Source organism: Cibotium barometz, chromosome 41 (assembly GCF_041138505.1).
Source record: "Cibotium barometz isolate CiBa-2024 chromosome 41, ASM4113850v1, whole genome shotgun sequence".
NCBI lineage: Eukaryota > Viridiplantae > Streptophyta > Polypodiopsida > Cyatheales > Cibotiaceae > Cibotium > Cibotium barometz.
In genome coordinates this window covers 37,351,431-37,476,411 of record NC_141086.1, presented here as the reverse complement: position 1 = coordinate 37,476,411, position 124,981 = coordinate 37,351,431, and the positions used below count along the sequence as shown (strand labels likewise).

The 124,981-nt window shown below is 40.3% G+C and overlaps 2 protein-coding genes across 4 annotated transcripts; one reads left to right on the top strand and one right to left on the bottom strand.

The window, feature by feature from the left end:
• Window positions 1-14,436: 14,436 nt before the first annotated feature.
• Window positions 14,437-53,967, bottom strand: LOC147614931 (uncharacterized). Of its 3 annotated transcripts, none has more exons than XM_086780245.1 (3): window positions 53,761-53,967; window positions 52,299-52,374; window positions 14,437-16,557 (listed from the first exon to the last, which is right to left on the bottom strand). In XM_086780245.1, exons 2-3 carry the CDS (start codon window positions 52,372-52,374, stop codon window positions 14,795-14,797), a joined length of 1,839 nt encoding a protein of 612 aa, XP_086636371.1. In that variant the 5' UTR covers window positions 53,761-53,967; the 3' UTR covers window positions 14,437-14,794. The 3 variants fall into 3 exon arrangements, with proteins under 3 accessions (XP_086636371.1, XP_086636370.1, XP_086636372.1); XM_086780244.1 differs by having other exon boundaries at window positions 52,299-52,443; window positions 53,761-53,961; XM_086780246.1 differs by lacking the exon at window positions 53,761-53,967 and having other exon boundaries at window positions 14,437-16,439; window positions 16,513-16,557; window positions 52,299-52,380.
• Window positions 53,968-81,622: 27,655 nt separating this feature from the next.
• LOC147614930 (GDSL esterase/lipase At5g33370-like) lies at window positions 81,623-83,686 on the top strand. The gene is made up of 5 exons (XM_086779809.1): window positions 81,623-82,000; window positions 82,400-82,527; window positions 82,645-82,884; window positions 82,962-83,220; window positions 83,313-83,686. The coding sequence occupies exons 1-5, from the start codon at window positions 81,763-81,765 to the stop codon at window positions 83,528-83,530; spliced, it is 1,083 nt and encodes a 360-aa protein (XP_086635935.1). The 5' UTR covers window positions 81,623-81,762; the 3' UTR covers window positions 83,531-83,686.
• The last annotated feature ends 41,295 nt before the right edge of the window (window positions 83,687-124,981 follow it).

The window sequence follows — 124,981 nt, the reverse complement described above, 5'->3', positions numbered from 1 at the left end:
CCTTTCTCCAAATGCCTCCCCATTTTATGGGGGCCTCCATGGAATCCTCACTACTTAATGTCACAACTAAGTACTGTACACACTTAAATGAGTGCTCACAAATAATTGGATAGACCCAAAACTAAACTAATGAGAGGATCCTTGGTAAATTGATGCGTTATCATCTAGAGAGATGTTGTCACCAACCACTTGCCCCAACCTCAAGTATATGTAATTATGTAGCAAGCAAAGACTCATATTGCACACAGACTAAGCATTATCAAAGCGTCTAGTCTTTCACACCTTGAGGTGTTTTGACTCACAATAGCCTAAAAGCAAGTACCACCACAATTAAAGGCTCGCACTAGCTCTCTATATAACCACTATGATTATGCAGAGCAATAATCATGATTGTGAATTATAATCACGGTTTGTATTTTTAGTCTGATGATATGCTTGAGTGCTCAAAAGTGATGTTCCCAATTATTAGTCTCTATTATCACTCTTTAAGCTTATTTTCTATAAGCGTGATTTGTCACGATCTGATTGGCATGATGGGATCACATCCACTGATCATGGCGGTGATTAAGATAAGATAAGATAATGCTATCACTTGATTGGTTGATTGTATTAGAAAATCCATGGCTCAAGTCACCTTTGATACATCACGATTTTTAGAAAAATCTCGACCATGATTAAGAGTCACGGGTGTGATTCTATAAAAATAATCACGAGCGTGATTGTGTAGACTTGATTTTTTAGCTCTGCTGGTGGTGGTTTGGGGATGCAAATCTAAGTATCTCCAGAATAATGGACCCTTACAAATTAAATTTTATGGTGGATAATGCAATGGGATCCGGTGACTCCTATGTTTTCATTTTTTAAAATGTTGAATATGAGACAATTCCTGGATAGTCACGGTGCTATTTTACAGGTCTTACAATGCGAAAATGAATGCAAATGATGTTTTTATGTGGTTTTCTTTGCTTGTTTAATGCATACAAATAAAAAACAACAATCAAAGGTACAAAAAAACATTGATTTTCTTTTCTTTTCCTCCTCTACTGTCAAAGCTTGTCCTCTTCCCTACCACATGCATTGCTTCAAGAAGCCGTGTTTTGGGAAAAAGGGACTTGAGAGTGGGCAGTGGGTAGTGGGGACCCAAAAAAGAGTAGAAAAATAACCGGTTACCTCCTCGAAAATGACACAAAAAATGTTATGGCTTGCATAACCCTTTACAAGATTGCTCAAACACTAAGCTATGCTCACGTTAACGTGTCGTATGAACTTGCTGATTCTCGAGCTCATACCTCTAGACTTTGTCACTGTAAGGAGCTCGAAGTGCACCTGTAAGGATTATCACTCCTCTCACACAATAAACAAGAGGCACATGCACCAAAAATCCTACACTCTACTCTGGACTCTCTCTCATAAACAAGACTAGAACACAAGAGAGCAAGTAGACAAGCAAGACTCAATTGGCACAAAGGGGGATTGTGTCCTAGTTTATGAGAAAAATTGACTTGTATATAATGGCCCTTATTCACACTTGGGCACCCAAAAATTTATTAAAAACTTGGCCATTGGCCAACATTTCTCATAATACAATGTTTTATAGTGTCGTTCATGACACTTATTATAAGCAGTCTCTCATATATATAGAAGAGATGCCGAGTTAACCCAAGAATGGGGTTAACAGATGAGGATCAATGGGACCTTATCAAAAGAAATTTAGGAAGCCCATTGAAAGGGACAATTAATTAGTTTTAAGGAATGAAAGAACACAGTTATCTTGCATGTGTACATGGAGCATGACATGCACTTTGACTCAAATAATGGTCATTCTCTCCCATTATAAGTAACTTTAAGCTTAATCCCCTTTCTATTTTTCTTTTTGGTTCATCACACTTTGAAAAAGTTTTTATTACAATTTTGGTTGGTCTCTTAGCTTAATAGTTGTCTTTTCTTTCAATTTGGTGTGCAAGAGCATTCCATCAAATACTAAGCATGGTCATTTGAGGACTTCCATGTTGATATGGAAAAGGTGATGGTCCCTAGTAAAATCCATACCTTGCTTATGCTGCTTTTAATTACAAATTCTTGTACGTGGAACCTAGTAGAGCAAGTGGATGGTATCCTTAGAAAGCCTATACACCTCATTTGGTTTTCACTTGTGTATGTGTTTGTGCACTTATTTGAGACCCTTGCAGGGAGAAAGTTGGGATATTCAAAAGGAGGATGTCAAGAAGACGTGTATCCTTGTAGGGTGGTTTCCTTGACTATAAGGTTTTGGTATTTGATTTTTTGCACCAATACTAGTGGTATTTGATTTCTTGTCTACACTAGATGAAGAAATTTTACACTTGGGTGCCATTAAAGACCAACACAGATTAAGTTGTGATTCTAAATATCCATTGTTTTATGAAAAGTGTAAGTGTAAGAAATTTGTTGGAGCTTATTTGGTGTGCACGAGCTCTTGTTCCTTGTGGAAAGCCATAGATCTCAACAACATAAGCTTCAAGATTGGCTTCTAGAAGCTTTGTAAATACTTTTATATTTCGATAATGTGTGCTTGTTTTGTAGGAAATAAAATTGGCTCTTAGAAATTGATAATTTTTAAATGTACAAAAGCCAATGGGAGAAAATCTATAATGGTCAACCTTCCATGTCCATTATGCACTCCCTCTTGCTTCTATAATGCTTTTAATTTGTAATAGCCTCCTAGTGCCTCCTAGCACCATTCTACTTACCCTCTTCTTAATATGAAGCTTTTCAATCTATCATAGCCCCATTTAGATCTCTTTGCCAATTTATCTAAATTCTATAAACTTTCTCCTACACATTTTTATCCTTAATATCTTCTTCTACAAATGCATTAAGATGTCTGAAAGACTCTTTTAGCTATGTTTATCTAGCTTCCATAAATTGTCTCCTACACATTTTTATCTGGCTTTGCCAGTTTATCTAGCTTCCATAAACTCTCCTACACATTTTTATCTGGCTTTGCCAGTTTATCTAGCTTCCATAAACTCTCCTACACATTTTTATCCTTAATGTCTTCTTCTGCAAATGCACTAAGACCCATTTAGATCTGTTTACCAGTTTATCTAGCTTCCATAAACTTTCTCCTACACATTTTTATCCTTAATGTCTTCTTCTACAAATGCACTAAGATGTCTAAAAGACTCTTTTAGCTATGTTTATGTGCATATAATGTTTTGGATAAAACCTTTAGAAAAGGCTTTTGTGTGTCATGCAACCAGGTACAAAAGGGCTCATCAAGTTTAATAAAGAGATATTAAGAGGGTTAGTGTAAATGATTTTGTATGATTTTCCACAGCGTAATGGCAACCATGTACAAAAGGGCTCATCAAGTTTAATAAAGAGATATTAAGAGGGTTAGTGTAAATGATTTTGTATGATTGTCCATAGCATAATGAATCCAATCATGAAGTGGTATTAGTAAGTATCTCCATCTTGTGCTCCTTTCTATAATCATGTAGTGTGGATTATGCGGTATCTTTCTTTTGAAACATCTATTTTTTTTTTTTTTTGCTGATGCTCTACAAGTACCCTTTGATATTCCTTTTCTCTATTTTCTACACACTGCATTGTTTGTATATAATTTAGCTTTGCTTTCTCCACCTTTGTTTGGAGGAAGCTATTTTTCAATTCTAGGCTTTCCTTTTGAGTGTGCAACTTCTCCATTAGTTGTTGTAGTGCTACGAGTTTTATTTGAAGAGTCAACTTTCCTTGAAGTGTTGTAGCTAGAGAGCTCTTTGAAATCTCTAATTCGGCTTGAAGGGCCACAATCTGCTAATCCTTGTGTTGGAAGAATCTTTCCATTAGAAGGTCACAAGATGTGGAGTGAGTAGTTTGATCCAATTCTCACGTGCTTTATAGGTTTTAGATGGAGTTGTCTCTTACGAGGGTGATTGTTTTTGGGTGAAGAATAACAAAGCAAAAGTAAAAGCAGTCATGTTATCAAGCATAGGGCTAATCATGTGTAAGTTCATGGTGGATGCTCTAGCATTTGTTTATGAATGATGGGCTTGATGTAGATGGCACTCCAAAAGTAGCAACATTTGTAGAGAACACCTCATAGAAGGTGTCCTTCATAGAGAAGTTTGTGTAATAAGATGTGGATGGAGTGGAAAAGCTATCAATGAATGATGGCGGGGTGGATGGTTTTGGGAATCTTGGCCTATGGAGGTTGATGATCAATGGTGAGGGTGATGACGTATATGTGATGTAGAGGCTATGATGGTGGCCAAGATCTGGATACTTTTGGGCTATGACTAGTGTGAGGGCAAAAAGCTCTAAGTCATTACATGTGATGGTTAACAGTTCAAGACCTCTATTATCTCTCTTGGAATAATCACAAACATCCTTTAGCTTTTCTTTGATATGTGAGGGCAAAAAGCTCTAAGTCATTACATGTGATGGTTAACAGTTCAAGACCTCTATTATCTCTCTTGGATACTTTTGGGCTATGACTAGTGTGAGGGCAAAAAGCTCTAAGTCATTACATGTGATGGTTAACAGTTCAAGACCTCTATTATCTCTCTTGGAATAATCACAAACATCCTTTAGCTTTTCTTTGATATTCTTATAGATTAAGAACTTAAAGGTTATTAATGGAAAATGTAGTGCTCCTCTAATCAAGGTGTCTATCAGTGCTACCTCTTTCTTTGTGATATCCCTAAGAATGATGGTACCTATGTGGGAAACCTTGTGAATATATTCTAGCACTAGTGAAACATCTAGTGACCAAGGTGATAGTTTAGAAACTTTTCTAATCCTAAGTGATTAAGATATGGAGCTACAAATGGGTTGCTAAAAGGAGTGAATAGCACTCGAGGCTATAGAATTGAACTGTGTAAATTATCCCATCTATCACCATGTGTGGGGTTCGGGTATGGTAAAAGAGCAAGAGGAAGAAGTGTTGAGTAAGTAGGATAAGCTAAGTGCAACCTTATTGGATAATTTCTTACCTAAGGAGAAGTATGATTTATTTGCTGATTGAGGTCTCACATCTTTCTTAAAGCATTGATTTTGTGAAGGGTTATGTTGAATGCACCACTAAGTTGAGAGAGTGCATTTGCACAAAGCTTGGGGGGGTCAAGGAAGCCTCACAAGTCATGGTAGGGAGTAATTTTTCTTTGGGTTGAAGCCTAGGATATGGAAATGGTCAAGTATAAAGGCACTAAAGACCTAGTTGGGGCCTTGCAAGTAGCCCTATGCTAGGAATCAAGTCTTGAGGAGGAGGATGTAGATCAATCAAAGCCTTAGGTGTTACCACTATTGCCTACACCAATGATTACACATTCTTATAATTCTCCTAAAGTGGTCACCTTCAATAAACAACAATAGTATATGGTTACCTCCAGTGTAATTGATGCAATGGGGTCTCAATTCCCAAGGATGGATCAGTTGTTGCGGCTCAACCTTATACAAGCTCATGAAATAAGGCCTACCCTAGGGTAAACAAATATAGGAAACATGGTAAGAAATTGTGGCCCTTCTGATCTTTCTCGCACTACATGCTATGGGTGCCAAGAGAAAGGGCATTATCAGATTGCCTTGGGAGAGCTTCTACTTTATCTAATCCTGTAAATTTGATAGATGTCACTAAGAAACAATTTTTGTTGAAGATAAGATAAAGGTATTGTTAATGTGTGTACTCGAGAAGAGACCAATGAAGGATAAGAATGTAGAAAAGGAAGCCTCTTCAAAAGCGATAAATGAAGGAAAGAAGGTATTGTTAATGTGTGTACTCAAGAAGAGACCAATGAAGGATAAGAATGTAGAAAAGGAAGCCTCTTCAAAAGCGATAAATGAAGGAAAGAAGGCACTTGTGAGTTACTAACTTTAGCCTCTCCATGGGTCAAGGAACTTATTCCAGTGTGGAAGATATGGATTACAAAAATCAAACATCACTTATGGACAACTTTTTGCATTGTCTCCTTTTTCGAGGAGGCAGTTGAGAAGTGGCATCAATGCTAGAAGGAGAAACAGGGATGTGCCAATTGAGCTACTACTAGTGGAGGCAGAAGTGGAAATCCATTCTCCTCAGGTTCATGTGGTATGAAATGGTTTGCATGTAAATGACATTCTTATTGATGTGGTTTGCATGTAAATGACATTCTTATGGACAACTTGTTGCATTGTCTCCTTTTTCGAGCAGGCAGTTGAGAAGTGGCATCAATGCTAGAAGGAGAAACAGGGATGTGCCAATTGAGCTACTACTAGTGGAGGCAAAAGTGGAAATCCATTCTCCTCAGGTTGATGTGGTATGAAATGGTTTGCATGTAAATGACATTCTTATTGATGTGGTATGAAATGGTTTGCATGTAAATGACGTTCTTATTGATGGTGGTTGTGCAGTCAATATCATTTTTTAAGGTATAATGGAAACATAAGGATTAAAAATAGTCGTAAGTCTAGTGTTATCTTAGGGATGGAAAACAAGGCAAGTGTGAAACCTGAAGCATTGTGAATAACGTGTTAGTGGTTTCTATCATGGTTGTATTAACCTCTTTAGATTTCCAAATGATGAAGAGGACTCAAACTTCTTATCCTATGCTTCTCACAAGGCAAGGGTCTGTTAAAATGCAAGCAAAGTGATGAGCTATGGTGGATCAAATACAAGAATCAACATCATTAGCATGTAATTAAGATGATAATAAAGATGAGATTAGTGAGCAATTAAGCTACTAGGATAATGTAGGCACGGAAAAAGCAAATACTCATTAGGCCAATGCCTCAATTTATAGTGTTTACATCCACAAGATGCCAAGCATCTAATCCCACTGATTTCTCCTTGATTTGTGCCACCTCCCCTACATCTTGGGGCACCTTTTCCTAGAATCTTTCCACACCCCTATATTCACTCATGCTACCCTTGATTCTCTCATCAGTAGATACCTCTCACCTTTTCACTACTACCCACTCATTTACAGACTCTCTTTTACAGCCTCTTGCTAAGGGCTTGTTCCCGCACACACCATTCACTTGCATATTTCAATAGGGTCCATGTAAGGGAATATTGAAGGGTGCATGACCATTGGTAAGAATCCTCATAAGAAGCAAATCTCACCTACTAGTGTTGTTTTGCAAAGTGAGAAAGTGAAGAAGATGATGAGTACGGATACTCTTCAGACTACATAAGTGGAAGTGATTTGGACACAAAGATGGATGAAGAAATGGAGGTGAACTTGCATGCACTTGAGGTGATTCCAAAGGTGGGGCCTCCAAATGATAGGTATTATTTGTTTGATCCAAAGATTAGGAATAACTTCAACCCATTAATCTAGGAGACATGATCACTAATCATGAAATGGAAACCTTCTTCTCTCTTTTTCATCGTTATGCTCATCTTTTTCATCGTTATGCTCATCTTTTTGTAGTTAACTACAAGAATCTCAGATAAGTCACAATGATGGAACACTAAGTTTACACACTTGCTGGATGTTTGCAAGTATCATTTGTCCTATAGGAGGCCTCCCTAGTCAATCCCCTACCCACACCACAACACCGTGCCAAAAGCAAGCGTGTGATTAGCTATGTGAAGCTTTTATAGGCCTCCAAAACCATTTGAACCTCCATCAAAATAAGGTTGCTTGAAGAAAATTCTAATTAACTGGGTTTCAAAAATGTTTAAATGAAGGCAAAAGGTAAATTTATAGGCTTCGAGCTAAAAGTCTAAAATAGGCCTTCAAATTTGTAACTAATAGTATAAATGTTTGTCGTTATTTAATTTAATCCCTTTGCCTTTGAGCCAATTGTGAAAGGTCAGTTTTCATCTTTGTGTCTCCTCTAATTGAGCCCAATGGTTATGGAGCCCAAGATTGTGCATACATGTTGATAAGTACGATCGAGAAGTTCAAAGCTGTGTACTCCAAGAAGGATATCAAATCTAGTTACACGTTGTTATCACAATTGAAGGTAAATCTCATATGTGGTTAGTTTCTTTTTCTATTTTTTAAATCCTAGATGTGTGTGTGTGTGTGTGTGTGTGTATATATATATATATATAGATAGAGAGAGAGAGAGAGAGAGAGAGAGAGAGAGAGAGAGAGAGAGAGAGAGAGAGAGATGTCATTAACATCCACAAAAGACCCAAATGGTCTATGAGACTAAAAAGTAGTTACATGTGATCCATCTCATAATAAGTAAACTGGATGCCAAGATGTCAAGAAAACATTTAGAAAACCAGATGTCAAGACAACATTGAGAAAGCTAGCTATCAAACAAAAATACAAGACCAATGTTCTAAGTAGGCCCTGCATGTATAGTAGAGTAGGTAGCAAACAAAATTTAAGTGTAGGAACTCATAATGTGTTATCCTCATGGACCAAATAGAGAGCATCCACTACTTGTGGTGGTGCCTCTATGTTGTTGTTGCTGAAGCAAGTCCTAGATCTAGAGCTAGTAGGTGGAAGGTCTTAGCGAGAGAGAGAGAGAGAGAGAGAGAGAGAGAGAGAGAGAGAGAGAGAGAGAGAGAGAGAGAGAGAGAGATTAACATATTCAAAAGAACTAAAGGGTATAGGAGAGAGTTTCAAAAATATAAAACAGAAGTGTTCCTTGGGCTAGTAGTAGTTAATGCATATAAGCTAGCATCTATGCACATGGCATCCCCTCTTACTACACACTCTGGCTTTGAACTTCTTTGGAGGCTGGCCAATTCAAAGGTGTGGTACATTCTTTTAACCACTACTTGTGCAACCCACTTTGCAGAGAAGAGAACAATGTTGAATATGCCCTTGCAGATAACAAACACGCCTAGTGAAACACTAAGGCATTATATTGTAAACTTATACATACATACATACATTCACATATATACATACTTACATACACACATAGAGACACATACATACATACATACATACACATATATACATATACATATACATATACATACACATAGACATACATACATACACACACATTTATAAGTGTGTTTCTCATAAATAGGTGTTGAGTTATGTGGGTCTACATCAGATCCAACCTAGATACAAATTTTGCACTGCCAAACATTGAGGTGCATCCTATCCTATGTGACACATTATAAAGTCATCCATGGGCATGATGGGGTCTATGTATAGATATGTTTCTATCAAAATTGAATGCATAGATTAGAACTTCTTATCAATGAGATGATTGAAAGCTCATAAGCATAAAGATTAAATGAACACTAAGCAAGGCTTAACCAAAATATTAGGACCAAATTAGCACATAAGCTAAACACTAAAACCAGCCACATAAACATCCCATCACTCTTCGTAGTCCACACATATCAGTGTTGGCAAGAACAAAGAGGTTGGAGAAGAGCATGACGAGAGTGAAGGGGAGAGTCAACACCAAGAGAGTGAAAGGAGGATAGACACAAATCAAGATGCACAAATTTTCAGTAGGTGGGGCTATCAAATAGCCTTTAAAGTATTAAAGATAAGGTTGTGTGAGGACCATGCAAAAAATAAAAGGCTAACATCACACTAGAGATAAATTCTAGATAATATTAGGGTGTGTTCACACACACTCACACGGGTGTATTTACACACACACACACACACACACACACACACACACACACACACACACACACTCCATTTGTGCTCATATGACACGTGTAATGGCACAAAATGCATGATAGCCTACTTTACTAGGGTTCTTTACTTCTGCAACTCTTTCACATTGGACCTATGGGTTATTTTGCGACTTTGCCATGCCTTTGTACACGAATGTTCATCATAACCCTACAAGGGATGGTGGTGGGCAGTTAAATTTTTGTGGCACCTGCTGGTGCCTATGGGTTGCTGCAACTTTTTTTCGCCTCTGTACATGGTTGTTCATCATAATCTTACCAGGGATGGTGGGACACTAATGTTTTTGTGACACCTGCTCCTATGATGAAGATGGAAGACTCCTCCGCTCTGCCTCAGTCGTCATGACCCATATATTAGAAGGGATGTGGGTTCTTTAACTCACTTAGCTTGTCTGCCTTCTTATTGAGAGCATTGCACGATGTCTCTCACCCTTGCTTCTGCACGGGGTCCTTCTACGTACACAAGTACTTAAGAAAAACAATCTTTTTTTATACCTGAATAAGCTGGGATTTTTCAAGTAATTAAACTAATCTATGGAACTATATTCATGGGCATCATTATGTGTTTTAGCTCTGAATATTGCTAGATCAAAGCTTTGTTTTAATTGTTCTACATGGTAAGTATTTGAGAAAAATGAAAGAGTGTTGCTTTGAGCTATGAATACACATGGTTATGAACATGGGATCATTCTAGCCATGATCATCACTATGTTTAGACTACATCTGCTCATACTAAAGATACGCTACAGATGGTTATGAGTCACCTAGCACAGGGCACACAATAGTAGATTTACAACTATTCTCCGAATCTCTGCTGATACAGTCCGACACCTTACCCTCCTTGAATCAGCTGGTCCTCTACAATGTCTTCTTAGGTTAGATATGATTGTGAAAAACCCTGTCTTCAACCCTATCTCCTCAGTTGACCTTCTCTAACAACTTGCTGACCTAAACTGGCGCCAACTGACTCTCAGCTAACCATGACCTGCTAACCATGACCTGACTGTAATTTGATTCAGTTAACTGGTTGACCTATGTCAGGTTCTTGTCCTCTAGACCCTCAAATTTTCCTCCAGAACCAGTAATCTTCAATCCTCAAATCTCTAGCTCTAGGACCCTACTGAATATGTCAATTGTCCCACTAACTGGATAACTAAACTGATTTTGTTGACTTAGTTGGTTCAGATCTGCTTACCTTTGTGTCCTTTGACACTCACAAACCTTCAAACACTTCAGGTCCTACAAAGATTGAACACTACAGTCTCTTACCTCACTTTAGCTGACCTTTCGCTAAAGTATAATGACTGCCCGAGTCCTATCTGGTTCAGTTGATTGATCTGACTCAGATCTTGTACCCTCTAAGGCTTAAAAACCTTCCAAAACCTTGAATCTCACAAAGATTCAACCTTATAACCTCTAAACTGACATAAGCTATCTTCTAGCTGACTCTGTTAGATATCCTTCAGCCCCCACAAACTATTTGATTGACTTAGACTAACTTCGACTGTCAAACTAGACCCAAAATAGCTTCCTCTCAACCCAAAAAGACTAACTCTATTCTTCTACACCCTCAGCTTTGACGAGTTCTGACACACTCACCTCACCCTGTCGGACACTGATGACTCTCAGCTGATGCTATCTGACTCAAACCTATGACCATCATAAGAAGCTTTATGTGTAACTTGTTTGCCATCATGAATACCATCAATTTTTCCTTCAATGGAATCTCCATGGTGTTGACTTATGGGTTGAGCCAATTTATCCTCCATCACTCGCATCCTCGTAGTGATTTAATCAAATCTTGAATTCCAGGTATAGAGTTGTATAGAGTTGATGGTATCTAACCTCTCCATGAGGAGTTTGAAATTAAGTCTTTCCACAAGCGCAATTATAGAAGGGTGTCATTGGATATTACTTGTGAACTTTGAGGAGTATACTTATGAACACTCTCTACATTCACTTCATCTTTAGCTCCTCTTAAGGCTTGACCCATGGATTGAGAAGTGTGTTTATGAGTGCTTCCTACATTCAATTGCTCTTCAACTTCTTCCGTAGTGTCCATGGTGCCTTTTTCCAGCAACTCCTCTCCTTCCATGTCCTCCATTGCAATAGGAAAATTCCTTAGCCTTCCGTTTGGTTTGCTAGCCATACTAGGATTGTTTTGGAAAAATTCAGATAAGATGAGGTAGGATTGTTGGAATTGGGAAACCTAGGGCTCTTTGGAAAGATATCTTAATGAGGAATAAGGATACTATGGTGGTTTATGTTCAGTCCATAATGGTTGGGACTAAATTAGGGTTTACTATTTAGGCAGAGAGTGGCCAAAACTGTCCAAAATGGCATCAACAATGTACACCACATGCATTGGCAACCATTACCACCTCAGTTGCACTTATTGCCATCAAATCTTATTTTCCATTGCCACCATTGGCCTTTGCATTACATAATCCCTATCCTTTGATATTTGTTTAATCAATACATTGTCCCTTGTTTATATAAACCCAATGCCGAATGATCCAATTGCCCCTTGCCACCATTGGCCTTTGCATTACATAATCCCTATCCTTTGATATTTGTTTAATCAATACATTGTCCCTTGTTTATATAAACCCAATTGCCGATGATGAAGATTTGCTTGCCGGTCTCCCGGCCAAGCCTTCTCACCCCCTTATCAAAGTTTGGAATCCGATGTCAAGTATTGAGGCCAAGTCTTCAAACCAATGTACTCATGGCAAGGAGAGCATGCTCCCCCTTAGCCTCTCCACCAATGCCAAGGGTGCCCTCTCGATATGCTAGATTCTAATGCTTGTTTGGAATGAGCTTATACAATTTGATTGAGAACCTAGCAATGTAAAGAGAGTAGAGAGTTTGAGTTCTTCAAGATTGTCTTTTAGAAGCTTTGTAAATAATTTCATGTTTTGATAATGTGTTTGTTTTCTAGGAAACAAAATTGGTTCTTACAAATTGACATTTTTTTAAAGGTAAAAAAGTTGATGGAGAAAATCTATAATGGTCAACCTTCCATCTCCATTGTGCCCTCCCTCTTGCTTCTCTGATGCTTTAAAGTTGTCATAGCCTCCTCGTGCCTCCTAGCACCATTCTTCGTACCTTCTTCTTGATATGAAGCTTTTCAATCTGCCATGGCCCCATTTAGAGCTCTTTGCGAGTTTATCAAGCTTCCACAAACTTTCTCCTACACATTTTTATCTTTAACGTCTTCTACAAGTGCACTAAGATGTCCAAAAGACTCTTTTAATAACTACACATTTTTATCCTTAATGTCTTCTACAAGTGCACTCTGATGTCCAAAAGATTCTTTTAACTATGTTTATGTGCATATAGTGTTTTGGATGAAACCTTTAGAAAAGGCTTTTGGATGCTCATGCAACCTAGTGTAAAAGGGCCTCATCAAGTTTGATAAAGAGAGACCATTGAAGAGATAGTCATTTTTTCACGGATTGAAAAGAACATGGTTTTCTTGCAAGTGTTCAACTTGGGTATATGACACACGACCTGGCCAAGGTTTAACTCAATGATGGTTATTTTTTGCTCATGTCCAATTGTAACTAACTTTTATCTAGATCCCCTTTTTATTTTTCTTTTAGGTTATCAACACTTTGAAAGAGTTCTCATTACAACTTTGGTTGGTCTCTTGCTTATAGTTGTCTTTCCTTCCAATCTGGTGGGACGACCAGTCTATCAAACACTTAACATGGTCAATTGAGGCCCTTCATAGAAAAAACTAACATCTTGCTTCTTCTTCTTCTTTTTTATAAACAAAATTACAAGTTCTCGTACATAGCACCTAGTGGAGCAAATCCTTGGAAGGTCTATAGGTCTCAATTGGTTTGTATAGATGAATGTGGTTGTGCACTTGTTTAATTAAGACACTTGTTGGGAGAAAGTTGGCATATTCAAAATGGAGGATGCCAAGAAGAAGTATATCCATGTAGTGTGGTTTCCTTGACAAGTGCAACACTGTATTGTTGTTATGTGTGGTACTAGATTGGATGAAGGAAGTTTGTACTTGGGTGCCATTAAAGACCAACAAAGATAAAGTTGTGAGTCTAAATGTCCAATGGTCTATGAAAAGTGTAAAAACAAGTGCACAAGCACTTGTTCCTTGTGGGCGCTATAGATCTCATTAACATCAACTTCAAGGTTTATTATTGTTCGATAATCTATGTTTGATATGCAAGAAAGAATAGATGACATTTATTTTATAAGTACGGGAGCCGGTGGAGAAACTTATCATGGTCAACATTGACTTGACCTTGGAAATGTTGTCCAATTATAGAAGCCTGGTACATGCCTACATGGTAGAGATTGTGTACAAGTTTGGACAAACAAGTGCAATTATTTCGTATTAGGATCTAGTGTTTTTTTTCTATGCATGGTGTAATTGTCTGAGGCCCACCACACAACATGGATCCTTCCCCTTACCGATTTAATGAAACACTATACTTAAATAAGGGCTGCTGCTTTGAGAAGAAAATAGACATTCGGAAAAATGTGACAAGGTGCTGATATTATTATATTAAAACGAGTTTGAGCAAAGGTAAGAACATTTTTAACCCAAAGGTAACACCTCACCTCTCATGCATCCATTCAACCAAGGCACAACCCAAGAACCCTATCGGGTATGTTCTAAGTACTACCATAATTTTAACCTTATCCATGTGAGTTCTGTGAGATCTTGTAACATTTTATGGGTTCATTCTTCCATATCGAATTGTTGAAGGATCTTCATTGGGTGGACAATTTTGCTTAACATGGCTTCTATACAATGGATGCTCAATATATCTATTGACAGTTTTTACCTGGTAGAGATTGCATCGCTAGTATGATATAACCTATGTTGAATCATGTCGATGTTTGTCAATATGTAGCAAGTCAAGATTAAAGTACCGGTATCAACCTACTCAATGGCAAGTGTTTTACAAAAGGCACATCATACTGATACCCCCTTATGGTATACAGATAGTATAGGAGCCCCCAAGCAAGATAAAGCACCATTTGAATCTTATGGAGAATGGGGCATGCATCTGCTTGTGAGTACAAATTGTGATGCATAGATACCCCAAACCTTATTTGCTATCCACCATACACGTTCCCCACACACCCCCCTCTCCCATGCACACACACACACATCCATGCACACATACCATAGCACGTGCACACATAACAAACCATACTTGCTTGATGTTAACACTTTGCACGAGCTAACCTTCTTATTTCTTCAACATTGTGTGCATCTTTTAATCTCCCTGCGTTTCTCAATCCACGACATATTATATTGTAACTCTGTTCATCAGGAACACAACCATGATTCTTCTCCATTTCCTGGAAACACTTATAAGCATCATTGACTCTACCCCCGCTCAACAAAACCCCTAGCATAGCATTCAGAACTCCTGTATCTATCGGAGTAGCTTCTAATTTTAACTTTGCAAAAAGCTCACATGCAGCGTCAGTGTTGCCAGACTTCTTATACCCTGTAAGCAAAGAGGAGCATAAGACAACATCAGGCGCAAAACCCCTTGCTCTCATCTCAGAAATCAATGTGTTGACATTGTCTTTCATCCCCACTTCAGCAAAGGCACGACTAAGAATTCTGTATGTGACTAAATTTGGAGGACAGCCTGCAACATCCATCCCCTGAAAGAGAGCATATCCTTCTTCAAGCCTTCCTGCCTCAGCCAAACCAGAAATTAGAGCACTGTATGAAACAACATTTGGTGAGTGGCCTGCTGCAATCATGTTCTGAAAATATTTAAGAGCTTCATCAATCTCTCCTGCTTTGCTCAAGGCAGTGATCAAAGTGGTATAGATGACCACATTAACAGCGCCCAGTTTTTCTGTGACCTTCTCAAACAAGGCCTTGGCTCCAGCCAACTTCTTTGCCTTCCCAAGGCTATGTATGAGAATGGAGAATGTGTACATATCTGGAGAAATACCCTCCACAGACATCTCTTCAATAATCAACCTTGCTGCATCCACATATCCCGATCTGCCAAGAGCATTGAACATTGTGTTGTATGTTATCACGTTAGGCCTTATTCCTTCAAGTCTCATCTCTTTCCACAGCTCATAAGCTTCGTCTAGTAGGCTTTTTCTACCTAAAAAGTTGATCAGGATACTGTAGGTTATAGCATTAGGACGAATGCCTTCCACTTTCATTTCTGCATAAAGCTTCAATGCCTCTGAAAGATCACCACTCTTGCCGACTGCATGGATCATGTTGTTATAGGTTATCAAGTTTGGCTGCACACCTCTTGCCCGCATATCATCAAAAAGCATTCCAGCTTCTTTGACGAGACCTTCACTTCCAAAACCTTTGATGACAGCATTGAAGAGCTGTGGGCTAAGAACTGCACCTCTTTCACTAAGCTCTTGGAGAAGTAAAAATGCTTGGTCAACTTCCCCATTTTGGGAAAAACCAAGAACAAGATGGTGCAAAATTGATGCACATGGAACCCTTCCCTTTTCTTTGAGCTCCTTGTAGACAGTGTACGCCGCCTTACACTGCCCTACTTGGACAAGGCATTCAACAAAAGCAGCAAAAACTGACATTGACACTTGCAAGCCAAACTTCCTCGACTCTTCAAGAAACTTGATCGCCTCTTCCACGTACCCAGACCTACTGAGACTCGTAATCAATGTCTTGTAGATAGACTTTTTATGCATTCCACCCATGCCCTTCAACTCCACAAAAATACAAACAGCATCTTCAACCTGCCCTAATCTGGCCAGTCCAAAGACCAGATCATCATGTGCATCTACACTTACCGGTTGATCCCTGCTTTTCATCTCTTTATAGAGCGTATGAGCTTCATTTACTTTCCCTTCTCTGCAAAGAGAACAAATGCTCAAGCTTTGGGGTGCAACTAAATTGTTTGCTCCTCTGTATACAGGATGCTCACCTTGCCAATGAGGCAGGCACCCCGAGTGATTTTCTCCACCCTGATCTGAAAAAAGGTAAAATATCAAAAGACTTCAAATCAATATCAATGTCACGAAGATTTTTTAAAATATATTATTGACCAGTAAACAAATGACATTGTCATGCAACAGTCAGCATACCCATTGTCTCATATTAATGATTCTAAAAAGTGTCCCTTAATTCATGTTATGTGAAAAAATGAATCGGTCATTTCTTTTCCTGAAGGTTTTGTATGGACTCCTGGCTCTGTAATCATGAAAGGGTTTTCTAGTATAAATAAGTAGTGCCATCCCTTCCATGATGACTCAAGCAGGATTGGAGATCCATGGTGAATCTTTAAAGGCCAGGAACAGATTTTGGTAAGCCATTGGCATAAATGCCATTAACTCTCATTTTTTCTGAATAGAATGTAGGTTGTGTGTGGACTCCTGGCTCTATAATCTTCAAGGGGTTGTCTACTATAAATAAGTAGTGCCATCCTTTCCATGATGACTCAAGGCAGGATTGGAGATCCATGGTGAATCTTTGCCAACAACAGATTTTGGTAGCCATTGGCACAAATGCCATTGACTCATACTCAAGGCCATTGGCACAGATGCCACCTGAGACCTGGTACAAAATATGTGGATCTTACTGAAAAGATGACATTGTCACTGAGAGCATGTGTGTCAAATCATCTTCTTAATCTGAAGTTTTTCCCAGAGTAAAGGTGATGGAGTGCCTCTGCATATAGGAGCTGCCTTCCTAAGAAACTGCTGAGGAGTAACTGTCTCATAGGATTGGTATCATTAATTCCACCTCCATGCACTTTTGCTTCTTGGAATCTATATTGAGCTTGCTAATGAGATTGCTACATGCCTTATGTGAAACGTATCACCAAACTTCCTTGTTCAACAAAGTATGGAACATGAGCCTCAAGCATGTGCTGCATTCAAAAACACAAGATCCACAATTAAAATCGAAATATTGCTTCACATTTTAACTATAAGGATGACCTGTCTTACCATATAGTGTGTGATGCCATTTAAAGTCCATGCCTATGTCATTGAGTTATGAAAGTCTATTATCCTTACTATACAATGCAAGGTGCAAAAGTGGGCCATCTTACCATATAGTGTGTGATGGATTACCACCACCTCTTTAAATGCAAGCATAACGTGCCATGTGTCCCTATAAAAGTGTAAGTGACTCTAAGGTTTAAAAACCACTCAAACTAAATGCTATAAGGCCTAGTGTACCTAGCACTATTACCTCCTAACTCCTACATACAAGTCCACTAACAAATGTGCATATCTCCTACAACCCCCCCCCCCCCCCCCCCCCTAAGTGGAAATGTATATGTGCAGAGTAGATCAATCCCCGCTTTCTGAAAAGCCTCGAACTTCTCACAAGGAAGTGCCTTGGTGAAGAGATCTGCCAAGTTATCCTGCGATGGACAATAGATGAGTCTAATATCACCTACATGAAGCCTCCCCTGCATATAATGATAATGTAACTCTATGTGCTCACTGCTTCATCCGTGCATGGAAAAATCGATTCCACGCAATGGCCGTAGCACTCTGACTGTCTGTAAGTAGGGGAGTAGCACCCTGCTCATGGCATGCATACAAGTCATCAAGTTACCTCCTTAGCCATATGTACTCAACCATAGCTGTGAATGTTGTTGCTGTGTACACAACTTAACATAAAGATGTTGCCACTGAAGGTTGATTTTTGTTGGGCCATGAGATGGAAGAATTTCCCAACAAAAAGCAAAAACCGATGGTCGACTATTCGTGTATCAAAGTCACCATCCCATTATGAATCACTGTAAGCGCAAAGCTGAAAATCACCCTCCCTAGCATAGAACAATCTATAAGTCTGTGTACCTTGGAGGTATCTGAAAATGCGCTACAGCCTGCCAATGCTTAGTCCCTGGGCTATGCATAAATTTGCTCAACAGGGAAACACCATAAGCTATATTTGACCGTGTTGAGCACAAATATATAAGGCATCCTTCAACCTAGCTATATAAGGTAGCATCGAAGACTCACTTGCATCAAAGCTATTGAGCTTTATGCATGTCTCAACCGGTGTGGCAATAGGCTTGCGATTCTCCATGCAAAACCTTTTCAAAGCCCGTGAACATATTTTGATTGAGATATAACAATGCCACCATCCTGCTGTATAAATTGTAGAAATGCAACCGACCAAGATTTGACATCACAAATGCCTTCTACAATTCAGCTTTGAAACTTGAAATTTGCAGCTCATTGTTCCCTGTCAAGATCACATCATCCACATATAGGATGACTAAGACAATGTTTGAACCATCTCTTTGCACATAAAGAGTACTCTTAGTGAGACTATTTTGGAATCCCTAGCTGGCCAAAGGTGCATGAATCTTCTCATATCAAGCTCGAGGAGCTTGCTTGTGAAATGAAGTTGAGATATAGGAGATCAATGTGAAAGTTTGCACGTAATTAAGATGCTAATTACATACAAATCCATAGTGCCTAAGTGATTTAGCCTCTCACTAAGAGAATGGAAATAGCCTCCCATAAGCCCAAATCCATGTAAGCCAAAAGGCTCTAAGATTATCCGAAGGACCAAAGGATCAAAGATATCAAAAGGTGTCAAAAATATCAAGAGGGTACAAAGTGCATAGGCCATGTGCCTTTTATAGTCTCAAGGCCACATGTGCCCTAATCCCACATGTATAGGCATGTCATAAGCCCATGTGCCTAGACCCATGCCCATGTGCACGTGCACCCTAAGTTGTTGCTTCATTACAAACCATACCCTCCTACAATGATTTTGTCCTCAAAATCGAAGGGTGGTCGTACACAAAATAGGAGGTAAACTCTTTGAGCTTCGCCGAGATTAGGGTTGACCTTTATGACTATCATTTTGATGGTATTGGTAGTAGGTCTAAGTAGGGAGCTCATAGATTTAGACCGAGACTCAAGAGTCATTGTCACCAAACTGGGCATGTTCCTATGGGAAAGGACTTTGGGAATTCTAGAGTGCCTAAAATAGTGCAAGTACTAAGAACATGGGATTTCCATTACACATGCATGTGCATGAATCTTGGATGCATGTGAATGTATTAGACGATTTTTGCTAGAGAATGACGTGTTTCTGGAGACATTTTTATGGTGACCAAGTTATAAGTTATTGAATTCACACTCGTTTAAAATATGGATGGACACTATTAATAACATTGGGCACTCTTACTTAGCTTGAGTATCACAAGTGTTATTTTTGGCACCATAAATTCTAAGAGAAAAGATTTCCATTTATACGTGGCTTTCTAAAACACTCACCAACTTGTATTCATTAAAGGGTCGACCAGGTCACCTTCGCCAGGATGAACACACACACGAAGGTTGGGTGTGAAAACTCTCAAAGCGGCGATGGTAGCACCCGCTGCACCTGCCCGTACTGCACCCGCTGTACCTTACTTACTGTATCATATGCACCTACTGCACAAACTGTATCTGCTACCCGTCAACATACAGCACTTGCTGAATTCACTGTAGGCTGATGTTCTGTTCCTGCTGTACCTATTTGAACCAGCCGACAGCTTGCTCTGTGCTGTACCACCCTGTATGACTGCTCCCTCTGCTGTGCCACCCTGAGCAGCTGTTCGACCCTGCTGTATCTTCTGTACAGTTGCATAACAAAGTTACAAAGGGGCTGGACACTGTATGACAACACTTGGACAAAGTATGATGTGCAGTTTGACTCTGTTTCAGTGTTTTGAGATGTTTTTAAGGCATAAATAGGTGTTCACACCAGGCCAACTTGCTCCAGAAATTGGCTCAACTGTGAGAATGAGCCAAGGTCCTAGCTGGAGAACTTGTACCCATGAAAGGATATTAAAGTTGGGCATATAAGCCAGGTTGTCCACGGTAGACTTTCCATGAATAAAAAGAGTTTTAAATGGTTGAAAGCTTCCCCACAGGAGAGGATTCACCAAGGTTGCCCCTCACACTTGTACTAAATAAAGGGGAGGGGGTTCCGGCCCCAATGAGCGGATAGCTTTCATTCAATGTAAAGTTTTTCATTGTTTTGCAAGTGTATTCAAACTAGGATTGGAGTGTTTATCTAGATGCCCACGTTGTTACAGTCATGCCATATGTGACTGTGTCAGGTAGGTCAGTTCCTTATCCGGAATGGATTGTTGTTCTGGAATGAGAAGGCTTGTGTATTGGTTAACAACACTAAGATTAGGAAAAGGATCATGTATGAATGTCATGATGCTCCTACAGCAAGTCATCCAAGAATGCAGCGAACCTATGATTTGGTAAAACGAATGTTTTACTGGCCTAAGATGAAGGTGTGTGGTCAGGACTACATGGTGAAGTGTCGTCGATATCAAGTGAATAAGGTTGAACACCTTAGCATAGTTACCACGGAACGGGAACGTTCCGGGAACGTCGGATGCTGGAACAGGAGCGGGAACGGGAACGGGAGCGGATCGGGAACGTCGCGGAACGCCACGTCATATGACATGTCGGCATTTAGGACTAAAATGACAAAACATTTAAAATATCCAAGATTAAACTTTAAAGTCTTAAACATTAAAAATTTGAAGAGTCCAGACTCCAAATAGAAACTGAAAAGAAAGTACATCGCATGTGGAATCTAGATATATAGAAACTGAAAAAGAAAGTACATCGCATGACAAGTACAAAACTAGCCTCAAGGGCCAAGGTAACTGGTGAGTCAAAGACTAGTCATCAGCAAGTGGGATCTCATCCTCCTGTCCAGCTGTCCCTCAGTCTGCTCATCCTCATGCTGCTCCACATCATCCTCTCCCTCTGGCTGATCCTCACCATCATTGTCATCAAGATCAAGGCAAAATCCAATAAATGGCTCTGGAGTACACTCAGCCCTGAACTTGTTAAGCAAACGCAAGTTTGCATTAACAAATACAAGGTCATTTGCCTTCTGGACACCAAGCCTGTTCCTCTTCTTGCTTGCAATGTTTCCAAAACTGCTCCATAAGCGCTCACATGGCGAGGAGCTAGCACCCTGGCTAAGCACTCGAATGGCCAATCTTTGCAGCAATGGTGTATCTGCCCCATAATCCTCCCACCACCGTGCACTGGATATCTTGAACCTATCATTCTGTGCATCCTGCAAAGCGAAGAGGCCTCTCTTTTGTCGATAGAAGGAAAGGTCTTCACGAACCCTCCTCCTATCATCTGCACTGGGTACAAGCTTCCTCAAGATATCCTCCCAACCCTGCACAACCTCTGCATCTGTCTCTTGTCCTTTGCCTTGAAATTCTGGATCCACCACAAATGCAGCAGCCTCTAATGCAGAGTGATACTCTGTCCACCTGCTTGTCGCAAGACGAGATAGCTCCTGTCTCCTACCCCCATCCAAAGTCTGTAGAGATAGGATTCTCTCAATCATCCTGTCCATCCCCTCATACACCTTGCCAATGCAAGGCTCATCTCCATCAAGAAGCCTCAACATAAGAATGATTGGCCGCACAACCTGCAACAATACCTCAACAGTGTCCCAAAAAGTGTCATCAAGAACAATGGACCTGCATCGAATACCTGCCACTGAGGTACGCTCTCGCCATGCATCCCACTCCTCACAAACTACAAGCTGCCTCAAATGATTCTTCACTTCAAAAGGACGCTTTAGCATAAGGAAGTTATATGCAAAGTGTGTATCTGAATACTTTAAGAGATCCTTTGGGGATCTCTGTCGATATACAGCCAAAATGTAGTGGTGGCGAGTGATAAATGAAACAATGTGATTGCCCATTTCAATAGAAGGCTCCACCCACTGCATCTTACCAATATCTTTGAGGAGATTGTTGAGCCCATGTGACATGCAAGGAGTGAAGCAAATATGTGGGTACCTATCCTCAATGATCCTCCCTGCTGCCCTGTTTGAGTTCTCTCCATCAGAAACAAACTGGATGACATTATTGGGACCCACGTACTCAATGGCTTCACTCCAAATATTTGCCAATCTCTCTGCAGTTTTGCCCGCCTCTGAATTGTCAATAGCTTTAATAAAAAAGCTACATCCTCTGGAGTAGGCAAGGATACCCTGAATGGAGCGGCTCCTGGTGTCACTCCAACCATCACCCATGATAGTGACGCCACATCTATGCCATACATCCTGAATGGGTCCCAAGGCATCCTCTATGGCCGTCCTCTCTGTGGCTAGAAGTGTAGTGCGCAATGCCTCGGATGAAGGTGGAGCATAGCCAGGTCCGAAAGAAGCAATCTCCTTCACCATATCTGCAAAGTATGGGTTGCGGGCCTTTACCAAAGGAACATCTGCAGCATAAAAAAACCGTGCCACTGATGCATCTACTTGTGCCCTCCTCCCAGGGTGCCATGATGCCACAAGACTAGCCTGCACTGGACCTCGTGAAGCCTGGGCCTGGGAAGCATTTGTTCCATGTGCGGATGGCTGTGGAGCAGCCCCAAATAATGGAGTAGATGCACTCGCTGAAGATGCCACGCCTGCAGGTGTAGCTGATGATGATGTACCTCGAGGATCAAGAACAGAGGGCCGACTCCCTGCAGCATCAAGTCTATCTGCAAGTGCCTGCAATCGTATGATATCTGCTCCTGACACTGTAGGGCAAACAGAAATGCCTTTGCCTCTAACCCCCAACAAATGGGCTTCGCCAAGGCTCAAGAGTGAAGGTAGGGAGAGTGTGGGGCAGCCTGCAGGCCCGGGCAGCCAAGAGGAAGGTGGAATGGAGAGTGGGCCTGTAGGCTGTGGGGCAGCCAAGGGGGGCCGGGGCAGCCAAGGTTGAAGGGGGGAGCGTGGAGTGGTATGGAGAGCAGCCAACGTTGCAGGCGCAACCAACGAAGCAGGCGCAGCCAACGAAGCAAGCGAAAAAGCGAAAAACCGCCGTACGCTGGGAAAAAAAGGCCGCCGGCGACTAGCGAAAGGACACTTTTTCCGGAACGCCCGGAACGTGCGTTCCGCCCTAGCGTTCCGGCGTTCCGACTCGCGTTCCCCGGCAACTGGCCCGTTCCGGCTCCCGTTTCCATGTTCCGGGCACGCCTTGCGCTTCGGAGCGGCGTTCCGGCGTTCCAGGAAGGCGGAATGCCGTTCCGCGGTAACTATGCACCTTAGGGCTTGAGGTTTCTTACATCGGGCAAACAAAGAGAGTGAATCACATCTTGAAGCATATACTTCGTGCATATGTCTACAAGAGACCATCATATTGAGAGAAGTACATTTTGATGGTCTGGTTTGCATGTAATAGAGCTAAGCATGTGGTTACTAGTTACAATCGATTTATGCCAATGTGCGGATATCAACCTAAATCTCCGCTAATAGTTGGAATTAAGGGTATTCAGATTGATGGGGCCAAGGATTTCTTTGCAAATATGCACGAAATGCTAATCAGTGCATGAGAGGCTATCATGAGTGCACAAGATCTTGCATGATTTTATGCTGATAGTCGACGTTCACCGAAAAAGTTTCCGAGGGAATGCTAGTTTATTTGAGAGTGTCTTAGAGTTCTGAGACGTTACGTTCAGGGAAGGTTGGAAAGTTATGTAAGAAACCATGGTGCCAAGCCCAAGAGGACGTTAGAGTGAAAGGAAGAGATGGAGAGATCAAGCCATGGTGTGTGGGAGCATACACATGGATGGAAGAGAGAGAGAGAGAGAGAGAGAGAGAGAGAGAGAGCACGCAAGAGAGCAATATTGCAGAACACAATGATGAATGCATTATGAGCATAATACTTCCACCATGTATAATGCTTTTATAGGCACCAAGGCCTTATCTTTTGACCCTAAAAAAGAGGGTGTTCACAACACTAAGAACACTTGACCAAACTCCATACTAACTCCAAAATATATATACCTAGATGAATCCAAGAACATGCCCAAATTCACTTTACAAGAAAGTGCAATTTATAACCTCATGGTAGTCATCTACAAGACAATAAACCATCAACTCCATCATGCATAGTATGGACTAGATACTACGACATCCCCACTAACGTCATCAATGCCCAATAGTGGGTGTAGAACTTGGTATCAATATATGCTCCCACACCCCCCCCCCCACACACACACATAAGAGCATGTTAGCAATCATCTCCTGTTTGTACACTATACCAAGGCCTCTGTTGTGGGTGTGCCCGCCCCTTTTAGTGTTTTCTCATTTTTCGAAGGTGTGGCAGGGCTGTTTTCCTAACTCTACATGTATTTTTCCCATTTTACGAAGGTGTGGCAGGGCTGTTAGCTGCCCCCAGTTTCTGGCCAACTGCTTGCTCAGGTGCCCGACCTGTCCAAGTGACCTAGCCGACTGGCTTTTTTTGGTCGGGAGACTGCCCATGGCTGGTCGTGCTGCTGTCGGCTTGTTTAAGGCTGGCCGACCAATAGCTTGGGGCCATATAAAATGGTCCCTTGCCCCCACACTTCTCATTGTAGTCTCTGGGATTTTCTTTGGTGTATATAGCAAAGTTACACAGCTTCTCTCTCTCTCTTTCATCTGTGTCTTTCTCTCTACAACAGTTGTCTTCATTTCCGTTGTGCATTTTGACAAACCATACATCCATACAAAGGTCTATGTAGTTAGTTTCTATTAGAGCTCCAAAGATACATGCAAACTCAGCCATAATGAAGCCTAGCACTAAGGATTATAACAAATAGAAAGAATTACTACAACAAAAAGGTTGTTGATAGGGCATCTGCACCACAAAAGATAGAAAGAATTAACAAAATATCAACTGGCTACAACTTGGATGAAAACTTCACAATGTGAAATTTGCATGTCCACTAATACAGCATAAAGATATACCTAGATGAATCCAAGAACATGCCCAAATTCACCTTATAAGAAAGTGCAATTTAAACCTCATGGTAGTCATCCACAAGACAATAAACCCTCAACTCCATCATGCATAGTATGGACTAGATACTACGACATCCCCACTAACGTTTAAACGTCATCAGTGCTCAATAGTGGGTGTAGAACTTGGTATCAATATATGCTCCCACACACACACACAAATAAGTCCAAAATACCTAACAAAGTCCCCTTCAAAGTGACGGTGGAGTTGCATGCATAACCTTACTCCCGTATACCAACACACTCAAAGACTAGACATGGATCCCAAAACTGGGTCAATGGCTCATGAACATGGCTCAAAGGCTCATAAAGCATGTCTCACTGCAAAGGACTCAAAGATCAAGTCCTGCCCGGGGAACAAAGACAGGCTGCATCAGAGACTAGAAAGCCCTCAGCTTCTTCTTTTCTAGCACCAAATTTGCATGATCCTTTGATTGCTCTTTGGCCATCTTCTTAAAACACTTTTCTTGTGTATGTCCAAGCCTCTCTTTAAGGTGGTTGTCTTCATCGATAAGAATTGTTATCAGATCTTCATAACCCCCCTCTCGAGATGTCCGTAGTACCGGCATAATATCTTTATACTTTGAAACCCCTTCTATGCTAGTGAATAGGACAGCTTTCAATTCATCTTCATCGATTGGTCCTTTGATGGTAGCAAGTGTTGGCCCTCTTGGATGCTAGAGTTAGGGCATGAATAGTAATGAAGCACACACACACACTCACAAGAAGCAACACGACTGGAAGCAAGAGTGGAAGAAGTACTTGCACATATATTAAGTGATAAGAAAATGAAGTACAAGTACAACATATAAAGTGTAGTGTCCTTTCACACTAGATGTCCAAGAGGAAAAACCCAATGGGAAAAAGCGCCCCTGGTAAGCCCATGTTCACACATAGCACTACTAATCTATAAGAGCTGTAAGACGCCTTCAAATCCCCCCTGTAGTGATGTTGTGAACCTATACAAGGTAGCAAATCACTCCTTGTAGAAAAGTGAGCCTAAAGCTTTGCGGAAAACTTCAAACTTCTCTTGTCCTATGTAGGGCAGTAGGTCAAAGTGAACTTCCCTGCATGAAGCCTCTCCCTAACATAGTGATAATGTATCTCTATGTGCTTGGTACGAGCATGGAAAACTAGATTCCGTGCCACAGCCATAGCACTTTGACTATCAGTGAGTATGGTGGTGGGTGTCTCCTGACACTCACAAAGATCTACCAGTAACCTTCTTAGCCATACACAATCTACCGTAGTAGTGAAGGCTGCCTTGTACTCGGCTTCAGGGACATAGTTACCAAGAGTTTCAAAAACGCCTAATTTGAAACGGGTTTCAAGAAGTTTCATATTTTTTTGAAACGTCCAAAAAAAGTTTCATACAAAAAATGCAAAAATATATATATTTTTCAATATAGAATATACACGAAAATATGTATTTAGGCCATCACCAAGGCTCAAGCGTCCTTGTTGAGATGGTCAACTAGTCACTACCAAGCAAAAATATACATGAAAATATGTATTTAGGCCATGGCCAAGGCTGATGCGTCCTTCTCAAGATGGTTGACCAGTCATCGACAGGTAGAAAAGGACGTGCGCGTGCAAGTTGAGTAGCAAGCAACAAGAAAAAATGCGCTTCGGAAATGTGTATGTATGAAACTGGCATGTAAGGTTTTTGCGCCTTAAAAATTTTAGGTGAATAAAAAACGAGTTTCATATTCTGAAACGTTTCATAGAAGTTTCGGTCGGTTTCATATGATTTGAAACGGGTTTCGTTGCTTCTATGTTTAGAGGTAGATGTGGCAACAGTGGGTTGCTTTTTACTTAACCATGATATGCATGAATTGTCCATAAAAATACAATTTCCACTGGTGGATTGCCGAGTGTCATAATCACTAGCCTAGTTTGAATCATTGTATGCATGGAGCTGCAAATTGCTCCGCCTGGGATAGAACAATCCAAGATCTAGAGAGCCCTAAAGATAGCAAAAAATGCGCTTGACAGCTTGCTTATGCTTTGTCCCTAGGCTGTGCATGAATTTGCTTGACTGGGACACACCAAACTGAATATATGGGCATGTATTGCACATGTATATGAGGCAACCTAGTGCCTCGCTATACAAGCTCATGTCATAAGGCTCTCCTACAAGCCAAACTTATGCAAGACTTTCTATATGTATTTGGATTGAAGCATAAAAATGCCTTCATCCATCTGCACAAATTGTATGCCCAAGTAATAGTGCAATAAACCCAAATTTGACATTTCAAATGAGGTCTTTAATGTAGCTTTGAAAGCTGAAATTGCATCCTCGTTATTCCTAGTCAAAAGCATGTCATCCACATAGAGTATGAGCATAATCAAAATACCATGATCCTCTTTGACATAGAGGATGCTCTCAGTTGGACTATTGTTGAATACCGAGTTGGTCACGTATGCATGAATTTTCTCATACCAAGCTCTTGGAGCTTGTTTGAGACCATAAAGAGCTTTGCAAAGCTTGCACACTTTGCCTCCTTGACCATGCATCACAAATCCAATAGGTTGAGTTACATAAACTTCTTCCTGCAAGTCAAGCTGTTTTTATATCTAATTGATGCACTTTCCATCCATGATGGGCAGCCAATGCAACACATCTAATAGTCATAAGCCGAGAAGTAGGTGCAAAAGTCTCATCACAGTCTATGCCTTTTTGTTGGGCATAACCTTTGGCCACAAGACCGACCTTGTACCTGCCAATAGTACTATCAGATTTCCATTTGACTTTTTACACCCATTTTGTGCCAATGGGTTTCTTGCCTAGAGGCAAGTTAACCAAATCCCAAGTGTTGTTCTTATGGATAGCATCCATCTCTAATTGCATGACTTCCATCCAATGGTCAATCTCTTGAGCCTCTTGAAATGAATATGGCTCATCTACATCACAAATAGTACTCATGCATAATACATTTGCCTGTTCTTGAGCACTTCTAGAGCCAGCCCGTGTCCTCCCAAGTAGAGGAACTAAAAGTTTGCTCTCTTGCAAAGTACAAACCAGCCAACAAGGCACTGTTCTAGTTTCTCGCACGGCTGTCCGCTCTTCCTGAATAGCTTCCTGTACAACATGAAGAGTAACGGGCTGATTTGGGGGGTTCTTAGTACCCATAGGCTGTCCAATATGCATTTCTTGCGGTTGGTCTGATGTTCCATCTATGCCCAATGGGATCAGCCCTTCAAACATATCATGTGGACAATTTTCAAAGTGTTTGCTAAACTCTGCAAGTGGTTGTGCTAAATTTTCAGCAAATACAACATCTCTACTTTCAAAAATCCTTTGACTACATGGATTGTAGAGACGGTATCCCTTGCTACCAGCCTACCACTGATGTAGCCCACAAATATGCATTTGATTGCCTTGTCATCTAGCTTGTCTCTAAGCTGTGAAGGCACATGAGCATATGCAAGGCAACCAAAAATTATGAGATAGTCAACCATAGGTTTCCTATCATACTAGGTCTGAAAAGGAGTGATGGTCTTCAAAGCCTTCGTAGGGCACCTGTTCAAAACATGTGTAACACACATAATTGCCTCCATCCAAAATTTGAGGTAGATTCTTGCCCTTAACCATACATCTTGCCATCTCCATCAATGACCTACTCTTTCTTTTTGCTCAAGGTGGAAAGGTGCGTAAGGTACGGTACGAATCAAGTACGTAAGGTACGCATTCAAGAACGGGTTGAGATTTTGAGGTACGTTAAATACATAAGGTAGGTAAAAACATTAAAAAAATATACTATATAGTGTATATATATACTAAAAAATGAATGAAAAACTGCAAACTTTAAATTTGAAAAACAATTCATTTCTGAACAACAACACTGTCATGGCCCTGTGAAAATGGAACAGCACAAGTGTGGGCATGGTGGTTGCAGAGTCAGAATATTTTATGATTCACATGGGGGGTGCCCGGACAGAGTTTAAGATGTGTGGACATCCCTAGGTGTGAAGGGGGGAACTAGAACATTAAACTTTAATGTTTATTAAAGTTGCCCCTAGGCCTTAGTGGCCCTAGGGACTTTTTAAGTTTGGGGCCCTAGGATTTTTATGGGGAGGAGGCCACTCCACTTTTGGAGTGAGTGCTTCTCTCTCCTCCCCCCTCTCTCTAGCTTTTGGGAAAAGGAATCGTGGAGTTCTCAAGCGCTTGTGTACATCCGTGGAGAAGCTAAAGAGCACGTCGACTGCAGATTTTGGTGTGCTGCTGCTGTTTTTCTGAGTGCAAATCAGCCGTACAGCACTGCACGGCCAGATCTGTGCAAGTACTCTCTCTCTCTCTCTCTCTCTCTCTCTCTCTCTCTCTCTCTCTCTCTCTCTCTCTCTCTCGTACAGGCTGCGGGTCTATCTCTCTGCTGGACAGGCTGCGCACAGGCTCTGTACAGGCTGTGCTGAGAAGTACACAGCAAGTACAGTACTGTATGACTGCCGTACAGTGTACGGACAGTCAGGTACAGCAAGTACAGCTGCTGCAGGCGGCGCAGACAGGTGCTGGACAGAACTGAATACGCAGGTTTCGGCGAGTATAAGTGTGGACAGCAGGCTGCGTGTGCAAGTACAACTCCTGGCACGTATCCCGAGGTCGTACAGACGGGTACGGGACTGTTTTTCAGATCTGTACTTTCAAAGACAGCATAGAAGTGAAGACAAGGAGGAGGGTACAGACAAGTACATGCAAATATGTGAAGCAGGGTTGTGGATACAAGTGCCTGCAAGTACAGATTGGTACCGTTGCTTCCTCCAGTGCTGTTTCACGAGCTGAATTTGGTAAGCTCCGTTTCTGTTCATCTATCTCTCTTTCTACTGCTTGATGTCTGTTGCAGATATGAGTTATCTGGCCCCTTGTGAGAGGAGGGGTATGGCAGATTGACAAGGGTTGAGACAGAGTTTAGACAGCATATGTATGTATGAGCTGAGATGATGTATCATGCACTTGAGTTATGCCAGATGTATGCCCATGGCTGCCCTGCGTAGTGGTCTTGGCTGATCAGAGGGAGACACAGTGTGTAATTGTGGAACAAAGATCTGTGTGCATAGATCCTCTGTGCTAAGAGATATTGTGGGCCGTCAGATTGGACATACAGGTGTAAGGCAAAAAGAATATAGTGGCAGATGCTTTGTCACGCAAGCCACAGGTCTTTGCAGTTTCACTTGCTTATCATCATGAACTTGATGAAATGAAAGAGCAGTATGCCCATGATGAGGATTTTGAAAGATTGTATGATCAGATGTCTGAGGGTCAGCGGCAAGAGCACTATACTCTCAGAGATGGGTTTTTATTGATGCATGGCAGACTGTGTGTTACCAGGCCATTGCGACTCAAGGTTATGATTGAAAGTCATGCTCCACCGTATGCAGGTCATAGAGGTATTGACGCCACGATCAAGGCAGTGGAGACTTTCTTTTATTGGCCAACCTTGAGAAGAGATGTTGATGCCTTTGTGAGGCAATGCATCGTATGTCAGAAGGTAAAGTTTGACCGTCAGAAGACACCAAGGTTATTACAGCCTTTACCTATTCCGGATAGACCTTGGGAGAGCATTGCCATGGATTTTGTATTTGATCTTCCACGGACACAAACGGGAAATGATGGCATCTGGACTATCATATGCAGGTTCAGTAAGCAGGCTCATTTCATTCCCGTGCGGAAGACAATTAAAGTGGATCATATGGTGAAGTTGTTTATGGCGAACATCTTCAAGTATCATGGCTTGCCTACGTCTATCATTAGTGACCGTGATCCACGGATGACGAGTTTGTTTTGGAGAGGGTTGTTTGACAACATGGGTACAACTCTCAAGTTTTCATCGTCATTTCATCCACAGACAGATGGTCAGTCAGAAGAGGCTAACTCTACAGTGTTGGATCTTCTCAAGTGTTGTGTGTCAGAGCACAAGCAACAATGGGAAAAGTATCTTCCTTTGGTGGAGTTTGCAAAAAACAACACTGTACATACCTCGACAGGCAAGGCGCCTTTTGAGATTGTAGAAGGAGGGAAGAAGGTACCACCCATTTTGCATACAAAGGATAAGATCTTTGAGGCTGATCAGTATGTGGAGAGCTTGGATGAAGCTTATCGGAGAGTTAAGTTGGCCCTCCAGAAAACTCAGCAGAAGCAAAAGAAAGCCGCAGACCGTCACAGACGTGATTTACAGTTTGCATTGGGTGATTGGGTTCTTTTGCGCTTTGAAAAGGCTAGACTCAAGAAGATGAAGGGTAAAGAGCGCTTATTCCCTAAGTTGAGCATGCGATATGATGGGCCTTTTCAGGTTTTGGAAAAGATTGGTGAGGTAACCTATCGTTTGAAGCTACCAGATCACTGGAGGATTCACAATGCTTTTCACGTGGGTCTTCTTAGACCTTTCCGTGGGGATGTGCCTGAGGATGTATCAGATGAGGCTCAGCCGGAAGTTGAGGAACTTGATAAGGTTCTGATTCCAGAGCAGATACTGGCACATAAAGAAAGGAAGGTACGAGGTAAAGTTTCCCGTCGCTATCTTGTGAAGTTCAAGAACTATTCACCGATGGATGCGAAGTGGATGGAGGAAGGTGACTTAACAGATTCACCTCAGGTTTTGCAGCTTTATCCGATGCCTTTGAGTTAGAGCCGACTCTTATTGTGGCTATTTCAGGTTCAGCAGAGCATGGGTCGGGAGCATTACCTGATGCTCAAGAGGGGGGTAGCACCTCCACTCCCTTGATACAGACAGGCTCAGATGACATCTAGAGGTCGCTTGGTGCAGTTTTTATCTCACCCGAAGGCACTGAGGCTGACAGTACATCTGTTTATGGGACTTCTATGATATATGTGTACTAGTCACATGAGATTTTTGTGGATATGTATGGTTCACAGTGGTATACAACTTGAACTATTACTATGCCATTGGTTTGCAGTGAATGTTGATACATGTGTATGGCTTAGAGAGATTGGGACGCTGATCTTGCCATATTGTATATTTCACTTTGGATATTTTGATGCATCACCAGAATGCAATCGAGGACGCTTGCCATTTTTCAAGAGGGGGGTATGTCATGGCCCTGTGAAAATGGAACAGCACAAGTGTGGGCATGGTGGTTGCAGAGTCAGAATATTTTATGATTCACATGGGGGGTGCCCGGACAGAGTTTAAGATGTGTGGACATCCCTAGGTGTGAAGGGGGGAACTAGAACATTAAACTTTAATGTTTATCAAAGTTGCCCCTAGGCCTTAGTGGCCCTAGGGACTTTTTAAGTTTGGGGCCCTAGGATTTTTATGGGGAGGAGGCCACTCCACTTTTGGAGTGAGTGCTTCTCTCTCCTCCCCCCTCTCTCTAGCTTTTGGGAAAAGGAATCGTGGAGTTCTCAAGCGCTTGTGTACATGCGTGGAGAAGCTGAAGAGCAAGTCGACTGCAGATTTTGGTGTGCTGCTGCTGTTTTTCTGAGTGCAAATCAGCCGTACAGCATTGTACGGCCAGATCTGTGCAAGTACTCTCTCTCTCTCTCTCTCTCTCTCTCTCTCTCTCTCTCTCTCTCTCTCTCGTACAGGCTGCGGGTCTATCTCTCTGCTGGACAGGCTGCGCACAGGCTCTGTACAGGCTGTGCTGAGAAGTACACAGCAAGTACAGTACTGTACGACTGCCGTACAGTGTACGGACAGTCAGGTACAGCAAGTACAGCTGCTGCAGGCGGCGCAGACAGGTGCTGGACAGAACTGAATACGCAGGTTTCGGCGAGTATAAGTGTGGACAGCAGGCTGCGTGTGCAAGTACAACTCCTGGCACGTATCCCGAGCTCGTACAGACGGGTACGGGGCTGTTTTTCAGATCTGTACTTTCAAAGACAGCATAGAAGTGAAGACAAGGAGGATGGTACAGACAAGTACATGCACATATGTGAAGCAGGGTTGTGGATACAAGTGCCTGCAAGTACAGATTGGTACCGTTGCTTCCTCCAGTGCTGTTTCACGAGCTGAATTTGGTAAGCTCCGTTTCTGTTCATCTATCTCTCTTTCTACTGCTTGATGTCTGTTGCAGATATGAGTTATCTGGCCCCTTGTGAGAGGAGGCGTATGGCAGATTGACAAGGGTTGAGACAGAGTTTGGACAGCATATGTATGTATGAGCTGAGATGATGTATCATGCACTTGAGTTATGCCAGATGTATGCCCATGGCTGCCCTGCTTAGTGGTCTTGGCTGATCAGAGGGAGACACAGTGTGTAATTGTGGAACACAAATCTGTGTGCATAGATCCTCTGTGCTAAGAGATATTGTGGGCCGTCAGATTGGACATACAGGTGTAATCTCTTGGCTGATTTTTGTTGTACTCAGCCATTCATATTATTTTAATTGAATAAAGAAATACCGCAAGGGGCGCCAAGCTTCGGGGCCAACAGGTGTCGCCTTGTTTTCAGATTTGGGCACTCTAGCTCCAATCTGTTTTGTTTTCACATCTAGACTACAAGTGGACGGGTGACTGCTAGTCTACCGCACTCTGGGTTCTATCAGAGGCCGGTTTCAAACACAATTACCAAAATGAGAGCTATCAATAAACAAAAGCATAAATAGGTTTCATGAAATGAAATCACTCAAACGTTCGATACCCATGACTCAAATGCCACAGGTTACATACTATAAGCAATCAATCAAAATTTAAAAGTTAAAAGACAGTTTACTATCTAGAGAAGCCAAAAAATAATAGTTCTAGTCACTAGTGTCATTATCATTGCACATTGCAAAGCGCTCAATGATGAATCCACTTCATCACCATCAGATGATGAAGAAGATGAAGATTCAAGACCTCCATCTGTCAACATGCTTCCTTCGCTATCATACTTTGGCTTTGCAATGGTGGTGACCACAGAGCGGCTAGCACCGCATCATCATCATCTCTCGCTGCTAAGTTGTTAGTACCAAAAATATGTGCGTATCGTGCGATAAAACACACATAAGTTAAAAAAGAAAGTGCATGTATCCTCACTTGCTTGGGTGTCCCCAACATGTGGAGACGGCACGACAACCGGCCTAGGTTTTTTTTTGGCCCAAAATGTTTTTAAAAACTACCACATACGGCCAATTAGGTGATAGCTCAAGTGGTGAAGGTGTTTGCCTAGGACCAAGAGGTCCTCCTTGGTGCTTCATCAACAGTGTCGCCTATGGGTGGATAAATAAGTGCCTACGGGCAGTGAAAAATTGGTAACTATGGGAGGATCTTGGGCCAAAGGCCAATTGGAAAAAATAAAAATAAAAATAAAAATTTGCCACATACGGATCTGTACCATACAGTACAGCACAATACCATATACTAAAACGTACCTTATCATAAGGTACATACATACGAATGCAACCTTGTTTTTGCTACACCATTTTGATGTGGTGTATAAGGCAAAGTACATTGATGCTTTATGCCTCTTTCCACCAAATATGCCTTAAATGCATCTGATGTGTATTCCCCCCCTCGATCTGAGTGGAGGGTTTGTACTTTGCAACCTATCTCATTTTCAGCTTTAGCAACAAAATGCTGGAGACACATGAAACCGGCCTCTGGTAGAAACCAAAGTGCGGTAGACTAGCAGTCACCCTTCCACTTGTAGTCCAGATATAAAAACAAATTTAATTGGAGCTAGAGTGCCCCAAATCTGAAATGAAAACAACACCTGTTGGCCCCAAAGCTTGGCGCCCCTTTCGGTATTTCTTTATTCAAATTCAAAAAGATGTAAAGCTGAGTACAACAAAACCAGCAAGGGGATTACACCTGTATGTCCAATCTGGTAGCCCACAATACCTCTTAGCACAGAGGATTCTCACACAGAACTGTGTCCCACAAAAGCAACCCTCTGTGTTTCCCTCTGATCAGCCAAGACTATTCAACCTTGAGCACACATCTGGCATATCCCAAGTACATGGTTCCACAATTCAGCATAAACATACATCCACTGTCCAATCTCTGTTTCCACCCTTTCAATCTGCCATACCCCTCCTCTCACAAGGGGCCAGATAGCACAACTCTACAGCAGACATAAGCCAATGGAAAGAAAGATAGATGGACGAGTTCAAAGCTTACCAAATCAACACGTGGTTCTGCACTCGAGAAGCCAATCGTACCAGTCTGTACTTGCCTTCTTGCAACCACTTGTCTGATGTACCAAATAAACTCTGGGAAAGCTTTGCCTGCAGCTAGAGATGCACTGCTCCCTACTGTTCAGAACTGAACACATCTAGAACCGGCTCTACCTGTCCGTACAGGTGAGTAGATCACCATTGTACCTGTCCGTACAGCTGTACCTGCAGATTCCTTCGCCTGTACAAGCTTGTGCGCAGCTTGAATTCAGCGCCGCCTGTACCTGTTCTGTCCGTACACAACTGTACGGGCTGTACAGCAGTTGCCTGAATCCGCCTGCTGTACCCAGTTGTACAGTTTCCAGTCTACTTCACCTGCACCGGCACCAGCAGCCGCCTGTACCTGCAGCAATCGTACACTGTACCTGCTGTCGTACAAATCTGTACGGGCAGTCTTCACATAGAAGTACGGCTTGTCTAATCGGTTTGCTCCTCTCACACACAGCAGCAAAAACAGTTGACCAGCCTTCTCCTCTTCTCCACGCTTGAGAACTGGCACCTTTTCCAAAAAGCTAGAGAGAGAGAGAGATGAGAGAGACGTGTAACTCCAAAAGTGGAGTGGCCTCTCTCCAAAATTGTCCTAGGGCCCAACTTTAATAAATATTAAAGTTCCCTAGGGGCCACTTGGGCCTAGCGGCAACCCATGAATAAAACATTAAAATATTAATGTTCTTGTTCCCCCCTTCACACCTGGAGATGTCCACACATCATTCTCTCTGTCCGGGCACCCCAAATGTGAATCATTTAATATTTTTGCTCAGCAACCACCATGCCCACACTTATGCTGTTCCATTTTCACAGGTTCATGACATACCCCCCTCTTGAAAAATGGCAAGCGTCCTCGATTGCATTCTGGTGATACAGGCAAAATATCCAAAGTGAAATATACAATATGGCAAGATCAGCGTCATAAAAAAATCTAAGCCATGCACATGTAACATCATTCATTGCAAACCAATGGCGTAGTAGTAGTCCAAGTTGTATACCACTGTGAACCATACACAACCACAACATCCAATGTGACTAGTACACATATATCATAGAAGTCCCATAAACAGATGTACTGTCAGCCATCAGTACCTTCGGGTGAGACAAAAACTGCACCAAGCGACCTCTAGATGTCATCTGAGCCTGTCTGTATCAAGGGAGTGGAGGTGCTACCCCCCTCTTGAGCATCAGGCAATGCTCCAGACCCATGCTCTGCTGAACCTAAATGAGCCACAACAAGAGTCGGCTCTAACTCAAAGGCATCGAGATAAAGCTGTAAAACCTGAGGTGAATCTGTTAAGTCACCTTCTTCCATCCACTTCGCATCCATCGGTGAATAGTTCTTGAACTTCACAAGATAGCAACGGGAAACTTTACCTCGTACCTTTCTTTCCTTATGTGCCAGTATCTGCTCTAGAATAAGAACCTCATCAAGTTCCTCAACTTCCGGCTGAGCCTCATCTGATACATCCTCAGGCACATCCCCACAGAAAGGTAGGTCTAAGGAGACTCACGTGAAATGCATTGTGAATCCTCCAGTGATCTGGTAGCTTCAAACGATAGGCCACCTCACCAATCTTTTCCAATACCTGAAAAGGCCCATAATAACGCATGCTCAACTTAGGGAATAAGCGCTCTTTACCCTTCATCTTCTTGAGTCTAGCCTTTTCAAAGCGCAAAAGAACCCAATCACCCAATGCAAACTCTAAAGCACGTCTGTGACGGTCTGCGGCTTTCTTTTGCTTCTGTTGAATTTTCTGGAGTGCCAACTTAACTCTCCAATAAGCTTCATCCATGTTTTCCACATACTGATCAGCCTCAAAGATCTTATCCTTTGTGTGCAAAATGGGTGGTACCTTCTTCCCTCCTTCCACAATCTCAAAAGGCGCCTTGCCCGTCGAGGTATAAACAGTGTTGTTATATGCAAACTCCACCAAAGGAAGATACTTTTCCCATTGTTGCTTGTGCTCTGACACATAACACTTGAGAAGATCTAACACTGTAGAGTTAGCCTCTTCCGATTGACCATCTGTTTGTGGATGAAATGAAGATGAAAACTTGAGAGTTGTACCCATGTTGTCAAACAACCCTCTCCAGAACAAACTCGTCATGCGTGGATCACGGTCACTAATGATAGACGTAGGCAAGCCATGATACTTGAAGATGTTCGCCATGAACAACTTCACCATATGATCAACTTTGATCGTCTTACACACGGAAATGAAATGAGCCTGCTTACTGAACCTGCATATGATAGTCCAAATGCCATCATTGCCCGTTTGTGTCCGTGGCAGATCAAATATAAAATCCATGGCAATGCTCTCCCAAGGTCTATCTGGAATAGGTAAAGGCTGTAGTAACCCTGGTGTCTTTTGACGGTCAAACTTTACCTTCTGACAAACGATGCATTGCCTAACAAAGGCATCAACATCTCTTCTCAAGGTTGGCCAATAAAAGAAAGTCTCCACTGCTTTTACCGTGGCGTCAATACCTCTATGACCTGCATACGGTGGAGCATGACTTTCAATCATAACCTTGAGTCGCAATGGCCTGGTAACACACAGTCTGCCATGCATCAATAAAAACCCATCTCTGAGAGTATAATGCGCATGCCGCTGACCTTCAGACATCTGATCATACACCCTGCCAAAGTCCTCATCATGGGCATACTGCTCTTTCATTTCATCAAGCTCATGATGATAAGCAAGTTAAACTGCTGAGACCTGTGGCTTGCGTGACAAAGCATCTGCCACTACATTCTTTTTGCCTTCCACATGCACAATCTGGAAGTGAGACATAGACAAAAAGTTTGCCCATCACATATGCAAGCTCTTTCTTCAAAAAGACAACTCTGGCCTCATTCTTGGCCTGATACATGGTCTCCCAGACTTCCCATACACGTTGTGACATTTTCCATGACTGAATGTGTGGGCTAATTGATCTCTTCACTGATAAAGAGTGAATGGGAGAATTAGGGTTAGGGTTTCATGTGAGAGACAAACACAGAGAGAGAAAGGAGAGAGAGAGAGAGAGAGAGAGTTGTGGGGATAAGTCAACTCAATGTATGAGTGTGTGACTCCCCTATCACACATGTATATTGCACTAGTACACATAGTGCACTTAGTACATTAAAAGTACTAAGTGTACTATGTACTATAACTTATGGGCTTGTACACACTATAAGGGTGGGCATAATGCCTTTACCCCAACAACCTCCCACTTAAAGGCAAAGTGCCCTTCAATGAAGGAAAAGAAAAAATCAGCATGTACATGATAATATACAAGGCCATATCAAGGCTGAAACTGGTCTCATCCAATGCCCATCAAGTGTCTGCAATGAGCAAACCGCTCTGGAGGCAAACTCTTTGTCAAGAGATCAACCGGGTTGTCATCCGTATGAATCTTAACAAGTTGAATTTGCTTGTTCTCTATCACCTCTCTGATGAAGTGATACTTCACATCCACATGCTTCGTCTTTGCATGAAAGACAGGGTTCTTTGCCAACTGGATGGCACTCTGACTGTCACAATGCAACAATGGAATATCCCCTGTATAACCCAAATCAACCACTAACCGAGATAGCCATAATGCCTCCTTACAAGCCTCTGTGGAGCTGCAATATACTCGGCCTCTGTAGTAGATAAGGCACTGCACTTCTGCATCCTGGATATCCATGACACAGCACCTCCTATGAATGTAAACACATAACCAGTAGTAGACTTCCGGTTATCTGGATGACCGGCATAATCCGAATCCGTGTAACCATGCACTAATGCATCCTGTTTGCCAAAGCAAATGCACATATCCTGTGTGCCCTTCAGGTATCTCATGACACCTTTCACTGCTTCCCAATGCTTCTTGCCAGGGTTGGCCATGTATCTACTAATCACTCCCACTGCAAATGCAATGTCCGACCTAGTAGCAACCATGGCATACATGAGACTGCCACAAGCTGAAGCATACGGAATCTTGGCCATATCAGCCCTGCCACTATCTGACTGTGGACTGTCCATAGCACTGAGTTTCACATATGGAGGCAAAGGAGTACTAGTCTTCTTCCCCCCGTCCATATTGAACCTCTGCAAAACTTTGCCAATGTATTCCTTCTGAGACAAATACAACACATGCTGATTTCTGTCCCGAAGTATCCGCATACCCAACCCAAAATGTGATTTGCATCACCCAAATCCTTCATATCAAAGGTTTGATGCAGCCTCTTCTTCAAGGGATCCATCTCTTTACGAGATTTCCCGACAATCAACATATCATCAACATACAAGATGAGGATTAATAGACTGCCATCCAAAGCTTTCTTGGTGTATAAGCAGTGATCTATGTCACTTCTCCTGAAATCCTGAGATTTCATGAATGTATCAAATTTATGATACCATTCCCTTGGTGCCTGTTTGAGCCCATAAAGACTCTTTTTCAGCTTGCATACAAGCTTCTCCTTTCCATTCACTGCATAACCCTCTGGCTGTTGCATATATATCTCCTCATAGAGATCACCGTGAAGAAAAGCAGTCTTCACATCCATCTGAATCAAATCCAGATCATCATGAGCAACCAAAGCTAATACAGCTCTAAGTGTGGTCATTTTGACCACTGGAGAGAAGATCTCATCAAAGTCCACACCATATTCCTCCTTGAAGCCCTTAGCCACTAACCTGGCTTTGTATCTTGGCTTTGCATCTGGTGCAACTTTGAGCCTGTAAACCCACTTGCATGGCAAAACCTTCTTGCCTGTAGGCAAATGCACCAACTTCCATGTTCCATTTTTGTGCAGAGAATCCATCTCTGACTTCATGGCACGCTCCCAAAGAGCCTTGTCTGCCCTCTGTAAAGCCTCCTTATAACATGAGGGCTCCCCACAGTCAGTGAGCATCAAGTAGTCAACCCCTGGAACAAACCTGTCAGGGACTCTGGAGGGTCTTGTGGACCTCCGTACCCAATGACCATCATTTGCAGGTTGCTGTCCAGCCTGCATATCACCTATTGGTGGCTCCTGGTCCATGCCATAAGGCTGAAAGATCATGCCCGGTATCTCCTCTAACTGTGGGATATCCATAGGGATATCTTCTGCCATCTCTCGCTGTCCATATGGACCATTTTCAGCACCATTTAAGGGCTGGTTTTGCTGCTGTAATGGCTGATTTACAGCCCTTGGTTGTTGTCCATGATGTCGATCATCATCAAAGATGACTCTGCCAGGCTCCTGTTGCCTTGCAGGCTCTTTATACATGCATGTTTCATCAAAAATGACATCATTGCTGCGTATAATCTTTCTATTCACGGGATCCCAAAGTCTATACCCCATTTCACCTTTGTCACCATATCCTAGGAATATGCATTTGTGAGACTTAGGATCAAGTTTGGTGCGCATTTCCCTGCGTATGTGCACGTACGCAACGCAACCAAACACTCTCAAGTGCTTGTATGACGGAGGCTTCCCTGTCCATACTTCCTCTGGCACTTTTCCACCAAGCCTCGTGTTAGGTGACCTATTTATAAGATGAACGGCTGTCATACCAACTTCAGCCCAAAAACCATGAGGTAATGCAGCATGTGACAACATAGAACGGACCTTCTCCTGAATGGTCCTGTTCATCCTCTCTGCTGTCCCGTTTTGTGGAGGATCATAAGGAGTAGAGAGCTCCCTCTTGATGCCTTTAGCATCACAAAAGTCCTGAAACTGTTTGGACATATACTCTCCACCATTGTCGGAACGCAAAGCCTTCAGTGTTTTGCCAGTTTGATTCTCAACAAGAGCAACAAACTTCTCAAACACTGAGAATGTATCACTCTTCAAACGAAGAGGATAAACCCACACCTTGCGTGTGGCATCATCTATAAAAGACACAAAATATTTTGCCCCTCCCAAAGAAAGCTGAGGCATCTCACATACATCTGTATGCACAAGCTCTAACTGAGCATCTTTCTGTCCAAGAGCTTTCTTGTGGGGGCACTAGAGTTGCCTGCCATATATACAATGCTCACAAAACTGAAAACTTGAAAACTTTAGAGAAGGCAAGTAACCCAAACGAGACAATTGCTCCATTCCCTTGACACTCATGTGTCCCAACCGGCTATGCCACATAGAGATTTCCGGCAGCTCGGTTGCATTTACATTAGCATGGTGACAAACATCAGCATGCATGAAGTAAAGAGTGTCCACCTTAGAGCCTCTGGCAACAACCAGTGAGCCCTTACTAATCTTCCACTTTCCACGACCAAATGTGGTAACATAATCAGCATCATCAAGCTGTCCAGTAGAAAGCAGGTTCTTCTTGATCTCAGGCACATGCCTGACATCATGGAGCATAAGCTGTGAGCCATCTGAAAACACAAGCCTCACATCACCTCTGCCAAGAATCTTGCATGCATGGTTATCACCCAAATAAACTACTCCTTCATTGCCAGCAGTATACCTGACAAACAAGTCTCTGCAACCTGTGACATGAAAGGAGGCACCTGAATCAATGATCCATGAGTGCATACCATGACCATCTCCTGTAAGAAGTGAATGGGCATCAAGTGAAGACGTGAATAGGACTTCATCCTCACTGTCACCTGCATGTGACACATTGACTTCTTCAATCTTGACTCCACTTTTGCCCTTTGGCTTTGCATCTTTGGCTTCATCTTTGTCTTTGTCTTTGCCTTTTCCCTTTTCCTTTTGATCATTCTTCCATTTGTAGCATTGCTTTTTGATGTGTCCCTTCTTGCCACAATAATCGCATTCCAAGTCCTTTTTGGAGCGGGACTTGCTCCTTCCCCGTTCTTGGCTTTTACCCCTTTGCTGGGATCTCCCACGTGCATTCATTGCATTGGACTTTCCAATAGAGTTGTTTTTCCTGTTCATCTCCTCTTGAAGGAGAGCACCCTCAACATCTGCATATGACAGCATAGCATTCGAATCGCTAGTGGCTGTCCTGAATGTGTCCCAACTCTCTGGCAAAGTGCATAAGAGAAAAGTGGCTTTGAACTCATCGTCCATTGCCAACTTTTGATTAATGACCTGGCTGACAATACCATTAAACTCATTTAGATGGGCTGTCATAGACGCCCCTTCCTTCATCTGAAGACCTATGAGTTTCTTCAACCAATACACTTTGCTTGAGGCACTTTGCTGGGCATACAAGTCCTGCAATCTTTGCCACATTCCCCAAGCTGTCTTCTCTTCACGAATGCTGAAAAGTAAAGAGTCTGACACAGACAACATGATGGTAGATCTTGCCAGCTCATCCATATCTTCCCACTCTTCAGCAGTAAGAGAAGCGGGCATTACACCCCTTTCTTTGATGGGCTTGTGCTGCTTCTTCTAAAGCAACACATTATAGCACTGGGTTTGCCAAATGTCATAATTATGTGAGCCTTCAAGCTTCTTGATGTGAAGCAATGAAGAGCTCTCACCTGTGGTTGCCATAGCAATATGCAACCTGTCACAGTCAATGCCTGAATCCCTGCAAGATGTGCAAACACTGCACCAAAGGCACACAAAGTGCTCACAGTTGTTCTCCCAAAGTTTATCTCCCACTGCGGAAGCACAACTGCAACTCTACTCCCACTGTATGTGATGAAATCACCAAAATCTGGTTGCTACAGATTTAGGACAGCACCTTAAATGTGCTCTGTTCCCCTTCCAAAGTACTATACAATAGTACCAAGTGCTCACCAATGATGTACCAAATCTGTACCGGCAAGTACAGCAGCTGAAATTGAGCCTTTTGCTCACTCAAATCAATGTGCAGCCATGCCAAAACTTGTACAAAGCTGTACCGAATCTGTACCAGCAGGTACAGTAGCAATAAATGCTCTCCTGGCTGTCCAAATGAGTGAAAATCAGACTTTTACAGTCCCCACCACTGCATACAACAGTCCCGAACAGAAATTGGGCAAAAGCCCCTTGACTGCAAGTGGATTTCTGAGGATTCAAGGCATAAAAGTCTTGCCTGCTGCTTTGCCAAGCTCAACAAGTATAAAATCTTGAAAAGCCCCTTGATTTAAGATCAATTTCTGATCATACATGGTACATTAACGCACATGAAGGCATCCAGAGTCTTCACAGTGCTTCCCTTTGGCCACATATACATCCAGTACATAAAAGCCCCTTGATTTACAGGCACATTGAGTGCTTGACAGGCATCAACACATTGCCCAAAGCATCAAATGCGAGTGCCTGCATGCAAATCAATCCAATTGGCACAAAAGCCCTTTGATTTGCACATCAATTTCCTGCAATTTTGCCCGAATGTGAAATTTCTCACATCATACAGCATGTATGAATGCTTAATTGCACAATTACATCAAAAGCCCCAAATTTCGACATCCAATTTCCTACAAATTGACTCTGATTGTGACCAATGTCACCCAATTTTGCCAATTTTGCTCAAAATTTGAGCAATTTGGCACCTGTACCTGCTCAATTGATGATTGTACCTGCTCAATTGCAAATCCCAAAAAAAATTGAAGCATGTACCTTTGCAATTTCTGATTTTTCTTTTGTTGCAGGAAAAGGGGTTGATGATGTTGCTGCTGTTCTGGTGAAGGACTCCTCAGGCGATTTCTGATTGCAGGAAAGAAGGGGGTCGTGATGATGCTGCTGTAGCTTTGTCACGGACGAGGTTGAGATCTACGATCTCACCGTACTCGGCGAAGACGGCTAGGAGGTTGCAGTCGGAAGGTTGAAAGACAGCTTCGCAATAAGCAGGGTCGCCAACTTGGCTCTGATACCAGTTGAATGGGAGAATTAGGGTTAGGGTTTCATGTGAGAGACAAACACAGAGAGAGAAAGGAGAGAGAGAGAGAGAGAGAGAGAGAGAGAGAGAGAGAGAGAGAGAGAGAGTTGTGGGGATAAGTCAACTCAATGTATGAGTGTGTGACTCCCCTATCACACATGTATATTGCACTAGTACACATAGTGCACTTAGTACATTAAAAGTACTAAGTGTACTATGTACTATAACTTATGGGCTTGTACACACTATAAGGGTGGGCATAATGCCTTTACCCCAACAAAGAGTTCAGTGCCATAGCTTGGGCATCACGTGCATCCCACCTTTTCTGCTCCAAAGTGGCAACTATAGGCTATGCAACTTGCTGAGCACCTCGCCCTGGAGTGGCAGGTGCAATGTCTACAGGACGAGGTTCATCCCCCCTCACATAACCCCACATGCTTTTAGCCACAAGCATATTTTCGACCATAAAGTTCCAAGCGAATAGTTGTTGCCATCCAACTTATCCTCCTGTGTGAGTACACCAAATACATCAGTTGCATTATTTGCCATAATGACTGAATGCACAAACTGACAACCTGCAAAATACTTCTCCTGAAAGAGCAAACACTTCTATAGGCAAATCCCAAAAGCACCAATGTGATGTGCCAGGCAACTCAACTGATCCTGTGCAAATGAATTACCCACAAAATGCCTACAAATTGACTGTACACAACAAATCCATGCCAAAATCCTGTAAAGTGGTAACAATGGTACTCCTAAACAAAAAAGCCCTATATTTTGGTAGGCAATTGGACTATAATGTGTGCTAATTGCACAAAAATCCAAAAACCCCAAATTTTTGTGTATCTTGCAACTTCAATTTTGCAATTAAGCAAAAATTGTCAAAAATCCCCAAATTTTACAAATTACCTTTGAATAGCAGGTACAAATATTGTATGTTCACGTACAGCAGGTGTAGCAACAGGTACTATACGGACTAGTCCAAATCAATTCAGAGTTGTACAAACAGATGCGACAGAGCAAGGCGAACACACATTTGAAGTCAGATCTAATTTTAGGGTTGGTTGTACAATTGTACGAACTGTTTGTACAACTAAAAAAATTAGGGTTTTTTGAAAACGCTTGCAGAATCAGATTTGGGATGGTCTAATGAGTCCCCTGTATGAAGGGTTTGCTCAAATTCAGAGAAAAAACCCTAAAACCAACTGAAAAACCCTAAACTACTCAAACCCTAAATGTGCAGATTCAGAAGCTTTGATACGACATGTTGGCCCTCTTGGATGCTAGAGTTAGGATATGAATAGCAATGAAGCACACACACACTCAGAGGAAGCAACACAACTGAGAGTAGGAGTGAGAGAAGTACTTGCACGTATATTAAGTGATAAGAAAATGAAGCACAAGTACAAGATATAAAGTGTAGTGTCCTTTCAAATGTCCACGGGGAAAAACCCAATGGAAAAAAGTGTCCCTGGTAAGCCCATGTTTACACATAGCACTACTAATATGTAAGATCTGCAAGACGCCTTCAACAAGTTGTTGAATGAGGGAGTCCAGGTTGCTCAAACGTTTACCTAAATTTTCATTTTCATTCATCCTCAAAGAAAAGAACTTTTGCTTGAGTCAGCAAGTCCCAAACCAATCAAGGCTATTGCTTTGTCATTCTTGTCTTCCCATATTAAGATTCTATGAGGATCTGCTGCGGGTTTCTTCTTTGTTCCCTTGACGATGTGCCATACTCCTTCCCACATCAAGAGGAGTCGGATCTTGGTCTGCCACGTAAGGAAGTTTACTCCAGTAAACTTTTCGACTGCCACGTTGCTTCTGGATGCCTCCACGTTGCTTCTGGATGCCTCCATGCAGTAAACTTTTCGACTTCCACGTTGCTTCTAGATGCCTCCATGCTGTAGAAAACCCTCTATTGATGATGATTTAGAAGGCAGCCATATGTATGTGTGAAAAACGCACGGCTGAATGGACTGTTATAGCTGCAAGTTTAATGTGTATGATGATGATACGTGTCACAAGCAGAGCAAAGGAATTGTAACATTGATGGCGGCTCAAAAGAGGATGATGTGCAACGATGATTGATAAAAAAACGCAAGGCTGGATTGAGGGCAACCGGCGCTATAGCCTACCATCATGGTGGAGAAGTGATGGCAGAGATGGAAAACGTCAGGGGCTGGGGTGTTCTTGTGCGTTTACCATCACATGGGCAGCCTAAACAAGTCACCAACTTTCAACCTTGTGAACATAGCTTTTGTTAACCACTCCGGTTAACATCATTTTTCAAGCGTGGCCACGCTTCTTGTAACTTATCTTTTGTAACCGTGCAAGCGCTAATTGATAAAAGAGATATGGGATGACCGAGCTTACGGCTTGTGTAATGCTGGTCGTACGAATGAGATGTACATAGAGCTAGGAAGCTAGTTTTGGACCCCCAATTGTAAATGGGCAACCGGCCATTGTAAAAAGAGAGCTCTTGTATATAAGACATTTTATGGAATATGAAAAAGGACAATCCCATTAGTCTCAATTGAGTTTTGCTCTCTCTCTCTCTCTCTCTCTCTCTCTCTCTCTCTCTCTCTCAAGACACAGCCGCATGTACAGAATATGGAGAGTACCTTCTGGCTTTAGGAGGAGCGCATGGCTGGAGCTCACTATGCAGATTGCAATTGCCTTGCACTCATCTGCTACTACATCCTTTCCTCATTCTAGTACCAGATCTAGCGCTACAATGGGGACCACTCCCCATAGTAGATGGTATGATGAGGAGTGTCGCAAGGTGAGAGCCCGCTTACAAAGGGAAGTGACTTTGGGAGTCACTACCCATAGGCAGTCGCACATTGTCTTTCATCAACTCATATGGCGAAAGAAGAGACCATACTTAGCTCAACTTGAGCAGGACTTGTATCAGCTATTCCTGTGGGCAGGATTCTAGAGATGCATGGAGACTTTTTCGAGAGCAACGCCCACCTATCCCCATTACCTCGCCAGCCATTTGGGGTCAGTATGCCACTACTCTTTACCAAGTGCCCGACCAACTTGTCCCAGATCCACCGGAGCCTCGGCCACACGCCCCCACTTTCTTTCGGTGAGCATGGTATATGATGCTATTGACAGGATGAAATCAGGGAAAGCTCAGGACCATGATAGCCTAGTAGCAAAACATTTTATATATGTGAGAGATTTGTTGGCACCCTTGTTGACTCATATGTTCAACAGGGTTTTGTGTGAGGGCTTTCTGGCTAGTTGGAGAGATAACACCATTGTGCCCATATTGAAGTCTGGAGATCCCACAAATCCCAGCAACTACCATACCATTATGGTCAGCCACACCTTGGCCAAACTATCAGCATCTATCATTGAGCGTGAGTTGAGTATTTGGGCAGTGAGACACGGATTGCGAGCTCCAGGCCAGGCAGGTTTTCGACGGGGATACTCGACATTAGATCATATCTTTACGCTCAGAGCCATTATTGGGGAGGGTAGCGCACATGGTCGGAGGATATATTGTTGCTTTGTGAATTTTTGCAAGGCTTTTGTTACGGTACCACGGGCCAAGCTGATGCAGAGGATGTATGAGATTGGGGTACCACCAACACTCACTTGGGGGATACTTACTTTATGAGTCAATCACTGGCAAAGTGAGGACTACGGAAGGAAACTCAGACTTGATTCATAGCACCATAGGGGTGAAACAGGGCTGCCCTTTGTCTTCGACTCTTTTCGGGCTATACATTGATGAGGTTTCGGATTTTATTGATAGAGGAGAGAGGAGAGGTGCTTCCTTGGCAAGAGCTTGGGTACAACTGCTTATATAATATATATGCTGATGATATTGTCCTTATAGCAAACTCTCCAGAGGGGATGCAGAGACATTTGGATGCACTACAGGCCTACACGGAGGCCAGGGACCTCACGGTCAACCTGGGCAAGACTAAGGTTATGATTTTTAATACCTCACGCAATGGATTAATAGATCAACACCGGGTTTCATTTATAGAGGGGAGACTGTGAAGCAGGTTACCTCCTATGTATATCTGGGAGTCCTATTTAGGGGCCCAGCTTTTTCCATGCGAGCAGGCCGCTGAGGCGAGATTGACACGAGGATGTGCTGCCCTAGGGATGCTAGAGAAGATGTGCTCACAGGTATAGTTTCAGGAGCCCAAGACCAAATTATGGCTCTTTGATACTTTGGTACTATATGGTGTCCCCATTTGGGGACTGAGCCTACGATGGATGGGGGTCTGTGGAGAGACCTCTTGTTATGATGATTGCTAGGATGATACGCAGTAAGCCATCAGTCCCACATGAGATCATTCGAGCAGAGATTGTTGCTGCACCACTCGTAGTAGAGGCGCTTACCAAGTCAGTATCTTTCATGCCTCCATGCATTTTGGGAGTGCATACAAGTTCTTTTTTGAGCAATCTGATGGCCTTTCTATCTGTTTTTGTCCCCCATAAACATTCGAAAGCTTTGGACATGAAACTGTCAATATCCTCATTTGACCAAGGCACAAGAGGCAAGTGGAACTGAACATATGCCATGATGATGGATTAGACAATACGTAGCTATACATGCAATGGCCATGTCGACAATTTCCATTACTCAATCTTGTGATTCAGCTTATCCATACTTTCTTGCTTGAGAGACACTTTCCATCCGATAGGAGACAAACGTCTCTACCACTTAAGCTATCACCTCATTAGCAACCTGGTCACCACCATTCTTAATTCCTTACCTCAATTGTCACGAGCCTGGACATTTCCTAGTATGAAAGGGGTCTGGTGGACTCCAAGATGTCTAAATATTTGGAAAGTACAAGCTTTGGGAATGGGGGATTATCCTAGAATACAAAGGACCACACTCCTAAAATTTAGGAGAGTTGCTATTTTTGGCCCGACTTCGATGGAAATTCTGTTCGCGTCATTACATCTGGAATTGGGCAGATACCAAGAGTTGGCAAAGTGCCTATGACAGAATGTCTACCAATTGGGATATTTTTAGAGGTAAAGATTATGGAAGGACCCATCTCTTAGATTGGGACATGTGGCAAGAAAATGGACCAAAGTGAGACAAGCGGCCTGACACTTGTTATAAAGTGGATCAAAGTGAGACAAGTGGCCTCACACTTGTCACTTCAGCTATTGTGTGGCTCTCCACTTATCATTGTAGCCTTCTCTTGCCATTTTAGCTTATGGGAGGCCCAAATCTATAAATTGGAGCCCTCTCTCTTCATTAATGGAGGCTCTCTTGCTGCACACTAGCCTCTACCACCGTTACAGGCTGCCCTAATGATGGCTACTCTCTTTCTCTCTCACTTGAAGGCTGCCCATGAAGAATACCGGCTGTTGGGGACTATTTTGGAGACTTCCTTCGCAAAGAAATACTGAAGGCAAGGGTATTTAATCATTTATTATGATTTCTAGCCATTGTACTTGTTGTACCAACCTTTGTACCTATTGTACCAGCCACTGTACTGGCTGTACCAGTCCTTGTACTTGTTGTACTTACTGTACCACCCATTGTATTGATTGTACCAGCTTTTGTACTTGTTGTACCAACCACTATACCTGCTATACTAGTCATTGTACATGCTGTACTAGCATTTGTACTTGTTGTACCTACTGTACCAACCACTGTACCTACTATACTAGCCACTGTACCGACTGCCCAACCATTGTACCTGCTGTACCAACTGAATGGAGAGTTGTACTTGCTGTACCAGCTCTATTGCATGAAGACCCGTGGTTTTTGGGGAAGAATCAGTACCCACACCGAGGTATATGGATTATGTTGTTGGCTTGACATTTCTACAGCCTATGTTCCGGCTTGGTTGCCTCGTGTTGGGCTGTGTTATGGCATTTGTATAGGGATAATCCCGCATCTCCCATGGGGAGAGTAAGGCCCTCAAAGCTTGTACATGATATTATTCTCCTTGGGTAATAAAATACTTCAAGGGAGGGGGGTCGGCCCATTCCGGCCTCTATGTGGTGTCACGTGCGCAAGCTCCATTTTCAACGTTTGTGGATGTTTTATCGCTTTTATGTTTTATGCAAAGTGATGATGGATATGTGTTAAGGCTGTGGCTATGTTTAAATGTTTTAATATGCATTGATGGTATCAACAAGTGTGTCAAAGGCCCTAGTCCCCCGGGCACCGCCCACCGCTTGCGAGTTTCATCAGTCCTATCAAACTTTTCTAAATCTCTCTATGACACGAGGAGGCAGTCCTATATACTTCGAGGAGATGGCTAAATTACTTATCCATGAGGAGCAAACAAGGAAGAACAAATCTAGGGGTGATGCATGCAAAGGAGATGAAGCCTTCTTCTCTAGGGACAAAGGCAGAGTGGACTCGTAAGAGGGTGACACCCAGAAGAAGAAAGGAAAGTGTCATTACTGCCACAAGCTAGGGCACTACATCGAAGAGTGCCGAAAGAAACTTGTAAAGCTGAAAGCACACGGAGACTCTGCAAACTCTGCTGCTTCTACCTCCGACAACAAAAAGTAGTAGTCGTAAGAAAAAGCAAACCTAATTGGGCTTTCTAGCCACATTATCACCATGGGAGAGAATATTAAATTTTAATGGTGCTTAATGTGGAATAAAAAAGTGATGGGTGGTTGTGTAAACTAGCACGCTAGTGGATGTAAGCTTAGGTTTAAATAAGGCAGTTCTAGTGTGTGTGAACAGCCACTAGTGTGTGGGTTCCTGTGTGTGTGGGAACAACCTCTTAGAAGGATCTTATGTAAGCAATGATGTCGTGTAAAGGTGACACCTCTTAGGGACACTTGGCATCATGCCTTTACATATGGCATGCGTGGTAGCAGCATATGCACGCACCTTGTAAAGGGGAGACTCTCCTATTAAAAAGACCAAATATGCTTTTCACGACTCCCTTGTGTAATCCTCTTAATCTCCTTTTTAATCATCTTGTTAATCCTCATCATTAATGTGCTGGTCGTGATCTTGTTTTTTTTCCTCACGTTGGTTGCCTCTGTCTCCCCCTCTCTCTATGTCGGGACCTACTTTCTGCAAACAATAAACGCGCGAATCTGCAAAAACTTTTCCATGAGCAACAACAACTGGTTTGTAGAACTTGCCACCTACAAAGGCTGAATGAGCTACATCTATAATGGAGCAGCTTGCTGAGCTGAGTGTACACCACCTTGGATTTATACGGCAGCATCCACAAACACCTGTGTGGAGCTATTTTAGCCCAGCTTTTGCAGCTTCTATGATGACCACGCAAGGTAAATCTGGAGAATGTGTTACCTATCGGGTCTTTAAGCTGTAGCCAGTAATCTCAGGCTGCCATCTAGCTGCTGTAGACTGCTGTTAGCCATGAGATGTTCAGACTTCTGTGTATGATTGATACCTATTGGCTGGAGCTGCTGAAAATTGCACACCTACCTTGAATTGCACATCTTGTACAGACTGCTCCAGAGGATTAAAACTCACTGCACTTGCATATACCAACATAACCTGAAAATACAAAGTTATACAATTTCATCTTGAAGTGAATGTCCCCCCCCCCCTTCTTGCTTCGTCACATGCCAGGTGGGACCAACCATCTAAACATGGTTTGACAAAAATCATGCAAGCTTTCTAGGCTTTGGGCAAGGCATATGGTCAAATCCAATCACACATGAATCGAAGGAGTTTTTTGTCCCAATATGCTGCTCAGTAACATCCTGAGTTCTTTCCACCTTTCCTTTCAGCCAGATGTTCCAAGAAGATGCCTAAAAAATAATACTAAAGTCATGCAAAAAACATCAATAATGGAGGCACCCTGTTATGTATAATCTCGTCTGTACTTGATCATACAAACACCAAGCTTAATCTATTGAAAGAGCCCATCTATACATTTACTAGCATAGCTTAAAGCTGACACTCCTACTTTCTCTAAGTACACAATGCTTCCGATGTCAAATTTTATCTGACGATGCCTCTACATACCACTCACAGCTAATGGATGCTTAAAATGATTACATTTTTTACACAAACCATATCCATATGCTGCCTATGATTCACGCAAACCAAATTCAACAGCAATTTGGAAATCAATGACAAAAATAGAGGACCTGGAATCTTAGAGAAACAACGAAATGCTCCACCAAAACAGTTGTTCTTATAAAGCCTCAAGATAGCTTGTGACATCTGCAAAACATGAACAACGTGAAAACTGGATAAATTGTTCTTATAAAGCCTCAAGATAGCTTGTGACATCTGCAAAACATGAACAACGTGAAAACATAAGAGGCTGAAGTTTGTTTTTATTTTAACCCTAACATGAAATGAAGCTAAATAACACCCCCCCCCCACCCCAAAAAAAAAAAAAAAAAACGCATTGTTTTGGACATGACTTATCCTATAAGGTAGAGATCATCAGAGACAAACAAGCTGCAAAGATATGTGAAGACAGCATCATGTGCTATTGACAAACACAAGTTGGCGAAGTAAGTGTTTCCCTTTGTATCTGGCTTCTTCAGAACCTTCTCTAGGTTTTTGTTAAGGACACTACCCGATGCCGTTGGTGTGCCCTTTTATTCTTCTCTGATCAAAGCACAGTTTGCTTTGCTCATGTTGTAGCTCTTTGTCAACGGCTGTATGTTTTCACAATACCATCGGTATTGCTGTTGCCAAGCTTCATCTGTGTTAGAACCTATGCTGTATTCTTTAACGAGCTCTCCATTGAAAACCTTCAGTTCTGTCATGATGATGTCTTCCAGAGGCAGCTGAAACGTTTTGGCCATACGAGCTACTCTGTCAACTCCACTCTCTCTTCCTCCTTCGCTTCCGAGGAGCCTGTAACTCCGAGTGGGCCAAAGGGGTTTTACAAAACACTTGACCTTTAATGCAATTAAGCACCTAAATTGCCCACAACCTTTAAAAATTAACATATTCCACTTAATTCCACAAAATTGGAAAAGAGAGATGTGCATATCTAGCATCACATAGAGGCCAGAATGGGCCAAACCCCCCTTGGAGTATTTTATTACCCAAAGAGAAATATCATGTATAAGCTTTGGGAAAGCACACGCTCTAGATTTATCAACATACAACCATGAATAATTCATATACACAGGCTGTCATCAAAAAGCCCTATGAAAATGCCAAGAATATGTATATTCCGTGTGGATACCGGTCAACATAGCTTATCCAATAGCCCATAAACCCATATGGCTGAATCATAAGCCAATAAAGCTGTCCATGAGCCCATATGGCTAAATCATAAGCCCATAAATCTTCAGCATCATTGAGAGGACAACACGTTATGAGTCCGGACACTTGAGATTCTTTTGCTGCCTGCTGTATTGACATGCAAGGCCCACTTAGAACTTTCGCCTTGTATTTCTGTTCAGCATGTAGTTTTCTCAATGTTGTCTTGACATCCAGTTTACTCATGAGATGGATCACATGTAACATCTTTTACCCTTTGGGTTTTTTGTAGACGTTAATGATGTCCTCTCTCTCTCTCTCTCTCTCTCTCTCCACATCTGTGATTTAAAAAACAGAAACAGAAATTAACCACAGACGATCAACCTTCAACTCTTGCAACTGGCTTCGAATTCCTTCTTGGAGTAGACAGCTTTGAACTTCTCTACAAGACTCTGCGTCTGATCAATCTTGGACTACAACCGAAACTCCGCTAGCTCGGTCGGAGCAGACCCGAGGATGAAAACCCACAGTTGGCTCAAAGGCGAAGCCGCGAAGGGCAACACTGACAGCAACCATGGACAACCAAGCGCAGTTACAAATTTGCCTGCGCTTATACATTTTTGAGTATATATATTAACTATTTTTTTTTTTAAGTTTGGCGTTAGAAGCGTGGGACCCCCTTTATCCCACAAAGCAGGGGCAAGGCTTCAATCGGAACACAAGGACAAGGCATCAATCGAGGTAGCCAGCAGGGTTCGAACCCATAACCTGGGTTTTGACAACGAAACGCCTTAAGACTGAGCTACCGCCCGATTATATATATTAACTATTGAAAGTAAGACCAACAACATATATCACACCCACTTTCTGACAACCTCTAATACCCCACATCCACACTACTTAACTACTTTACATAAAAAAATTGGATTGATCCCAAAAAATCTGATATCCCACAGTAAACAATCTTCCATCATAGCCTCAGTAGTGCAGCCCCGGGGAGACTGTTTCTCCAGTAGCCCTCCGTGTTTTGACCACACCTTAACAGTAGGTCTTGTGCCAATCGGGTTCTCAATAAAAGCCGCGAATATGTGATCCACTTGCTTTTCCTTAAGGTACCATCTCTGTGTTTTGGGCCCAAATCTAGGGGGCCTTTTCTTCTCAATCCAGCATCTAACTTTTGCAGCTAGCAAGTCCACATTAGGGCATCATTATGAGATATTCCTCTATACATTCTGAATCAGCACATCCAACTCCACATGCCATATTTTATTTACCTTACAGAACGACCAACATTTGCAAATGCATTTATACATTGGCTCATAATCCTGTAGTCCTATACAAGTAGTCTTCAAAAACACTATGTCATTTCTGCTGATCCAAATTTCCCATAAGATGCAAGCCCTAATAATGTTAAAAACTAGTCCACTGCATTCATCATTAATTGCCCATTTCCCAAGAAGCCAATCCTCCCAAAAAATTTACAAATTTAATCCCTTCTGTATCCACCTCGTCCCCAAGTGCTTCTTAGGGCAGGGCTATCCCAAAACAGATGTTTACCACTCTCCAGAGAAGACCTGCATAACCTTCCACAAAAAAACCTGAAATTTTCTAGGCATCTTAGAGTTCCATAGCACATGCCATCTCTTTTTCCAACTTGCCACACTCCACTTTACATTCCATATTTTATTACAGTACATAACATTAGCATCTCCCTTCCTCATGAGAGCATAAATGTCTTTAGTTTTTCCATCCTTCAGTTTGACACCATTAAACCATGCCCAATCCTTGATCCAAACTGAAATATCTGTGGTTGTGGAACATAACTCACTCTGCATAGCAGCTCCAACACCTGCATCATCAAGTCTCTCTCTTTTCTGGTTGACTGAAACTCCAGGGATAATGCATTTAACTCTATCCATCTAGCAGCATTACTGTCCCAACAATCAGCTAAGTGTCTAATACCTTTGTTATTAAGGCACTTACCACCTCAATATCCAATGATGCAAGAGGAGGGTCAAACTTTTGAGTCCACCGTAACCCAAGTGATAACATGGAATTCCCAGATACTCTCTCTCCACCATACCAGACCAAAAGGCTCAAATTCTCTTTCTAGCTGTTGCAAAGCATTTTACAAAATTCCGAGCATGTAATTTTCTGAGGAGCAACTGAAAACAATTTGTCTATCCAAGTTAAGTTTCCCCATTTCCCTTTGGCCAAGACCTCAGTTAGTTCCACCATCTCCCTTATCATCAAGGACCAAGTGGAGGATTGAGAGAGCATCCTAGGGCTCCTTCTAGCTTCACAATGGGTGGCCAGATGTAGGATACCAATGCCTCCTTCATTTTGAAACCCATTGTTAATTAGAATTTTCTTCGATACGGCCCAAAAATGGGTCTAGATGTAAAGACTGATTTCAAGTAATATATACTAGTACTCAACCAGCGTGTTGCTGCGGTATGTAAAAGGCATTAAGAAGTGAAACGCAGGAATGGAAGCCGAAATACAAAGGGTCAAAAACGACAGCACATGTATGCTAATAGATAATAGCAATCGAATGGATTTTTTCCTCTCATTTTTTAGAAATCCAAGATTTTCCTTTTCTCTCCTCTCCTTGTTCCTTGGTTGTCCATGGTTAATATGTAATAGATATTTATTATTGGTTCCAAAAAAAAGGAAGCTTTTGAATTAATTAATTTGTAACCAAGTGAGGAATCTTAGGGATGAATGAATCTAAGATATAGTGAGGAACCGGAACCTTAGGGATGAATCATAACATGGTTGATTTTTAGGATATTCTGGATTGGTTGTTTGAGGCGGTTAGTGAGCCTAAGCCTGGAAGCTTTGAGGGATGCCTATAAAACCTGGAGCTCAAGCCAAGCCCGTGAGGCTTTGTGCCTCCCCAAAGAGAGAGAGAGAGAGAGAGAGAGAGAGAGAGAGAGAAGATGACGTAGATCGTGAACCTTAGATTTTTGATTAAATTAATTACGTTGCTCGGCACTAATTGTTGCATGGAAACCTAGCTCTACTTTTCTTAGGATACACCTTCAACTGCAACTATTACCCAAATCGGTTAACATGGCTTTTACAATTGTATTCATGGTCACATATATCCACTTAACTATAATTGGCACCTGTATAAGAGCTTGTAATGTGTCATCCCCACCACCATTCGTGACATGTATAGAGCTTTTACATTATTCTTGTGCTTTGTGTGCCAAGCTTGTATCACAAATAAGTTGGCTCACAAGGTAAAACAAGTGTAAAAGTCTTAATATAAGAATCTCAAGCAATCAAATGAGCAATGGCTTACTAAGTATATAAGTCGTTCTCCATGTTGTAAGGTTACACTTCTCATTTGTGCAATAGAGCGTAGTGTTGATTCTCTTTTCTCTTACAACTCCTTGCTAACATGTGTGGGTGTGTTCATAAATAAAGGTTGAGAAGGCATGGCTTCTCCCAACTTGGTTGTCTCTTCTCTTTACTATTCTCTCCTCCTCTCTTACATGAGTGAAGATTTGCACGACAATGGACTCAAGCCTTGAAGGCCACACATATGTCTTTGCTCTCTATTTTTCAACATGAGGAACCGTTGTGGTGTAACAACATGAACGAGAGAAGGAGGACTATTCAAAAGTGAGCGTGAGCCAACATGAGGGTTGAACAATAAAACCAATGATGGTTGTCAACCATAAGGCTTGACATTTTTGGTATCATTGTCAGGGAGTGTAACTTTGTTGATTGTGGTTTTCATTCCTTTGCTCATGGAATGAAAACCATCTAACATGCATGACACGTCATGAACTATGCTTGTTTTGGGATTGGATAGTGTTGCTTGAATTTTATTAGTATGATTTTGCATTATCTAGCTTGCGTTTTCTTCATTGCGTTTTCATAGGAATTAATTTTTACTTTTTGATATTCTTAATAAGCTAAGTGTGTTGACTTATTATGTATTTGTAGCTACATAAAAATGGGCAATGTTAGAGAAGATTAGAATGGTGGTAATGTTAGAGTAGATTAGAATGAATTTCATAGGGTTGATTAGAGTAGGAAATTAGTGGGAATTGTAGCATTGATCATAGTAGAAAATTAGTAGTAATGGTGGCTGAATTGTATAGGGGGTTAAGGTAGATTGTGCAAGGGATTAAGTTTTAAATAATTATTTGATTAGATTTGATCAAAATAAGTAATTTTTGAATTTTATTGAAATTTGATTATTTTGATAGACTAAATTGGACTAATAGAACATTAGTCTACTTTACTCAAATTACTTAATATGTGATTTGAGTAAAGTAGACTAATATGTTCAAGACAAGAGCTTACCTTAGCCTGTCAAGACAAGTGTCATCCCGTAGAGTCGCAAAAGCAACTTCCCATGTGGGTGCGTTGGTCCCGACTTTCGCATCCTATCTCCATTGTCACATTAAAGAGCTTCCATGGCTATGAGAGTGAAGGTAGAGCTATAATCACCTTGATGGACGTGAGGAGAAGGTGGCCTCCATAGTGGTTCTCACTCACAAGTGGTGGGTAGAGAAGAAGCTCATGAGAGGGAGAAACCTACACTCAATCCTAATCATTGCAAGCAACCATCAAGTTATGTAAGAATCCAACAAAACACAATCAAGAAAAAATGTAGAGAAAGGAATGGGATTGTGTACTACATGCGGGCAAGATGGTGAAGTGCCTAAACGATAGAGACTTGCAAGCAGGTAGGCCGGTGCAAAGTGGTGATATACCCCCCCTTCCTAATGTTGACCTCGACCTCGCGTCACCAAGCTCATATGGTGAAGATGAATGTTGCCAATTTCGGAGAGGCATGGATGGTCAAAGATGTAGTCGATCCACAAGCTTCAAGGAGTATTGGAGATAGAGTTTGGTTGGCCCTTGAGTTGGAAAGCAAGTCGAGGCTACTGCACGTGGTGTAATGTGGGCATAAAAATGCTTTAATGTGAGGCCTCATCTCTAGGGTTCTAAGTTGTTTGGGCTCGCACAAAGAAAGAGTGCTCGTGGCTTACTTTACTAATTTATGCACCAATCCCACCTTCATTTGGTTATTAGCAACGATCAATGGTGGTCCATAATTGTTTGTTACGTGACAAGGTATGATTCCCCGATTTCATGACTCAAGATATGATTCCCATATCTCATGGCAATACTAGAGATTGGGCCGCTTCATTACATGTTGCATTCAATGATTCGTGCACAATCGATGAAGAGGATCGAGGCAATGGGTTATACCATGGGCCATGCTTTTGCCCACCAAGGCCCCCCCATCCATAGATGTACCAGGATAACTAGATAACTGTCAATGACAAGGCTTGGTGCAAGTGCTAGCTATGGCGAATGCCTATTCATGTGAGATGTGTATGTGAGGTGTGAAGCCCTCGGTGATTATTGTAGGTGTTGTGCATGGGAAGGTGTGTGTGTGTGTGTGTGTGTGTGTGTGTATTCTTCTTCATGTGATAGCTCCAACTCATTTGCTTTCGTCGACTCATATTGCTGCTTTCCTTGATATGTTTTCACTTTGGTTGAGAGAAGATTTGAGGGGATTTTTCATGTCGAGGTTTATCGTTTGAGGGTTGGTTTGTTGAGAGATCGGGGTGACCAATAAAGCAATCATAATGGCATGAGAATAACCTTTTGTGATTGCACTTGTTGAGGGAATTCGGGTGTGAGGTGGGTAACATGGACCAGGCTTTCACCATGCCTGGTTGAGAGAAGATTTGAGAGGCTTTTTCATGCCGAGGTTTATCATTTGAGGGTTGGTTGTTGACACAATCAGGGTGCCCAATAAAGTGGTCATAATGGCATGAGGACAACCTTTTGTGATTGTAGCTATTGAGGGAATCTAGGTGATGGTGGGTCATACCATCCACCAAGCTTTCACCATGGCCTCCCCATTAAAAAATGTACCTAATAAGGTAAGGGTGCTTGTAAATTGTGGAGTCCTTTGATTGTGGTTTGTCAAACCAGCTTAGTAACTTGATTAATGAGATCCTCCTTGGACATCAATGCATGTCAGACATCACTAAAACGAGGTAAGGGTGCTTGTAAATTTTGGAATACTTTGCTTTTGGTTGTCTAACTTGATCAATGAGATCCGCCTCGAAATAACTACATTCCTCGTGTAAGGTTTAAGCCCTTAGTATGTAAAGTGTTCAAGTGTGGAGTGGCATGCCTCAAGCATGAACAAGGACTCTATGAAAGGAAACGAGTGAAAACAAGGTGAAGAGAAGCACGTTTTAGAAGATTTTCACCATGAACCAATAGTGAAGGGCTTGAGAGTAGGATACCGTGGAAGACAAGAAACCCTGGCAATGCCATTGGGAAAAAATTCTAGGTCAAAGTGGTTTATTACCATCATGTGTTGAATTTTGAGTTGCCTAATGTTGAACAGTGCTCCATCTTTTTATCATCTTCCTTCCTCTCCTCTCGCTTTTTTCTTTTCATGTATTTGTTGTTCTTTTTCATTGAGTCGACATCTTCTTCTTCCTTCCTCTCCTCTCGCTTTTTTCTTTTCATGTATTTGTTGTTCTTTTTCATTGAGTCGACATCTTCTTCTTCTTTCTTCCTCTCTTTTCTTTTTCTCTTTCTTGCTTCTCCACTTTTCCTTGGGTTCTTTTTCCTTTTTTCTTCCCCTCTTCTCCCTTCTTTCTCCTTTTTTAGTTTGCTTTTTTCTTGCCTTTTCTTTCTCTTCTTTGCTTTTTTTCCTACCTTTTCCTTCTCTTCTTCTTCTACTTTTTAATTCTTTTTTCCTTCTCCCTACTTTTCGTTTCCTTTCTTTCCTTTAAATATTCATCCTCCTATTTCTTTCCTCCTTTCGTTTCCCCTTCTTTCTTTCCTTTTCCTTTTTCTTTTTCTTTTCCTTTCTTTCTTCCTTTCCTTTTCTTTTGATTTTTTACCTCCTATTTTCTCTCTTTGTAAAATCTCTCTCTAAAAAAGGAAGAAAAAGGTTCTCTTTCTTTCTCTCTCTATAAAAAATGGAGCTCTATCTCTCTCCCTCTCTCTATTATGCCCTTCTCTATTCCTCGAAAAAAAAAATGCTAAGAGATCTATCTTTATCTCTATCCCATTTTCATAGAAAAATGAAAGAAAGCTCTCTTTGTCTTAGGTCTTCTTCCACTTAAAAAAAAAAGAAAAAAAGAGTACAGCTCTGCAATACAATCAGGTGGCATTGATCTGAGGGAATTTGTACGAGATGATGCCACCTAAGCCTTAGATGTAGCTGCATGAAAAGCAAGATTATCGTTATCGTCATTTCTAGCTTCTGACGTGTCCATCCCCTACCGCGTTGCCTCTTCTCTTGGCGGCCATGACGGCTCCCCCTCTCTCTCACTCATCCTCCTCTCGTTTCTCCTCCCCCTCCCCCTCTCTCTCTCACTCATCCTCCTCCTCTCTTCTTTCCCTTGGCATCTTTCTACACATTATTGATGCTTTGTCGCCCACGTTGGCGCTGCTCTATGCCCCGCCTACAATTGCCTCTCGTTGTGGGATGCATGCCCGCCTAATGTGTTGCCCACCCGATGCCTAGCTCTACTGCACCTGTTGCTTCCTACATTGCATGCTGCACTCACTCATACGCTTGCACATGCGCCTGCATGTTCACTTAAATGCTCTTGCGCATGCGCATGCGCCTGGGCAATCATGTGGTTGCATCGCGTCTTCGTGCATGCTTGTTGGCGGGCGCCCTGGTTATCTAATCTACCCCGCGCCCGTATGGCAACGAGCATGTGCCCCTTGTGTCATGGTGCGCCGTGCCTTAGCCCGCTTGGCCTCTAATACAAGCCATCCACAGTCGGGGTGGGTCAACGGAGGCTCTTTCTTTTTCTTTTTTTTTTTGGGTATTTATTCTTTATAATAATTATTATTTTGTATATACACTTTTTAAAAAAATTATGTTGGGTTTTTGGTTTTGCTTTTTCAGTTAATAAAAATAAGGTAGATATTATAAATAAAAAAATAAAGTAAAGAACGAGAAAGGGGTTTTTGTTCAAATTTAAAAATAAATAAATAATAGTTAAAAATAAATAAATAATTTTAGATAATAATTAAGAAAAAGTTAATACTAATTACTAAATAATTTGGGGGAGGAGATTTTGTGATTTGGGGGAGAGGAGGGGGTGTTTGGGTGGTTTTAGGTTTGTGATTTATCTTTTAAAAAAAAATGGTTTGGTTCTGGATTTTTTAACCAAAAAAGAAGAGAAAAATGGGGGGTTAAGGGTATATGTGTGTGTGTGTGTGTGTCATATGGTGCATGTGTGTCTTCTATGCATGTGTGGATAGAGAGGGGGGTGTTGGAAAATGGGGAGAGTGAGGGGTAAAAGATAGGGGGTTTAATAATTAGATCGAGAGGGAGAGGGGCTTGTTAAGGGTGTATGTGCATGTGTGTGTATGCGTGCATGTGTTTCATATGGATAGAGTGTGCACGTGTGAGTGTTTTGTGTGTGTGTGTGTGTGGATAGAGAGGGGGGGTGTTTATGTGTGTGGATGGTATGGGTATATATGTATGTGCGTGTGTGTGTGGATGGGGAGGGGCGGTTTGTTTCACAAGTCCAATAACATATCTCAAATTTTACTTAGTAATGGTCATGTAATGATGGGCTGTATATCCATCATATCTCAACCTATCAACAATAGGGTATCTAACCCGAGTAGACTTGCATATACTTGGACTACCGTCGGGTGTCCTCAAAATAGCCTCGGTTCTTCATACACTAGAAGTAACCACTAATGAAACACCAAGCTTCTCATTAAAGCTCAACCCCCCGAAGCCATTAGAGTCACCATCCACATAAGAGTGACATGTTGACAAATCGGGTACAGAAGGTTGATCCATCTTTTCCTTCCCTTTACATGATATATGTGTACCAACACATGTACTACCACGAGATGATGCATCTATCCTCAATTTGCTTGACCATGTACTGACATTAGATCCATTGCTAGAGGACTCTCCAAGTCCACTAAGCACATGTGATTGCTGCTTTATATGTGGGACATCATCATTACTTCTTACATCTACATCTTCAGTTACCTTTACTGGTGCATACTCATCTCCAATTGCCTCCATTGTGCATACTAGCTACTCATCTCCAATTGCCTCCATTGTGCATACCAGCTACTCATCTCATCAAAGGCAACATCTCTGCTTATTTGCATCTCACGTAGGGTTATAGCATCTATAACCTTTTTGCTCCAAAGCATAACCAATCAAGATGCGTTTTTATGCCTTTGGATCTAACGTGGTTCTCACTTTATCATGAACATGCATATATATAATACATCCAAACATATTCAAGTGAGACACATCTTGTTTTATGCTTGTAAACTTCTATTCAGGCATCAAGCCACGAACAACTACAGTGGTGGGGGTCCTATTTATATTCTAAACAATAGTTAGTGTTGCTTCATTCCAAAAATAATTTGGCACATTCTTTTCAATCATCAAGGTACGAGTAACTTCTACAATGTGCCTCTTTTTTCTTTTTGTAATGATATTCTGTTGCAAAGTATATCTACATGTGAATTGCCTCTTGATTCCTTACCTCCTCAAGAAATCACTAAACTCATTGGAGAATATTCTCCCCCACTTTCCTTCTTAACTAAGGCTTTAAATCTCTGAAAGTAAGCAAACACCTCACTTTTCTCCTTCATAAAATAAATCCACACTTAATGAATGTAACATAGTACTTGCAACCTACAATTGTTGTAGTCTTAGTCGATTCCCCATACATCAGAATGTATAACATCCAATGGCCTTTGCATTGACATGCTTTTCATGTGGGAAAGCATGATTGTCCGGCTTCTACCAAGCTGGCATGCTTCACATACTTTGTGCATACCATCAACCTTAAACTTTGGCAAACCTGTAAAATAATATTTTGGGTCTACATAGACTTTATCAGATGTTGTATATTCACATGACTAATGTGTTTGTGCCATATGTTAAACATGGCTATCTTTACCTTAGGCATATTAATATCTAAAGTAGACATCCTACCATTTCTATTACCCTTTGCAACCAAGTGACACTGATTTTTGATGTCTTCCATAAAGCAACCTTGAGGATTGAACCTCACTTATAGACCTAGCTTAACCATCTATCCAATAAAAAATAAGGTTTTCATAATATTAGGAACATGAATTGCATCTGCTAAGTACTTCATTTTATCATGCTGCATAGACAATGGCACTTTACCAACATGCACAATGGGGTACACATTATCATTACATGTTTCCACATACCCTAGTTTTTCTATTTTTTGCATATCTCTAAACCACTCACCATGACTAGTCATGTGGTTAGAGATGCCTAAATCCACATCCCTAACACATCTCCTATCATGAAATTGAGCATGTGCTACATCACAAACAACTGCTCACTTTTGTCATCACCCTGTTTACTTGATGATGCATAGTTGCCTTGCTGTAATTTTTTACTTTTGATATCATTTTGCTTTTTGTAGCAGCCCGTTTTGTAATGTGCCTTGCTTTGCCATAGTAATAACACTTTATATTATTTGCATTTTGATTTCTTTGCTAACCACCTTGGTTTCTCCGGTTTCCCCTGTCTCTAGAGTGGCCTCTTCCACTTGTTTGTACATTAGATTCTTGTTGTTGTTGTCCATGATTTCTGTTTCCAAAATGGCATATACCAATGTCTCTAGATGATGATTTGCCTCTTTCTCTACATGTATCCCCGTAGAAAGCATGCTCATGTGATTTTTTAGAGGATGAATAAGACCGTTCAAGGTCACTGCTGATACCATATCATCATTATCTTTACTAGTGATCTAATAGAAGTAAGGCTATCTATAAGCTCTTTAACCTTGAGTGTTTGTAATGTAAATCTTCACCAAGGTGTCCCAAGCTTTCTTATGCATTTGTGCATTCTATATATACACAACCATGGAGTTTGTCACACTGATAAATAACTAGTACCTTTCTGGGTCTTTCATGCCATGCTTTATATGTATACACACCTGATAGATTAGCTAGTACACTACCTTTCTAGCTCTTTCATGCCATGCCTTATATGCTTGCACCTACTGTGGGGTGGGATTTTCTTTAGTAATCTTTGATGACCCGCCAATATCCTTTTCTCATAAGGAGATTGGTTAACCTGAACTTTCATGCTTAGAAATTATTCTTGTCCAACTTCTTACTTACAGTCTAGGATAGACCGTCAGACATGATTACCTTAGCAACTTACCAAATCGTTATTGTGTAAGTAATTCTACACTTACAATAAACTTGCAATCTCCAACAAAGCGGTACTATATGCATGTTATACTATAATAATATATGGAACAATCACACAAACATATATCCACCAACAACCTACAAGTCTCAAATTCTTTGCACAGATTGTTCTACAACCAAATTTTTGTCATAACTTTGCTTCGAACTAGAAATTGGGCATACACAATCAAAATCAACACTTGCTCATAGTGCTACGGGAAAACTTATAGAGCTAAAACGGGGTCTGAAACATACCCAAATTGTGCTAAAATGCCAAAATTTTTAGTTAGCATAGTTAACTACTTGCACAAGGGTCTTCTTCCTTACCCCTTAATCTGAGACAGTGACTTCCTTGTCTACCTGTAGCTCTCATATCTAACCCAAAGGTGTTGCTCCAAAATCATAGAGGAAAAGAGGATGGTATTACACCAAAGGTGTTGCTCCAAAGTCACAAAGGAAAAGAGATGGAATTACCCTTACCCGTGTAGTACCGATTCCTTTACTTGCCTCTTACTTTTCCTCTTGAGATCTTTACATGAACCGACACTCTAACACCATGAGAAGAATGCAGGGGAGAGGATGATCTTGAGCTCCTTGAAAGTAAACACACACACACACACACACACAAGAGTAGATAGGCACACATGAGACATATGGTTGATTTTTCTTCTATTCTCTTCTCTTCCCTATATAACCATAAACTAAAGAAATAAAAGTACATAATATAAGGGAAAGTACTCTCCTATTATAACTTATAAAGGTCAATCCATAGTGTGAACTCGACTATATGAGCTGGTGCTATAATTATGTCATAACTCTAGTACACCAAAGTGGCTCACATAACCTATAAACTAGCGGCATATCACCCATAATCTCACTAGCTATGCTAGTAGAATAAATGTAAAGGCTATCACCTAGGTGGGTCATCAATGTCTATGTAATACTAGTTAAAATTAATATCTCAACAAAAGCCTACATAAGCGAGAGCCTCAAGCAATAGAGTTTTACCCACAACCCAAACCCCACTAGATCCCTATTAAGATGGTAGAAACTCAAGGCTTATATGAGGGAAACCATTCCTCGTTGTCTATACCCCAATCTCATAAGGTAAAGAGACTTAAGCAAGACGGCCCAAATCTTGGTTCCATTCTAGCATCTATACCCACACCCTGCTAGTCCTAACAAAGTTACTAGAAGCTCAAGTCTTTAATGAAGGGAACCCCCGTATTTGGGTTATGAGGTCAAAAGAACCCACACCACAAAGCTTCGCAACAAACCAAATCATCAAATAACAAATGTAAGATGGAGTGGAGACCCAAAGCCATGCATGTGATGCCACCCCCAAAACTCAAGTAGATATGGGGGAACAATGGCTACCACCGTAATTCATGAGTCGACACCGCCCCCATAGAGGTCAGAAGATCTCATGGACACACCAAGTGTGGTGGCCCTATCAATCAGCAATGTCATCAGTGGTATCAAAGCTTTTATCATTGGATGAACAAGACATTTTCCCCTTTAACTCATTGATGAACTCACAAGGTAAGCCAAAAAGCATAAACCTCATTTGTATATATGTGTTGTAATACCTCCTATCAATCGTACAAAGATATAAACTTGGGAATGATTGAAACCATAAATTAAAAAACAAAAAAAACACCCTTCTCTATCCCCCCCCCCACACACACACCCACACATGCCCACTCTCCATTCATAAATACATAAATACCCCCCTCTCTATCCACACACACACACACACACACACAAATACCCTCGAGTCACTACCCATACACACACAAAACACTCACATATGCACACTCTCTATCCACATGAAAGAAAACACACACACACACACACACACACACACACATGCACACATATATATACAAACATGCACGTACACATACACCCAATAAACGCATGTGTGCACATACACACACACACACACACACACACACACACACACACACACAAATGCATGCGTGCACATACACCCTTAACAATTTGTCCCCCTCACCCCATTAAAGCTTACGCCCTCCGCCCCCACCCCTCCCACTTTTCTCCTTTTTTTTTGGTTAGAAAATCCAAAACTAAAAAACAAAAAACAAAAAGATAAACCGCAAACCACTTAACCCCCCCCCTCGTAATCAAAAAATATCTTCCCTCAATTTATTTAGCAATTTTTATTTTTATTTATTTTTTAACTATAATTTTTATTCTTTTTTTGGGAAAAAACCTTCTCTCTCTCTCTCTCTCTCTCTCTCTCTCTCTCTCTCTCTCTCTCTCTCTCTCATCTAAGAAAGCCATAGCCATAGCTAACATTTGCAAAGAACCATCATCATCATGTAGTATAGAGCAAAGAAAGTACATGAGATGAAACGATCTGAGCCATATCCAAGAGGCCATGTGATAATCCACACATGAGGGTTCATGAGCCAGCTCCCATGAAAGCCAAGGGTGGAAGTACCATAGATCCACTCATTATAGGGAGTAGCACCTAGACATGGAAAGACTGCCACCATGAATTAGCCTAGAAGCATAAGCTCTAAGAAAGGTAAGTGTATAGATGTCAAATGATCAAAAGGTATCAAAAAATAACAAAAGTTACAAAGTACATAGGCCATATACCTTTTATAGTCCCAAGGCTAAATGTGCCCTAATCCCATATGCATAAAGATGCCCTATGTCCTATGTGATTAGGCCCACACCCCATGTGCATCTGCATACTAAAATCACTTTACTACAAACCATGCCTCCTACAATGATTTCATCCTCAAAATTGAAGGGTGGTCGTGCATAAACAAGCATATACAAAAGGCTATATATAGAAGCCAAAAATCAACCATAACTAGGTGTCGATGCCAAAGAAAATGGATATCAAAAACATGGGTTGCGTGATGTTGATGCCAAAGTCGTATGACCCCCAGGATCAAATGGAAATGAATGTGGAATGCCATTGATAATGAGACTAATTGTGTAACCACTTGGATCAAATGGGAATCCGAGCTATGTAAACTCCAAAAGAATGTCTCTCCAACTACTTGGGTAATGGTAAATATGGGAAACCATTGTCGATGATAAGGCTAGCAATAAATCCTCTCGGGTTGAATGGATAGTCATAGTACATATCACCCATCCATAGAGAATAAATGTGAGACCATCTGGATCAAAAAGATAGTATCCATACTCCTCATCCAAGGTGAAATGGCCACTAGAAATGCCATCAAATCCACAACCGCCTCATAATCTCTCTAGTGCTATTAAAAGATTTTACGTAGGTGGTCCAACCTTTGACAAATGACAAAGGTTATTTGCTCAATATCCCTCATCAATTTGTCCAGCAATCCTCCCCCTTAAATTGATGACCCTTGTCCCTGATAGTAGTCAGGAAAGATACATAGCTTGACCACCTCCTAATGTCAACAAATATGTCCCAATCCTTGTACCTACTTTGATTTGGACTATTTGGTTTATAAAGTAGTGAGAACTAAGTTGAACTTTATGACTTACTATGGGTTATGATTCAATGAGCAAAAAAAACTTAGAAAGCCCAATTAATATCTACACAAATAAGATTGGCCTCATTGGAGACCTTAACCTTGTCGATGTCATCTTCTTCGTTATCTCCTTCTACCAGGTTTGCTAAGATTTTCTTTTTGATATGGTAGTCTTTTTCAAAATGGCCAAGTTTGCCACACAAAAGTGACACTTCATGTTGGCCTTGGAGGTAGCTTTTGATGTAGACCCTTTGAATGTCTTCTTGGTGAAGTAGGCCTCATCATGCTTGAAGATCCCTTGTTTTTGTTTGATTTTAGTTTCTTCTTCCCACAAGGAGGCAATGATATCAACCATTTAGGATATGGAAGATTTTTGAGAGTCATTACTATATTACCATAGTCTTTCTGTATGGTAGGATTTTGAGCAAAAGAGCAATACTTACATCTTCCTCAATGTTGATTTTACAACCAAGCTGATTCAGTGATTAGACTTTTCATATGATTCAAATGTGCTAGTAGAGATTCACCCACTTTTAGGTTGAGCTTGAAGTTTTGAATAATCAAATAGATTTTAGAGCTCTTGGCTTGATTTTCCAAAGAGTTTTTCAAGCTCTTCCCAAGCATCAAAGGAGGTATCCTTTCCATCAATGTGGTGAATATATCGATCACTTAGCCCAAATGCTATAATAGAGAGAGCTTTTTTAAATCTATTATCCATATAGCTTCTCGCTCTCTTGCATTTGGAATTTTTTCTCTCCCATTGGCTATGTTCCATAATTTCTTTTTCATTACAACAAATTTCATCCTTGTTTGCCAGTGCGAAAACTCTTGCCAACAAATCTATCAATTTTAGTGGATTTCATAATAGACGAAATAATAAATAATGGGTCTTTCCTCTTATAGCTAAGGGAGTGTACCATTTTACAAAAATAAGATCACAATGAAACACCTAGAGATCTCCTTCTCCATACATATGCATGTGGTTGCACAAGAACCCTGAAAACCCTCATTTTTTTGTGGTTTGAATTTTTTGTTGGTCTTCTTCTTGATTTTTTTAATTCTCAACCTATGTATGGTGTTCACATATTTTACATATTTTGTATTTGATGATTCCCCACCATCACTGGTCATTATGAGCTCCCCACTTCCATACAAATGGTGAAACTATTCTCAATGTAAAATGTTGTGCAAATTGGAGGCATCAAATGGGAAAAGTGTCATCCAAGATGATGTAGTGTACAACTAAGGCAGTGATTAGAAACTCCTTAAGGAGAGATTTATACTTCAAGGATCAATGGTGGTAAGCTAAAAAATTAGTGCTAATAAGAGTGAATTATCAAAATTAACTCTCTATATTGTGTGTAGAGAATGACCAGCTTCTTTGGAGGGTTGATTTTTGCCTTTAAATCAAGGGGCTTTCTTTAAATGATAAAATAAAGGTGTTTACCTACACCTTAATTAATTGTTGGAACCACCAACAATTAAAGGTGTTTACCTACACCTTCATTAATTGTTGGAACCACCAATGACCCATAACAACATCCTTATCATCCTTAATTACTTTACGAGTCAAAGCTAGCACAAAAAATAGAGGCAACTAATTTGATTGGTTGTGCTTCGATTCTTCACCATTATGCATGAAAGTCCGTACCTTGCTTGACTAGTGCTCCTCTCACCACACTAAGAGGAATTACATTGAATCAGTGCATAGGAGGCAAATGGTCGATTTCCCCTCTTTTGGTAGTTTACTGATGACACGTAAAAAACCAGAGCTCCTTCGCAAATTCGTGCCTGAGCATTGAGTTGCTGCTCTACCTTATGTAGATGAAGATGCCCAAAAAGTCTTGTAAGAAATGGTGGATTGTGCAAAGTGATGGGATCCTCCACTAGAGTTGGGAGCTTTCCTTGAAAATAAGAAGAAAAGGGAATAAGAGATAAAGTATATTTTAATAATAGGTTTAGTGGTGATTAATTAGAATGCTAGCTCTGATACTAAATGCTAGATGATGGGGCATAGACAAGATGATAAGAATCAAACCATTAATGTGGATCAAAGCTCATAATCATCAGGATGATAAATCAAAGCATAACCAAGATATGTAAAACAAGATTAATGAAATATAGATGGAGAGCTCAAATGATGCATAATCCCATGAGTTGTTCTTCATTAGAGAGCCTCTTAAATAGGCAAGCACAAGGATACAAGAAGCCCAATAAATTTCTAAACTATCTCCTTAGATTTCTCCACTATTCTCTCCACTAGTCCACTATTCCCTCTCCTTGATTGTAGCTCAGTTATATTCAAGGCATCTAGCATCAAATTACATGTGTACATATTCCCTAGTAAAACTCTCTAGTTATCACGTAGTGTGTAGTGCATACATGGGCTTGATTGGACTTCGAGTATGCACGTAGAAGAGCAAGCGACAAGTAGGTCTGGAGTTTAGGGGTGAGACCCGGGTCGGAGTATCGCGGGCATCTGGGCTATTGTGGGTAGGTAGGCAACTACATATAGGTTGGTGGGATGGGGGACTACTCATTCTGCTCTATGGCTGAGAGCTGAACATGAGGCATTGCCTTCTCCATCTTCGCATAGTCGGAGTGTGTCCCATGCATGTTCATAGTGATAGGGACATCACATTGGTATCAGAGCAGAGGTTAGGAGAAAACTACTCGTTGGGAGGATCCTCAATAAAGAAGTTTTGAAAAACCCAAGGTGGCCATAGCCATGATACCTGCTTTGAGTATTTGTGGATCCCAATGAACCATTTATATTGGAGATAGATGTGAGTCGGGAGGCGATAGGGGCAGTTTTAATGTAAAGGGGACACCCTATTGCATTTGAAAGCAAAAAGCTTGACCGCACTCATAGTAACTACTCGGCCTATGAGCGAGAGTTACTAGCTATTATTCATGCTCTAAAAAAGTGGCAAGATTATTTGTATGGTGCTACTTTTTACTTCTGGATGGACCATGAAAATCTGAAATGGATTTCTAGTTTAAAATGAGTTGAAAGATAGAAAAGCTAGGTGGGTGGAGATCCTACAAGAGTTTGACCTGTAGCTTCGTTACTAGAGAGGTAAATTTAACATAGTGGCGGATGCATTGAGTCACATGCCAATGGTGAATGAGTTGAGTTTCACCATAATCAAGAGTAAATTCTTGGATTAACCACATGGTATGTGCGAGAATGAATACGTCTTTTAGAGGTATGACTTGTTGTACACGACCGCACTTGTTAGTAGCCTACACCTTCCTCGTTCAAAAGGAGCACTAATATGGAGCGATTAGCCAAGGTTTTGATGAGAAGGAGAATTTAACGTAGTGGCGGATGCACTGTCACATGCCAATGGTGAATGAGTTGAGTTTCACCATAATCAAGAGAATTCATGGATTCACCACATGGTGAATGAGTTGAGTTTCACCATAATCAAGAGTAAATTCATGGATTCACCACATGGTATGTGCGAGAATGAATACGTCTTTTAGAGGTATGGGGTGGATGCAAACCAATCAGGTCATGTGAACAAGATGTAAGAAAATAACAGTAGGTGTTTATAGTTAATTTATCGAGTGTATAGAGGGGTTTAGACACTAGGATTTAACATTGGAAGTCTCAAAATTCAAGTTTTATACTTTAGGTGTTTAGGATTCATGAGTCCAAGGCTAAGACTCTTAATATCTTGGGTGGTGGAAGAAAAAGTTATCTTCAAATGCTACATTGAAACAGGTGCCACTAAATTAAAAGATTACACACTACAACACCATGGATATATTTTTAACTCTATATATACACATGATATTTTTATAGCTTTAAGGTGCTTGTGTTTCCATTTTATTTGCAAATAACTCTTTTCTTATTCCTATATTTACTTTCACACTTATATATCCATGTCATATTGTTTAACCACATATTGGTTAACACATTCCTATGACAACTATGTTCGCATGCTTATGTGATGGGAGTTGGCACTATATATTCGAAATCCCATCATTTGATGAGGGAAACACCCTAAGGGTGCTCTCAAAGTATTGAGCTTTGAAGGACAAACAAGAGGATCTTGGTTAGTTGGTCAATCCATAGAGAAAAGCCTTGTAACTATGTTATGGGTGCCTCGGGTCACTTACTCCCGGGCGGCGGGCCTAGTGGAAAAGGCTTAGAACTATAAAAGCTAATTTCTCTTGTTTGTAACTCATTCTCCCATTTGTGAAATAGAAATGGAGTGTTCTCTCTCTCCCTCTCTCTTGCAACTCTAATCTAGCATGTGTGGTGTGCTTAGGGTTAGGGTTTGGGAGTGATTAGTACTAATCACTTGTCCTCTCTTCCTTCCCTCTTGCTTGAGTGATTAGACTACCAACGTGATTGTCTTTTGCCATGGAGATCCCACACAATTTTCACGCGAGAGGTTGCATCACATGTTGGATTAGAGCAATCGCCTTGGGGTGACAATGAGTGCAGGAGGATGGCGATGATGAGTGGCTATGGTAGAGCTCTTGAGCCTAGCTCGAGCTTGGCAGATAAGCAACTTCCCATGACAGGTTAGGGTAGGGTTTCCTTAACATCTTTGGCCAAGGAGCGCCAATCTGCTACTTGTCAAAGCCATCTTTGATTCGAATCTGATGGAGTCTCCATAGCCTTGTGCCAAGTAAGCTCTTTGGCATGCAATTTTTTGATTTTTTGATGTATTTTGTTGTGATTCATGCATAGCCTTGTGTTTAGAGTAGGATTACTACTAGTTTGAGTGAAAAAAACTTGAGATTTGGGTGATTAGAGAGCCTAATCAAGAGGGTTTTTGCTTAAACATGGATTATTTTTCTTAAATTTTTAGATTAATTTTTATTTCTTTTGCTTAATTACTTAGCATAGGTAGGTTAGCATTGTTAAGTAGAACCCTAATCCATCAAAAAACCCAAAACACCATAAATTATATCTTAATTTTTACTAATTATCACTAATCTACTAGTTAGTGTGATTAGTAAACTTAAAGAGAATAAAAAATCAAAAAATTAATCGTAATTGCTTTGTAATTAAACTAATTAGAGTGGCATTAGTGTTCTAAACACTTGCCTTGACCCAAATCCATGTTTAGGCCACTCCCATTAGGCCTTAATTAGCAAGAACTAGCAGAAGTTAGGTCTCATTTGCCTAATTTTTCCTCTTTTGACTGGGTTAATTAGAGACATAATTAGTGAGATTATTTAGGGGTAATCACATCCTTGGATTAGCCTAAACATTGCTAATCCACCTATCAAATCCCTATCCCTAAACTCTTCACCATTTAGGAGTAATTAAAGGGCAAAGAAGAGGGTTAAAAGGTGTTTAACAGTGGAATTAAGAAGATTAATCATTAGTTAAGTTGGAGTGCCTCTAAATAAGAGGGATAAATGGTGATTAACAATGGGATTAAGAAGATTAATCATTAGTTAAGTTGGAGTGCCTCTAAATAAGAGGGTTAAAAGGTGATTAATAATGGGATTAAGAAGATTAATCATTAATTAAGTTGGAGTGCCTCTAAACTAGTCGAAATCCAATAATTTAGACCTCTAACTTTAGTCTTTTCCCACCTACCTTGCATTAATGAGGGGATCTTAGTTGTCTCCCACTCAATTCTCTCCAAATTTGAAATTTAAATTCAAATTCCAAAATTAAAACTTGCCCCATGGTTGTCACACCTAAGGCCACGGGCATACGCTTCTAAGTGTATAATCGTTACCAACAAAAAAAAACTTCTTTAAAAAAAGTACATTTTTTGCCATGGATGTACCTTCCTTAGCCATGGTTGTAACAACCTTGGCCATGGTCGTACCAACCTAAGCATACGAACGTACCAAACCGAGATTTTTTTTGGCCATAGCTGTACCTTCCTTAGCCAGGGCCGTACAAACCTTAGCCATGGTCATACTAACTTAAGCGTATGGCCGTACTAGCCTAAGCGTACGTACGTACCTTCCCTCCAAAAAAGGTAAAAAAAATTTCTTGCCATGGCAGTACCTTACTAAGCCACAGCCGTACCAACCTAAGCGTACGGACATACCATCCCTAGAAAAAGTAAATTTTTTTTGCCACAACCGTACCTTTCTTAGCCACGACCGTACCAACCTTAGACACGGGCGTACCAACCTAAGCGTACGGACGTACCTTCCAAAAAAAATATAAAAATTTTAAATCTTTAGTGGTGCTTATGGTCTCTCTCCCCGACTCACTAGGGTCGTTTCTACATGCATAAAACGCCTCAAAAGACCATTTTAACCTTAAGGGTGCGTTCATGTGCGAGACAAAAGAGAGCTAAAACTCCTATTTCAGGACCACGCACGTATCGTTGAAGCTTTTCTAAGCTTCCCCACACATCATGGACACCTTTTCGTCATGGTTACATGCCCCCAATACCTCCATTCCATTCGGTGGCACCTCGGCATCAATTCGGTGGCACCTCGGCATCGATTGCACATTCACATGTGGTTGCCACGCCACACATGTTTGGCCGTGTGAGGGTGAAATGATTTTTGAAGAGCCCTCATCTAGTGAGGCTCCTCCATATCTTCATCCTAATGTGGATAGATGCCCCGAGCACACTCATGTACCTTCTTCTCTATCCATTGATCTATTTCCACCCCCACCCTTGCACCACCTCCCCTTATGCCACAACTTGACATTCTGAGCTTAGCACAAGCTCTAGGAAGGGGAGTGTCACAACACTTGCACCCACAAACCTCACATACATAACCCATGTGGGCAAAAAAAATCACACTTTTGCCAAATTTCACAGTGTTGGAGACACCGTATTCCACATAGAGGTCTTTAACCAAATTTGTCAAGCATTTGAAATTTTCGATGATGCAACCAAAGTCCATCTCCTTGGACTCAACCCTTGAAGGCAAGCAGTGCAATGATTTTGATTCTTGGAACCTCAGCACAAAGGGGCTTTCAAAGTAGTGAGAGATGCCTTTATACTTGGCTTTACACCCTATGGACCCAAATAGAGCTCCATCATCCAACTGTTCCAATTGGAACAAAAACCTGAGAAAACATTATGCAACTACATCGCACACATTAAGTACCTTGATTTGCGTTGTGAAGAGAGGAAAAAACTGAGTGACAAGTACTTAATGGATCGTTTCCTCTTGGGCTTGCACAATCCAAGGCTACACGACCACATGTTGGTCAAGGACCCCTCCACCTTTGATTAGGCCTACAAATGGGTGATCTTTCTCAATGACAACATGCGAGAAAGCTATTCCACACAATTGGCCTCTGCGCCATGACAATCCATAGCTCATTCATAACATTACCTTCCTCTCACCTCGGGCCTCAAGCCTTACTGGTGGCACCACCCCAAACTAATTATTCACACAAAGTCCCACCATGACCTTCTCCAGTGCCAATCTTTCCATTCCAACTGTTGTCTCTCCAGGCAAACCCTATTGTTCATGGAAAGATTCAAACCAGGTCCATTGTTAAACCTGTGGAGCCCATGCGCTCTGCCATCCCTGAGGCACCCCTAACACATCTTCTCCCTTTGCGAGTGCCTCACATGGACCCTAAACCACTTGTGCACACTATAGGTGCACCCATAGGGAAACCACCTCTTTTGTGTTTCCTTTGCCAACCAAGGACCCTATAGAGTTGCTGAATGCCCTCAAAAGAAACACCTGCGAAGTGACACCACAATGCCATGGTTGTGGAATTGACCATAACTATAAGGATTTCCCTTTGCAATTAGTTTTCCACTCCACATTCGAAGGCATGTCCTTCCTCAACATGTTGAGTGTTCAACATGGGAAGATTTCGACTGTCCCATTGAATGTCATCACATGGTTGCAAGCCAAGCTAAAGAAGGCCACATTCCAAAAGAAACTACACTCTAAGCACATTGGCCTAGGGGACGATCGGGTTAGTATCCGCACTGGCTCCATAAAGACCACATCCTCCTCCTCTGGGAGCGGCGATCGAGCCGAACTACCACTCCCCCATGTAACCCCCCAAAAACTCACCAAACGGAAAAAACGTCCGATCGCATATCCCAATGCCATCCTTGAGAAGCAACATCTTCAGGAGGCCAAAGCATTGGTATAGCAATACCAGGCTTAACTTCTTGAATCGCCCCATTTTTGTAACCTTTGACCTAGTGCTTGAGTGCGTGTAGTCCCCCCATTGAACATGAACTTCCGCACTAGGTAAGGTAGGAGCCCTCGCTTACGCTCAAGGGCCGAGAACGATTAGTTCGCCAACATGATGTTGAAAAATGAAGATTTTGCCCCAGACGTGCCTCTTAATCCTCCAGTGCCTATTCCATAAATGGTCAGTGCTGCCTGAGTGCGCCCATCCCCCATTGAACCTAAATTTCCCTCGCTTATGCTTAAGGCGGAGGAAGATCTGTTCGCCAACATGATGTTGACAAATGAAGATTTTGCCCCACATGGGCCTCCTAATCCTCCAGCGTGCCTATTCCACAAATGGCCAAACCCAAATCCCATGTTCACATCAAACAAGTTGATGTGAAGAGTGACACAAAGTCCGACAGAGACTCACGTGGTGCCCACACAAGATTTGCTGAGGTCTTTTATCCTCCTATGGCACCCAAATCTCGACCTACTTCCCTCTTAAATAAGGACCAAATTAAACTTCCATATACTATTGCTGGTGGTCCACCTTATGATCAAGGCCCCACACCTTAGGAAGCTCCTCCTCATCAACGCGACCTGGCCAGCCTCTCAGCCTTCCTTTCCTCCCAAATCCAAATGCCCATTGGCACCTTGTTAAAAGGTAGTCCAAACTTACGGAATGACCTAAGGGATTGGATGGAATGAAAACTACAAGCTTCAGTGGAAGAGGGAGCTAGCTTATATTCCTCGAGATGAATATAAGCCCCATCATCCTAAACTACTACATCACCACAACCCATAGCCCAGAGGTATACCAACAATTCGCGTCGTAAATACGTTGGGCCACTACTTTGAAGCTGATGACACTAACGCAGCTTTGCCCATTTCCTATGACCACATGTAAGCTCACAAATCTAACCAAATGGGCTAGTCAGTACGAAACCCTCTTTAGGGTAATTGACCAATAAACACATGTTAAAATAAAATGTGTCTCTAGGTGATTAGGAATATCTAGGTGATAAGGACCACGAACATACCTTTTGCCCTTGCCCATGCACAATACTTGGAAGCCTCACAGGGCTCTATCCTATGCGCACACACTGCACAAAGCTTCATCATCGACAATGATCCAGGTATATCTTTGGATGGGGGGACCATGGTGGGTGCAAGCTTGGTCAATTGTACGACCCATCGCCTGGATTTTTTGAATCACCCCTGCTTCACCCAAATAATTGTGCTTTTCATGCCTAATCAATCTTATCCTTAACTCCTTCTTTGGCTCCACATGTCTGGAGCCTCACCATCGACTACCACTCCTAACAACACCAGATCCCAGTTCCATAAGCTACCATGACAAAAGAAGATAAAGAACCAAAAGAAATAGTGAGAACACCACAATCTAATGACTCAACATCCACGGGAGCCAAGATACCCATCACGGTGTCTTGACAAAGATGCTAAACCTTTATGAACATCACCATCGACATATAACATCTCAAAGCGCAAGCAGTTTCCATGCGTGTTGCTTCCTTGTCCCTCCAAAATTTCTCCCTCGCCACTTGCTTACTAAAACCATTGTTTTACTAACGCCTCTTGAATAATACCACCTACCACTTGGATAGTGGTCATTAAGTATTACGTGCTAGTCTACTCATTTAAGTACTCTGACTCCTCTAATGAGGATGTCCCATTGCAAAGGCAACAAAAAAGCAAAACACCAAAAATAAAATAAAGAGTACTACTGGGCACATCCAAGAAAGCAAACTCATAAGAGCCCATACGACTAGTTGGATATTTAATCACCAGTACTCCACTAACTTCTTTCCATCTTACTAAGTCCCCCACCCCCTCTTACTTCCAGAGAGATATGAGAACCAACCAAGTGCGACACTTCCCCACATGCCTCGACAACCTCTCATCGATCATGAGGACATAATAGACTTTAGGAAGGGGAGTATGTTAACCACATATTAGTTAACACATTCCTACGATAACTATGTATGCACACTTATGTAATGGGCGCCGGCACTATATATTGTAAATCTTGTCATTTGATGAGAGAAATGCCCTAAAGATGCTCCCAAGTATTGAACTTCCAAGAATCTTGGTCAATTGGCCAATCCATAGAGAAAAGCCTTATAACTATGTTTTGGGCGCCTTGGGTCACTTACTCTCGGGTATCCTAGTGGGAAAAGGCTTGGAACTACAAAAGCCAATTTCTCTTGTTTGTAACTCATTCTTCCATTTGTGCAATAGAAGCGGAGTGTTCTCTCTCTCTCCCTCTCTCTTGCAACTCTAATCTAGCATGTGTGGTGTGCTTAGGGTTAGGGTTTGGGAGTGATTAATGCTAATCACTTGTTCTCTCTTTCTTCTCTCTTGCTTTCTCTCTCCCTCTTGCTTGTGTGATTAGGCTACCAACGCGATCATCTTCTGTGGAGATTCCACACGATCTTTGCGAGAGAGGTTACATCACCCATTGGATTAGAGCAACTGCCTCGGGTGACAATGAGTGCAGGAGGATGGCGGTGAGACGGGCGGCTATGGTGGAGCTCTTGAGCTTGAGCTTAACCACATATTGGTTAACACATTCCTATGACAACCATGTCCGCACACTTATGTAATGGGCGTCGGCACTATATATTATAAATCCTGTCATTTGATGAGGAAAACACCGTAAAGACGCTCCCAAGTATTGAGCTTTGAAGGACAGACAAGAGGATCTTGGTCTGTTGGCCAATCTATAGAGAAAAGCCCTGTAACTATGTTTTGGGCACCTCGGGTCACTACTCCCAAGGGCGGCCTAGTGGGAAAAGGCTTGGAAGTATAAAAGCCAATTTCTCTTGTTTGTAACTCATTCTCCCATTTGTGCAATAGAAGCGGAGTGTTCTCTCTCTCCCTCTTTCTTGCAACTCTAATCTAGCATGTGTGGTGTGCTTAGGGTTAGGGTTTGGGAGTGATTAGTGCTAATCACTTGTTCTCTCTTGCTTCCTCTCTCCCTCTTGCATCCCTTTTGCTTCCTCTCTCCCTCTTGCTTGAGTGATTAGGCTACCAATGCGATTGTCTTTCGCGGTGATCCCACACGATCTTCTATCACGAGAGGTTGCATCACCCATTGGATTAGAGCAACTCTCGAGGTGACAATGAGTGCGGGAGGATGGCGATGACGAGCAGCTACAATGGAGCTCTTGAGAGCCTAGCTTGAGCTTGGTGGATAGGCAACTTTCCACGACACATTCGGGTAGGGTTTCCTTAACACATATATTTACTTATACATTCATATTTGTTTATATTTATTTTATTATTTTACAGCTACTTAAAATTTATCTCGTTAGTTCATATTCTCTCTCTCTCTCTCTCTCTCTCTCTCTCTCTCTCTCTCACACACACACACACACACACACACACACACACACACACACACAAAGAAAATTACATAATATGATTTGAATTTACATCTTGATGGTTTATTCTTGATGACTAGTTTAGTTTTGTATGACTGAGTTTTCTTATTTTAGTATGTATTATAAGCTCTTGAAGTTTATAAAACTCAAACCAAAAGTTATTATGATTGTTATATGTGCTTTCCTAGCACCAATGAGTCTCCCTTTATCAATATATGTTTGATTGCTGTATGTGCTTTCCTAGGCACATTGGTGCTTTTCTAATTTTAAAAAGTCATAAGATTCTTATGAGTGTGCGTGTGATATATATTAGATGTTGTATATAGTCACATAGTGTTATGGCCTATTTCTACTCTTCCACAAGAACTCTACAATTCTAGCAAGTAGTGAAACAAACAGTCATGGGATTCTTACCTTGTTTTTTTGGCCTAGGATCTCTTGGATCTCCAAGCTCCACCAACGGTTTCTAGGTCCAATATCCCAAGTTTCACTCTCTTGCTCTGTCACCAAGAAGAACATCCTTGCAAAAGGACTCAACTCTCCTACTTTTTACACTCTCACACACAAAGGATAAAGAGGTACATGTGAAAGAAGCTATAATCATCTCCTCTCAACTCTCAACTCTCTCTCTCTCTCTCTCTCTCTCTCTCTCTCTCTCTCTCTCTCTCATCCACAAACAAGATCAGAGAGTAAGAAGATAACTAGAGATCACTTAGCACAAAGGGAGATTTTACCATTATATTATGGGAAATTATCTTATATATAACTGGCTCTAATTCACTTATGTGTGTGTGTGTGTGTGTAAACCCCCTGCAACCTTGGGCCTTATACTTGGGCTTCATTTTGAAACTTTAGTAATTGAGTTGGGTTTCATAGTTGAAACTGTTGTTAAATCTTTAGGTGTCATTGAAGCCCTAAAACCCCTTTGAAGCCCAAAATAGGCTTCAAATTTAAGCACTACTTGCAAGTATTTGTCAGATTCACAAGAGGTACAAAATTAACTTTAAAATACTGTGAAATTGGAACGCTTGGGAAAGTTCCCACTTTTGCTCGAAGAAACCATATTTTTTAACCAATCAAAATAAGGACAACTCTTTAATCTATTTCCAAAATCTCTATCATTGCCGATTTTATAACTAAAATATATATGAAAAATCATTCCTTAAAATAAGTGCTCTAAAAATCTTAGCCAGATTTTCTTTATTCTAGTTGGTCTAAATACACCACAATCCCGTTTCTTTCTTCGAGCACTGGTTCCCACAAGCGGTGCTAAAAAAAAATGGCATTCTAGTGTATTTGTATTAGCCATAATTAAGAAAAATTGGCTGAGATTTTAAGTAGCCTTTATTTAAAGGAATGAGTTTTCATAATTTTTAAGTTATAAAACCGATATGTAGTAGAGATTTTTGAAACAAAAATCGATGTTAAAATGGGAGTAGTTCAGTGGTGGATAGAGTGATTGTGTTACTCCCCAAGATTGTGGGTTCAAATTGTGCTATGGCTACAGCAGATACTAGAGACTTCCTTGTAACTTGCCGGATGGTAGGTGTGTATGCTATAAGTAACACATCCTCGTTTTATGATAAAAATAGTAGATTAGTTTCCAAACTTAAAAAAAAAAAACAAAAACAAAAACCAAAACTTAAGAGTTGTGGTTAATTTGATTGGTTGAAAAGTATGTTTTTTTTTGTTTTGTTTTGTTTTGTTTTGGGGAGCACTGCCCACAAGGGCTTCGTTTAATGAAACCCCAAGCATTTAAGTGGGGTGGAGGTGGTAAACGAAGCCTGGTGGAGGCTTGGTTTTCATCACGAATTTGCAACTGAGGAAGGTAGTTTCGTTGCAATAAGTGTACAGGCCGTGTGTTGTGAAGCCCCGTTGGAACTACAGCTAAGAAAGAAATGGCCATTAAATACTACACGACTCATACGGTCTGTAAGTAAGCTGGAAATCGAGTCCAGGCTCCAGCTACTCTTGGATGTTGCACACCTACCTATACTCTGCAGCATCCAACTGGACAAGATATTCTCTTGATTGAAATTCGAGAAGCTCACCTGCACCACACACATTCACCTCACTGATTCCTGTAAGTCTGCATCGTGACACCCGGCTCGCAGACAAACAGAAACACAGAGAGAGAGAAGCAGATGGCGCTGGCGGCCATTACCTGGTGCCTTGGTTTAGTTCTGTTGCTTGGGCGCATGGGCAACGCTAGTGTTGTACCCACGGCCATGTTCGTCTTCGGCGACTCCTTGGTTGATGTGGGTATGAACAATCGATTGGTGTCGATCGCCAAAGCCAATTTCAAGCCCAATGGAATCGATTATCCCGACCATCGACCCACCGGGCGGTTCTGCAACGGTCGTATCATCTCCGACTTCTTAAGTACGTAGAACGATGTTGCGTTACTGTTAGATTTTGGCAAGTTTAGTCCCGCATTAGCCTTCTTGCAGAAATGATCTTCGGAGGAAAACATCTACACACAATTAAATGATTTGTAGTTTTCCGATTGCCAAACTAATCTTCGTGAAACACTCTCTGCAAGACTGTTGTGTTGTGAGTATTATCTCAAATTCCACTGAAAGTTTCAAAATTAGTCATGAAAGCTGCCTAATTCTGCTTCCTGTCCCCTTAAATGGAAATGCTCGATTCTTTTCTGCTCCACTATTCTCTTTCTCGATCCTTGTGCGTGCAGCAACTTCAGTCTAGTCAGTCAAATAGAAATTCTGATGAACAAGCTACAAGAATAATATCGATTTAAATCCCCGTTTGTGCTGCGCCCAGGTGAGCATTGGGGCATGGAACCAACTTTGGCTTACGACGATGTCAACGCCAGAGGACAGAATCTGCTGCGCGGGGCAAATTTTGCGTCAGCAGGAGCTGGGATTTTAAACGACACGGGAATGATTTTTGTGAGTAGTAGTGAGTCGTGCGTCGTCAATGGGCGTGTATTGTTGCTGCATGGCTGGGTAGGCGGATTAAGGAGGAGTCCTTGTAATAAGGATTTGTGGTCTGGTCTGGTCTTGTAGATTCAACGCTTCAGCTTGAGTCAGCAAATCGATCTATTTCGTGAGTACATCGGGAACGTCACCGGGCTTGTTGGCGAGGCGGCGGCATCCCGCTTAGTCTCAGGTGGGTTGTTTGCCATGACCATTGGAGCAAACGACTACTTGAGCAACTACTTCTTGCCAGGGTCTCCTCGGAAACGCCATTACACTTTACCCGAGTACGAGGCTCTGCTCATATCGGAACTACGCCGACATATCCAGGTATATGTAACCGCCGTGAGCAGCTGATAACTCTGCGATTTGGCAACTGAACATCTCTCTTTTTTCCGGTTGCACAGACTATTTATGACCTTGGAGCACGCTATATCGTTGTCTCCAGCCTTGGCCCCATAGGTTGCATTCCTTTGCTGATCGGACAGAGGTTCTTGACAGCAAAGGGTAAGTGCATTGACAGTTTTCAGCAAGTGGCGATAAGTTACAACCGATTGCTCAAGTCATTAACGGAAGAACTGCAGCAGGAGCTACCCAGTTCTACAATGTTGTACTCTAATGGGTTCGACATTGTTCTCGAGATGATCAACAGTCCTGCAGAGTTTGGTAAGTTCACCCTCCTCTCGTTCGTATTAAGTGGAGGAGGCGCCTCTGTTTATCTTAATAAGTGGTTGTTGCTTGTTGCGGAAATTGATCAGGATTTCAGAATGTTAATACGGCGTGCTGCGGGCGTGGTCCTAATAAGGGTATCGTTCCCTGCAATCCCACGGATCCGGTGTGCGACGATCGGTCGGCATTTGTCTTCTGGGATCCTTTCCACCCCACTGAAGCTGTCAATAAGCTGGTTGCCCAACGGGTCTTATTTGGCCCGCCGGCGGATATTAGCCCCGTCAATTTGTCGCAACTATTCACCTAAAAGCTGGCAGCCGGCGGATATTGGCCCTCAATTTGTCGCCTAAAAGCTGGCAGCAGTGCACTCTGCTTTTCCTCATTCGATTCAATTTTCGCGTCCTTGTTTTGCGTCCTCACATCGCTCAATATCAATCAACCATCCAGCTGCGTGTTTTCCTTGGACTCTCTGCTTTGTCGTCGTGTGGCAAAATGTTTGTGTTATGCAAACTATGCCCTTCCTATATCACACCTTCGCTTCTAAATCTATGCGTTCAAAAATCTTTCAACGCCCAAAATGCAACAATAAAAGCACAAAAAGCTAATTGGAATTTAAAAAAATTGTCATTTATATCATAGAAGAACAAACAAAAAAAAACTGACTCACATCATGAAGTGGCTTCTCTCCCTTATTAGCAGCAACAACAGACGAGCTCGCTCGATGAAACATTAATTTGGTGCTTCTATGGTGTTATGTACAATGTTAAAAAGCCCTATAAAGCTAGTGGACCTATGTTGCAAACCTTATTGGGCATGCTGGATTTAGAGAGCTTGTCTTACATAATCACCTATTTGCTTAACCCACGCCTTTTTTGACGCCTTAGAATTAAGCTCGGAAAGCCCAAAACGTCGAAACACTCGTGGAAATAAGCGTCGAAATGGGAATGGCAAAATATGTATCAATGTATGCATCGAAATAAACATGTTTTTCCACTCTTATTTCAACTAATACTACGACGACTATTTTGACGGATACAGAACATTTCGATGCTTATTTTGATGGTAAAGAAAATTTTCGACGGTTATTTCGCCGAATGTAGAAACTTTCGACGCGTGCATGTAAATTTTTTTTTGGCATAATGGTGTATCCAACTACAGTCTTGTAGCTAGATGCACCATTATGCCAAACTTATAGAGTATCAAAGTCAACTGTACTCAGATATGAAGATGGAAGCGAATTTGTTGGAAAAGTTGGAGTGCCAGAACGTTATTGACGTTACAAAGTATATACATTGTACACATGTGCAAACAATGGCCAAATTATATTGCATGATGTGAAATTTACATATCAAAGACCATATTACAAGCTCTGACGAGATGAGCCGACAAAAGACCATAGTATGGTATGGAAAGCCAAAATGGTTTTTAGTGACTCGATGACCAAAATTGCATAAAGTAACTGCATACAAGCTATTCAAGCTTAAACAAAGATGTGAGCTAACCAAAATATGTATGTACAAGAGAAAAGACATGGGCAAGGCCACTCTTTGCGGAGCCCTCACTTAGGGTCAGGTATTGGTCCTTGTAAAAACCATACAAGATGCTCTTTTTTGGTATACAAAACAACGATCTAACATGCAATGGCAAAGCAAAGTATACAAATCATAAGGTTAAGGCTTGCCACGTTTACCATATCTGCAACATTCCCCCAATTGAGGTTGATGCCTTCTTGCTCTAGCTTCTCCAAAAGAAAGTATGTGTTATGGTGGCGGAGCAATGTCCTCTTCTCTCGTTTTGCCGGCCGACCAACCACTTGATTCTAAAAGTACCATAACATAAAAACAATAAACATAACATAACATCAAATGAAACATACAAGATAAGCATTGATACTTACAAAGTAGACATGGAATGCGTCCCAACGGCCGTTTCCAAGGTGAGAGCTTCCTACACTCTCCATTCGGGCTTTTGCCGCATCCTCTTATTGCTTGTAGCGTTGGGAATTTCTTGCATACTTTTGCTTCTTCTCATTCCGATCCTCGGTGCTGATGTACCAAGGCTTCTCACTCCCTGCCTTCACTCTCCTAGTCACATCTCCCTGCCAATGTTTCATGACGTCCACCATGTGGTCCTTTATCCACCTTATGGGGGGATGACATCACTACTGCAACGGCCCGCTTGTACTCATCCTTGATTTGATTAATGACTCTTTCTTTCTTAGCTTTATCCAACTTTGGCCATAAAGTCATTAGTAAAGACAATGTGGCAAAGCTCGTGGATGCGGCTCTTCATCTCTTTCCTGACATAATCCAAAACCACATTGCCATTGACAATTGTATAATATTTTTTCCCATGGGTGTGGGGTGTGTCTCGAAACGTCGCGATGATCACGAGCATGGAGTGCTTCTGGCACTAGATGGGGAAGGATGCTCACGTGGGGCGTAGACCATCCGTGCCCTCACTTGGACAACAATCGCCTTCACCTCCTTGTCCTCTGCGTGCGTTGGATGAGCGACTTAAGGGAGGGATTCTGGCAGCTCTTCGTGGGGTTTCTATTATTGGTGAACTAGGGTTAGCAGTGGTGGTGTGCCCGATGGTGCGGCTGAAGTGCCCACCCCTCCCCCAAAATATTGTTGTGCCATCGCTCTTTGCTCGGGTGTAGCTTGTGGTAAGAAACCCATAAATTGGTCAGGTGACATGGCATATGGAGAGAGGGATGGAGAGTAAGCCGGTGTCTCATCTGGAGTGCGGGACATGTCTCTACACACATATAACAAAGCCCACATGGGCACTTGAATAAGAGCATACACATGAATAAGAGCACACATCTCGCAACACACAACACACGCACAGGAGAGGGGAGGGAGGGCAAAGAAGGAGGTGAACCTGCTTGAGTGGTAAGGAAGTGGAGAAGAGCTTGGGAGAGAGAGAGAGAACCTGCAAAACAAAGAACAAAGTAAAAAACAGAAACATTCATTATCCCTAGACACACACACACACACATCTCACAACCAAGAGGAGAGGGGAGGGAGGGCAAAGAAGGAGGCAAACCTGCTTGAGTGGTAAGAAAGTGGAGAAGAGCTTGGGAGAGAGAGAGAACCTCCAAAATAAAGAACAAAGTAAAAAACAAAAACATTCATTATCCCTAATCACACACACACACATCTCACAACCAAGAGGAGAGGGGAGGGAGGGCAAAGAAGGAGGTGAACCTGCTTGAGTGGTAAGGAAGTGGAGAAGAGCTTGGGAGAGAGAGAGAACCTGCAAAACAAAGAACAAAGCAAAAAACAAGAAAATTATCCCTAATCACACACACACACACACACATCTTACAACACATGCACATGCAACCAAGAGGAGAGGGGAGTGAGGGCAAAGGAGGCGAACTTGATGCTTGAGGGAGGAAAACACACGTGCGCACACAAAAACGCAGAAAAAGTGAGGCTCTGTTTTACTGTAAAAACTTGCACCATCGAAAAAATCGTCGAAATCAGGGTTGAAAAAAGCGTCAAAAAACAACGTGGAAACAAGTGTCGATTTTTTCCCCACGCTAATCTCGACTACAGTTTCAGCACCTTTTCGCGATGGTATTTTTGACGACCTTTTCCACACGATTGTTGCCACGATCTTTTCGATACTTATTTCAATGATCGTTACTTTTCATTCAAATTCAAAATCTTTTCAGATCTTGCACGCCCCCGACATTTCAAATTCCATATCACCGACTTCCACCCTCCACAAATACTTAAGGGAGGAGGATCCCCCTCCAAAAATAAGCATTCGTTCCCATTGTAAATCAATATGGAAACCATGGACGATGCCACACTCTCAAATTTTATTGATTTAGAGGAGAAGACACTTTGCCCATGTACTCGCTGCAAATACCAAGTGGCTGGACGTCAACGAATTTGCAATGATCATACAAAAAATGGAGAATATTTTTGGTGGAGCAATTGGAACATCTAATTAGTGGCAATGCATACTTCAACAATGACGAACCAGTGGATATCTAGCCTGAATGATGGAGACCAACAAGAGTAGCCACAAACGAGGTGATCCAACAACCTGAGGAACTTGAGGTGGATTCGGAGCAAATACTAGAACATGACATGGATGACATGATAAATGCCTTACATGATGGAACAAAAGATCATGGTTTGGAACATGAAGGGGTAGAAGAAATCACACGACTTGTGGAATATGCTTCCCAAGAAGAGAAAGAGCTACGCAGGCTTGCTCGTCTTCCACTATATCGTGGAGCACATGCGTCTGTTTTACACGCTTGCCTATCCATATTGAACTTGCAATCGATTTTTGGTGGATGGTCTGATACGAGCGTATCAAAACTTTTTGCGTGAGTGATGATATTATATGCAATTAGTGAGTTATGTACCTTTATATGCATTTTCTTAGCTTGCCTATTTTGTGTAACAGCTTATTGAAACATCAAATATTCCAAAAGATAATGAGATGCCAGTGGACCGTAGTTGAGCAAAAACAATGTTGCACTCAATTTTGGCATGGACTACAACACACACCATGCTTGTCCAAATGATTGTATTCTTTATCGACAAGAATATAACAACGCAGTAGCACAATGTCCACATTGTGGTACATCAAGATATAGATAAGATGTGCAAGGAGAAAGGGTACCAGCAAAAGTTTTATGACACTTTCCCATCATCCCTCAAATTAAAACAATGTTCAAGTGCAAATCCATTGTAGGATTGATGACTTGGCACCGTAACACTAGGTCCACGGATGGTGTTATGCATGTGCCCACAGATTCCCTTGCATGGAAGCATGTTGAAGAGAAGTGGGTAGCCTTTTAGGAGGAGGCTCGCCATATTCGACTCGGACTAGCGATGGATGGAGTGAATCCATTTGGTCTACGAAGTTCATCATGGAGTACATGGCCCGTTTGTCTAGTTAACTATAATCTTCCAGCATGGCTAGTTATAAAAAAGGGCATCTTTTATTGTCTTTGGAAAGTACAAGGTGAAGAACATGGATGTGTATTTAGCCCCTTTAGTTGAGGAGCTTCATGTTCTATGGGAGGGCATTGAAGTTCATGATATTTCCAAGAGGTTTGGATAACGAGCGCTAACATTGAGAGGAATACTTATGTGGACTATGCATGATTGGCCTGGCTATGGAGAGTGCTCTGGTAATACTGTAGCTTGTTAACATATTATGTTAAGTCATGATTGCCATCTAAACTTACCTGCTACAATCTTTTTTGATGTTCTATAGGGCTTTCAATGTTAGGGTATAATGGATGTCCATTATGTGGGCCGCAACTTGAGGCTTGGTACTCAAAGTCTATGAAGAAGATAGTATACGAAGACCACAAGAAGTATCTCCCTGACAACCATCCTTTGCGTGAGGGATTTCTAGGGAGGTCTCCTTGCATATGGAAGAGTAGTGATTGGAGGACCTTATGGGAGCTGGATCCAACCTACACACCTCCAGGAATGAAGCGTCTATCCATTTTCCACCAACTTCCATACTGGAATGACCTTCTAGTGAACCATCTTCTTGACCCAATGCACATTTTCAAGAATATAGCCGAGGTGCTTTGGAAAACCATCACAGGAGCAAAGGAGAGCAAGGCACAATGAGATGATTTACAAGAGGTTCAATGCATGCAACACTTATGGGCCCAAAATAGAGCAGATGGGAAGGTGAAGCTACCAAAAGCACCTTGGGTCATGACAAAGGAAGAGCAACGACATGTAAAGAATTGCATTAGTGAGTTTTGTACCCCTACTACTACAGGATGCATGCATTGCTTGTTTGAAGGGAGAATTTACAAAGGACGATGAGCTTAGTAGCTTGAAGAGTCATGATTGGCACAAATTCTTACAATTTGTGCTTCCTATAGCCATCAAGGATTGCCTCAACGATGACATTAGAGTAACAATTTACAAAATTGGTGCAGTGGTGCATTGGATATCAAGGAAAGATATTAGTAGAGACACATTGGAAGCAGCACGGTTAAACTCCATCGAGGCTGTTACAATGGCTGAGAAATAATTTTCAACAAGTATTTTAACCATTCAATTGCACTTGCTAGTTCATGTGGTTGATGAAGTTGCTGTGGCTGGGGTTGTCCATAGCCGATGGATGTTTTTCTTGGAGAGATTTATGAAGACACTTAAAGGATTTGCTCATCAAAGAGCTCCTCCTGAAGGTAGTATGGCAATGGGATGGCTTGTTCAAGAATCACTTGTCTATATAACTGAATTTCTCAGTACACGTCTGATCCGATATGCCAAGATTATGGACACAAGAAGAAGATGATCGACTAGTTGGGGAAGAGCCACAAGGGAAAGGCCTTGTGAGAACAATAATGGATGTAGCATTGTGTGAGAAGATCAATAAATTTTGCATCTTAAACTCACATGCTATGGAGAAATGGATCGAGAGATATAACTTGGTGAAGGATGAAAGGGACCAAGCTCGTTTGAGTTTCAGAAGGAGTCAAACAACCTGCACACTACCGTACCCACCAGCAGAACTTGCACTTCTTCCAAACTTTCCTTCTAATAAATGGCTCGAGCAAACCATACTGCAAGCTAAACACAATGGTGAATCAATAAGTGAGGAGGAGGAGCTTGCATATGGTTGTGATTTCCATGTTTGTGAGTTTGAGATATCTACGCATTGTCTTTTATGTTGTACTTTCGTGAATTTATACAATAAAAGTACTTATTTACTGTGTTTGCAATATCGTAAGTTTGGGGCAATTTGGTCACGCGGACGTCACTTTCAAGTAGAAGGAATAGATAAAAAGAGAACAACATTTGATTGTGGTGTGAAGGCTAATTTCATGCAAGAAAGTCGTTCAAGTGCAAGTGATGGCAATATTGAAGTAGGCATGCTGGATTATTGTGGAATAATCCAAGATATTATGAAGGTTGGATTCAAAAAGTTCGATATGTTCATTTTTGATGTGAAATGGTTCAAGTTGGTAACTCAAGGGGCGCAAGTAACTGTATGCAAAGACAAGTGTGAATTTCTTCAAGTAGACCGCACAAAGATATGGACTGACCAAAGGGACACATTTGTGCTACCAGAACACTGTGAGCAAGTCATGTTTGTGGAAGACCCGACAGATCATAAATGGTTGTTTGTGATCTAAATAAATCCACGTGGTAAACAAATATTTGAAGAGGTAAAAATAGCAATTGACGAATTGCCAGATGCTGAGGAACTCCCCCCTAGATCATGTGATGGTTGAGCATACACCACTAGCACCTATTGAACAACAAGAAGAATAAGAAGAAGACATAATGGTTGAGGAAGTAGGTGAGGCGCACACTGGATTAGGATCGGCGGATGAAGGTGTACTCATTGAGCAAATACATCTTGAATGAGAAACAGACACTAAAGACAATCTAGAAGAAGAAGAGATTCAAGCTGAGTATGATCATGATGCATCGACAGCTCCCATGCTAGAGCTAGAGGAGGATGACGACATGGATGAATTACCTTCTACTTCTACAAGACAACCGATTCCACCAATTGACAACAATGATGGAGTATTTATAGAAATAGATTTATTTGGAGCCATGGACCTCGCTGAGCAAGTTGATGATGAAAAAAATTGACAGAGCAAGCTAGCTCATCCCAACCAAGCAAACAAGTAAAATTGGTGGATTATGACACGGAAGATAGCAGCGCAACAGACACAGACACCGACACTGATTACGGGGAGCCTACATGGGCACACATGGAGATTTCCAACCACTCAGCCGTAGGGGCAAAGACCTTGCCACGCGTCACCACACAACAGCAAGAGAAGCAAGGGGAGCAGCGGGAGCAAGAGCAACAGTAGGGTGGTTGCAAGATCAGGGTGCCCAGTTTTGTCCACTCAGGCACCCTGAAAACAGTAAAAAAATAGGCATTTGTTTATCTTTAGTGGCTAATCTCTCCTAGTAAATGAAGGAATTTCGTTTGAAGTTCTTTTGTTGGAACATCATATACAAAGTTGGAAATATAGTTGCATAATTTGATTAAGCATTAGATAGTCAAAAGTCCTCATTTTCTTAGGTACAAAGTCAATGTATACACCCTGTCCCAGATTTAAACTGATTCCATAAAATGCTAATATCTTTTACATATAAACTCATATGAGATTTCCACTTTGTACCTTAGATCTTCACATAATATGGAGCTTAACTTGATTTTTTGAGAAAATTTTAAGATATTTGTCTATTTTCTTTAAATATTTTAAGGTCTTTAAAGTGTTATAATACACGCCACATTTTGTACCCACAATAGCTACCACTTAAAATCCTCAATCTTGTAGATCAAAAGAGTGGGTAGATACTGAGACATTAGTAGAATGTGGTGGTTAGTAAAAATTGCAAATCCAATGGTTGGATTTTTAATGATCTCTTTTTCAAAGTTCTTCCAGACTGTCAGAAGGCCTGCAAATATTAATAATCTAATTAGTAAAATTACATTTTTGATGTGAATCATCTAAAACCTATAGGGACTAGTGTACTTGTAATGGTGCATCTATGGAAAAATAAATTGGATCACTCTAAGTATGGAAAGATCATTTATTATCATTTCATCATATTTTTTATTAATTTTGATTAATTAGACTAATTTATATTAATTTAAGTTATATTGAGTTAATTTAAGGACAAGCGTATTTTCTATTATTTGCTTGATCTCGTTTTAAGTAACTTGCCCCCCAAAATTTGCTCTCCAAGCATTGTCCCAGTCCAGCATAAACTGGATAAAACTGGACACCCTGATCTTGCAACAACCCAGTAGCAAGGGGAGAAAGAGGAAGAAGCACTCGCCCCAAAAAGAAATAGACAGAAGTCGACCTATTATTACAGGCCTCACCCACTACAACCACGTCCCGTCGATCGTCTTCCTCGTGGCCCCGCCTGTAGGAGATGCTCGGGGTACAAGGCTTTCTAGGAGATACGACACTACCAGAAGTCCGTAGAGCTTCTCCTTTGGAGGGCACCTTTCTCACAAACATGCAAAGAAATTTTATGGGAATACAAGATGGAATGTCGGATGCAGGTCAGTTGCCCTTGAGGCCTTGCAGGAAGCCGTTGAAGCACATCTTGTTAATCTATTTGAGGACACCAACTTGTGCGCCGTCCATGCAAAGTGGGTCACCATAATGGTAAAGGATATGCAATTGGCCTGCCGTTTTCATAGAGAAAAGGAAAACGAAAAGTGAGGAGTGTTCAATGATGTATCTCAATTTTTGATATTAATGAATTTTCAATGTGTAATATATCTTCCAATTGTTGATGTGTACATCTTGAAATTGTCGAATGTGCACTCTATCTTGCTATTGTCTATTTGATCGTCTATTTGATTTAATCATGTAATATCTCTTCCATCACGTTTCACAACAAATAAAGGACCAGAAGGGTGTGAAAAGGCCCCTCTTCTGAGCTGCGTGCAATGGCCATTTTGGCACCGTTCTGGCCCACATGGTTTTTCTAGTAAGATGTGTCAATTCAGGACAGGATAAACTCTCATCATCACGAAGGGCATGGGGTGGCTCAAATGGGGTTAAGAGTAGGAAAATTGTGATGGCCAGAGGGGTGCGAAAATTTTGTGTACGGGGGGGGGGGGGGGGGGGGGGGGGGGGGGCCTTGTACATGCCATTTTCGCACCCCTCTAGCCCTCCTAAAATTTTTTGTAGTTTTATTCCTAAAATTTGAAGGTTTTTATCAAAATTAAAACTCAAATCCCTTATAATCGGACGTAGATCAAAATTGCCATTAGGATGGAAATTTGTAACATTTCCATTGTGCATCACTTGAGATGGATAGATATGGAGCCAAGCTATGCATACATAAAAAATCTTAAAATAAATAAGCAAGATAGAAGTTGTTCTCATTCTAGTGGAGGGCATAAAGCTATCAAAATTGTGATTTTCTCTTCCAACATGTGTTGAGTGTGCTAATTCAAGGTATCACCTTTACCACTATTTTCAAAGGAGATTTGGAATCCCTCATTTAAATATCATGGAATTAAGATGCTCTATTGACAACCCAATACATCATGAAGTTGGTCTCCTTCAGTGGTCTTTTCCCAAAGTGAAGAATGCAAGGGAAGGAAGATGATGTAAATACAAGACATGAGTGATTTTAAACCTTCAAAATCAAAATGCATGTAGTTTTTATTTCCTTTGTAAAATTAAGGTAAATTAGAGATCAAAAGGGATGGCCTTGCTCTTGTAGATTGCATTACATCTTCATGTGGTTCTCAATATCTTTTTGCATGCTCACTAATTACCAAACCAAAGATGTCCTTGGCCTTTTTTTCAAATATATATATATATATATATATATATATATATATATATATTATTCAATGTAGTTTTTTAATGTCCACCATTTTATCTGATTAATTAGGGGCTAAATAAGTTATTCTCATTCTAGTGGAGGGTGTAAAGCTATCAAAATCGTGATGGCCAGAGGGGTGTGAAAATGCTATGTACGGGGGTCTCGTACCAGGTCATTTTTACACCCCTCTAGCCCTCCTAAAATATTTTGTAGTTTTTTTTTCTGAAATTTGAACGTTTATTTCCAGACATGGCGTCAAGGAAAAACACGTTTAATTCACTTGAAAACCAACTAAAGGAGGTTTGAAATGCCTTATTTAAATATCATGGAATTGAGATGCTCTATTGACAACTCAATACACATTATGAAGTTGGTCTCCTTAAGTGATCTTTTCTGAAAGTGAAGAATGCAAGGGAAGGGATACGATTTAGATATAAGACATGATTACTTTTAAAACTTCAAAATCAAAATGCATATAGTTCTTTAATTTCCTTTGTAAAATTAAGGTAAATTAGAGATCAAAAGGGATGGCATTGTTCTTTGTTGTAGATTGCCAATACATCTTCATTTGGTTCTCAATATCTTTTTGCATGCTCACTGATTTACCAAACCAAAGGTTTCCTTGGCCACTTTTTCCAAAATAAAGAAAATATATATTCCTGAATGTAGTTTTTAATGTCCACCATTTTATATGATTAATTAGGAACTAAAGATGTTATTCTCATTCTAATGAAGGGCGTAACGCTATTAAAATTGTGATGGCTAGAGGGGTGCGAAAATGCTGTGTATGGGGGCCTCGTACATGCCATTTTTACACCCCTCTGGCCCTCCTAATTTTTTTTGGTAGTTTTTTTCCTAAAATTTGAATGTTTATTTCTAGCCATGTCGTCAAGGGAAAACACGTTTATTTCACTTAAAAACCAACTAAAATTAAATGGAAAATATTTTTACATTACAAATTAAACACATGTACTTAAAAGCAACTTTCAGCCTATACCATCCGATTAACCCTAGGAATCCTCTGACTTCCTTTACTAACTTGCGTTCTGGCCATTCTACGACTGCTTGGATCTTTGCAGGGTCTAGAGAAATCCCATCCTTTAACACTATGAATCCCAAGTATTCCACCTGGCCAACAAAGAAAGAACATTTGCTCTTCTTTGCAAAGAGTTGGTGTTTCCTTAGGATTTCCAGGACCTTGTGCACATGATCTTCATGGTCTGCAGCATTCTTTGAGTATACCAAGATACCATCAAAGAAGACAAGAACAAAATCATCCAAGTATTCTCTGAGAATATCTTGCATAAGATGATTGAACATCATCGGGGCATTAGTCAATCCAAATGGCATGACTGTGAACTCATAATGCCCATAGCGAGTATTGAATGCTGTCTTTGGGATGTCCTACTCCTTGATTTTGATGTGGTAGTACCCGGATTTGAGATCTATCTTTGTGAACATTTGGGTCCCACTTAACCGATCCAGAAGTTCATCAATCCTAGGAATAGGATACTTATTCTTAATTGTTAATTGATTTAGTCCTCTGTAGTCACAATACAGAGTCTTAACATTCCATCTTTCTTCTTTTGAAAGAGAACGCACGCACCCTAAGGTGAGACACTGGATCTGACGAATCCCTATTCTAACAGTTGTCTTAATTGTTCCTTAAGTTCTTCAAGGACTGGCATTTTGTATGTACGTTGGGCTATTGTGGCTGAGCTCCGGGAATTAATGCAATCTCATGATCTACTTCACGAGATGGAGGCATCTCAGGTAGCTCTTCAGGAAACACATCTGCATACTCCCTTAACCACTCTGGTTCTTTAGCCTTGCATTTTATGTCTAACTGGATTCATTTTAACGACATACACAGCTTGCCTCTTTCTGAGCCCTTTTAATAATTTGGAAGCCTTGACTAATTGTAGCACTAGGGATCCAAAAATTCCAATTCCTTGAACTTTACTCCCGTGAAGGTCAAGGAAAGAGATGGTTCCATTGTGACAATGAATGTCAGCCTGATTCTTTTGGAGCCAATCCATTCCAAGGATTCCATCATACATTCCTGGGGGTAGGACTCTGAACTAGCACTCTGTTATGTTCCCATCTAGGCTAAACTGAATAAGGTCAGTCTCAAGGTGAGTGAAAAGAATCTTCCCACTGGCTAATTCCACTTGCTCTCTTTGGTTATTCCAATTCTGGGAGGGAGTTCGGAGACTGCTTTGCATGGAGGCTGCAGGTTGAGCTGGCACTCTTCTTGGGTTACCCTGATTCTGGCACGGGGGATCCTGATTGGACTGATATGAAGGAGTCGGTCTCTAAACTGTGGGACCCTAGCTTCCTTGGCCCACCAAAGGAGATGGGCAATCCTTGAGCTAGTGCTTAAATCCTTGACATCCGAAGCATTTGTTCTCGCTTCGAAACTCTTCCCTTTGCATTAGTGATGCCCTAGTACTATCCTTCACTTGAAAGGTATATTCATAGCTCTGTAATTCCAAGAACCACTCGGAAATTTTAGCACTTAATGCATGTGTTGACGAATCAAAGTGAATATTGGTTCTATTGTGATGATAATAAAAGGCTTTGAAAGTAGAATTTCCTAATGGCAAAAGTCAGAGCTAAGTATACTTGCTCAACCTAGGTATAATGCTTTTCACCTTCAATTCATGACCCTAGAAGAAAAGTAGATAGGCCTTAACATACATGACATTTTGTCATTTTGTAAAAGGGAAACTCCAACAATATTAGTACTTGTGCTTGGGTTTAACAAAAACCCTCGAGTCTAATTTGGTGGCATAAAATAATGGGAAGATGTGACAACACCTACTTACATTTCTTAAAAGTCTCCTCTGTCTTCTCATTCCAATGAAATTCAATCATATGACTAAGCCTTTGCAAGGGATGCAACAATTCAACCAACATATGAATGAACTTGGAAAGATACTTAGTTTTTTGTATAAAAGAAATCACTTCTTTCCCTATGGTTGGAAATGGCAAATCCAACAACAATTTAACTTTAGATGGATCCACACTGATTCCTTCCTCTGACACTTTGTGACCCAATATAATAGCCTTCTTTTCAGCTATATGGCATTTTTGTGGATTCAATTATAAGTTCATCTAACCTTCTAAGTCCTTATTTCAACTTTAAACAATGAAGCAAAGCTGAGCTGTAAATGCAAAAAAGCATCAAGAAAAACTCGAATACTCTTACCAAAAAAAGGTTGAAACGCCATGTTAGCATAGTTTTGAAAGGTTGCAACACCATTGGTAAGCCCAAAAGGCAAAACTCTGTATGCAAAGAACCCCCATGGAGTAATAAATATAGTCTTCACATGATACTCTAGAGCTATGCTAATTTGGAAATAACCTGAGTAACCATCACATACAATATACCTTTCATAACTTGTAACCTCATTCAGAATCTCATCGTGGAATGGCAAAGGGTAGTGATCCCTTTTAGTAGCTACATTCAAGGGCTTACACTTGCCATTCCTTTTAAGAAATATCACTACTAGAGAAATCCAATCGCTTTCTTCTACTTGGTATATGAAACCAAATTCCAACAATTTAGTTACCTCCTTCCACATAAGACATCTTGTTGAATCACACCAAGTCTCCTAAGTTTCTGTGATACTGGTTTCACATTAGGCTTTAACTCTATGTGATGTTGGACAATTTCCACTCCCCTAATCTGAGTATATTCAGTAATGAACAAATCTAGAAATTGGGACAACATCTCCACATATTGATCTCTTTCTTGGTGACTTAGATCTTGAGCAATCATTTCATTCAACAATACTTTATACTGCTCATTTATGTCTTCATTCAAGGCAGCCTATTTTGCTAAAAACACTCTAGCTCCCACGATCTTCAAATATGTTTCTTCCTCACTTTCAGCATACCATTCACTTCCTCTCGATGATCCTGACTCATAATCATACTTCTCTTGTGACTCATCTTCACCTCCTGTTTGTTGATGTATCTTTATTGCTCTCAGAATGCATGAAGTAGCCACATTTTCTAAAAACGTCTCTCCATCTTCCCCTTCCTCTCCAAGAACAAAGGAATCCCCAAATAGGTAGGTATATATCTGTGCTCCATAGTACTTGCTTCTTCAGCTTCTTGCAAGAAGCCCATGGTGCCAAATGCTTTTGTGAAAGCCCCATGACTTCCACCATCATCACCCATCTTCCATGAGGGAACTCCATGAGTAATGCCCTTCATGCATACTCCATTTTATGAGCTACAAATTAGCCCATCATAGCTTGCCATCACTTGACAAGCACACACCTCCTCTATTCTTTGTTTGCAAGCAAAGAACCTTGGAATTCTTTCATCCCATCAAGCAACCCTTCACACTTGAGCATTCTTCCATGCTCCAATACCCAAATTGAGCAAAACATCACAATTTACCTTCTTGAGACTTCTCAAATCTCCATGGCAGCCTTTCTTGATGACACCGAAGACTTCATAGTCTTCATACTTGTTGAAATCTCCATTTTCAGCTTCTTTGATGATGAGTAAGCTCAAAACTCCCATTTGCAACTCTCTTGGGAAGCTTCTATGCAACCTCCTTGTTGCAAATCTCCTCTCAAACTTGAGAATGGCATCTCCAAATATCTCTCAAATCCTCACAAATGCAAATCCAAATGATAATATGAGTGTGCATAAATTTTTTTCATAATAACTAAAAATAATGCTTAATCAAAGAACTGATAACCAAGAAAAACTATACATAAATATTCACCACCATGACCAAGAGCCCACCCAAGCTCTGATACCATGTTAACAATCCAAAAATGGGATTGATCACAACCGCTGATTCCCTCTTACAGAACAAGGGTCTTCCTACTAGGACTTAATCTAACTAACATAATCTAATCGTAACTATTTGTATCGCAAGAATCCCCCGATCCAGCCAAACGGCCCATGGGTTAGCCAACCGCCCAACCACTGTATTGGTGGGATTCCTTTATAAAAATTTGGTTATGTTTTGCCTAGGTACCGTAGAAAAGAGTTCCCAAGCCCCCAAGCCGGCATGCTTCAAGCAAAATTTAAGGTAGCCATACCACTTACACACCCAATATGAAATTGCCATTATAACAGATTCGACTGTCTTTAAAACAAAATATTATTTACAAAGATTTATCATCTGGACTCTCCGTTGAAGACCAGCTGGTCAACTAACGAGATCCAATATCAAAATTCAGTTCACAAAAGTAATTCCTTCTAGTTCATCCATATCTTCCTCGACGTATGCATGGGTGTTCTAGCAACCCGCGAGCCCGTGCATCACCTAGTCAGAACCCTCTAGGATCCTGCTTAGGTGTCCTAGCACTTCACTCAGGGACCGCTTCATCGGCCCTTGTCCATCGTACCAACCGGAAGAAGTGTACCATTTTAACCATACCAAGGCTTTTCAAGACCTCGACAAGTTTTGCCGCGAAGCGACGTCCCTCAATGACTCCCCACCCCAACTGTTGCACAACAAGTCTCTCCTTAGTTAATTACATAACAAATGCTTCCTCCAGCATTCTAGCGTGAAACAATCCTTTAAAAGAAAATAGAGGTTCTATGAAAGTAGAATTCCCAGTTTGAGTTTGATTCCACAAGACCTTTTTCCCATAATCCAGATTTTCTTAATGAGAATTATTGATCTCACATCAGGGTAATCTACCCATCATTTGACTGAATTTCCAACTTGATTCTTGGTGATTTCGGTTAAGGGAAAACTACTCTAATTCAACGGTAATCTATTCATTGTGTCAAGATTTGGAATTGGTCTCGAGGTTTTTGCTTGATTCAGATTTTAGAGATGGGCAAGTAGTTTACTCGCCGCCGCCATTCTCATAGTCGTGGTCTAACCAAAATTATTCGGTTTACTTCTTTGATTTCTGAGGATTTTCTTTACATAAAAATCTACTAAACTTCTAACCGTAAGGAAAATTCTAACTTTATGAATTTCATTCCTTCCTAACCACAATAGATTAAGAAATAGTTCTATACGAGAAGATCGGGATTTTATAAAAATACTCTTCTTCCACTAATCCAATTTTGGGTATATAACAATTTGGTTATTTATCCACATAAATGTCTAAGAATATTCTTCCCACCAATTTAATCATTAATATACCCTAATTTTCTAGGTGGAGTTACGGTGAAAATTCCTCTTTTGTCATCAAAATTAATTTGAACCTTTTTCTACTTAAAACACCATGAATTTTTTTTAATTAAATACAAATATCCATTTTTTTTGAATATGCCAAAATTCCTCTTTTTGCATTTAAATGATTGAATTTCGAATGTCATGGGAATTCCTTTTTTATCATTTAAAAATTCTTATGCATAAAATAAATTTATAAAAAATTCCTCTTTCTAAATTAAATAAAAATATCCATTATTTTGAATATGCCAAAAATTCCTCTTTTTGCATTTAAATGATTGAATTATAAATATTATGGAAATTTCTCTTTTATCATTTATGCATAAAATAAATTTATCATAATTTTCTCTTTTTTTCTTAATTAAATAAATATGCATAAATACAAAAAGTATTCTTTCATGAATATGGTCAAAATCATTATTTTTACTTAAACTTTTTAAACCTACAATATGGTAGGAGTTCCTCTTTTAGTATTATGCATAAAAATAAGATATGTATTTTTTTTAAAAAAATTATCATAGTTTTGCTGCTATTATTGATAATTTTCAAATTTTTTAAAAGAATAAAAGCTTGTAATGAAAATATAATAGAAGTTCTACTTTTAAGCTTAATTTAAACTATGAATTTAAATCATAATTATAAACATAATTATGATTATCCCATCATATTAAGCTAATTTCAACATTCCTCTTTTCCCAATTTGTTAGGATAATCCATTTCTCATTTAGAATGAGAAATGGATTATAAACATAATTATGATTATCCCATCATATTAAGCTAATTTCAACATTCCTCTTTTCCCAATTTGTTAGGATAATCCATTTCTCATTTAGAATGAGTTAAAGTAGTTTTTTAACTACTCATAAATAATCTAAAAGAATTAACCATTATTCTCATAGCACAAAATCATGAAAATATCATTTTCTTAATCTCTAGCTCATCAAGCCTAGAGTTTAGTTTTGAAATAAGAGATTATCTTTTAGAAACATTCTTTTGTTAAAGACAGCCATAGAGATGAATATTCTTTTTGAGAGAGAGATTTACTTAAAGAAAGCATTACAAATAAGTATAAAGATTTACTTTATCTTAATTAAACATTAAGGCTCTTAGGGAAAGCTTGATTTGAATTAAAACAATCATTTAAAAAGCTACTCAAGCTTGAGAGTGGTTGAGAAGAAGAAAGCCATTGAGGAAATTGAAAAAAAAACCATAAAATCCATCTTACCTCTAAGATTGGCTTGATTCTTTCTTTAGTAGAGTGAAGCCCCCAACCAATCAATTGGTTAGCAAGAGGAGAAGAGAACTCCAAGAGTTGTTGAAGAGAGAGAGAAGCTCCAAGCTCCCCAAAAGTAGAGGAAAATTAAGGGATAATAGAAAATATGATTATTTTAATATAATACTGGCATGGTATAGCTCAAGGAATACAAAGGAATGAGGATCTATTTATAGGTGAGGGAGGCCTCTAATCAAGTCCAACTAGGTTCTAGAGCTTTCCATCTTTAGTTCGACTCAATTTGGACAAGATTTGGACCAGTTTGGCTCCCTTTTTGATCCAGTTTGGTCCAGGAGAGAGGAGAGAGAAAAATATCCCATTTTTTAGATTAAAAAACTCAAATAATCAGGACGAAAAAGGAACCTCCTTGATGTGGCATTCTCTCCTTACTGAGGTGTCAAAAATGCATCATTTTCTCTAAATATCTCATTTTTTTTACTAATATCTCTTAATTTTTAACTAATAAATCTTGTACTCAGTCAACTCTTCATCTTATGTGAGCATTTACTCATTTTTGGATATTTTCTTTTATTCTTTGGATTTATCTCATCCCAACACTTAGATTAATCCTATTGGCCCCCATAGGAACCTTAATTAGACCATAATTTAAAAATTTCTGAAAATCTAGACTCTTAGGCTAAGGCCTTTATTACACATTTTTAATTGATTCCTAATGCACATTAGAGAATCTATTTTGAATTTTTGTTTCAAGGAATTATATTTTTGACATTAGGAGAATTTTTATATTAAAAAATATCTCAATATTGAATTACCTCTCTCTAGAATTTTTCTTCTCTCTAGGTAAAAACAAAGAAAAATAATATTTTCTTGCATTCAGAAATAGGAAATGATTACAGGGGATTGAGGTAAAAGCTTATTGATTATTCAAGCTAAGGAGGAATCTTACATCCTCTCCCACTTGAAAAACGCGAGATGTCCTCATCTCGCAAAGTGGGAGTAATCTTTTACCAACTCTTCTTCTTTCTCCCAGGTGGCGTCTTCTAGAGGGAAAAACTTCCACTTGACTAAAAACTCTCTGAGGACTCTACTCCTCCTGAGAATCTTCTCCCGAATGTCAAGGATTTCTTCAAGTTGGAGTACCTTCTGGCCTTGAGTCGGAGAAATCAATTGTTCATCATCAAGCACATGACTCGGGCTAGGTACATATTACTTAAGCAAACTCACATGGAATACATTATGTACCTTGAGATGGGGAGGTAGAAGAAGTTTATAAACTAAATCACCTACTTTCTTTATAACAGTATACGGTCCACATATCTGGGAGAGAGCTTCTTGTACTTCCTTAAAGATAAGGAACTTCTTTTGGGTCGTACCCAAATGAAGACCATATCCAATTCTTCAAAGACTCTCTCTGATCTCTTTTTATCTGCATACTGCTTTTGCCTATCCTGGTGGGCACCCTTAATATCTTTACGGATTGATTGCATTTACTGGTCCACGTTATCAAGCATTTGTCTGGACATCTCGACCCTAATTAATGGGTTGGACCAAGTCAATGGTGCAAGACAATCTTGTCCATACAGAGCTTTGAAAGGGCTCATCCCAATGCTTCGATGATAAGAAGCATTGTAAGCAAATTCAACCAGGTGTAAATGGCTTAACCACTTCTTGGGTTCCCTGCTGCCACCACAGCATGACCAAAGGATATCTTCTATTACCTGATTCACTCTTTTAGTGTGGCCATCTGTTTCGGGGTGATAGGCTGTACTGAGATCCAAGAAAGTTCCTACTGCTTTGAAGAATGCAGTCCAGAATTTCGATGTGAACTTGGGATCTCTGTCACTTACTATCCTCTTGGGTAAGCCATGCAATCTAAAGATCTCTTTGAGGAAAACTCTGGCAGCAACATCCACTGCAGTGTATGTTTCTTTCACTGGAATCAGATGGGCAACTTTGGTTAGTCTGTCAACTACCACAAAAATGGAGTTGTAATATGATTGCACTGAAGGTAGTCCAGTAACAAAATCCATACTGATATTATTTCCACTTCATCTATGGAATGTCTAGGGACTGTAGTTTTCCATCGCATCTTAACTCTCTCTGCCTTGACTCTCTGACACATTAAGCATTGCCGCACATGATCAAGTACATCCTTTTTTAGTCCTGGCCAGAAGAAGCTTTTCTTCACAGACATGTAGGTTTTTATAAACCCTGGATGTCTAGCTATTAGGCTATCATGGGCTTCTCTTAGAATCCTTCCCTTTATTCCCTCATCATTGGGAATACATAGCCGATTATTATAATACATGCATCCTTTATCCAATTTATACCCAAGAACTTAGCTCATACTGCATCAGAAGGGTAGCAATAGGGGCAAAGAATTTGTCCTGCATGATTCTCTCCCTTGCTTCACTGATTAATGGATTTGACACCAATGTAATTGCAAGCAAGGCGGCTTTTCTGTTGAGCACATCTGCTACCACATTTTCTTTCCCTCGTCGATACTTGATTTCAAAATTGAATTCCTGTAGGGTCTGCATCCATCTCCGTTGATGCATGTTAAGATCCCTTTGGGTGAAGATCCACTTCGGACTTTGATGATCTATCATCAAGGTGAACCTCTGTCCCAAAAGATAATGTCTCCTAACTTCAGAGCATAAACTACTGAGAGTAACTCCAAGTCATGGATGGCATTATTTCTTTTATGTGTTCTGAGCTTTCTGGATCCATAGGCCACTGCATGACCTTCCTGCATAAGAGCACCACCTAAGGCAAAACCACTAGCATCAGTAACTACTTCAAAAGGTTTGGTAAAATCTTGCAAATTAAGGACAGGGTTGGTTACTATAGCTGTCTTTAGCTTATCAAAGGCACCCTGACACATAGTAGTCCATTGAAATAGGGTACTCTTCTTGAGAAGGTTAGTTAAAGGGGATGCTATTTGAGCATACTTGGGTATAAAGATTCTATACCATCCAGTTAATCCAGTTAATCCTAGGAATCCTTTGACTTCTTTTACCGTCTTGGGTTCTGGCCACTCTACGACTGCTTGGATCTTTGCGAGGTCAGGAGAAATCCCATCTTTAGACACTATGAGTCCCAAGTATTCCACCTAGTCAATAGAGAGAGAACACTTGCTCTTTTTTGCAAAGAGTTGGTGCTTCCTTAGGATTTCCAGGACCTTGCGCACATGGTCTTCATGATCTGCAGCATTCTTTGAGTATACCAAGATGTCATCAAAGAAGACAAGAACAAAATCATCCAAATATTCTCCGAGAATATCCTACATTAGACGATTAAACACTGTCGGGGGTATCAGTCAATCCAAACGGCATGATTGTGAACTCATAATGCCCATAGCGAGTATTGAATGTTGTCTTCGGGATGTCCTGTTCCTTGATTCTGATTTGGTAGTACCCGGATTTGAGATCTATCTTTGTGAACATTTAGGTTCCACTTAACCGATCTAGAAGTTCATCGATCCTAGGGATAGGATACTTATTTTTAACTGTTAAGGGTCTTCCTAGGACTTAATCTAACTAACGTAATCTAATCGTAACTATTTGTATTGCAAGAATCCCCCGATCCAACCTATGGGTTAGCCAACCGCAACCACTGTATTGGTGGGATTCCTTTATAAAATTTTGGTTATGTTTTGCTTGGGTACCGAAGAAAAGAGTTCCCAGGCCCCCTAGCCGGCGTTTCAAGCAAAAATTTAGGTAGACATACCACTTACACACCCAATATGAAATGGCCATTTATAACAGATTCGGCTATCTTTAAAACAATCTTTTAATGAAATCATAGTATTACTGATCATAATCCTCCAAAATATTGAGTCTGTTGTTTTACAAAGATTTATCATTTGGACTCTCCGTTGAAGACCAGCTCGTCAACCAACGAGATCCAATATCAAAATTCAGTTCACAAAAGTAATTCCTTCCAGTTTCATCCATATCTTCCTCGACGTATGCATGGGTGCGAGCTCGTGCATCACCTGGTCATAACCCTCTAGGATCCTACTTAGGTGTTCTAGCACTTCACTCAGGGACCGCTTCATTGGTCCTCGCCCATCGTACTACTGGAAGAGCACCATTTTAACCATACCGAGGCTGGTCAAGACCTCGACAGGCTTTGCTGCGAGCGACGTCCCTCGACGACTCCCCACCAGCTGTTGCAACGAGTCTCTCCTTCGTTAATCACATACCAAATGCTTCCTGTAGAATTCTGGCGTAAAATAGTCCTTTAAAAGAAAATAGAGGTTCTATGCAAGTAGAATTCTCGGTTTGAGTTTGATCCCACAAGACCTTTTTTCCATAATCCAGATTTTCTTAATGAGAATCATTGATCTCACATCAGGGTTATCTACCCATCATTTGACTCAATTTCCAACTTGATTCTTGGTGATTTCGGTTAAGGGAAAACTACTCTAATTCAACGGTAATCTATTCTTTGTGTCAAGATTTGGAATTGGTCTCGAGGTTTTTGCTTAATTCAAATTTGAGAGATGGGCAAGTAGTTTACTGGCCGCCATTCTCATAGTCATGGTCTAACCAAAATTATTCGGTTTACTTCTAACTTTGATTCCTAAAAGGATTTTCTTCAGAGATAAAAAATCTACTGAACTTCTAACCGTAAGGAAAATTCTAACTTTATGAATTTCATTCCTTCCTAACCACAATAGATTAAGAAATAGTTCTATACGAGAATATTGGGATTTTATAAAAATACTCTTCTTCCACTAATCCAATTTTGGGTATATAACAATTTGGTGATTTATCCACATAAATGTCTAAGAATATTCTTCCCACCAATTTAATCATTAATATACCCTAATTTTCTAGGTGGAGTTATGGTGAAAATTCCTCTTTTGTTATCAAAATTAATTTGAACCTTTTTCTACTTAAATTACCATGAAAAATTATTTTTTAAAAAAATTAAATACAAATATCCATTTTTTGAATATGCCAAAAATTCCTCTTTTTGCATTTAAATGATTGAATTCCAAATGTCATGGAAATTCCTCTTTTATCATTTAAAAATTCTTATGCATAAAATAAATTTATCAAAAATTTCTCTTTTAAATTAAATAAAAATATCCATTATTTTAAAAATGCCAAAAATTTCTCTTTTTGCATTTAAATGATTGAATTCCAAATGTCATGGGAATTCCTCTTTTATCATTTAAAAATTCTTATGCATAAAATAAATTTATTATAATTTTCTCTTTTTTTCTTAATTAAATATTTATACATAAATACAAAAAGTATTCTTTCATGAATATGGTCAAAATCATTATTTTTACTTAAAATTTCTAAACCTATAATATAGTAGGAGTTCCTCTTTTAGTATTATGCATAAAAATAAGATATGTATTTTTTTTGAAAAATTTGCGATAGCTTCACTGCTACTGATAATTTTTAAGTTTCTTAAAAGAATCAAAGCTTGTAATGAAAAATGATAGAAGTTCTACTTTTAAGCTTAAATTTAAACTATGAATTTAAATAATAATTTTAATCATAATTATAATTATAATTATGATTATCCCACCATATTAAGCTAATTTCAACTTTCCTCTTTTCCCAATTTGTTAGGATAATCCATTTCTCATTTAGAATGAGTTAAAATAGTTTTTTTAACTACTCATAAACAATCTAAAAGAATTAATCATTATTTTACTAGCACAAAATCATGAAAATATCATTTTCTTAATCTCTAGCTCATCAAGCCTAGAGTTTAGTTTTGAAATAAGAGATTATCTTTGAGAAACATTCTTTTGTTAAAGAATTAGCCATAGAGATGACTATTCTTTTTGAGAGAGAGAGAGATTTACTTAAAGAAAGCATTACAAATAAGTATAAAGATTTAATTTCTCTTAATTAAACATTAAGACTCTTAGGAAAAGCTTGATTTGAATTAAAACAATCATTTAGAAAGCTACTCAAGCTTGAGAGGGGTTGAGAAGAAGAAAGCCATTGAGGAAATTAAAAAAAAACACCATAAAATCCATCTTACCTCAAAGATTGTCTTAATTCTCAATTGGTTAGCGAGAGGAGAAGAGAACTCCAAGAGTTGTTGAAGAGAGAGAAAAGCTCCAAGCTCCCCAAAAGTAGAGAAAAATTAAGGGATAATAGAAAATATGATTATTTTAATATAATACTGGCATGGAATTGCTCAAGGATGAGAATACAAAGGAATGAGAGTCTATTTATAGGTGAGGGAGGACTCTAACCAAGTCCAATTGGGTTCTAGAGCTTTCCATCTTCAGTTTGACTCAATTTGGACAAGATTTGGACCAATTTGGCTCCCTTTTTGATCCAGTTTGGTCCAAGAGAGAGAAGAGAAAAAATATCCCATTTTTTTAATTAAAAAACTCAAGTAATCATGAAGAAAAAGGTGCCTCCTTAATGTGGCATTCTCTCCTTATTGAGGTGTCAAAAATGCATCATTTTCTCTAACTAAATATCTCATTTTTAAACTAATATCTCTTAATTTTTAACTAATAAACCTTGTACTCAGTCAACTCTTCATCTTATGTGAGAATTTACTCATTTTTGGATATTTTCTTTTATTCTTTGGATTTATCTCATCCCAACACTTAGATTAATCCTATTGGCCCATAGGAACCTTAATTAGACCATAATCCATTTTTTTAAAAAATCTAGACCCTTAGGCTAAGGCCTTTAATATACATTTTTAATTGATTTCTAATGCACATTAGAGAATTTATTTTGAATTTCTATTCCAAGGAATTATATTTTTGACATTAGGAGAATTTTTATATCCAAAAATATCTCAATATTGAATTACCTCTCTCTAGAATTTTTCTTCTCTCTAGGCAAAAACAAGGAAAAACAATATTTTCTTGCATTTAGAAATAGGGAATGATTACAAGGGATTGAGGTAAAAGCTTATTCATTATTCAGGCTGAGGAGGAATCTTACACATGCAGTTCTCGAAATGAGTTCCCTTGAAATTGTCTTCAAAGTCCATGGCACTTTGATAGGAGTTCTCAAAGTGCTAACCTATTTCTAGGGTTAACAAGAGGTACTACTATTATCTTACATCAAGGAGTCACAATAGATACACCAAAAGGTCATGCATTCAAGATATAAAGCAACGGTGTCCAAATCTATAGCTTGGACAGGCGCCTGTGGCCTGATGGAATATTTATGGCGATTTCTGATTCAAGAGTGTGTGGTAGCAAGTTAGGATGAAGTCCCAAGTGATGTACTTCATGGATATATTATGAGAGTAGTCATTGTAATAGCATTATGCCCCTTATGAGCCTGAAGTGCCTGATCAGCCAGAGTTTAAATGTGTGAACACTTATGGCCATGTATATAACTGAAAATCTCTCATAATACAAAGGACTCTCCCATTGTGTAATAGAGTTTTTCTCTTGCTAATCCTCTTGCTGCTAATCTCTCTTCAATCCATATGCTAGCGAGTGTGTGTGAGTGAAGTGAGGTAAGAGACGGGATGAGTATACATAGTGCAGCGCAGCGGTGTGACAACGCTCATGGGAGGCATGGTGGAATTGCTACTCAAGGAGTTGTGAATCTTGGAGACCTCAAGGGTTACGAGCTCAGCCAATGGAAACATCCCCACGATAGTTGCGGTTTACCAGGCAATCTTTTTGTTAGATGTGTTTCGAAGGGGGTTTGGGTGAGTCATAACATTTTGGCACCGTTACCGGGGAGCCTTCCCTTGGCTTTTTCCACTGTTTGCTCTCTAATCTACACACACTCATTTCCCATTGTCTTGATTAGTGGTTTCTTATGAAAAAGATGTGGTTAATATGGAGATTTGTGTGTGATTTTGTGAGCAATTGCTCTCTTTTTTATTTTTTGAAATGATGATTTTTTGGCTTAAATGTGTTGTTTTGTTTAGTTTTAATCTAGTATTTAGTGTTTTTTAAGTGTGCACATAGAGTGTGTTAGGTTCAATTTGCATCCATTGCATTAAACAATGCAATGGATTATAATTTTGTGATTTTTAGCTCTCTTTAGAATTAAACATAGAGCTAGAATCATTAATTTTTGCTTGATTTGTGTGTTTTTTGTTTGATTTGTATGCATTAGAGTGTTAGAAAGTATTAGAGGTAGCTTAATCATTGAAAAAATTTCTCAAAAACATTAAAAAATCTTTCTTAATTGATTGGTTTTTATCATTAAGGGGTGATTAATCCAGTTTATGAGGTAAAAAACTAGAACATGTGTTTTACGGGATCAAATTTGATTGTGTAAGAGGTCGAAATTGGTGTTCTTAAGTGTTTGGGAGCATCTAGATGCATCAAAACATCTAATTGCATCAATTGGAGGAATTTCACTCTGCATCAAAACATCTAATTGCATCAATTTCTTCATCAATTGGAGGAATTTCGCTCTCTTTTGCTTAATTTTGCATAAAGAGAAGAGACTAAAATTAAGAGTTTAATTAATCTATAGACTAATTTACATATTAGTTGATACACATAGCTTAGCAATTTCATGCCCTATCCAATGATGTGCTCAATGGTGTGAATTAATTAGTGATTAATTACAGTCCTTAATAAGTTCAAAAGAGAAAAAGATTAGTGGAAAGATTAATCTTTGATTAATTCTTAAGTAATGTTTTCCATAACTCATTAAGGCTAATGAGCATGGAATGAAAAAATGCCCCTTTAGTTGGCAAATGGCCACTTTTGGGAGTCATGTATGAAGGGTGTAAGGGGGTGTCATAAAAGTGTAAGGGGGTGTCATAAAAGTGTTGACTTTTTTATTCCCACTTACCTTTTTGGGAAAATGCCCATATCTCCCCAATTTAAAATTTTAAAAAAATTCCCTCCACACAAGGAAACTCGAATTTCCCTCAACTCAAAAAAAAAATCCGTAAAATACTTGTTTCACGGCATGAGACTTCCTGACTTTCAGGAAACCTTCATCGAGCTCTTCGAAATTGGTCTTGAGCATTCGAGGGCAAAATCCATCGTCTTGGCCTCCGAACAATAATCTTGAAATTCGACCCAAAAATCGAGGTAAAAAACGGGCCTAAAAGCACTAAAAATCATGCAAAATAGCCCAAAAACTGCGTACCATATTCGGGCTACTTTTTGAGTATCTAAACAACAAAATCACAAAAAAAGTCAGAGAGATAGAGTTGTAGTACTCCAAAAATACTACAACTCTCTCATATATCATTTTTCCAAATTTCTTTTGGAACACATTAAAAAACAGGCCGAGAAAATGGAAAAATCTTCCCATAAAAAAATTTCATCTTATGACAGTGATGGAAAATAGGTTTTGAGACGACCTCCTCTTTCATCTAGGATGCTACTAGTATGCACTTTTTTCGGAATGCTACTAATTCACATGCACTATTGAGACCTTGTCTTCCATCTGGGACACCAATGGCACACACTTTTTTGGAAAAATATCTTTAAGAGGTTGTTCATGCGCTTAGCGCCTAAGCAAATTAGAGTAAACAAACCCTCGTCAAGCCAGAGAAGGGTGCGCCAGGCCTCTTGAGGCTATAATGGCGGCGGGCTATAAGAAAACCTAAAAAGCAAAAAAAAAAAAACACGTGTGTGAAATGGATCTAGAGCAAAATATGGAATCAAACACATCAAAGCAAGAATCTAGCATCCATTAATCATGAGATTAGTGATCCAATGGCTCATCACATGAATATACAAGAAAGAGAGAAAATCTATAAGTGCATGTAGCAAGAGAAGATGCACAAATAGCCTAAGTGTGTTTAACCTCTCACCAAGAGGATGACCATGGAAGGCCAAATCTCCATAGATGGAGCCCAAAGGTACAAGATGACCAAAATTAGTAAAAGTGTCAAAAGGTCCTACCAAAGTATCCCAAGCCCTATTTATAGTCACTATCTCCTTTTGCCCATGGGCCCCTATGTACATGTAGAAATCAAGCTCTATGGTTCATGACAAACCATCCCTTCCCAAAGATTTTGTCCTCAAAATCATACAAAAAATTTACAATTGAATCGCAATCTCAATGTAAACCCTTGGGAAGTAGAGAGGTCTTCAAAAATTTGCCTCAAATACATTTGGAATAGGGAAACCAAATGTAGTGAAGCCGGCAAACTCCTTCTCCAAAAATAGCACATGTAGGACTGTTATGGCAGCCATGTTGTCAATGAAGCTTCCTTTGAAATTCTTCATGAAACCTCCATAAAAATGAGCTGCAATTGATGCGTAGCCATACCCAAAAGGGTCCCACATATTTGTCATCGAATCAAATGATCTTCCAAGTGTATTGGAGTAGATTGGTAACCCCAACAATAGATCCAACCAAAGCTGTCCAGAAATTACAGCACATATGAAACCTCATGATATGCCCATTCTTCATATAATAATCATGCCACTTGATCAAGGAATACTTCCATCAAGTAAACCATGTTGTTGAACATACTCCATTGATTGCCAAGTAGCCTCATCTATGGGCAAGCGCTTCCATTTCACAAGGAATTCATCAATGTTCCGGTTCCTCAAAACCCTTGTCCTCTTGTCCACAATCCTCTCCGGCTCATAGATAATCTCCCCTTCTTCATCCATCGGTGTGGTAACTCTTCAATCTCTTGAGGAAGAGAGCCCACAAAACTCTTAAGGTTGGATACATGAAACACATTATGAATCCTTGTAGAAGGAGGTAGGTCAAGCTTATAAGCCAAATCTCCCACTTTCTTGACTACCAAATATGGTCCATAGTATCTATGTGCCAACTTGGAATATGTAGGATGAGGTTGGAACCAAATACACCTTATCCTTGTGCCATAGTAGACCATTCCGAAGCTTATAGTGAGAAAATTCTTCACCATCTCTTTGCTGTAATTTTCTGTAAATATGGGCAGCACTCTATTTTGGCATATTGTCCCTCAAAATGCATGCATGATCCCTTCCACCGGGGTCGAAAGGAAACTCATCCTCTTCTTTGACAAAAGAATGATCCTCCAAGTCTTCTTCATGTGTCTCCTTGCTGCAATCTTCAAACTCTTCCACATCATGAGATGACTTGAAATCATAATCCGCATCCATAATGATCATAGTAGCCACCACTTTCTTTGATTTGCAAATGTGCCCGGGTGACCACTTCTCTTTGCATTTAAAACATAGGCCTTTGCTCCTCAATTCCTCAATCTTAGGATCATCCATCCGTTGCGTCTCCTTGAATGGTTGAGGAGGCTTCTTGACAAACCCATTGCTCTTCTTAGCATCATTATGAACTCCACTTGTGGACTGTCCACTTCCAAAGGATGTATGGAAATTGGAAGTGTAAGTGGATGTAGAAGAAGGTAGACTTTTTCCCACATTTGAAGAAGTGTGAAATGGCTTAAGAAAAGGTACATTGGGCTGAACCCTCTTATACTTTGGCTCATATAACTCTGCCAACCTCATAGCCTCTTTGATAGTGCTTGGTCTTTGTGCCGAGACATCCGCTTTGATGTATGAATCTAGACCATGCACAAACTTCTTCAATCGTATGCCTTCATTGAGTCCATCCACAAACATAGAGAGCTTCATGAACCTCTTGATGTACTCTCTAACCGACATGCCCTTTTGTGTGAGTTCATACCATTCTTCATGGTATCGGTCAAGAACCAAAGGCGACACAAATGTCAAATTCATTTCATGCTTGAGTTCTTCCCAAGTATGTGGCATAACTCCTTCCTTGAGCATATGTCTCCACCATTGATGTGCATAGTCTTCCAAATGCAAGGATGCAAAATGCACTTTGTCCCTTTCACTCTTCGGATAGAGCTGAAAGTATGTATCCAACTTATTCATCCATTCTTCCAACTCATGTGGGGCTGAACCATCACCCTTGAACTTAGAGAGTAAAATCTTGTCCTTTACATCCTTTGACACGGTTGACGATGCATTCTCATGATGGTGCGAGGGCTTGTGCTTTTGCATTTGCACAAAAGATCCAAGGAATTGTGCAAAATCTTTGTACTCCCTCTTGAGGAAATTTGGCATTTCCATCCACCTATCATGAGCTTCTCTTTGTCTCTCAATGAATGACATATGTTCCCAATCAATCTCAACCACATCATCCAATCATACACCTCCTCTTCAAGCATGGAGAACTGATTTGCTTTGGGTTTCAAAGGTACTCTCCTTGGATCCCCAAAATTTGACTCCTCATGTCTGAATGTAGGTGCATGTTGCTTTCCGTCCAATTGAGAAGAACCCGCTTGGAATGTAGTAGGCTTCATCTCCCGCATAGAAGGCTTTCTAGCATGCCAAAAGTGACATTCTTGGTAGAATGCTCATGTGTTACCTTGGGAGCAACCTCTTGTACCATGGGTAGCTTGCCTTCCCTACGGCCTTCAAAAGCTGTCCCAAATTGCTTGCCTTCATGTAAAGCACCATGACCACTATCATAGGAAGGTTGGCTCATTGGTCGAGCGACCCTTTCTTCCAAAACTTCCATCCTTGTAGCCATAGTGTCAAGCCTACCATTGACTTCCACCCTTGTAGCCATCGTGTCCATCTTAGCATTCATTTCCATCAGCATTTGCATGATCGAATCGATGGGGATGGTATGTGAAGATTGTGGGGTGTGCTTATGGGCACTTCCGACATTCAACTCCTCATTCCCTTCTCTTGAAGTATGCCCAAAAGTATCCCCTTCTCTTGAAGTGTGCCCAAGAGTATCCTCCGGAGCATCCAAAATTCCTTGTTCCATCATTGCCTCTTCATCCTCTACCTCATCGAGCCAAAGTGTTGCGCCTCGATCGCCCTTTTGGCTTCGGCCCCATGGAAACCTTCGGTTTTAGAAATTTGGCTCTAAATTGAGGTAGAAATGTCCGATTGAAGTGATATAAAGCTTGTTGGAGAACTAATGAAGTGTACTAGACCACTATGCAAAGACTTGTAAGAGATGAGGTGTGCTACTATTCTCTGTTTTAGGGTTTACAGGGTTATAGGCTGAAACGGTATTTTGGGTATAACTTGAGCTAGAGATATCCAAATGCAAAACTTTTTAGCTCAAATCGAAGCCCTAGATGAGTACTACAAGCCTATGTAATTAGATCTAGAAGATCTTCAAACCCCTATGACTAAATTAGGGTTTACTGTTTCTGCAAAAACCCTAAATTCTACCCTAAAAAGATATCAAAATGCAGAGGTTAAGGGCTCGTTGGGTAGCTCTAAGGAAGCACTAAGAGCTCATATGGTCCCTTTTAAGTCAATCCAAAAGGGTTGGGACTGAATTAGGGTTTTTGGAAACCTGCAGATTCTTGCCAAAGTGACCCTTTTTGTACCCAATTGATCCTTGTTTGCTCCCAAACCAATGTCAACACCTTCCGCACCTCATTGGCATCCCAAGGTCTGCAAATTATGTTTCACCAACCTCAATTGCCCATGCATAACCAGAATTTTGAGAAAATTTTGACATAGTCTCCTTTGTCTTTGGAGCTAAATCTCAATATTTCTCAAATAGCAATGCAATAAAAATTCCACAATCTTCTTATCAAATTCAATTTACTGCATAGCATGTGCCTCATTGCATCATCAAAAAGGCATCCCAATCCTTGCAATTCCAAGCATATGCATCACCAAAAAGGCATAGCAATCCTTGCAATCCCAAGCATATGCATGAACCAAGAGAGTGATCGTTTGAAGAGGATTGTCGGTGTAGCGCGTCGAAGCTTGCCGATCTCCCGGCCAAGCTCTTCCCACCCTCGTACCTAGTTCGAATCAAGGCACGAGTTGAGGCCAAGTCTTCACCACCAAACCTAATCCTCCACCGTACCGCTTTCCCAAGGCAATCACGGCACGGTAGATTCAAGTCATGCTCTACCCACGGGCCTCTCCACCAACACCCAGGGTACCCTCACCACATATCTAGTTTCTAGAAATTTGACGTGAGTGTAAACAATCGTGAGGTGTATGTAACTTGAATCTCAAAATGAGGTGAATGTAATGGGGGGGAATCACTTACAAGGATGTGGCATGACTCATGCCATTTACAATATACTCATGAACCATGATGCATCTCCAAGTGTCCACCATTCATCCACAAATCCAACATCAATCATCAACAAGCACAAATCAAGTAATACCATAAACCAATGGTATCAAAATCCACTTGGTATCAATCCCATGAGCATTGCTTATGAGTAATTGGCATCAAATGGCATCCAAGGGCATCCATTGCATTTGAATGTAGTATTGCCAATCGATTCCAATCATCAATCAAGCTTTTCCAATGCTCACTAGCATCATTCCCATGCATAGAAGCATCATGCTCATGGCAAAAGCCTTCATATTATGAACCAACATCCATTCTATGTATGTGGTTCAATCAATGCATCAAGGCAAATGCATTCCCTCTTCCATTTATGCATAGATTCATCAATTAATATTCCATTTGTCTCTCCAATGGCCCATTGCATCCAAATGAGTGTGATTAACAAGAAATGTGAGCAATGAGAGTATGTAACCACTTTCCAAATGATTATGAGTTATGTATGAGTGTTGAATTTCTGTAAATTAGGGTTTCCCCTCATGAATAACCCTAATAGACCATGGCATGAAGAATAATCACCATTGCTTGAGGAAATGGTCATAGCAACTCACCAATGGCATGCCGGAAGCTTCAATGGTTGGAAATTTGCTTGATAGAGCTTCCAATGGAACCAAATCTTGAAGATTTTTGTAATTTTTGTGGGCTGCTCATACCTCCTCTTCTCCCTCTCCAATAGCCATGAAAAACTCTCCAAAATCCACCAAAAAGAGGCCAAACACCTTAGCTAACAACCAAATGGTATGGAATGGCATGGAATGGAGCCATCTCTTGTGAATATTGGCCGTGAGGAAGCGTGGGAAAAAAACACAGCTATGCCCATCCTCATGAGTAGAAAAGCACAAAAATCAACTCCAATGTTAGCTCTCAATAGCCATAGCATACACTTGCAGCCATTTAGAGTGAGTGGGGATGGATAATGGTGAGCTATGTGAGAGAGATTAGGGTTTGGAGCAAAGGAAAGGAAGAGGGAAAAAAATTTCAAAAATTTTCAGAAATTTGCATGTAAATTGGTACTCTATGTGTTCCTCTCCTCAAGCTCAACAAAAGCCCTAGCAAATGGAAGCAAAACGGGGCAAAGAGGAGAAGTAATGGCTATGGAAAGCTTGGAAAAGAAGCACAAAAGATAAACGTGATTAACAAAGAGATTAAAAGATGATTAATTCAAATTTTTCTCAATTTTTGTACCCCGCCCCAAAAATTTGGTCCAGAGTATCCAAATTAGGTCCAAATGAGCTAAATCTCCATGAAATCACATGAAATGATGCCTCCCCTCCACTAATCTCCAAAGATTAAGTAGAAATTAAGCAAGATTAAGCCAAAACTCCAAGAAATCAAGAGAAAATTCAGAAAATTATCAAGAAAATGACTAATCTCATGCCTAAAACCTTGAAAATGGATCAAAATCAAGGCTCTGATACCAAATGAAATGGATCTAGAGCAAAATATGGAATCAAACACATCAAAGCAAGAATCTAGCATCCATTAATCATGAGATTAGTGATCCAATGGCTCATCACATGAATATACAAGAAAGAGAGAAAATCTATAAGTGCATGTAGCAAGAGAAGATGCACAAATAGCCTAAGTGTGTTTAACCTCTCACCAAGAGGATGACCATGGAAGGCCAAATCTCCATAGATGGAGCCCAAAGGTACAAGATGACCAAAATTAGTAAAAGTGTCAAAAGGTCTTACCAAAGTATCCCAAGCCCTATTTATAGTCACTATCTCCTTTTGCCCATGGGCCCCTATGTACATGTGGAAATCAAGCTCTATGGTTCATGACAGTGTGCTCGCTCATTAAGGAGCAATTGGCAACATCAAGATATGGCAACGGTAGAGGGATTATGTGGGCCCACACCCAAGCTGAACCCAATGGCTATAATCTTCGAGCCATTGAGATCCATGCTCCAAATGCACCTTCCAATTCCATTTGCCATGCCGACAACAAGCGTGTCATTAGGTTTTACATCCCTTGTCATATCCCTCTGGGATTCTGTCCCTTTCCTAGCAATACCACAAGACCTAAACCTTTAGAAGTGCTAGGTACCAACCCTTTGCAATCCCTAAATGCGCAAACCTTGGACATATTTACTAATCTAAGAAGGGGAGTTGCCCAAAGACTAAATGAGGTTCAAACCATAAGAGCACCCACACACGACCTCAGTGACTCATCCAAAATCATGACTGTATAGATTTCCAATAGGCAAATACGATGGAATGCCTGATCCTATTCAATTCATGCAAATGTTTGAATAGAGATGTGAAGCCTTTCGAAATCCAAACTGCCCCACCAGGGTACATGTGTTGAACCTTTGCTTAGTGGGAAAGACTAGTTGATGGTACATCACATTGATGCATGTGATTAAGGCAAATTTCAAGACCTTGAAAATAGACTTTATCCATAGATTTTCAAGACAAGGTGATCTGTGGATTATAGCAAGAGAAGTCTATTTGATTGAGCGAAAACAAAACGAAACCATTAGAGATTTTATCCATCGGATAAAAATCTTAGACTCACGATGTGAGCCATGGGAGAAACTAAATGATGCTCAAGTGAAGAGATGTTTCATGATGGAAATAAAGAATAACAGCTTACACAACTTGATCATTATATCCAAACCAGAAACATTCGATCAATGTTGTTGTAAAGAAGCAATACGTTTAGATGACAACTTGATGGAGGATGATAATCATATGAGATGTTCCTCATCTAACCCCAATGAAGCAAAGACTAAAGAAAAATTGATCTTAGAATCATCGTTCCCCGAATTCTACATAGCCTTGAACCAAATTGTCAGAGAGAGGATGAGCTCCCTTAAAACCAAACATCCGTAATGCCTCTCAAAGTGATGGGCGAAATGCCTCATGTTCATTGCCATCACTACGTCCATCCCAATCCCCAATGTGTGTACCCTAGGCCTATCTTTCTGTACTACATACATTGTAAAACCTTAGGTTACGACACACCCCAATGTCCCTATTCACCTATAGTTACCTCAAAAACTCAACCTCCCATGCCCCAAACAAACATAGTTCCATGACCCAAAATTTCTCAGGAAGCAATTAAGCAAACACTTCAGTGTTTCTATTGTCGTGGAATGCACAAAGTGGCAGACTGCACACTTTGGAATACTTCCATGCCCACATTCACTAACATTTTGCAATCCATATGTGAACGATGTGGCACGATCACATATTCCAAGATTGCCTTAGGCGAGTTGCTTCAATGCAACCTGTCTCACAGAATACAACTCTTAACATCTTGAGTGTGCAAAACGGGCAATCGGCCATGGTACCCTTGAATGTGCTTACATGCTTGCAAGCCAAGGCACGGGAAACGGTAAAAAAGAATGCAAAAGAACACACTTTAAAATGGATAAAAGAGCATGTTTTAAAACAGAAACCAAAAGAGGATGCAAAACCTTCTAAACCCAAGAAAAACAAGGGCCAACAAACTGTTGAAACCAAGGTTGAAATAAAGAACAAGAGAAAGATGCCAGTGGAGGACCTAACCCCAAAAGAGCCAAAAGCTACACATGATGCGAATGAATCTACCTCAAATGATACCCTAAAACCACAGAACCCATATGTGCAACACATGATACAAAAGCCCGAAAGAAAGTTCATTCTTGTCGCATGGGCAAACATAATGAAAACCTGACGATCCAAAGAAAATAAGTTCTAATACGTCACTTAGTAAGGATGAAACAAGCTCGGACCCGTCACTCATCAGTGCACCTCCCAATACAATCAAGAAACTAGAACTTGCACTCCAAATTGAAAATCATGATCGCAATTATGACATATGTAAAACACAAAAAGCAAGCTCAAGAAAGCATGCTTAGCATTGTTGAGTGTCATACATGATCACCAGTTGTAAGATTCCTCCTCAGCATGAATAATGAATAAGTCTCTACTTCAATCCCATGTAATCATTCCCTATTTCTAAATACAAGAAAATATTATTTTTCCTTGTTTTTGTCTAGTGAGATGAAAATTTCTAGAGAGTGGTAATTCAATATTGAGATATTTTGCATATATAAATTCTACAAATATCAAAAATATGTTTCCTTGAAATAAAAAATCAAAATAAATTTTCCAAGGTACAATTGGAATTAATTAAAAATGATTTAAAAGACCTTAGCCTAAGGATCAAGATTTTCTGAAATTTTTGGATTATGGTCCAATTAAGGTTCCTATGGACCAATAAGATTAATCCAAGTGTTGGGATGAGATAAATTGAATGAATAAAAGAAAATACCCAAAAATGAGTAAATGCCCACATAAGATGAGTTGACTGAGTACAAGTTTTATTAGTAAAAACTATGAGATATTACTAAAAAAATTAGATATTTTGGAGTAATCATTCATTTTTGACACCTTGGTAAGGAAAGGGGGAGCCTTCAATGAGGCACCTATTTCACACATGTGAAGGAGTTTTAAACTAAAAAATATTAAGATATTTTTATCTCTCCTCTCTCTTGGATGATCAAACCAAATAAAAAAGGGAGCCAAACTGGTCCAAATCTTGTCCAAATTCAGCCAAAACTGAAGCTAGAAAATTCTAGAACTTAGTTGGACTCAGTTAGTGGTCTCCCTCTCCTATAAATAGACCCTCATTCTTTTGTATTCTCATTTGTGAACTAGACCATGCCAATATTACTCTAAAATAAGCATATTTTCTATTATCCTCTAAAAATACTCTACAATTTGGAGAGATTGGAGCTTCTCTCTCTCTTCAACCTTCTTTGGAGCTTTCCTCAACATACTAACCAATTGATTGGTTGGGGGCCTCTACAAAGACTAGAGAATCAAGCAAAATAAGAGGTAAAGTGTGACTTTATGATTTTTTTTCTTCTTCTAAATGTTTTTCACTTCTCAACCCCTCTCAAGCTTGAAAAGTATTCAATTGAATGGTTCTTCAATGTAAATGAAGCTCTCTAATGATTAATAACATAAAGTTTACATTTATGCTTAAATTAAAATATTTTTTAAGCATATCTCTCTCCCCCCCAAAGAATGGTCATTCCTATGACCAATTCTATATTCAAATGATGCTTCTCATGGAGCAATTCTTAATTCTAAAAGTAAACTCTATGCTTGTCAAATTTGAGGCCAAAGAAGTGGCTTTTTAATGTTTTTAATGTTTTTATTATGATAAGCTTAGGGATTAAATCCATAAATTGGATATTGATCCAAATGATAGCTATTCTATCATATTGTATTAACTAAACCTTATGCTTTTCAAATTTATTGAAAATTATCCGTAATAGTAGCGGAGCTATGGTAAAATTTTTGGAAAAATAACACATAAATCATTTTCATGCATAATATGAAAAGAAAACTTCCTACCAAATTCTAGGATTAATTATCCTCGGTTAATTGAATAATTCTCATTATAACCATGGAAAATTTGATTTTTAATGTTTATGCATAAATAGCTAATTAGGAAAAAATAGGAATTTCTAGTAATTTCATTTTATGATTAAAGAGAAACTCCCATGACAATGAAAATCCATGTATTCCAATGGAGAAAGAGAAAAATTTGGTTTACTAAAATAATGGATATTTTATTTAAAATTAAAGCAGAATTTTAGTTAAATTTATTTTTATGCATAAATAAATTAAAATGATAAAAAAGGAATCCCCACCATATTTGGAATTCAATCATTTAAATGAGAAAAGTGGAATTTCTAGTATAATGAAATTAATGGATATTTTTATTTAATTTTTAAGAGAAAATTTAGTTAAATTTATTTTTATACATGAAAAATTTAAATGATAAAAGAGAAATTCCCATCATAATTGGAATTCAATCATTTTAAATAGAAAAAGTAAAATTTTTGTCATATTTGGATTAATGGATATTTTTATTCAATTTTAAGAGAAATTTTAGTTAAAGTTATTTTTATGCATAGGAAAAATTTAAATGATAAAAGAGAAATTCCCAACATAATTGGAATTCCATCATTTAAATGGAAAAATAAAATTCTTGATATAATTGAAATATTGAATATTTTTATTTAATTTAAAGAAGAATTTTAGATAGATTTAATTTATGATAAAAGAGGAATTTCCATGATATTTGGATTACACTTATTAAATGAGAAAAAGGAGGTATTTCAGGTTTATTCCAAAAAATAGATATTGGTATTTAGTTAAAAGAAGAATTTTTATGATAGTTAAGAAAAGAAGGATTTGAATTAATTTTTAGTGTCAAAAGAAGAATTTCCACCATAATTCTACCTACGAAATTAAGGTTGAGAAATTAAATGGTAGAAAGAATATCTTTAAATATTTTATTTGGTTAAATCACTAAATTGATATTTACCCAAGAATGGATGTGATAAGATGTAAATGGGATGTGATAAGATGTGAATAGATGTGATAAGATGTAAATGGTATGCGATAGGATGTGATAAGATGTAAATGGGATGCGATAGGATGTGAATGGATGTGATAAGATGTAAATGGGATGCGATAGGATGTGAATGGATGTGATAAGATGTAAATGGATGTGATAAGATGTAAATGGGATGCGATAAGATGTGAATAGATGTGATAAGATGTAAATGGTATGCGATAGGATGTGATAAGATGTAAATGGGATGCGATAGGATGTGAATGGATGTGATAAGATGTAAATGGGATGCGATAGGATGTGAATGGATGTGATAAGATGTAAATGGGATGTGATAGGATGTGAATAGATGTGATAAGATGTAAATGGGATGTGATAAGATGTGAATAGATGTGATAGGATGTGATTGGATGTGATAAGATGTGAATGAGATGTGATAGGATGTAGTATGATGAAAATGAATGTGAATGATATGTGATGTGAAATGGATGTGATGTAATATGATGTAAATTAGGATAGATGTGAATGGATGATATGTGATGAGAATGAATGTGATGGATGTGAATGGATGGATGTGATGTGATGGATGTGAATGGATGTGATGTGAATGAATAAGATGGATGTGAATGGATGAGATGTGATGTGAATGGATGTGATGTGATGTGATGTAAATCGGGATAGATGTGAATGGATGAGATGTGATGTGAAATAGATGTGATGTGGATCTGGGTAGATATGAATGGATGAGATGTGAATGAATGTGATGTGATGAGATGTGGAGATGCGAGTGGATGAGATGTGATGAGGATAAATGAGGAAAGATGTGATGAGATAGAAAATGATGTGATTGGATGAGAATGGGAATACATATGAATTGGACGTGGATATGGGTAGATGCGAGTGGATGAGATGTGATGAGGATAAATGAGGAAAGATGTGATGAGATAGAAAATGATGTGATTGGATGAGAATGGAAATACATATGAATTGGACGTGGATTAAATAATGTGGACTGACGTGGAACAATGTGGAAAGATGAGAGTTCATTATAGAAACTGTATTTATGACCTATTTTTAAATGACTGTTTTATGTCAGTAATGTTGGGGAAGCATTTTGACCGTCTTGTGAATGAGGTTGTGGAGACCTAACTGATAAAGTTGCAACAGTTGACCGAGACGAGAGTCAACGGAGGACGTCTCGCATAGCAAGGTCAGCCGAGGTCTTGACTAGCCTCGGTTTGATTTAAATGGTGAGCTTTCGGTACGGTGGATGAGGGACCAAGGAAGCGACCTATGAGTGAAGCACTAAGTGACCTACGAGCGAAGGATCCTAGCAGGTGCTCACCATACGGTGTTTGGGCTCTGGGTCACCGAAGATACCCACGTGTGCATCGAGGAAGATATTGGAACAAGGAGTAAGAGTTGTTTTCTGAATTCGGGCCTGGATCTGGTTGATTGACGTTGCTGGTCCTCAAGACGGATGAGTCCATGGCTCTTTTATATGGATCTGTTGGTTGATCTTGCTGATCTTCAATGGAGAGTCCATCTGAATTTTTATAAGTAAATATATTTTTGGGTACTATGAGCTAGGAACTATTGAAAAGGCCCCTGATGAGTGGGCAGGCGGTGAGCGTTCTGGTTGCCAATGACGCCATAGGTACACTGATGAAGGAATGATCGGAAACTAGAAATCAAGCGGATATTTTGGAGGATTATGATCAGTGATACTATGATTTCATTAAAAGATTGTTTTAAAGTTAGCTAAATCTGTGAAACAAGTAATTTCATATTGGGTGTGTAAGTGGTGTGACTATCTTGAAGTTTGCATGAAATGCTAGCTAGGGGGCCTAGGAACTCTTTTCCCTGGTACCCGGGACAAAACCTAACCAAATTCATAATTGGCCATGGGACTACATGGAGTTAGGCTGGACTGATGGATCCCTAAAATGAGACTCAATTCTGTTATGGTACCATATATGAAATAAATCTCGGATAAAAATTGTTCTATGGAAAAGAATCAACGGCTCTGTCTCTCAATGAGGAAAAAAGCGTTGGTCTCTATGATCCAAGTGCAAGTTTCTTCCTTGGTCTGACCGAGTGTCTTTACAGGTTCAGTCGGATCAGTTTGGTTAGTGATGACCTTGACTACGTTAGAGTAAAAATATCCTGGAGGAATCGCTCGTTTATTCCGGGCGAGGGAAGTTTTTCTAGGTTCAGTTTTGGAAGAACCGAAGGATTAGTCTCTTGTTCGGATATCGGTGGGCGAGACCCCGAGTGAGGGACCCTGCCCTATGCAAGAAGTGCTACTTCCGCTGCTAGCACCTTAGAATTCGTTGCGCAGAGGGGACAGGGATCTTTCACTAGTTTGATTGAACCTCATAATGTCAAACCTAAAAAAGCAACCAGAATATAAAAACTTAAGGAGTATTGTTTCCCCTTTCAAGAGGAAGATGTACTCTCTACCGAAATGAACCCATCAAGCCAAGAAGAGTCATCAAAGGAAGATAACACGAATGATGCACTTGAAAAAGCATGTGAGAAATTTAATGAATCCCTTACAAAATTTAAGTAGTCTCTCCAATCCTCATTTGGAGGAGTTGTCTTCTCTCATGGGTGAGGCTAGCATATCTTCAGTCCTTGCACCTTTAAAGGCTAACCATGAGTTGTACCAAGATCTCAAGAGCTACATACAATAAGATTATAAGGATTTGCGGTTTCCAAATAGCAATGAGACAAGAAGAGGATGAAAGTGAATGGGAATATGAAACCAAAATGGGGACGGAAGCTGAAACAAAAATTCAAACTTCCATGGTTCTACTTAAGGATTCTATCATGGTATGGTTAGATTTCCTTATGGGAAATAAGGTTAAGCATAAGCACGCATCGATTAGCCCTCGAGCAAGCCATAACTTTGTGACAATGGACACTTGGATATTATTGGACCAACCTGTAATCATCCCTAAAGAAAATTCTTTTGCGATAGGTGCCAATGGAGAAACCATTGAAGTTCTAGGTTGCTTCAGCTATGCTACTTAAACAATTGGTCAAATTGTGGAATTTGACTTCCATGCTACCTTAGATTCCCTTGAATATGATTTAATCCTTAGTGGAACTTAGGCACATGACTCGCGGTATTCAATTGTCTAATCCATGTAAACGACCTTGAACACTCCTGCAAAGCATTGTGAAATTGCTATTACAGGAGGTAGCGTACTTGGAGAAGCTGGAACTCCCGACATATCTTACTCAGAATATCCCAAGGGTTATAGTTGGATTTGAACTTTACAATAAAATCAACACACTCCAAGCATAACTTTATCACAACGAGAACACAATCTCATGACCCTCAAGTTATGGGATTTGTTAGGTCAACCAACACTAAAAGCTTATCAAGAGAAAATTTCATTCACAAAAAACATGAACATGCCATGTTTGGGATACTTTGAACAAACAATGTATATAGAATCTAACCCCCTTACTTGCAAGTTTTTTGTGGTTGAGTATGTGTTGGAAAGAAGCAAATTCGATCTTGGGACATAAATGGACTATTGTTGCCTAAGCACCACTGTGCTTAGGGTCATCATGATGATCAACGACACAATGTTGATGATACCATACTACATGG

Excerpts from the sequence above, each read along its gene's own strand:
- LOC147614931 (XM_086780244.1), bottom strand. The coding sequence starts at position 52,443 with ATGTCACAAGCTATCTTGAGGCTTTATAAGAACAATTTATCCAGTTTT. Across the intron at positions 16,558-52,298 it reads TTGTTTCTCTAAGATTCCAG|ATCAGGGTGGAGAAAATCAC; the intron begins GTCCTCTATTTT and ends ACCTTTTTTCAG.
- LOC147614930 (XM_086779809.1), top strand. The coding sequence starts at position 81,763 with ATGGCGCTGGCGGCCATTACCTGGTGCCTTGGTTTAGTTCTGTTGCTT. Across the intron at positions 82,885-82,961 it reads AACTACGCCGACATATCCAG|ACTATTTATGACCTTGGAGC; the intron begins GTATATGTAACC and ends CCGGTTGCACAG. Across the intron at positions 83,221-83,312 it reads CAACAGTCCTGCAGAGTTTG|GATTTCAGAATGTTAATACG; the intron begins GTAAGTTCACCC and ends GAAATTGATCAG.